Consider the following 101161-nt stretch of genomic DNA (forward strand, 5'->3'; position numbering starts at 1 on the left):
GATAGGCTGCGAACCAAACTGCAGCGTAGTCCCAGCCTGACTTTTTCCTAATTAAATGTTTCCAGGAGGACAGAAGGATGTTTGACTCCTGGCCATTGCAGAGTGAACTCTTTCCTTGGAGATTCTGAGACGGAAGCTAAACCTAAATGGTCCTACCATTCGGCAGAGGTTAAATGGCTGTCTCAGGCAGCAGATGCTGGAAGAAGATGGAGGGATGTTGGAGGAAAGACCGCCGTGCCTCACAGTCTGTTGTGCTCCCCCTAAACTAGACTGCTGCCTTCAGCTGTGGTAGAGGACACTGTCATAAAGAAAATACTGAAGAAAAACGTTGACTGTTTGCCCATGTATACCCTGTGCACGAAATGAGGAAGAAGCGCCATCTTGTTTTTTCTCAGCATGCAAAATGTCTTGGATGGGACTGTAGGCTAAACTCATGAAAAATCCACTGAACTCTGGGAACCGTACAGTGAGAAGGAGCTGTCCAGAGGAAGGGGAAAGAAGAGGAGACGGATAAAGTCTGACCTCGGGGATGGGGGCAGAGAGAGAGAGAGAGAGAGAGAGAGAGAAAGAGAAAGAGAGAGAGAGAGAGAGAGAGAGAGAGAGGACAGTTAGCTGCAAACTGTGAAGATGAAAAACCAAACATTGATTGGCAATAGCCAGCCACATTTTGAGCAGATGGCCACTAGTATAAAACACGCTGTATAAAATGCTTTCGGGAAACTCTGAAAGAGGTTCTCAGAAGTATATTCTACAAACAGGAAATCAAGTGAGGGGTTACTCAACACAAAATTTAAGGGAGCTTCCTCCCCACCGTGGTCATGAACCATGAATGCTGACATGCCTCATGACAGAAGCTGACAGAAAATGTTGTGGATTTAAATCTAAATCAGTAAGAAATTTGTTTGGTACTTCTACCAAAATATAAGACAAACCAGATATATTCATTTCAAAGCTGGCTTTCTAAACGCTTTGCTCCTGGGCTAGAGGTCCACTTGTAAGAACAAAGGAGTATGCGATTCAAGGGCTGAATCCTACCCGTCTGTGGCTTCCCTCCCCACAACCAAAGCCTATCCTCAGGCTCTTTTCTTTGAAGTTATGCACACTGCAGGATCTTGATTATACAATGTTCCCCAGTAGTAAATCTTTATGTGCTGAGAAAGAGGGTGAAAGGTGGGAGCACAGTGTTGCTGGGTCAGCTTCAGCTGCAGCTAGATTTCTCAAACACCATTTCTAATTAATATGATCCACAGTTGATTCCCCAAACATTTTGGGGGGCTTGAATGGCTCTTGTGAAGGGACTTCCTTTCTCCCTTTCCTGCAAAAGTTTGCTCCCCAACCCAACCACTTGTATAATGGAGGGTACTTCACAAAGCTTGGAAAGAATTAATGGAAGTTTAATGAGTTTTAAAAGGTGACAATGACTTCAAAGCTTTAATTTAAATCAAACAACAGTGTTAATTGGCAGAGTAACAACATTATTTTCATTAATTTTAGAATGTAATTTGAAGGGGAGCATTTTTACAGTGAACCTTTTGCTAATACATTACTTTATGATTAACATCAATTTTTACTGAAAGAGCGTTAATTAATTTTAAAATCTCCCCAAGGCACCCACTTCACTTTGCGTACTGGTGACATTAGCCTGATCACACAGTTAGCAGTGTTTTGAGTTATGTATTTATTTATTTATTTATTTATTTATTTTATTTGATTTTTACCCCGCCCCTCTAGACCATGTCTACATCCCCAAGACAAAGAATGTAAGAGCACAACTTGATCAAGTGAAAGGTCAATTTTATTCTATTATGCCCAGATAATTCTATGAGCCCAAGAAAACATCAAGCCCACCAAGTGTTCTCTGCATTTCCTTATCATGTATGTAAGGAAGCATCAGAAACATATTGGCCCCCTACCCACAATTCAAAACAGGATGGACATTCACTGCTCTCTATCCATGGTCTTCTTCTAACTAGCTCTACTACCTCTGTGAAGGATGGGGACAGTTCCCCCCCCCAATCACAATTTTGATCTGAAATGCAGTACTTTATTTCCCCCCCTTGGAAATGACTAGCAACCATTCACTTCAGATACACAAGACAAAGTTTATGTCTAAATTAAAACGAATGCATTTCACTTTTTGCATACTCATAAAATATTGGAAATCAATGTTTCCATTTCTAATAGATTTGTTAAAAATAATGGCCAAAATCCTGTTGTGGATTTATGCCAGCATAAGCATAATGGTCAGTGTGATGTACCATACGGAGTATTGGTCTATGACTTGGGAGACCTCCGTTCAAATCTCTGTTCAGCCACGGAAACCCGTGGAGGGGGTTGGAGTGGTACATAATTCCCTGAACATTCTATATACATTGAAAAACATCTTAGGGTTACCATAAATTAGGTGCAATTTCATGGTGTTAATCAACAAACAATAAAGGTAAAAACTGCAGGAGACAAGCCTGAAATATGGTCTACAAATGTTTTAAATAAATTAAACTAAACAGTGCAACATAAGAGCCCTGCTGGATCAGGTCAAGGGCCCATCTAGTCCAGGTTCCTGTATCTCACAGTGGCCCCACCAGGTGCCCCCAGAAGCACACAAGACACCTAGATACCTGTCTCCTGATACCCTTCCCCTATATCTGGCATTTGGAGGTACCTGCCTTCTAAGACTAGAGATTACACATTCCCATCATGGCTTGTAACCTTTGATGGACTTTTCTTCCAGGAATCTGTCCAATCTCCTCTTAAAGGCCTCTAGGCCAGATAGCATCACCACATCCTGTGGCAAGGAGTTCCACAGACTAACAATATGCTGGGTAAAGAAATAGTTTCTTTCCTCTGTTCTCACTCTTCCAACATTCAATTGGGGTGGATGTCCCCTGGTTCTGGTATTGTGTGAGAGGGAAAAGAGCTTCCCTCTACCCACTTTATCCATCTCCTGAATTTTATACATCTCAATCGTGTGTCCCCCTCAAGCACCTTTTCTCTAGCCTAAAGAGCCCCAAACGCTTTAGCCTTGTCTCATAAGGGAGGTGCCCCAGCAGTCATCATTTTAGCCGCTCTCTTCTGCACATTTTCCAGTTCCACTATGTCTTTTTTAGATGTGGCAACCAGAACTGTACACAACACTCCAGGTACAGCCTTACCAGCATTTTGTACAATGACATAATAATGTTGGCTGTTTTATTTTCAGTTCCCTTTTTAATGGTACCTAGCATGGAACTGGCCTTCTTCACTGCTGCAACACTGAAGAATCATCTAATACGCACACAGTTCTTCCCATTCATGTAATTAAAGTTCAGCACCGCCACCAGGCAATTGTCTTATCTCACACGCGGTCCTGTTAATGTGAACTGACGCCTCTTTGTTCTTTGTACAACTACTGTGATATTACTGTCTTGGAGGATTATTGTTGTTTTGTTCTGACTGTTCCGTTAACCATTATCTCAGGACCAAAGGTCTTATACTCAAGTTGTTTTATTTTTAAATATGAGGGGTAACACTCTGGTACAGCAAGATAAAGTTGTGCTACAGAGCTCTTGGTTGACTTAGCAGCTCATGCAGATGCTCATCCGCTCCTATCAAACCAGTTTTATGGAAAGTCTGGTGCAGACTTTGATACAAATTAGTATGTACAGTTAGTGGCTGTGAGTGAGTTCGTCAGGAGACTGAAGCAGTTCCTCATTTTTGGCGGGAAATACCGTAACCACGGAGATCCGTTTGAATGGTTAACAGATTTATTTGTACCAACATTTGATGATTCAACAATTATTTCAACAGAATCAAAACAACTAAGGTCCGGTAATTGTTCATAGCGAGAAGGTAAAAATCCAAACTGCAACTTAGGAGCGTTTATTGAGGGGCTGGTGCAAACCGTTCTTTGTGGGCTTCCTCAGCGGAGCTCTCCTCACTGCACATATCATGTGGCAAGAAGGATGCCTGGCCCAGTCTCCCTCGCAGGGGATGATTGAAGGTCAAATCTGGTCTGATTACCCTCCTCCAATGACTTTGCCCCCCCCCCAGGGAAGACCACCACTGTCCATTCATGGGTTTCAGTTACAGTCACCTTCTTTTCTTTTAGATCCAGATCTGGTAATAATCCTCCTACTTTTGAGAATGTCTTCTAATAGCCTGTGCATTCTTACATATCTAAACTCTTGCTCTTTTCCCTTTCTTTCCCTTCCTTCATCTGTCTTTATTGCCCGCGGTATATTGAAAACTCCCCTTCCCCCTTGATCTTTTATATCCTCCTCCCACACTGGTAGAGTTAACTCCTCCTCCTCTCTCCCCTTTCCTTCCTCTACCAAGCCGACTTCTACCTTTACTTCTTTCTCCTTCAATTCCTTCCCTTCATTTTCCTTTACAACCAATCCTTCCTTTTCCTTTCTCTCTCCCTCTTTCTTCGACGCTTCTCCTTCAGTGGATGGCTCACTCTCCTCTTTATCTCTCTTTCCTAGTTCTCTTCCACAGTGGCTTATTAATAGAACTGGCTGAGAGCTATTAATAAGAATTTAGGAAATTACCTTATACTGTTTCAGACCACTGTTCCTTCTATGACAGGTAATGTCAACTCCAAAGTAGTAGCAGATGTCTCAGGTTATAGGCAGGATCTTTCCTAGCCCTATCTAGGAACTCAACCTGGAACCTTTTATGTGTATAGGACCTACAATCCTATAGATGCTTACCTGGGAGCAATATCTGCACAAGATCACACAGTTAAATTAAGACATCCCTGTTGTTCCTGTATTGTTGCTTTTTAAAGCCAAAATTAAAGTAATGCCAATTATTGTCTTCAGTTTGTAATGCGGAATTATTTGGAGATGTAAATGTCTTTGTTTCTGCTATTATGTGCAAGCAAGCAAACAGACAGGTATTTTCAAGGAAGTATTTTTAAAAGATGAAGTTGTTCTTCAGCTGCTTATTATACAAGTTTTCAGAGTACAGGTACACCAGGACTTCTCTACATGTTCCTACACAAACAACAGTCCACATGCTATGTTAAAGGTCACTCCCCCCCCCCCAGCCATCAGCCTTAAAACTTCACCTCTGTCGCAAGCTTCTTTCCAAAGTGCAGCAGAAGCTTCTCTCACAAAGAAAGGAGCCTGGAGCTCCAGTCTTCTGTCTTAAGGAAAAGGTATTCCAGACCTTTATGTGCTTTCTGAGGAATGCACCCCTCCATTTTCAGGATAGAATGATGAGTGCTGGATTCCAATTAGCCCATGAGAAATGTCCTACTGCATCTGGCCATTTCAGACGTCCAACTGAAAACAAGACTGTTAACATCTGTGCAGAATAAAGAATTTCAGAAGGTATGGCCTGTTACACAACTCCCTCTTCTTCCACACAACTGTCAAAGGCATAGGGACCACTATCGTCTTGTTGCACCTGACTGGGCCAATCAGAGAGTAAGAAGTTTCTTTATTTCAAACTGAATTTCTACATTTGCCTTTTCCGTTTTATTTTCCGTTTTATTGTCCGTACACTTAGGCCAAACAGCTTCTCTTTAAACCTACGGAATATAAGTAAACACAACTGAATCCAAAGTTAGATTCTTGCAAACCCAGCAAGGAGAGTTAAAACTGGGTCCAGAATTGCTAGAATGTTGCTTTTATTTACTTGCTGAGACAGATTCAGGTCACCTCATCGCCTTTTTGTGCCACCAAAACCTGTTCAGGGGAATAAAAATTTATATTATTAGTCACAATTAGAGATGGGCACGAAGTAGAAAAATGGCAATTCATTGTGGTTCATGATTTTTGAAGACCATGAACCACAAACTACCTAGACTTTTGAAAAAAATTAACCACGAATCAGTTCATTTTGGTTTGGAAGTTCAGGAGCCCTAGCCACCTAGAGACACCAAAATCACACTGAAGCTTCTCCAACTCTCCTCTACACCCCCTCCAAGTTTGGTGAAGTTTGGATTTCAGATGCCCAAGTGATACACCCTCAAAGCAAGTCTCCTCAGGGAAGTGCCCTTCAACAGCTGGCTTGGGGAAAATTCCAGGAGTGGTTCATGCCACGGAAACTGACACAGGGTATTGCTCATCAGGAGGTAGACTGAGGAGGGACATCGCCCTTTCCCCACACCCTGTGGACAATGCTACACTAGGGAAACAGCGTGCCACTGGAGATCTGAGCTAACCTGCTTCCAAGACAGAAGGGTTCTTCTGACTAGCAAAAATTGTTCTGAGGTGAAAATGGCTCCTGTGAATCAGTCTTGTAAATAAGAACAAGCAATTCCCCCAGAGCTGTTTGAGCTACGTTTGGTTCCTTGACCTGCCAATTCAGTAGTTTCTAGGTCCCTCCCAGGGTTGCCTAGTGCTTCTGACTGACAGAAGAAGGCTATCGGGGGCAGGGGGGAGGAAACGAGCAAACAAACCAAAATTCATTTAAAAGTTTGTTGGCTTGGTTTGTCGCTTTTGACCAACCCGAACCAACGAACCAGTGATTTTTGACAAACTTCCTGGTTCATTTTTTGGTTTGTGCCCTTTTCTAGTCAAAATCAAGATACAGCAAGGTATTGAAATCATGAGCTGATTTGCACAGAGTGCTATACCATGGCTTAACATAGCTCCTCCTCCAGATATTTTTGAAGATACCAGTTTTCAGCTTCAGCCACCATAGCTATACTCAACATTCTCCTGTAGTACTACACTGCCAAAGAAGATCACCAGTGAGCCGACAATCTGCTTTCTTGAGTGGTACAACAGCTGATGCTTTCTTTATTTGTATCAGAGTGTTGCACAATTTAAAATTATTGACTTTTATATAGATAAAATTCAAACAAATTAAAATAGACTATTTTTGACCAGAAGTGGGCCACTTCAATAGTGTTATCTCAGCCATTTGCTTGATCTTCTTTTGTACATGTGGTAGGGCATAAATTGCATGCACATAAATGCTGCATTGACCGAACTTCTCCACATTCACATAAAATCTGTCCTACATCTAAGTAGCCCCATTTTACCTGATTATTCTTTGTTCTTACTACTCTGCTTCAAAATCTATTAAGTGACTTCCAGATGTTCCAATCAAAATCTTGTCCTGATAGAAGACATTCTCCAGCATTCATTCATTCAGCAAAGTGTGTTGTTTTTCCTGTCCACAGGTTTAGCCTAACCTCTTCTGGTTTAACATTTAGAGCATGAGATATATGCAGAAAACTTTTCCTAGCACCCCTTGCTGTATTTCCAGAGAGGCAATGTCAGCCAAATAATAGACTTTCCCAATAGGATGTAGGTTTCAAGCAGCCAATAATAACCCTGCAGGATTCATTCAAGGCCACATCCACTTGTTTGGCATGTGCTGAATTACAGTGGTGCCTCACACAACGATGTTAATTGGTTCCAAAAAAAGCAACGTTGTGTGAAACATCGTTCTGTGAAACACCATTTCCCATAGGAATGCATTGAAAACCGGTTAATCCGTTCCAATTGGAACGGATTGCCATCGCTGAGTGAAAATCCCCATAGGAAACATCGCTGTGTGAAACAATGTTTCCTCCATTGGAATGTATTGAAGCCGACTCAATACATTTCAATGGCTTTGCGAAGTCCTTTTTCGCTCCTGTAAAAGTGTCTTACAATGTTTGGAAGCCGTTTTAAATGGTTGCAATGGTTAGCCCACCTCCTGAAACCTATGCAAACTGATTTTGATGTTGTTCTGACACTTCGTTAATTTATGGTAATTTTTTGTTTTCCCCCCTCATTGAACTCCATGCATTTCAATGAGGGGGAAAAACAAAAAATTACCATAAATTAACGAAGTGTCAGAACAACATCAAAATCAGTTTGCATAGGTTTCAGGAGGTGGGCTAACCATTGCAATCATTTAAAACGGCTTCCAAACATTGTAAGACACTTTTACAGGAACGAAAAAGAGACATCGTTGTGTGAAAATCCCCCATAGGAAACATCGCTGTCTGAGGCGGCAAATTTAACAGAAAAAGGCATCGTTGTGTGAATTCATCGTTGTGTGAGGCACCCGTTGTGCGAGGCACCACTGTATACCATATTCTAGCATGTTCCGCTGTGGAGTAGACCTGGGATAAAGCTGTTATTGTTTGCAGATGCGTACCCGTTTGACCCAGTCAATTTCCTAATTAAGTTATTTCTGGAGACAAACTTTGCTTGATGTTTAACTGGACTTTAAAAATACCTAGAAGTTTACAGATTCCCTTAGCCCTGGTCTAAGATAACTGACATGAGATATTGCACGTATTGCATCAACCTGATTTAGAAACAGTGGGGAGATGCACTTTTTTGTTGTGGCTATTTGATTTTTTAGTTCTGTTACACCAACTAGGAATTGGAAATCTTTGCAGTTAAGAGGCTCATACCACAACCTTTACATTAGTTTTTAAAACATCAAGGTGACCACAGCTTCTAACTTACCAGAGGTAGACCTTGTCCCTGAACTATGAGATGGTTTGGAGGTATTTGAAGTGCCAAATACAGGAGATGAAGCACTTGGACCGGCCCATGTATCATGGTAAGGTGAATATGTGCGATATGAAGGTGATCTAGAAAGGAAAAAATTGGTGGTAAATGTCAGTATCTTCCTGTGTATAGCAATGTAATGTTTACAGAATGACCTAACCTAAAAAGGCCACTGATTGTAATTTAGTAGACTGGGAAGGGGACAGGAAGCTGGTTAGTTGAAATTGAAAATGGAGAAAACATATGAGTACAAGGGGAATGCACAGAGCTGGAATGCAAAACTGATAGTGGAGGCCTCAGCTAAGAGTACACAAGACTTACAGGAAAAACACTGTAACAGTCAGACTTTAAATATTGTATATTTATATTTTACATTTATTTTTTAAAAAACTATTTCTTTCCTTTTAATTATGAAAGACTTCCCCACCTTACTTTGCAAAAGCAGAGAATGACATGAAACAAATAAAATGAAATTTGGGAAATCCTTATACTGGAGAACAGGTTCTGGTGACTGCAGCACACACCTGAAAGCAAATACCACCCCCTTTAACACTTCAGTCTTTGGAAACCAAAGCCTATATACCCTTGACACTACCACTGCACCAGGAGTTTATCTGCTGAATGATGCAATCTTATGCAACTCTAAGGCAAAGAAAATAATCAAAGAAACACTATGTCAAGAACCAACTGGCATGTTCTCTAGTGGCCAGTCTGTTCTCCAGTGAGCCATGGGTCTTTCTATTCAGTTATCAAGGACATCTCCATCCCACCCTACTGGATTACACTTTGCCATGTAACTCAACTCTTCCATGAATGGGACTATAAATAATATCCCAGAGAGACTAGGAGTTTGACTATACTTAACTGTTATGATATTCATGATCTACAATCCTTGGCCTAATTTCATGTTGTGTGGCAGAGAAACAGAGGCAGGGAGACAAGGAAATAGCTATATAATCTGCCCATCTTTGCTTTTAGATCTGCCCACCACAGACTAAAGCCCCTGATTGACATTTTATGTGGGTTAACACTCCTTCATAGGAAGAAGCTTTTCCACTCCATCCTGAACAAAAGCAATAGAAGATACAAGACGAATATTTTTCAACTTTTAGCATCAATCTTATTTTTGTTTAGAAACTTCTCTTCTAACACATACTTAACACATACTTAAATAGTACTATTGTCAGTAAAGAAAACTCCTCTGGCCTGCAGACATTTCAGGCTTTTCTCCTTTCCTTCTAGTTTTATGCAGGAAGTACTGTTGCCCAGAGAAAGTAAGCCAAATTACCTTTGAGAGCCAGCCAGGTATCCCAGTAGCCCTCCGGCCCCTAATCCACTCCAAAAACCAGGCCCTGAACTTGAACCATAACTGGAACCACTAGAAGCTCCTGAATGCAAATAAAATAATACAAGTTTAGATCATTTGAAACCAAAGCTCTCCTGTAATATTGGCATGCTCTCCAATTATATCTCCTTTTGAATCAAACCTATTGAATACATCTAATGAGCCATTTAATTGCAGAAATAAGAATACAGGTGGTTCACAAATGCACATCTATTACTCTCATTTCTTGGAGATCAAGCATGAATTAGCTCTGCTGAAAGAGTGCTCAAAGTGACAATGAAAGATATTAATGCTTTATCTGTGTGTTGAATTCAGACATCGCTTGATGCCTACTAATCGCCTCATGAATCATTCTCTAATGCACTAAAGAAGCAAATCAGCACAAAGTCAAGAGCACCACTCCAATGCCAATAAAGATTCAGTCTCCAGGCTAGAAACCTAGAGGCTAAAGTTTCAAGCAGTTGAAATATGATCCCATATTATGTTTACTGTAAAGTAAGATCTAGTGAAGCCAATAGAGGTTACTTGCTAATACACTGCTAAGAATTGCTTCACTAAAAGAATTGCAATATTAGCAGGATGGGTACAACCAACAAGATTTCTCATTTGCTTGTGCCTTTGTAATGACCCTGGAATTCCCAGAGTGGAGTTGTGGATTTTCAGGAACAATAAGGTTCTTCCTAAATTTCCTGAGGCTATTGTTCTGTTTTTCAGAAATTGATATGAAAATGGCACAAACAGATCACCTGGCAAGAAGGCCCATGGTTTCATATTATCCATTCTTGATCTATAAAGGGCAACTAGGAAGTACCCATGCTGATCTCCCACCAATCAGCAGTGCAGAACAATGAACAAGACAGTCCAGGCTCAATATGTGCACTGCTGTTAGTCTATGCACCATCCTCATATACAAAGCAGCGGCCCACACTCCCCTACCCTTCTGCTTTAGAGGGAACATTGGTCTTCATTTCTAAATTAAAAGCATATGGCACTCTTGTAAGATGTGCCCTTGAAATTCTGCAGGCAACAACATGTTCCTGCAAGTTGTAAACCACTTTTACAAACCTGAGGTGAGCCAACAAAACACAGGAATTGTACAAAACAAGTTGGCAGAATGATCACTATCCATCTTTGGAAATGATAGCTTAATGCTTTTATTCCTCCCCCCCCCCCCCGGCCTGGTTACCATAAAGAAGTGAGAAATTTACCTGTAAAACTTGTTTTAAATCCTGGCGGAGGTGGGGTTTGATAATTTTGGCCATCTGATCTAAATCCCGGCGGAGGTGGGCTTTGAGGACCTTGCTGATAGGTTCCAGAATCCCCATCACCATAAGCAAAACCATGTTGCTGGCGGTTATCACAGAGGAATAGCTTGTAGACGCCAAAAACAAAGACTACAAACAATATCATCAGGACTACTCCAGCACCCGATCCAAAGGAATCATGAGAAGTTGGGGAAGAGTAGCTCCCACCAAAGAAGCTGCTCTTCTGCTGTCCTGCCTTCGTTAATTCTAATGTGTACTCCAGGCCACATGATCCTTTCAATATGTAAGGATCATCTGGGTAATCATAGCCTTCACAGCTTACTTCAATTTTTCCAAATTTGTATGCGGCATCCATATTTGCTTTACATTCCCACTGGAAAAAAAAATAGATAACAATGTTTGTAACCTTTGCAGTAAACCAAGCTACAAAATAAAGAAAAAATATCAAATATTGTATTCTTATATTCTTCAGCCTAAACGTCAGTCCTCAAACTAGCTTCCATAAGCACACTGAACATTTGTTAAATCTGTACAAATTTACAAATTTAAAGAAGTGGAGCTCTGTAACATTCTTGGAAGTTCTGAGGTTGTAACATTACATATTATTTTTGGTAAATTTACTTATCTCCAGTGATGTTTTTATTTAATAACCTGGACTTAGATCTGTCTTTAAAACCTGGCTTACAACAATATACCTTTAAAATTACAATTCTATTTACAGCAACAATTTTTTTTCAGTCAAACAATTAGGTTCCAAATGACTTGACAGAGAAAATATGAAAAATTTAGTTCAGAATCAGCAGTATCCCATACAATTCATGCAGCTCTTCCCCTGGTTGTGAAGAATAATTTTGCCTTAAAATGGGACAGAGGTGTCTTTTAGAAGCACTGTTTTGTCTCTCAAAACCCTTCTGGTAGTAAGGTGTTACTTACTGCCCAACACCTTTCCTAATAATTCAGCACAATGTATATGCCACAAATAAAATGCTGTTTAAAAAAACACTGTACTATTTTTATGGATTGCAATAAATCTGTCTGTCTGTCTGTCATCTATCTATCTATCTATCTATCTATCTATCTATCTATCTATCTATCTATCTATCTATCTATCTATCTATCTATCTATCTATCTATCTATCTATCTATCAATTTGCTGCCTTTCTCCCGATAAGAGGACTCAAGTCAGCTAACAACATTACAAGGAAAAGGATTTAAAAGACAGTTAAAGATTACATTAACTATCTGCATATCTAAAATGTGATAGAAAATCCACCACATTTTGTCTTTTCAAAGACAAAAATATTCTACTAGCTTACACTATAAGATGAAAAAGTAGCTAATGCATACCCCATATTTACTAGTACAGTATTTATACATTTTCTTTATTCTGACCATGGTGTTTACAAAGCCCCATGAACAGCTTTGTTATTCATACATCTAACAGGGCCCAAAAGATGGCAAAGAGAAAACACCCTTTGACACCAGTGGGCCTTCAGACACTCTGAAAAGACTCTGGATTCACTTGGGCATTCCCACTCGAATGTAATACAAGCATTAACCCCAGCCTGGCTGTCCCAGTTGACTTTTTATCCTTGTTGTTTTGCAAAAGTAAGATGTGCCTGCCTTCATATTCCAGCTCACTCCCAGCTCCCCATTCTGAGAACCGATCCTTGTTCTACTTACCCTGCCTAGGGAACACTCTCAGAAGGTAAACAAGAGTTTTTTCATGCATATTAAGAAAAACATACCTGAACATCATATCCATCCCAACCTTTATTGTAACACTGGACAACATCTAGGGTGTATGCTGTACATCCAGCTGAGCCTCCCGTGCACTGCAACTGGGGGACTGGAGATGTCCTCCGATAATTTGTGTACTTGCCAGGGTAAAGTGTCAAGACTTGGACTTCTTGCAACAAAATTCTCTCTGAAATAACATGAGCATAGGTTATACCCCAGACTGAGAAATATCATACAAACTTGGGGATGCCTATCTTAAGATTTTGTTGTCTTCACCATGAAGTATTAATGGCAATCTGATACCTTCCCAGAATCATTAGTGTTAAGGTTTTATGATAATTTGAATCTCTGTGACAAGTGCATATGAGCATTTACCAACTGCAGCTGTAAAGCTCTTCATGGTCAGAGTATTTATTTATTTGATTTGTATCCCGCCCATCTGGTCAAATAGACCACTCTGAGCGGTACAGATACACTCTGAGTATTTATTTATCTGAGTATCTCTGAGTAGATAGACTCTGAGTATTTATCATGGGAGGGATATTTTGTATTTCTTATGTTTTTGCATGTACAGGAAACTTGCTGCATAGAAAGATAACCAATGCTTTACCAGTATTTGGTTACAAGAGCAGTGAGCTAGACACTTCTGGAACTCCACAAATATCTCCATTCTGTTTACTCAACATATAATAATCAGAGGTGTATGTGTGTACTGTGTGTGAAAATGAAGATTCAATCTACACAGTGTTCATATTGAACAGAGTGAGCTTTACCTCCCAGCAGATCACAGTACTGTGCTTAATTAACTGTGGCTAAAAATAGCTTTTGCAGCTGGCTGCATGGCTTGGTGAGTTGGGTACCTGGCTGTAGAGCCAGAGGTGGGGAGTTTGATTCCCTAATGTGCCTCCTATGAATAAAGCCACCCTGGGACTGGGCAAGATGCACAGTCCCAGGGTGGCCCCAGAAGAAGGGAAAGATAAACATCTGAATTCTCTCTAATTAGAAAACCCTGAAAAGGGTCACCATAAGTCACAATTGCCATTATGAAACTGGATTGTATAAACAACAGCTTTAAGAAAGGTCTTTCTAGAAGAGACCCAGGAGCCCATTGAGTTGATGCCTTTCCTTCTATGATGCCTCTGTAAGCTCCCAGGAGTCAATTTAAAGTCCAGCCCTCCCCCTGTTAAATCCAACATTTGCCCTCCAGAGGTAGTCGACCTACGAATAGAGAGATACTGTGATTAGTGGAGACATGGGAAGCGGGGCTTGACGAACCACAGCAAATCCAGCCCGATGCCTCGGGAAAGCCTTGTAAATAAAGAGGAGAGCAGGGAGAGCCAGAGCAGCGCTTTCGGGAGCGTCTCCGGGCAACGGCAATCCCGGGTCCACCACCACCGCCCGGGCATCTGAATGTGCCAGTTAATGGATGCGAACTGACACCCCCCCCCCCCAGTCTGCTCCCAAGAAACCGGTCTTTGATCCCGGGCGTCCCCTTTGGCTGTCGTCATCATCATCACTACCATCATCATTACTATTGATCCGTCACAGTCTAGCGACAAGACGAACGCCGGGCTCACGCCCGACCCGGACTCACCCGGGTGCGCCGAGCCCCACGCCACTCCGAGCCCCATCAGCACCACCAACAGCGGCAGCCACGGGGACGCCATCTTCGCAGCTCTCACGCAGACGAAGACGAGCCCGGAAGCAGCTCGCTCGCGGCCCCGTGGAGACGCCTTGTTGCGTCACCGCTTCCGGCCTCCCTGATTGGTCCGCCGTTCCAGTGCCATTTCTCGAAGGAGAGGCCAAGTGGGCGTCAACTCGCGAACGGGTCTGGCGGCTTCATCTTGGTCTGGGCCGTCGGGGGTTTGTTTGCCCACCGCCCTTCCTACGCGCTTGAACCAATGAGGAGAGTCGTTTCAAAGAGCGTTGATGACACAATTACTGGTTGGTTGGATCCCCTCTCCTGTTATTGGTCCCGCTTGCAGGATAGCCGGGACAAAAATACAGTGACTCCACAACAGGGAACCAACGGGGTTGTGTTGCGTGTATGTAAAGTGCGTGATGATTGGTGGTTGGTAAACAAAAGCCTGAGAATGATTGATTTCTTTGGGATCTCCGGACAAAGAAAAAAATTGAAGAAACAAACAAGCAACCGTGGCAACACTCCGAAGACTGAGTTTTATAATGCATATGCAAGAGGAGGCGACTCCTTTCTAGACCATCTTGGCAGATAAATCCACTTTGTCAGACTTACTAGAGCGGAGTGAAACGGAACTATGTCTGTATACAAGGTTTTTCGATATATTTTGCTTCTGTATTTATTTATTGTTTAAAATATTTTTACCCAGCCTTTCTCCTCGAAAAGTCCCAAGGCAGTATCTTGTTAGACACTGGCATACAAGCAAGTTGTTGGAGAGCAGCTGTTTTATTCTATAATATATCCATACCTCGGATTTTTATAATATCCTGTGGGTACAAGGAGCCCCATGGCGCAGTGGTTAAACTGTAATACTGCCCTGAAGACAGGGCCATAATTAAGTTCCTGTTTCTCCACGGGAAAGGTGCAAAGCAGATCCATGATGAAATGTCAAACTATGGGTGTCTGGCCCTTCATAAGCAACAGTTAAACGTTGGGTTGTCAACTGGTAACTGGTGATGAGACATGGATGTACTATTATGATCCTGAGACAAAGGAACAGTCTAAGGAATGGAGGCACAGGGGTTCCCCCAGGCCAAAGAAGTTCCGAGTGCAAAGGTCGGTGAGGAGGAAATGGCAACAGTTTTTTGGGATAAGAAGGGAGTTCTGCTGGTGGACTACCTCCAACAGGGTTCAACCATCAATGCAAAATATTACTGTGCTTTATTGACGAAGTTGAGGCAAAACATCAAGGAAAAACATCGAGGAAAGGTCTCCAAAGGTGTCATCCTGTTGCATGACAACGCCTCGTCACACACTGCAGGTGAAACAACGGCAAAACTGTCATCCTTAGGCATTCAAGTGATGCCCCATCCACCCTATTCTCCCGACCTGGCTCCTTCTGACTATTATCTGTTCCCCAGACTGAAAAAACACCTAAAGGGACAACGATTTGGGAGTGTTCTGGAGGCAACTAATGCTGTAAATAAACGTTACACCAGCAGTTGGAAGAATTTTATTTGCAGGGACTTAAGAAGCTGCAGGACAGATGTCACAAGTGCATTGACTTCCTGTGGGAATATGTAGAACAGTGTGGCCAGTTACAGCTTCCTAGCTCAATTTTTTCTGGGAAAGGCTCAGTACTTATCAGTACCCCCTTGTACATATGGTAGCCTTTGAAATGCTACAATTGTTTGCCCTTTCCCTTTTATTCTTTTTTGCCAATCTACTGAGACAGACTAACCCAGATACTTCTTTGAAATTTGTTTTGATATGCAACATACACAGCAGAAAGTCTTGTGTCATTCTGAGTTGTGTCAAAAGTTTCATTCATTAGTTTCAGAGTCTTCCAATTAAATGTGTGAACTGCATGCACCATCACCTTGTTCAATATACACACAATGTTTTATCGATGCAGTGTATGGTCCAGTTAAATTGTCAACTAACCAGAAAGAAAAATTAAAAACACTATGTCTGTTCTTGTATATTTAACAAGTGCTTGATCTCAGACAGACACCGATTGGCTGGCAAGGCTTAAATGCTAAGCACATTCACTTTGTAGTAAATCCAATTAAAATCAACTGGATTTGTTTACAACTTAATAGGTTTGCATTTTAAGCCAACAATCCTATATACACTTAGACTTCTCCAATTCTAATAGAATATTCTAATATTCTAATCTGGTGCTTGTGATTATCAGCCTAGAGTGCAATGTTGTCTTTACTTGATAGAAGCTCTAGTTGAACTCAACGGAACCTAATTCTAATCAACTATGCAAAGGATTAGACTGTAAATACAGATGCTATAATTTTCCCCATATAAACATGACACTAGAATTTTTAAGTAAAGATGCAATCTTAGGCACTTAATAGGAAATTAACTATATTGATATGAAGAGGGAAGTTCAGAAAAAATGTTATACATCAGGATGCATGTGTGCCTTGCAAATGAATTACAGTATTCTGTTTAATGTAACATATCCTAGGAAGAATGCATAATAATGTTGTGTTAAATAATATAATGTTAAAAAATAATCACATTTGGAGCCTGACTTTGGGATCTTTTACACTAAGAAACAGCAGCAGCAGAAAAATTTGCAGTGAATATTCCCATGTTATTTTTTCACTTTGTACTTTCAATTGTCTTAAGTAAATTACATTGATACACACTTTGCTTTCCAAAGGCTGTCTCTAGGGTGTCCAGAATGTCACTGTAAACAACACAGAAATTACAGAGAAGTATTTACCAAAGTCTGTTATGTTTGTCCCAAGGCAATCTTTTTATGTATTGTTAGATGAGGTGGCTGGATAACTCAGTGAGTGAGGTATCTGGTTGGGAGTTCGATTCCCCACTGGGCCTCCTTGAGAGGGGCTGGATTTGATGATCCACAGGGTCTCTTCCAGCTCTGCAGTTCTAAAGGTATTAAGAGTATTATCGAGGGAAGGGAGAAAGAAAGCAAAAGCCCTAAGCTTTCAGAGCATTCTATTTCCCAAGGTGAGGCCAACACCTCTGGAAACTTGTGGCCAGTTGTTAAGAGTGGAAAAAGCTGGAACATCTTTCCTGCTTCCTTTCAGAACCAAAACAAATGGCTTCCTTACTCCTGTTAGCTATGCTCACACAAATTTTGTTTCCATAAGCCTTTTCCAGTAACACAGCCTGGCACAACCTCTCACATATCCTCTAGCTGTCCCATTCACACTAGCTTTCTGCCTGTTACATATTTGCCACTGTGGCGTTTACCCCGTGGTCCCTGCTTGTTTCACCAAACACAGCGCTCACGAAGGTGGCCCAACATGCCCTTTAATGCGCTGCCACCAGTTGATCTCTTTATCAACCTATATTTTCTATGAAAGACTGAGGTCCTTTCAGTACTGAACTTTTAAACAGAAACAGGTTTATTGATTACAAGTTGTTTCAGGAATAATTCTTAAGCACATTCTTAAAGTTACACAAAGGTTCTGTATTTTCCTTCAACCTCTCTTAATTAATACAGGTCACACTCTAATCACTCCTTAAACTCTCTCTCTGCCTCAAACCCTCAAACTTTCTCTCCTCTCTGTCTCTTACTGACCTAACTAGACTGTGATTCACCCCTCCCTTCTAGTTTTTCTGGCTCCGCCTCCCAACAGCTCCCATTGGTGCAGGCCAATACCATTTTATACAGTATATATAGGAAGATAGGGTGTTCGCTACATAAAAAGGTAAAGGTTCCCCTTGACAATTTTTTTCCAGTCGTGTTCGACTCTAGGGAGTGGCGCTCATCCCCGTTTCCAAGCCATAGAGCCAGCGTTTGTCCGAAGACAATCTTCCGTGGTCACATGGCCAGTGCGACTTAGACACGGAATGCTGTTACCTTCCCGCCGAGGTGGTCCCTATTTATCTACTGTACTTGCATTTACATGCTTTCGAACTGCTAGGTTGGCGGGAGCTGGGACAAGCGATGGGAGCTCACTCCGTCGCGTGGATTCGATCTTACGATTGCTTGGTCTTCTGACCCTGCAGCACAGGTTTCTGCGGTTTAGCCCGCAGCGCCACCACGTCCCAATGTTCGCTACATACCTCCCCCCTTAATAAGTTTTTTCTATGAGGGGAAACCCAGCAGTTTGCCCTCATAAACAAACTGCTAATTACATGCAAATATAAGAATAACTTACCAATTTTTATACATACCTTATAATACAATTTTTCTTTCTATTACTATGGTCACCAAATCAAAATTATTACTTTAAACATCCAAGACAATTAATACAGTTAAAACATTTGCATTAATCACTTTTCCTTTACATAAGGCTACTTACCATTATTTTGACCATCATTATACACCTCTCAGTTCATCAACATCCAAATAAACATTTCTATCGTACTTCATAACTAGTACACAACATTACAAACTCTGTTATCCACCCATTAGTCATTTGGCCTTCGAGACCATGTCTCTGTAACCACATTTAAAGATCCTTTTATATTTTTAATTTCAAAGTCATAATCTTGGAGAATCAAGGACCATCTGTTCAGTTTGCTACTGTTCATTTGCAAAGTTCGCAACCATTTCAAAGGTGAGTGGTCAGTGCAGTGGGTAAACATTCTTCTCCATCTGTATGGCTTACGTTTCTTCCAGGTCCATACAATAGACAGGTATGCCCTCTCGATGACAGACAAATGTCTCTCACAAGGTTGAAGTCTTCTGCTGGTAAAAGTCACTGGGCATAGACTCTCACTGTCATCCACTTGGCACAGTGAATGAAAAGAGATGAAGGCTACAAAGGCCCCACAGCTGAGAATGGATGTTTTAGCTGCATTTAGCTGGACAACTGGGAGTGAGTGGAATCTGCCCACTTTACTCCTAAGGGGGTGAGCTGGAACATAGGATACCAACCTTTTCTACTCCAAGAAGAAGACCAGACCCAGGCAATGTAGCTCAAGAAACATCTCCTTGTACCATGCAGTAAGATATACAACGGGGCTGATACTCAGTATGGTGTAGTAGATAGGGTGAGGTACTAGGACTCAAGAGACCTGGGTTAAAATCCCTGCTTGGCCATGGGAATTCATGGCTAGAACTGGTAAAACCATTCCTTAAATATCCCACTTACCCTGAAAGCCCTATCTAGGTCACTGTAAGTCAGTTCCTACATGATGGTACATAACAAAGCAACAGAGTGGCTAGTTAGACATCACCAGCAAAGGAAAACATGCATCACCAAAAAAGAGGGCACAATTTTGCATAGTATTATGTGAGTTAATTTGTATGCATGGATGCACTATTAGAAATGATTTTAATAATTTAAACGGAGTTACAGTGCATTTTAATCAAGTGGGGGAAGACAAGGGCCAGACCTTCTGACTCAGCTCCCCTGGTGTTGCTAACTATAAATGAACAATGTCAAGGTTCCCATATGGTTCTTTACCTTTAAATCAAGCTTGGATTAGACAGCCCTTTAAATGAACAACACCTTCAAAGGGTAAGTTGTTCTCTGGCAGACTTTCAGCTGGACAATTGTCTTCCATAAAAGAGAACTTGTGGCCACTGTAGAAAATAACAAGGATGCAGGAGTTAAGATATTCTGCTTCTAGTTTCAAAGACATCTTTTTAGTCTCCGTCTCTCTCAATCTCTCTAGCTATGTAGGAATATAAGTGTCTTTATAGCTAAATTTGGAACAATAGTAAAAAATGGCCACACATTTATCATTAATAAGCTAAACAAAGTTATATTTACATAGAAAACAAGCTATTTTAATTTGTCACGTTAATAAATGCCCTGATAGAATAAGGGCGAAAAACCTCAGCCATTACTTTACTCCTTTCCCTTTCTCTCTGTTTTGAACTTTAGAGGAGGTGGAGGAAGACTATAAGTTGTTTAATTTTTGAACATCCATTTTTTATTCAGCAAAAGCCCTTCTTTGGCTTTCCCTTTATGAGGGAGAAGGGGAAAACCAAAGAAGAGTTTTTGCTTTGTCTTATCTCTTTGTTCTTATGTTTCTTTAGCATCCTTGAGGCTGGACAATGCAGACCTTCGAAAGGGAGGAGAAACAAGAGTTTTTATCATGTAGCTTATTGATGATCCTGTCCACAGGCAATAGCCTCCTTTCCCATAACTCACAGCCAAATAAATCTAAATTCAAATATATGTTGGCCATAATCAGTTTGGAATGGGCAGGAGCCTCTTGTGTTTGCACAGCTGCCTATGTGTTAGCAGAACCCCCTTGGGCTATCTGATCTCACATCTGGGAGAACAACTGCTGTGTGTCAAGATCAGGAGGGTCAAAAAGGTATGGGGATGAGTTACATTACATGCAAATCTCTCTCAAACTAGATTCACAATCAGTGTCTAAAATCCTGTTGTAAATTACATTGAATCATCCCCTGTATAATTTCATTGATTCAAATGGTTCTATTCTAACTGTAATTTACTGTAAATTTACTGTAATTTACTGTATGCAACAGGATTTTTGCCATTATGTCAATACAAAGACAAGCCAATGTGAAGGTAGTCCTAAGTTATTTCCAGTATCCTCAGCCTTCTCATTAGGGACGTGGTGGTGCTGTGCGTTAAACCTCAGAAGCCTCTGTGCTGTAAGGTCAGAAGCAGTCATAAGATCAAATCCACAAGACAGAGTGAGCTCCTATCACTTGTCCCAGCTCCCGCCAATCTAGAGGTTCAAAAGCATGTAAAAATGTGAGTAGATAAATAGGTACCACCTCGGTGGGAAGGTAACAGCATTCCATGTCTAGTCGCGCTGCCCACGTGACCACGGAAACTGTCTTTGGACAAATGCTGGCTCTATGGCTTGGAAATGAGGATGAGCACCATCCCCTAGAGTCGGACACGACTGGACTAAATGTAAAGGGGAACGTTTACCAGCCTTCTCAGGTTGTTAGGATTGTACCCTAAATTATCACAAGATAAGCACTGCTGCAGAAAAACAAACAAGCAAACCTCAAGTTAAACCCTAATTAGATTTCCAACAGGATGCCTAGCCTGCATCCATCCCCTCCACACTTTGGAAGCATCTATTAGAAAATACGCAACTAAACTGGTAGCTTAATTGATTGTAATACATTAGGACAGTGGTTCCCAGTCTTTCCTTCACTTGTGTACCCCTTGGCTGCCTATTTCCATAAACTGTACCCTTTATATTAGGGGGTGGAGCAAGGGAGACTCTCCACCCTCTTGTCTAAAGGCTGCTTCCTCATTGCCTTTGGTAGTGTGTGCCAGCCAAGGAACCTCACGGAGCAGTGGTTAAACTGCAGTACTGCAGCCAAAACTCTGCTCATGACCCAGGTTCAATCCCAGGAAGCTGGCTAGAGGTTCACTCAGCCTTCCATCGTTCCAAGGCCAGTAAATTGAGTACCCAGCTTGCTGGTGTGTGCGTGCAATGTGTAACTTGCATAATTAAATTGCAAACCCGGCCAAAGAATGCTTTAAGCACCATGGGACAGTGTATAAGAAAAATGCTTTGTTGTTTGTTTGTTTTTTGCTGTTAAAATCTGTAAGGAATTTTGTCCATGTACAAACTGCTGTGGACAGGAAAGGAGCAATGGCACAAGCCCCTGAATAAGTGGCTGAATAAAAATGGAGCAGCTTTCATGTGGGGAGAGAATGAAGAAGGCAAGGGAATTCTCATTGCTTCAGGATATAAATAAGTGGCACACACTGTTGACATATGTGCCATTTCCTGACATTTTTATTTTCTTTTTCTGAGTATCCATAAATGCCCTGGTTTGAACCCCTGCGGGCACAGGTTGGGTGGGAGTCACTGCATTAGTGCTTATCTCTGCCTTATTAAAAGTTATGGGTGAAACCTGGTATACCACTTTAGCCTTTCTATACTACCAACCAAAGGATCTCTAGCGACGGGAATCTCCTGACAGAGAAGCTAGAAAAAGTTGATGCTGCTGATGTCATAAAAGGTGAAGCACCGAGGAGTCAGACTGGATTTCAAACGAAATGTTATATGTAACGGTCCGTCTCTGCGTTCCACACTGACTAATCGGCGGAAGACGTGAGATCGAAAGTCAAGGCACTTCGAACTTAACTGCTCCTTTTTGCTTCTGTTTGAAACAATGTGTCCAATCACAGGTGCCCGAAAATTCCGAATTTCTCGCGTAATTTCCAGCAAAGGCATGCCATGTTTTGGACTACAGCTCCCAGACTCCGCAGTGGCCTGGAGGATTCTGGAAGCTGTAGTTCTGGAACGAATCTTTCTCGCTTTTATGGTATTTTTGGGTCTTTCTTATTTCCACCCCGAGAAAAGGGAGGGGGCCTCTTAAGAGTTCATTCATTGTTCGTAATATGTATTGTCTTTTAATGCCGTCCACCGCCGTTGTATACACATTGTTTGCAACTTTAAATATTGTCTTTCATTGTTGTGTGCCGCCTTGAGCCCTGGTCTAGGAGAAAGGCGGGGTAAACAAACTGTAATTAAATAAATAATAAACGTTGCCTGCCCATTGCCACCAGTCGAGGGAGGAACTCTATGCTCCCAGCGACCGCCTCCTCCGCCTCCTCCTCGGCGGAAGTTTTGTCGCTTCTTGGAGCGACCATTTCCGGCGCCTCTCTGGCCCCCCGTTTCCTTCCACTTTGTGGTTGGCTGGGAGCGGCCTGTGGGACAATAATAGCAGCATCATGGCCGGCATCAAAGGTAGCCTTCCTCTGGCGGTTTTCCGAGGGTGGGTTGCGGAGGGAGGAAGAAATGGACGGGGGGCGGATGTGAGCGGGGGGGGGGGGTCTCAAAAGGCCAGGCCGCTGATCTCGGGGAGGGCCGCCGCTAGTCCACCCTGAGGATGACGTACCCCTACGATGTTCGGGGGCCCCCCGCTTTGTTACCATAGCAACGGGAGCCTGGCTGTGATGATGCGCTGCTTGGCCAGAGAAGCGCGCAGGCTGGGAGTGTCCTATTGTTTCCTCACCCCCCCCCTTTTATTCAAGCCTTCTGTTCGGGTCCTGGCCCTCCTCGAAATTCCCCTTTTTTATGAGGTTCTTGGCAGAGGCTGGAGAACGACGGGTGGGGTTGCGAGCAATGTTCCGGAGGCACCCAGGCCCCGTCGGTGTGGTTGCATTTTGATAGGTTTCCATCAACTCTGGAGAGTTTTTTAAAAAAACGATGTGCTCCTTTTGTAAATGCTTATTAGCCATGTTGGTTCAGTAGAACCTCCATGTGCAGAGATCGTATATCTGCTGAACTAGATGATGGGATAGAGCTGCTGCCTTTATGCCCTGCCTGTTAGCTTTCCAAGACACAACCTGGCTGGGGGTGGCAGCAGGTATTGGAAACACAAAGAAATCCAGAGATGAACCTTTGGGCTGCAGTTTGCATAGGTGTATAAAGCACATATACTCTCTTTAGGGCTCTTTTTAGATTATCCTTCACTTCCTGAATGTCATGTTGAAGTAACCAGATGTAGAGAAGGCTTCTGTGTGTTTAATAGGAGAACATACTGTTTTATTACATGCATATCTGCCTTTTTGCTCATGTTAAATTGTGTCATAACATTAATCATATAACTACACACACATGGTGGAGCATGTGTTTATTTCGAAGGATAGTTGGCCAGTTGGAGAAAGGCTAAAGATAAAGGTGGCACATAGGCAGGAGCTGAAGATGCTTCCAAGCAAAACCATAATAGAATGAGTGGATTCTTATCTCTCGTTGCTTGTGAACCTTTGCCAGTGAGGAGGAGGCTACACACAAATTGTTTTCATTTAAAAAATAACAACAATGTGAGGAATGTCCTTAAAAACCTACTGGAATGTAAAAAGCACTGGACTAATATCTATGATGAATTAGTGGGAAAGAGGAGATAAATGAACTTCCATAGTTTATTCTGTGCTGTAGTCAACAGTACATATGTTGTGTAATTAGATGGCTGCCTGTGTGTGTTTGTGCACATGCGATCAAGTTGATTCCAACTTATGGCAACCGTTTTCATGGTTTTTTGGTTTGAGAATACACTGAAGTGGTTTACCATTCTTTTTTCTGGGGGGCATCCTGGGATTGTGCAGCTTGCCCAAGGCAGTACAGACTAGCTCTTCTCCCTGGGGGCATAGTGGAGAATTAACCTCCAAACCTCTGGCTCTGCAGCTCATTGAGCTATCCAGCCAACGTCTTCGTTACTAAATCACTCTATAACTTGTTTCAATGTGACCCTTAAGGTACAACAGGGGGAGGACATGTTACATTATTTTGTATTTTCTGCCTCCATCCATCAATTTAAGTCACTGTTGCTAAAAACTGGATTATTCTATAGATATTTTTACTCAATATGGTTGAATTGCATTGGTGAGAACAGAAACCATTCTTTGATCTCGTTTCTGTCTGCAGAGGGAGGAAATAATCTACTATTTTGAAGTAATGATATGGTTTTATGTACTTTTTTTCAGCTTTGATTAGCCTGTCCTTTGGAGGAGCCGTTGGACTAATGTTTCTTATGCTTGGTTGTGCCCTTCCACAGTATAAGTGCGTATATTTTTTTACACATATTGTTTAGATGCCATTTTAGTTCATTTTGAATTTCTATTCTTTTGCCTGAAGCTAATGAATTAAAATAAACAAAACAAACCCTGATTGTAGCCAGGAACTAGGGACCTGTTAAGGCACAAAGAAAGGAAAAGAAAGTCATTTGTTGTAAAGGAAAATAAAATGAATTAGTTAACCAGAGCTTCATTTTGCTATCTTGCATAGTTCATGGATTGCAATCCACAGCCTCACTAAATTAAAGTAATTGGATATATGGCATTTTAGTCCTTCTTTCTTCAGTTAGTCAGTCCTAGAAGAATAGTTGTTTATTTGCTTTCAATAAGGTGGTGATATCACAGTTGACAGTTTATTGCTAAAGCAGGCTTCACTGATATTTTTTCTTCAAAAATTTTTGTTTTAAAGGGAAAAGGTTATTATGACATCTAATTCTGCAGTTAAGAGTTAAACTGGGGAACATTACTTAGAGCTAGGCAAAAACAATAGAACAAAACAAACAACAACAAAACAACAACAAACATGAAATAGGGACTATAGTGTGTGCTTTCACAGTGAATGAATAGGAAAAGGATTGCAGATGAAAATGTTATGTAAATATATTTGTAAGTAAGGAGAATATTTTATTTGTAAGGCTGTCAGAGCCTTTTTAGGAAAAACTCATCCAAGAAATGGAATGGATAATAATCACAATAATAAAGGAAGAATGTTATTTTGCAAATAGACAATTAACTTTTCTTTCTTTGCTCCTAGCCAATACTGGCCCTTGTTTGTTCTTTTCTTCTACACCCTCTCTCCAATTCCATACTGCATAGCAAGAAGAGTAGTTGAAGACACAGATGCTACAAGCAACGCCTGCAAAGAACTTGCTATATTTCTAACGACAGGCATTGTTGTCTCAGCATTTGGGCTTCCGATTGTATTTGCTAGAGCACAGCTGGTTAGTATTTCTTTAGATTCCACTCACACCATGGTATTCCATTTATACGTGAAAAACGAGAGTTGCTGAAAGAGGAGTGGTGGACATCTTGTTTGATTTGAAAAGCTCACAGGGCTGACTTCAGATTATTTGTTGTTCATCCTTGTGGAAACAGACACTAGTCTGGAACTTCTTCGGTTGCTGCAGAAGATTCAAGGGAATTCTTGCCATTCATATAGAGAGCCAGTAGGGAAGACTTGAGCTGAGCATTTTTTCACAGTAACTGACACTCAGTTTGAACTGAATGTGCGTCCCAGACTCAAGTCTACTCTGCTGTTGCTGAGACCATGGTTAGTCCAAGCAGAGTCGACCATGTTCGCTGTGGCATGATAACTTCCAGCATGACAGGTGTCCCATGATTGATGCTGCTCTAAAGTAGCTTCCTGATCTGTTGTCTAAGCAGAACAGAGGACCAGGAGGTACACAGACAGATATTCCTCTGCCCTTTAGAAGTATCTAAGGCCATCTATAGTACTTCAAACCATAAAAGCTGAAAGTCCCCACCTTAATACGCTTGGAGTTTTGCTTCAAATGTCAAGAATTTACCAAATAGTGTTAAATAAATCATTTATTGTTCTCTTTGTCTCAGCTTGAACTCCTACATTTCTCACCTATACTGTAGGGATAATATTGTAGAGCTTCTTCAGAATTGCTTAAGGATGGGCAGGGCACATTTACGCACTTGTGCGGGTGGGTGGGGCATCTGTGTGGGTGGGTGGGGCATCCGTGTCTGGGCGTGCATAGGGGGAGTGTGTACGGGGAGGGGCGGAGATGTGTCTCTGTGGCCCAGTCCTGCCAAGGCCATGGCCTGATACTGGGCTATGGACCGGAGGTTGGGCACCCCTGCCTTAGGGTACAGTGAGATGCTTCTTGATCACTCAAAATTAATTAAATGTCATCTTTACTATATGATCTTTGTTTGGGAGATCCAGACTTATTTCGATGAGTCTTTGGATATTTTGCCAATTGCAAAATAATGACTAGAGATGGGCATGAACCAGTTTGCCCCAGTCCATAAAGGCAGCAGCAGAGATGCTGCTGGTCTCCTCCCCACCTCCTCTGGCTCAAACAGCCAGTCACCAGGCCCAGTTTGCTTGTTTTTAACATCTCCTTGGCTAATCTCCCAGTTACGAGGAAGAGCACAGACTTTTCTGCCATACCCTTTTGTCTGAGTGGGAGATCAGCCAAGAGGGTGGGGCAGAGAAGCCTGAGCTGTTGCTGGAACTGGAAGATCAGTTGAGGTGGTGGAAAAAACAAAAGTGCTGAGCCTCATGTGTGACTGTTTGAGGCGGGGAGGGGAGCTGCAGCACCTCTGCTGCCACCTTTACGAACTGGGACAAACAGGTTCATGCCCATCTCTAATGGTGCCCTATTCTTGTATAACTGAAGAGATGGCAAACAGTCACAGAGAATGTTCTGAAAGCACATAGAATTGTTTAAGGCAGAGGTGAGCAAATGACAGTCTAGTAGTTATATTGGATCCAATGTAATTGCTCTGAATGGATTGAAATTCATCCATCCATCGTCATTCTTTTGGATACATCCCAATGGGTAATGTAACACATCTGTGTTTGTTTGCTTCTTTGTACAGTATATGTAACATTTTTCTTTCCCTTATTTGTAGATTTACTGGGGAGCCTGTGCACTTGTCCTCACAGGAAATACAGTCATATTTGCTACCATCCTAGGGTTTTTCTTGGTTTTCGGTAGCAATGATGACTTCAGCTGGCAGCAGTGGTGAAAAGAGTTGGAAAGAGAACTATCGGCATCTTATGTCATTCAGTGGCCATCCATATAACAGAAAGAACGGGCAATAAAGCGAATGTACTGTTTCCACAGAGGGACCCTAGGTGTAGGACACTCTGTAGTCACTTTTCCTCTCCTTTCACATACAACTTTTGCAATATGTTTGATTTAAATGTTTTTAAATGTTGATGCTGTTTTGTTTTAATGCTTTACTTTTATGTGAGAACCAGAATGCTTAAACATGATATCTTTGGGGGTTGTTTTTCTTTTTAAAAGAATATCATATTTCTGTCTAAACATAAAAACTGATCTTTTGACCATGCGTTAGTTTTAAGTTGTAATGTACAATTGGGCAACAAAATAGGCAACAAATCAAGAGTGCAATCCAGTTGAAGGTAAGTGTGTTTGAAGCTCTTTCCCAGGCATGTCTGTTTGGAAATAAGTCACACTCAGTTCAAAGGGGTTTACTTCCAAGTAAGTGTGCATAAACTGTGTGTGGGACCCATTCCAGATTTCAGTGGGAGATTTAAGCATGTGTCCAGAACTCTCACTCCTTTCTGAAATAAATGGGACATTAAAAACAGGATATTTTGTCCCTTATTAGCAAAAGTGGTCACATGTAAGCTGTATGGAAATGCAACAAGCTAAATTTAAGTGTACTCAGGCCTTGATCAGTATGCTGCTTATACCTGTACACAGCCGAAAACATTGTAATACCATTGGCATGAGGTGAGATGGCTTTTGACAATAATGGGATTCCTGAGTTTTAACTGCTTTAACAGCTTGTGCTCATTGTACAAATACGTTGGAAGTTTTTGTTAGTTGCTGGTGGAGTCAGAGAGGAGGAATGTGGTCTCTCAACGGGGAGCAGAAGATAACTGCCGTTCAAAATCCTTTTCTGAAAGCCCATTTTGAAATCTTCCTATTTATAAGTATTCTGTGCTTTGATATTTTCTGTCACCTTTTAAATGTTTTACCAAAGGGGAGGATGAAGGAATACCCATAAAACTACTGATTGCTGGCACAACTCAGCAGGACCGTTCTCCTTCACAAGCTACGTGGAAATGAGTAGTAGGGCTCTGCTCAGCTCACTTTCATTGTGCCTCTGGCTTGCACAGGAGAACTGCATGGTGGACTACACCCACTCTGTTTGCAAAGTATAAAAGGAGAACTTCTGCTTCCCTTAATTTATTTTATACGTGGTATAAAAAGGCTTTTCAAAAAAAGATGTAGGTAATAAATTAACTGACAGCTCATTTACTGGATTAGTATACAGTTGAACCTTGGCAACCTGGCAAATCTTTGACTGTAAAGATTTTATAGTGATTTTGTCAATGTTTCCATTAATGTATTAATTGTTCGCTCATAATTGTAGTTCTTTTAGAGTACCTATTACATGTAATTTGCAATATTTAATATTTGTTGCATACCTCTTAATTGTCTTTAACCATAAACTTCCATATTTTGTAGATATAATTATTTGAAGTGGTGCTTTGCTGGTGACTCCTTAGTAAAATACCTAGATGTCTCTGTCTGCGCCTAAACTGTATTTATGCAAACTAGCCAAGTCTAACTACTTTATTAAATCACAAACTTCCTTTTTTCAAAACAGTTGATAAAACCATGAGCATCATCCATTCACCTGTGGGTATGGCTTAATTGAGCCTTATTTCTTGCCTCTCTGACTGGTCCAAAAGCATTGTACAGTCCACACTGCATCTATATATCTATTTGCCCATCTCTGGGATCTTTTAGAGGTGGAGAAGAGATGGATGAATAAAAAAATTGTGCATGGTCTCCCATTTCAAGCAATGTCTGGAGAGCAGGAGGGAAGAGAGATGAATGGAGCCCCTTGCTGATCCCCCTTCTACTGAAAGAACTCTGTCCAAATTGGCACAGGGCTGGATTATACCTTGCAATTGCTGGCATCAAAACCCAAAGCAGGTGTTTTAACATAATGTTTCTATCAATGGACAAAGATACAAAAGCATAGGCAGTGCAGGCATTCTGTGTATTCTATTTAACATGATGTGATTCAGACCTTGAAGCCCATTGACTAGGATAGTTACATCAGTATTGCAGGTTCAGAATCCCCCCCCCCCCCGAGTGTTAAGTACAAGTGAGTTTGAAGAATATGCAGTTATTTGGATCTCAACTTAAATTTTAAACCAGACTTTTTTGTGAGTTGGGGATTTGAAAGCACAACTTTTACTGCATGACATGGAGTTCTATGCTCTCAAGCCCCTAACGTTCTTTTTGAAATTCCCTGCACAGACAGTGGAATAGTCTTAGCTATCATATATATGGATGCAAATTCATTTTCTGATCCTTCCAATCATGTGCTATAGCAAAATAGATTCTCTTCTTCCCTGTACTGCTGTTGCTTTCCTTTGTGAAATGGTTGGTACTTCTTGGCTAGGGGTCAGTTCTATTATATTTCATATTAGTATGTTTTCTGTGTATTAATTGTATGGTCAGCATTGTAGTGGCGATCACACTTATTTTTAGACATAGTGCTGTCTCCAATTATCAGGTTAGACGTTTGAGAGGTATGTCTTTTTTCCATGTAATATGCACTCAAAAGCATTGTCATTCTTCTACAAAGAGAAATTTTGATGAGAAAACAATAAAAAATTTAAATATCAAATTGTTCTGGCTTTTTAATTAGGATTTCTGTTGATCAAAAACCAAAAACATGTTTCATTCCACATCGTACGTGAAGTAGTTTTTTTGTTTTGTTTGAGGAGCAGGAAATTAATTATCCAGGCTTGGTAAGTTACCTGTCATCTGGTGGTATGATGAAATTGGCTCAGGTAGATGTATAGCTTGGCTAGTAAGGCTATAGTGTCAGCTAACGTAGTCTAAAATGGCTATAAAGCTATATGTAGCTAGGGCTGTGTATGAGCCTTTAAAAAAATAATAAAATCATGCTTTAAACCAATATTGTTTGTCAGCTATTTATATTTTTATTATTAGAATTTTCATCTCACTGATCCCCCAGAAAGGCTTCTAGCAAAACACAGGAAGCTGACTTTTATTGAGGCAGACTAGTGGATCATCCAGCATAGGTATTGTCAACTCTGACGGGTGGTCTCGAGGATTTCAGACACAATTTTTTCCTAGCCTTACCTCAAGGTTCCAGGTAGTCTCTTATCCAACTACTGTTCAGGCCTGCTCTTGCTTAGCTTTCAAAATCAGCAGAGAACAGTGGTTTCAGAGTGCTATAATTTATGCTGTAACACCTGCGTGCAAGCTTATGATCTGTAAGACAAAACACAAAAAGAATACCAGACATTAGTTTTTCTGTATAAGGTTTTAATAGTGACAAATTTCAATGGAAACAGTTTTGAGAAGGAAATGAAACTGAACTGATCTCTCAACTAAGTTGTCTTTGCCTCAGAATGATGGACTGACAGTTTAAAGATGATACAGTAGTATGTCTTATTCCTTGAACATGACATGCTTTGCAATTTTCACTGTTTTACATGATGCATGTTCTGTTCATTCAAGGGGTTCTACTGGAAATAATCACTTATCTTGAATTTTCCCCCTAATTTTCCTTATATTATCTTTTCTATATTTTATTGTGATTGTTATTCGATGAGTATGCACATTTTTGTATTTTATTGTATTTTTTGCTTTATTTTGTATTGGAAGCCGCCTAGAGTGGTCTGGTAGTCCAGATAGGCGGGGTACAAATCAAACAAACAAACAAACAAACAAACAAACAAATAATCTAAAGTTGCTTGCATGACTTCAAACATCTTTGCAACCATATGCTAGTTCTACTGTTATTGATAAGTTGCTTGTGACTTTATGATCCTCTAAAAGATCTTAATATTTAGCTCTGTTCAGATTTTCCAAACTCAAGGCCATGAGTTTCTTTACTGAGTCAGTACATCTTGCCTTAGGGCTACCTCTTGGCCTACTACCTTCCTCTTTGCATAGCGTTACTGTCTTTTCTAGTTAATTTTCTCTTCAAGTGCAACAGTCTCACTTTAGCCATTTTAGTTTCCAGAGAGAGAAGTGGGCTATAAATCTTCCACCTATTGTCATTTTGGTAGATCATAGCAACTGTAAAGCTCTCCTCCAACATTTTTCGGATGAACCTGGTTTTGTTTGGTTTGCTTGTCAACTTTCTTCATTGCCTGTACACATTAATTGGGAAGACCATGGTATAGATGAACATTGTTCTGGTCTCCAAGCACTACATCTTTCATAGTTGCCCTTCCTTTTCTAAGTCTAATTGTAGAACTAGCATCTTCTAGAACTAAGACTATAATGTAACCCCCCCCCCCCAGCATTTCATTAGATGCGCAGGCTAATGCGAGAGGATTTGAATGTGTCAGGGCAGCTGAAAACAATAACAATTTGAGACTCCTAGCAGTTGCCTGAAGCTGAATTCTCAACGGTGAAAACCAGCCTAAGATGCAGGATTTAATGTTCACAGAAAAGAACTGATGAGGAGAAAAGAATTCACCCTTGTCCAAACGGAGGTAGAAAAAGTATTGAATGGTGGCTACTGGGCTAAAGTAGTGATGGAAGGCAACATCGGCAAAGGATCTTTCATAGACAAATGCTGATCCCCTTCTACTGAAAGAACTCTGTCCAAGTTGGCACAGGGCTGGATTATACCTTGCAGTTGCTGGCATCAAAAACCAAAGCAGTTGTTTTAACATGTTGTTTCTATCAATGGACAAAGATACAAAAGCATAGGCAGTGCAGGCATTCTGTGTACAGTACTGTATTCTATTTAACATGATGTGATTCAGACCTTGAAGCCCATTGACTAGGATAGTTACATCAGTATTGCAGGTTCAGAATCCCCCCCCAAGTGTTTACAAGTGAGTTTGAAGAATATGCAGTTATTTGGATCTCAAATTTTAAACCAGACCTTTTTTTGTCTTGGGGATTTGAAAACACAACTTTTACTGCATAACATAGAGATCTATGCTCTCAAACCCCTAACATTCTTTTTGAAATTCCCTGCACAGACAGTGGAATAGTCTTAGCTATCATATATATGGATGCAAATTCATTTTCTGATCCTTCCAATCATGTGCTACAGCAAAATAGATTCTCTTTTTCCCTGTACTGCAGTTGCTTTCCTTTGTGAAATGGTTGGTACTCCTTGGCTGGGGATCAGTTCTATTATATTTCACAATAGTATGTTTTCTGTGTATTAGACAAATGCAGCGATCTTCAAGCTAACTCGTGTTAGTACTACACAGAAAAAGGTAGCTGTAAAACCACTTCTGAATATTTTATAGCAGAAAGTGCAGTGTTACATTTACACACCAGTTCAAGATGCAAATAAACCTACCATGCTGTCTCTGCATTACTGCATTAATTTACAATTAATGGACAAAACTGTCCAGCTTTCCAAACGGATACGTGGATCAACCTTTACGTCAATGAAGCGGACGCACATGCGTCACAGAAAGACGCTGCTCGGAAACGAGAGTTTAGGCATTTTTGTCTCCCCTCTCCCTCGCCTTTCGGCCGGCATCATAGAGAGGGGACTTGTGTACACGACGATCCTTTATTAGAGACTGACAGCCTCTCGTCTACTTCCGGGTGGAAAGGTCTCTCGGCGTCTCACGTCTTCCCTCTCAACTTCTCTACCTCGGCCAAGATGGCGGCCGGCACAGGCAGCGGAAGCGGGGCTGGGGCGGCCGGGGCTGCTTCCGTGGCGTCTTTGTGGAGCGAAGTGAATCGCTGCGGCCAGAATGGAGACTTCGGGCGAGCGCTGAAGTCGGTCAATAAAAGTGAGTGGAGGGAGCGAGAGAGAGGGAGAGCCTTTCTCCCCCTTTTTATAGTCATCCTCGGCTTTCCTTTCCTGGGCAGGGGAGACCGGGACCCCGAGCCTTCCTTTGTTTCTTTCGACGCGGGAGGTAGCCCTTGCAGTGCCGCCCACTGCGTCGTTCCACAGGGCTTCCTGCTCTCTCTCTTTTTTCTTTTTCGTGTTTTTATTTCCCAACCAGCACCACAAGCCTGTAGGGTAGGCCAGTGCCGGAACCAGGGCTGGGGTAACCTGTGGCCCTTTGAACACCGTTGGGTTCCAGTTTTCCTGTCAGTCCCACCTCGCCCAGGTACTGGTGAGAGAGGATGGAAGTGGGTACAGTAGTTCATCAACAACGGGGAGAGCTAAAGGCTCCCAAATCCTGGGGTGTAATATCCCCATGCCGCACATGAGGTAATATAATGGCTTGCTTAAGGCCCCCTTTGTGACTGAGGTGGGATGGGATGATTAGGACTGTTGCTATTGGCCACGCTGTCACTTCCCATGGATGGCTTGCCAGCAAGTATGGGGCTTTTCATGCTGATGTGTGGTTTAATAAGTTTTTGGGGATGACAAGCATAGTTAGTTTCTCTTGGGTGGCTCTAATTCCAGTTCCTTCAGTTTAGCGGCTCCCTTATAGAGTTGTTGCCACACACATGAGATTATTAAGCCATCTAAATGTTTCTATGCATTTTGGAATTATTATTATTCATTAGGATTTTCTTGGCAGAGGTTAGGTGACTTGGACAGCTGTGTGACAGGCAAGCTTCATGGTGACCTGCATCTGTATGCTAAGAAAAACTATGTTAGATGCATTGGTATTTGTTGTACAGTTTTAAAAGGCACAGGAACTACTGTATTTGCCATTAAGCATATTTACCCTGTTTATACATTTTGCATTTGTGTAATGCTTCAGGTATGATATCCAAATAAGAGAGGAATAGGACGAGAGAGTAGTTTAGGAGGTAGTAGGTAACAGGACAAGCTAGGAATCTTTGGAAACCATTAATTTTTATAACAGATTACATGTCTTTCAATTGTTTCTGCTTGCAATGGCAGTAGTTAAACCAAGAATCTTAATTATACAGGTAATTATTGTGTTGTTTCTAAACAAGGAGTTTCTCAAGTTTGGGCTTGTTCCCTCTAAACAAGACAGGGAAATGCTGGATTCATTTTCTAGTTGATGGGAGGGAGCAAGCTAGAGAAGAGGTACCTTGTAAATTTGACCATCAGTCAAGTAGTCTGGTATTTTCAGTTGTCATGGGAAATTCAGATCCAGGGCGCAGGGTATTATTATTTGCTATTTCTACCTGTAGATCCTAGATACTATGTGGCTGTTCCTCATTGGAGTATAACAACCAAACTATGCCCAGAACAGATCAGGTGTATTGGGATGGTATTGATGCTTGTGAAGGAGTGAGTCTGAGTGTGCCGTCCTCCGAAGAAAAAGCACAGACAGAGGAGAGTGGCTACATGGAGGGCGTCTTGATTGAAATAGATCAGGATGAGGGAATGAAGAGGAAGCCTACTGAAGTGTGTTTGGCTGATGAGGAGGGGGTGGAGTTGGATTTGATCATGTGGGAAGATGAAAAGGAGGAGGGAAGCGCGGGGGGTTTCAGTTGGCTGGGGGAAGGAGCACTAGGAGGATATGTGAACCGAGGGGTTCAAACCGAACCCATGCTCGAGAGTGAAGTCACACCAGGCCTTGTGCGGGAATTCCCCAACTTACGACAAGGAAGGGGATTACTGCCAGAACCCCTACCCCCAGGCAATCGCGGCCACGCGTACGATCCATTGGAATGGATCGTTTCGGTGTACCCCCGGAATTTCCTTGGTGGCCGGAAAGTGATCAGACCGGGCCCCGAATTCCAACAGAAGCCTCCGGAGGGAGACTGGGCCCGCCATCCCTATTGCGGGACTGTGTGCGCGGTAAGGAGCACCCCCCTACGGCCGATGACGGATCGGGAGCGCTTTGGCCCGGCCCCCTTGTAGATATTGAAGGGAATGTGGATATGCGGCGCCCCAAAAGATATCACTTGTTGTCAGACAATGTTCTAAGGGATCCGTTTGAGCCAGTTGAATTGAGTTCTCATTCAAATAAACTTGTTGATTTTGAAGAAGAGTCACCTCCTCGTCTCTTTCCCGCCTTCACCACCCATCCCCCCCCAGCTGCCGTACCCACTTGTCACAATGCTAGATAGGCGGGATATAAAATAATATATATATACCTGCCACATGACACAATAGTCAAAATATGGTTCCTTAGCTTAGTAAATTGCATTAGAGTAATCCCATGGGTGCAAATTTAAAAATGAATTACCAAATATGTTCAAAAATTGCTAATTTTCCATTTGTGTGATACTGTTCATATTTTAAAAGTACTGTATGTGTTTATGTAAAGTCTTTTGTTTTTATTTTTTTTATTTTTTTTGGACTTATATACCGCCCCATAGCGCTACAAGCACTCTCCGGGCAGTTTACAGTTTAATTATACAGGCTACACATTGCCCCCCCAGCGAGCTGGGTACTCATTTTACCGACCTTGGAAGGATGGAAGGCTGAGTCAACCTTGAGCCGGCTACCTGGGATTTGAACCCCAGGTCGTGAGCACAGTTTTAGCTGCAGTACAGCGCTTTAACCACTGCACCACGAGGCTCTTTCATGTATCATGAAGTACCTCCCTGTCAGATGCATTTACTTAAGACAAAATATATTGTATTCGCGAAGGCTTTCACGGCCAGGATCTAATGGTTGTTGTGGGTTTTTCGGGCTCTTTGGCCGTGCTGTCCTCTGAAGATGCCGGCCATAGAGACTGGCGAAACATTAGGAAGAACAACCTTCAGAACTTGGCCAAAGAGCCTGAAAAACCCACAACAACCACAAAATACAATATATTGTTTTTCCATCTTGTTTAGCCTGTAAAAATGGCTTAGAATAAAAGAGAACTCCATACAATAAAAGCAGTGTTGTAGCTGGCAAGATCAAAATTGGAACATCAGAAGCTGTTAGATAAATCCCTCCAATACCATTTACCTCTTTCCAAATGTGATACAGAATAGAGAAGACTTTATTTGAAAATCTGAAGGAAGCTATCGTGCTGGGTTTCTTTTTAGGGTTCAGAGAACAGATGGCACACTACAAAAGGCCATACTCTTTGTAACAATTGACCTGACTTCAAAAGTATAGGAACTTGGAATAAGGTTATGTTCAGTGAGCTGGTGGCAACATCCTTCATGTGGTAGATGGCATTCTCTGTGTGGTTTGAAACTGACCATACAGCAGCCTAATCCTCAGATGTAAGTTTTTATCCAGTATGATTTCATAAGTTTTCAGAAATAGGCTTTGAAGATTAGAACTACCACTTCATCTTGAATTTAACCTTAGAGTCAGACACTAGCCAGTTATTTATAATTTTTTTACATGTGTGTCCCGTCCTTTGCCCAATGAGTTTAAGGTGGTGGACATGGTTGTCATTCTTTTTTCTTTTCCTTCACAACAACCCAGTGAGATAGACCAGTATGTGTGTGTGAGAAAAAGTGATTGGTTCAAGGTTATATAGTGAGTTTCATGGCTGGTTAAGGACTTGATCCTGGATTTCCTGAGACCCATATAATTCTACATCTGTTATTTGGAAGTAAATCCTACTGTTTAATAAGTTTGACTGCTATGCAGGTATATTTAAGGTTGCAGTTTTAATGCTTGGATAATATGTTTCTAGCTATTTCTTCTCGTTACCAGCTAAGCTGCTAAGGATTTAATGCACCCTCCTGCTAATGTTGCTTTTGAGACATATGTTTTTTCCAGACTTTTTTCAAGTGCAGAGTTGTGCTAGTAATTCCATGTGCAAGACTTTGCCTTCAAGAATTCCTACCAGATCAACTTATCTGCCGTAGTACTAGAAGACTGCAGAGGATTTGAGCAGTTCTGAAATATTTTGTTTAAAGAGTATTTGAAAATTGCAGAAAGTCTTAGGGAACAATATACATTTCTTTGATTTATCAGTCATATCACATACATCAAATGTTAATTAAACAATAAATATCCAATGCCAGCATCGTTGTCAAATTCACCACTATGTTATGAAAATCATGAGCTCAGGGTACTGGAAAGAGCCGTTTTAGCTGTCACATTTTTAGAGAAAAATTAGCCTGGCGCTGGTGTAATCTGCTGTGAAAATCACAGGCCCAAGATCAAGACTTTGTTGCCTGGTTTAACTGGTATTGGTCAAAACAGACTCAAGTTTAATTCATCAGAACATTTATATGAAGTACTGGTATGACTGATAGTTGTGACCTGCATGGTGAGTGTCAGGCACTTATTGGTCCGTTGGACCTCAACAGATCTCATGTGTCCTGAAATATGTGAGTAGGTCCCGGGTTCACTACTGGCTGTTCCTCTTCTCGCACCACAAAAGACGAGTCCGAGTTCTGAATAAACAAATTTTTATTGTCAAAACCAACTGTGTCTCTTTTACTTATTTCACTTGGGCAACATATAGATAACTGGGGAGAGGATTCCTCCCATAACCATAACAAAGAACTTTCACCATTAACATCCTTTAATAACAAATTTTTGCCTCTCTCTCCTGTTTCGTTGGTTCTCTCAAACATTGATTGCGCACTGTACACAGTGTCCCGCAACATGGGTGATCAGCCCACTCGCCTTCTAATGGCTCCTCTGTCACCATCTTCGGGTCCACTGTGTAGACTGGCCGTCCCGGACCTAGATTCTTTGGATAGACCAGGACGGTCCATTCGAGCGGGCTCAACCCAGGGATTATAGGTCGGAATTTATCTCTAGTAGATGTCCCTTCACCAGCGTCTTCTAAACTCTCTGCTATTCTCTTATGCGGAACTGAGAAGGCATGCACCTTTCCTTCTGCTTTCTCATCACTTTTCTCTTTGTACACAATCACTGTCTCGGTTTCTTGTGACAACTCTCCTACCTCCATTGTCAGAAACACATCTTTTTCCCTCTCCTGTTCTGACTCTCCTCCTTCCTTCCTTCTCTCCCTTCAACTGTCCTAACGGTTCTCCCTCCTGAGGTCCAACGGACTAGAAAGTGCCTGACACTCACCTCATGTCTCTCCTCCCCTACAGGCCACCCTAGTCCTTTCACTGTCCTTCTCCACTTTCTCCTCGGTCCATTCAAGTAGTTTGAATTCAGTAGTTTGCTCCTTTGTTCCTTTTATTACTCCTTCCTCTCCTTTCTCCGCGGTTTTACTCGTCTGCTCTAGGCTATATTTGTGAGCGGACGGCTCAGTCCTGGTCCTGTCCTCACAAAATACAGTCAACTTTTGCCTTCAGCTCTTTTCAACGTTTGCCCACCATTGCTGATTGTTTTATTTTGCAAAGGAATGCCTAATCTTCTCACTAAAAGAACTCCTGGAATCTCTGTGTAATAGCTTGAAAAGCAGTGGTGTTGTTCGGCCTTCACTATCTGATGCCTTCAGCTTTTTTATTTTTTAACTGCACCAGCACCACCCACAATGGCAAAGGTCATGACTGGGGAAAGTTGTAGTCTAGAATATCTAGATAGTATCTGGTTGCAGAAGCCTGTACTGTATTGTACGTCTGCAAGTGTTGAATAGCGGTTACTAGGTTCCTATAGTAGTGTAATGAATTGCATTTGCTTTTTGCAGTATTGCAGGTCAACAAAGATGACGTGACTGCTCTGCATTGCAAAGTGGTTTGTCTTATCCAAAATGGAAATTTTAAGGAAGCTCTCAGTGTGATTCACACCCACACCAAAGTACTGACCAGGTGAGTGTTTTACTGTTGAGTGCCAATCAGAAAATGCACTGTTTTTGTAATCCTTTGTTTTTTCAAAATATGCAAACTTGAACAGAGGGTTTTAAAATGCACTCTACACCAGGGAGGGGGCAACAACTGTGGCCCATGGGGACTTCCCATCTCCCTTCTTACAAGCCCGGTCTCCTTGAGGGTGGTGGGGTCAGGGACCAGGAATCCCCATTGTTTATTTCCAGAGCAGGTAATAGGGATTTTTCCTGCTTCCATTCCTCCATTTTTTCACCTATACATGAAAGGAAGAGGAGAGTGAAACCAATTCACTGGCTGAATCATTGCAAAGAAAACTCCCTCCAGTGCTTCAGCTAGCAATCTGGTTAAAGAACTCTGGCTCTTGGATGATTTTCTCATGTACCATAATTATTCTGAGGGTGTATGTATCTAATGGAGTTCTTGAAGTACAGTACAAGAATGTTTTTTTTACAGCACCTAGGGTACCCGAGCAAGTAGGTGCAGATACATTGATACAGAGCTTGTGTATTTATCAGAGTGACTCTCCAGTTGTACTGAAAGTAACGTGCTGTAAAAACGTGTTGTTGTTAATGTAATACTAATAAGAATAGCAGTGTAGTGGATAGAGTGTCAGACTAGGAATCAGGATATTGCATTCAAATTGTTCCTTGGATGTGGGACCTCTTTGAAAGGACGCAGTGGAGAACATCCATGTTAGGGTCACCACAAGTAGGAAGCGACTTGAGAGTACATAATAACAAGCAATAAGAATATCAACCCAATAAGCGCTGTATATCTGTAAGCCCAATAAGTTTACTGAGCAACTCCACAGGTTCAGTAATTTGCTTCTTCCATCTGTATTCCTTTTGACATGGTCTGTTCAGTACAATGTTGTACTTCAACAAGGCAAGCTGTTTATTAACAAGAAGTAATGCAAGTACAAATACTGTATGGGTCATAGATACTGCAAAATGACACTCTGCCTCTGACATATATGTTGCAGTGATTTGATAGCCTTTGAGAAGGCGTACTGTGAATATAGGCTGAACAGGATTGAAAATGCTCTGAAGACCATTCAGGGAGCCAGCCAGCAGACAGACAAACTAAAGGAGCTCTATGGACAAGTGGTAGGTACTTGTTGCTTTGAACGCTCTTCTGTGTATAAATTCATCACGTTTTTTAAAACAAGATGCATAGCTTCAGATTCTTCCAGCTATTGCAGGAGAAGAGGGAATGTCACTCACTTGTGAAGCATATGTGTTGCATGCAAGAGATCTAAGATTTGGGCATCAGTATCCTGCTAAAGGATAGTATGTAACAAGGCTGAAAGACTCCATTTCTGAGTCTTGAAGAGCCACTGATAGTCAGCAGACCAATATTGCAATATAAATCCACAGCTAGGCTAAATGTGGCTTTGTTAACAGTAGTTCTCCAAGGCAAAATGTGTACTCCCTAAGGGCAGGGCAATAAATGGTACAGTAAATGGTTCAGTCAGAATATTATTCTGCAGCAGTACATTTGAAGTAATGAGCCTCATTTTTAAGGACTGTGCTATTATTCTGGGTAGCTTCCTGTTCTTAACCAATCCTGTGGAATAGAAAATATTTTAAAATACAACATGCAATTTATTTCTCCATTTTCCTATCTTTGAAATTTGTTTTTTCAAACGTCGTTACCCTTGAGGTCATAGACAGTGTCCTGAGAAGTTGAAATATGTTCATAATAGTTCATTCATATTGCCATTTCTGATGTTAAATTTGAGTCTGTTCAGATACTAACTTCTTTGTCTGACATAGAATGAAATAAACTGTTGCAGTTAGTTATGTGAACATTTATCTCTGGAGAAAACAATAGGCCTTCAGAGGTAATTCTCTGCTTGGTGACGTTTTAAAATGTATTATTATTTTAAGAAACAAAGCATAACATGAACTTTATTTTTTACGAACAATGTTTAGAAAGTTAACATAGCATCATAGCTAACCTGGAAAGTCTCTCATTTTAAATATTTCAGGTGTGAGGTCCTCAGGCAGCCTAATGCAAGCCAAGGGTATTCATTTTTAATCATCCAGTTCTGAGAGAATGGCTGAAGTCCTCTAGATTTCATAGATCCTTTGCTGTGCAGCTAGGATGACATAATCAGCCCTTCACAGTAATATTTAATTGCATTGAAAGCTTCCTGTCCTCTACCACAAGGAAAGGTTCACTAGGACTCCCTTTCAACCTGAGGATGCCGTTCAGATCCCTGGGATGGTGAGAAGGAGCCTTTAATGGCCAGACATTGCCACTAGATTGACAGTAGCACCAGTGGCTGTGATGTTTGGCTATTAAAGTCCCCATCGTCAACTTGAGGCTCCTAAAGACTTCCCCGGATCAAAAGATAAGCATAGGGAGCCTCGGAACCTGAAGGGCAGGGATAGGAAGCTTTAAATTAAATTAAAAGCCATTGTAGGCTGATCGCTGTGGCGTTCACCCTTGTGGCACCTGCGTGTTTTGACCTCACAAAGGCTCACGTCGCGTTTTCCTCCCACTGCCACCAGTGGATTACCTCAATCCACAATTTAAATGACGTTTGTCAAAACACTTGTCTTGTGAATATAAACAGAATTTATTTATTGAAGTGAAGCAGTTTTAATAATCACAGAAGTTCTTCAGATAAACATTGTACACAAGCAAATCATTAACAGTTCTCCAAGTACGTACTTCTCTCTTTCAATATCATTTCCAACTTTTCTATCTGTTTTCTTAACCAGTCTTAATCACTCTGTATCTGTTCCCTCTCTCTCTGACTAACCAGTCCTTATCTCTATCTTGATCTCATCCCAATCTCTGATTCCGACTCCTCCTGCCAAACCTTATGTAGTGTCTGACTCTGCCTCCCCAGTTCTCTCATAGGCTCATGCAAATTAGCTCATGACTATGAATGGCATGAGTGACGTGGGGCCATTGTCACAATCACATTCTGGTTGCCTGGCATAAAGTTACTTCAACAGGATTTCAGCCAATGCCTGCCTACTTTATAGGCCATGGCATGAGTAGTAGTGCATTTTGCAGTGCTAGTTTTCATTAGTATCTGGCCAGGTGTGTTGCTATGTGACGGTTTTCTTTTAGCTGTACAGATTAGAGCGTTATGATGACTGCTTAGCTGTGTACCGGGATCTTATTCGTAACTCTCAGGATGACTATGAAGAAGAACGAAAAACAAACCTTTCTGCAGTTACTGCTGCTCAGAGCACGTGGGAGAAAGTGGTGCCGGTAAGTCACTTTGTGTTACAATGTTATTCCATACATGTATCTTCTCTCCTTGGTATCTCTGCAGCAAATAAATTGCATATATGTAATCAAAATGCAGCAGTATGTCTTTCTAGGTTGTTGGATGTTGTTTGGGGAGGAAACTTCAGCACATTTGCCCTTTTTTACTTTGGAGAGACCATTGAGGCCATGTGGTAGTGTCTGTTGTTAGTAAGGGTTTTCGATCTTGTATAGTTATTAGAAATTTAGTCATTTTGTTAAGTATGAAAACTTTATATTAATCATTTTTTTCTTTACATTAACTAATCTTCATTGTGTCTCGAGGTGTTGACCAGAATTGAAAGCACTAATATGCATCTGTTACTGTTCTTCATCACATGGCATAGTCTGTAGCTATGCAGTCAAATAATTCTGCAGATCTAATAAACTGTTTTTTATAATGGCTGTGCTACGTTGATCATGCATCTTGTTATATTTTTAATTTGATTTTACATTTTGGGTTTAATGTTGTGGTTAATTGTTTACTGCCTGAAGTTTATTAGAATAGTAGTTTTAAAATTCTGAAAAATTGAGTATCAGAATATGTGCTGGATAGCTCACTGATTAAGGTATCTGGCTGTAGAGCCATTGGTTGGCAGTTTGATTCTGTCAGAGGTTGGATTTGATGATCCATAGAGTCCCTTCCAGCTCTGCAGCTCTAAGATGATGATGATGATGATTTTGTTGATTTTTTTATTGCTGATGAAGGCTTAATGTGCTTTCACTGCTAATATCAAGATAAGTATTTTGGTTTTCTAGAATAATTAGATGTGATTGCATATTGTTCTCATTTTTTTTGCTAGTATACAAGCAGAAAGAGGACTGTTCATTTAGCCCGTCTCCCCACTTCTGAATTATAAGAGTTTACTGGATATTCATTTAAGACCTAATGATTTGGAAAAAAAATGGTTGATGTGCTTTTAGTCATCAAAGGTGTTTATATTTAGTTTATGGTGTCACACTGGGTTTCTCATATTTTTGACATAGTTACTTTTGCTGTTCCTAGGAGGATTTGGGCCTTCAAGAAGCCACATATGAGTTGTGTTATAATGCTGCTTGTGCTTTGATTGGGCAAGGCAAGCTGAATGAGGCCATGAAAAGCCTACAGAAAGCAGAAGGTAATTGCTGATACATTGGACTTTCCCTATAACTTTTTCCTTTGCTTCGTGGAAAGAATCATTGTTACCTGCATTCTCTATAAAAATTGAAAACAATATAGAAAACAGAGAGAATTACTGGAAAATTACTAAAGATAAATCATGAATTAGATAAGGACAAGAATGACAAGTTACTGTAAAATTATGTAAGATTACACAGATATGCTGTGGAAATTGTAAAAATATGTGACTGTGTTAATTTAGAAGCCCCTGACTAGACATGCTAATGCATTTGGTTTCTTCCCATTGTCCAAGATTTATCTAATATGTGAAAATGTTATACACATTGCCAATTTAGTTAAAATAAATGTGTTGTTCAGTGGCAGTGCATCTTATGAACAAACATGCAAGCCACAAGTAATGATATAATCTGTTATGTGCATTGTTATATAAAAGTTATATTTATTCAGTGGAATCCTACTGGTATTTGTATAAGGTCTTCATAAATCTACTGCACCTAACTGATGAGGTGCCAGGGGACATCCAAGTTGTGCAGTGCAGATACATGACTGAGGCACACCTCAGCACTTTGCAGTTAGTTACAATTAGCCACAGCAAATTATGCAGACTTTAGGAGAACAATAATAGGATTCTAGCCAGTGTCTTTTATGGTCTTTATGGATTATACTAGTAATGAATACAACAGAGATACATAATATATGGATGTGCTGGCTAGCTTCACATACAGTAATAAGTCATTGCCTAAAAGTTATTTATGCGAGTCTTATAGAGAGCTTTGAGTTTAGCTTTGTGTGTTGCTTCATAAAGTTGTAGGACAACTTTATTTTCTTTGCGACACATTTTATAGTTCTTGAAATTGCCAGCATTTTTATATTTCTTGATGCAAGTGCAAATTCTTTATATTAAGTTACTGTGAATCCTCACAATTGATGGCTCCTTTGCATGCCAGCATTAATTCTTCACACTTTCCCTGCAGATTTGTGTCGTCAGTCGCTTTCGGAAGACTCAGTAAGTTACTTTTGTTCCCCCGAGATGTATACTTCCTGTACTAAATAAATCTGTATATTTGTAGTTGGTATGTCAGTTGTATAAACCCACTTGGATTATACAATAACTTAGTGCTTTTTCTTCATCATACTGAAATTCAGGCACTGTATGAATCAGCAACTTTTTCCTTCATGAGTACTGCCACCCAAAATGTGACAGTGGAAGATCAAGTTAAATAGACATCCTAGCAAGAGACCTTTATAACACTACCAATCCAAAAAAGAAAACAAACAAACAAATAAAACCCTAAGCATCATTAAAATATTTGTGTTTATTAATAGTTAGGAACCAGTATTCTTGCTGTTATTGCAATACATACTGTATATCAGTGGAAGTAAAATATTCATATGCAGCTAAAAACTCTTGGATTTTAATTACAAGTCAGGGACTGAAATCTTGTTGCACAACTACATGTACTTAATGTGAAGTGGCAGGGAAAAATGCAGTAGGGCAGGAGTGGTATCCATGAAGCATTTCAGCAAGCATGTTGTGCAACAGTCCAGTGTGAATTGTGTGATTGGTTGTGCAGTTACAATACACAACTCTGGCATGAGATGTGCAATCAATTACACAATGCTAGCTGCCTAGCCATTAGGCCCAACATCTTCTGCAAACATAACTTTACACCAGTTTGAACAGGATCTCAGCTGATGAGTTCAGATATCACAAATGGCACTGTGTAAATGTACAATGTTAAGAACTTTTTAAAATGTTTTCTTTTAGGATGTCACCGAAGAAGACATTGAGGCTGAACTGGCCATTATTCATGGTCAGATGGCTTATATTTTACAGCTTCAGGGTCATACAGAGGAAGCTCTGCAACTTTATAATCAGATAATCAAACTGAAGTAAGTTGTTCCTTGTGCTGGTGGTGGTTATAAGTGTCTTTAAAAAAATTACATAAATTGAGAATAATAAATGTGTCATATTATTCACAGGCCAACAGATGTGGGATTGCTAGCTGTCATTGCCAATAACATCATTACTATCAATAAGGTATAGAATTATCCCAGTCATTTCTCAAGTGCAATTCGATACTGCCTTAAATGTCCACCTCTTGCTGTATCTTCTAAACCTTTACCTTGCAATTGTAAAATTGGTATAGTGTAAAGATTGCATCGAGGATTGTGAGAAATCTTATATTTCTGTCAATGGCTATATCTCTTGTGTTGTATTTCACAGGACCAAAATGTCTTTGATTCAAAGAAAAAGGTGAAGCTGACCAATGCAGAAGGGGTTGAACATAAACTCTCCAAGAAACAACTCCAAGCAATAGAATTTAATAAAGCTTTGCTGGCCATGTATACGAGTCAGGTAGGGTTATGCTTGTTTGACATTATGCACAATCTGCCTAACCTAGAACCAAAGCACTCATTTCACAACATACAGTCCTCCTAAGGATATGCCGCTTTAAAGTAAAGAAGCCATTCCCTAACTAAAAAAACACAAACTTTCTTAAAATATTATTTTGTTATGAGCAAATTGTGCATGGCTGACCAGCCTGTTTCCAAGAATAACAGTACTTCAGAGAGCATCCTGAGCATCTTGTTTCCATGAAAGAGCAAACATTCATGTTTCCTGCTGCATGGAGCATTGGAGAATCAAATAAATGAGCAGTGGGCATGCCTTGTTTTTCCTTAATATTGGCATCCTTTATGGAGAAGACAGTACATTCAGATTGTTGCAAATATGCAGGCCCTTAGTTTTGCAAACAGTTCAATGTATTCCCATTTCAGTTGATACTTAGGAAGAGTGAACTTTTATAGAAGAGTTTGTTTTTCCCTTTAAGTAAGTGTTAGGTCTATTTTAAAATCTGTTCCAGGAATTTGAAACAGAAATAATAAGGTATTCATGGACATTACAGTCATTTTTAAAATCCATTTCTGAGATGTGTATGTGGCTGTTCCTGAAGAATTTTTATGTTTTCTGTAGGTACATCTTTATCATCTTAGGAAACTGCATGTGTCCTTTCCTAAATATGTGCTTCCCTTAACATCTGTTATTCTAAGATATATTTTTCAGGGAATTACATGCTCCCATTCTTCTAACCTGCACCTTTTACCTACTTGAGTTCCATATAACCTCTGAGTGTCTGTCATGGGAGATTATGCACAATGCAGAATATTGCAGGACATGTTGTAAAGCACACATTTAGTTCAACATACTAGCTTCTATCATTGTCTACATTTACTGCATATCCTAAACCATTGATTCTCAACCTTTGGCCATCCGTATGTTTCAACCTTTAGTATCCAGAATCCCTGAGTACTAAGCCTGCTGGTGGGACTTCTAGAAGATATTATTTTAATACTTCAATTTAAAGTCCAAAACATCTCAAGAACAAAAGATTGAGAACTGCTGCTCTATAAGACACTAATTCCCTTTCAACTCTATGTTGTAGGGGAATATCAGTAAAGATGAGAGGGATCTTTTTCAAGTTATTCTCTGGCATTTTCATACTGAGAAACTCCAGGATTCCCTGGATCACGGGTTAAAGTCACTGTTGTCATTGCAGGGTGTGAAATATTATTACAGCCCAAGCCACCCGAGGACTGATTTCGAATTTCTTAGTTTTGAAAGTTATAATTAGAAGTCCCTGGTGGAATCTAACTGTGCTAACACTTTGTTTATAATTCATCCTTGAGCAATGCAGGGAACATGTCCAGCATGCTGGACCTGCTATTTCTCCAGTGTTCAAGAAAGTTGTTTTTGCCTGACATATTTTTGCATCCTGCCTTCTTTCTTTCTGCAGAAGCTGAATTTCTGATTGGTTTCTTAAAAACTCTGTCTTGTTCCTTAGGCAGATCAATGCCGCAAACTGTCATCAACTTTACAGGCACAGGACCCTGAACACCTCCTCCCTGTGTTAATTCAGGCAGCTCAGCTGTGTCGAGAGAAACAACATACCAAAGCAATAGAGCTTCTGCAGGTAGGCTATCGTCGGCTGCTGAAGGAGATGCACAGCAGATTTCTCCGAAGGATACAGCTCTGTACTCAACCATTCTTGTGAAATGTCATATCTGTTCATTGCATGGTTTCTGTTTTACAAATTATGAAGATCTGTCTGAAAGCCTCCTATTGTTCTTGTTTCGGATGTGCAGGAGTTTGCTGATCAACATCCTGAGAAAGCAGCAGAAATAAAGCTGACCATGGCACAGCTGAAAATTGCTCAAGGTACAGTAATGTAGTGTTGTTGCCTTTGAAAAGAATTTCATGGGTGTTTGATCGTATTGATATGGTGAATCCACATAATTCTTGCTTCTACCATGAACTTAGCCCATTTTTTTTTTGAGGGAGAGAGAGACAGAATATAGGAGGGAAATACTTTTTTTATTCACTTGCTTGTATAATTTATTGATACTTATCATTCTGCAATTCTTTACATATTGCCTAATTCTGGTTTTGCTTCTCACGTGAAAGGCTAGCAGCCGGTATGGAACATTTCTTGTTTGGTTATCAGAGATTTCAGTGGTCCTTGACCAGATGCGGCCAAGCATATTTTTCTAATCATTGGCTTCTGCAAGGAATTGACTTCTATGAAATCATGGCATAAATTGAGTCCTCACTGAAACTGTCTGGGATTTCTGCTCATTCCTCCCTGTCTAAAAGAAAAGAAGGATTCCTGAATGAGAGAACTGATGCCCAGTAAAAGGCTGGAGGCAAAAATGAATAATTTCACTTTTTATTCTCTCTCAAAGGTAGTGTCACCAAAGCATGCATCATCCTGAGGTCTATAGAAGAGTTAAGGCACAAACCAGGCATGGTAAGTTGTAGCTAAATCTTGACAAATGTAGTGCTTTCTGAGTCCTCCTGTTACTCCCATCCTTCCCAGTGCCTCCTGCCTTGTTTATGCCATTCTGACCTTAAGGCTCCATTATAAATACAGTGGTGCCTCACTTGACGAGGATAATTCGTTCTGTTCAAATTGCTGTTAAGTGAAATCCTCGTCAAGCGAAATTAAAAAATCCATTGAAATGTATTGAAAACCGGTTCAGTGCGTTCCAGTGGGCGAAATACCTGCTCGTTTTGCGAAGATCCTCCATAGGGTAGCCATTTTCCGGTGCCTGTAAAGCGAGGAATCTGACCTAAAGCACAGCAGGGAGCCATTTTGCACAGCCATTTTAGAGCCACCGATCAGCTGTTTTAAAATCGTCATCTAGCGAAGCAGGGAACCGATCATCGTTAAGTGAATTTCCCCCATAGGAACATCGTTTTGCGGTTGCAATAGTGATCACAAAACTTCATTGTAAAGCGGATTCGTCGTTTAACGAGGTAATCGTTAAGCGAGGCACCACTGTAGGTTGGTGTTTAGGTGTCCTGTACATAGATTTAATAGGATTTTAGGAGTCAGGCTGAATCAGAACTTGGAACAGTAACAGATCTTCTGGATTCTGTATTTGCTAGGGACATAAACTGAGAACAAGAAAAATATCTGGATGGGAAACTAGCTGTTAATGTGAGTCTGGTCTGATGTAAGGATATGGAAAAGTAAAAATGTTTAGCATAGTTTGAATGTGTTGCTTTATTTCTCTGGAGTGTATAAATGACTCCAGATTCTGCCTCCTGAGTTCTTGTTCAACACTATAGCCGTTATACCACATTGGCTCTCTTATTAAAGATGAAAAACACCAAGACTTCATAAACTGAAAGATTTGTAGAGTTAGTAGCGAACCACAAGTCATCTAGTCCAAATTCCTGTCAAAGCAAAGTTTTTTGTATGCATGATAAATACACTGTTAAGAAGAACTAAGCAGCACCTCAGTCAAGGTTTCTATCCATTTGAAGGATTCAGTTAATGACTAAAAGTATATACTGTACTTAGAAGAATGGGTAAAAAGAAGGCAGGAGCCGAAGCAGTTTAATTAATACACTGTAGTATATAGAATAATTTCCATTATGTTCCTTCTCCGTATAATGAATAATACAATATCTTAAAATGCAATTACAAATAGTACTTGGTATCTGAAAGTCTTTATTCTTTTGCACAAACAACATTTGAGAGAACAAGTACTTATGAGGAAAACAAAAACAAGCCAGAAAAAAGAGTAAAAATTATGCCCATTAGAACTGGGAGCAGTACATTTGGTGTTACATTTGAAAAGTAGAAGGCATATATGACAGCATCTCATCAGATTTCTATACCTTCTGCTTTTGGAATTTGGGGAGTGTATGGAACAGGATACTGACCACTATCTATTTAACACATCTTTCTGCTGTCATCTATTTCTGATTGGAATGTCGTCTTCTTAACGGTTACAGGTATCGGCATTAGTAACTATGTATAGCCATGAAGAAGATATTGATAGTGCTATAGAAGTTTTGCAACAGGCTATTGAATGGTATCAGGAATACCAGGCAAGTATTAGAGTGTGATGTGATTCAAGTGCACAACGTGTCCAGTTTGTGTGGGGATAGAGGAAGGGTTTGTTTTTAAGTCACATTTCTCCCGGCAAAAGAATAATGGTAATAAGTGGGAGAAGAAAAACTGTCATATGTTCAGTACATCATTCTATGTTTTTTACTTGTTAAAACATTTACAATCTTCTGAATCTTTTTATCAATTTTTTCTTAAGTGGTTTAGTAATAATTTTCTGGAAGTTGGATTTCTTTCTCCTGAGGTTGAAACGTTTCACTACTCATCCAAGCAGCTTCTTCAGTCTGAGGGGAGTTGGTAGGGGACTCCTGATATATCCTCCATGTTGGTTTCACTTCCCTCTGGTCTGAATAGGCTCGTTAGAAGGATAAAGGATGGGTGGGGAGTGAGAGATAATCCCACTTCTGCAGTCCTTCTCCACCCATTGTCATGGGTCATTAACAGAGATCTTTCTGCTGTGTGTGGTCCAGTCTTTCTGGAGACGGATGAAAGGGCAGCATGATAAATATGAGATAAATCTATCTTCTCGGATGAGTAGTGAAACATTTCAACTTAATAAGAAATCCAGTTGTCATGACTCAACTTCCAGATAACCTCACCTAGACGGCTGAGAATCTTCACAGATTTAGGAATAGTTGTTTTCAAGTTGTGACCCCTGGGAGCACTGCTTAGTGAAGTTTCCCATTTGCGCCTGAAATGTCTACAGAGGCTGGCAGTTGTATCTCTGCATGATTTACTGTTCAGAACTTATATCCTTGAATTCACTTCAATGGGGTTGGATAATTCCATACTTTGCTGTGGATGTGATCTGGATAATTTGGTTCTCCCAGTGGGGAGAGAGAGGCACAGAGAAATGGAAGGGGAGAGATCCTCTGATGTGTAGAAATTGCCTATGAATACCTGATTTTCTGACATCTGTGCGGTGTTTACAGAATACACCTTCTTTTATTTCCAGCCAAAGTCTCCAGTTCATTTGTCACTCATAAGGGAAGCTGCCAACTACAAGCTAAAACATGGCCGGAAGAAGGAAGCCATCAGTGACCTGGAGGAACTGTGGAAGTAAGTCTTTTCCTAACAGAAAAAAAGTATGTCTTATGAGAAGTACCTGGAGTGCGTTCACTGATTTCTTAAATAGTTTGTTGAACATTATTTCAGTAGCAGTCTGAAGTATCTTCATGGAGCAAACACTGAAAATAAGGCAAAGGATATTAAACCCAGGTGGACTGATGGGTGGAACAATGGACAAAGTTAGAGACAAGCTCTAGTCTTACTGTGTAAATCAGGCTTGTCCAACTCAGGGCCCGAGGGCCGCATGCGGCCCAGGTCAGCTCGTAATGCAGCCCAGTGCATTTTTTTTATTTTTAAAGAAATTCCAAAGTTTCAAGTTACACTGCCGGCGCTTGCAGCCGGAATGTGGCCAGGACATGTCACAACAGTAGAGGGAGAGAGAGGGAAGGAAGGAAGAAGGGGGAGGGGAGGGGAGGGGGGCTGCGCGACTGCATTGCGCCATCCCCGTCAATAGGTGGACCCCCTCCCGGCCCCATAAAGCCGCCAGAGTGGAAGCTAGCAGCCTCTGCTGTCTGAGATGGCAGTTGCCGGTAAACGCGCTTGGAGCAGGGCTGCGGAGGATGGCTAGGGCTGCCCTCCCATGTGGCTCAAACCAAATGTATGTGCGGCCCAAACCAAATTTTCATCTTCTAATGTGTCCCAGGGAAGGTGAAAGGTTGGACACCCCTGGTGTAAATGCTGAGGCAGGTGGACCACTTCAGCTTTTTGTAAAGTTTAAGTCAAGAGTGAAATGCAGGTCAACAGCGTAAAATCTCTTAAGATATGTGGTTTTATAACAAGTAATTACTGATAGCTGGAGGAAACTTTGCAGTTATTTTGTCTTGATGACAGACTATATGAAAGATTGCTTTGTCCCAAATAAGCTTGTCCATAATGTGATATCTTCATCAGAAACTGTTGCATGTCCTATCAGAGCAATGGCTGAGTTGGTGGATATGTAAGACCATCATCTGCAACACCGTAAAGACTGCTATATTTTAATGTGAGCTTTTATGAACAAGTGCACTTCAGAGATAAAGTGGTACCTTGACTTGCGGACTTAATCCGTTCCGGAAGATGGTCGTAACTTGAAATGGTCGTAAGTCGAAGCATAATTTCCCATAGGAATGCATTGAAATGCAATTAATCCATTCCAGCTGAAGAAACCCCCCACCCCAGAATACTGCAAGACCCATCAGAAACGTGATTAATCCATTCTGGCTGAAGGGGGGGGACAAAAAGCAAACAAACTGTGCAAGACCCATCGGAAATGCAAAAAAAGCAAAGCAGAAAGCAAGCAAACCCCGCAAGACCCATCGGAAATGAAAAAAAAGCAAAGCAGAAAGCAAGCAAACCCTGTAAGACTAATCAGAAATGGGGGGAAACCCAAAAAGCAAACAAACACCCCAAGACCCATCGGAAATGGGAAGAAACAACAACCAAAAAACAAACAACCCCCCCAAGACCCGTCACAGCACAGAAACATAACCCCCCCAGCCGAAAACCATGCTGCAAAACCCACCCAGAATAATTTTTAAAAAGCAGAAAGCAGCACCTTACCTTACCAGGCAGTCCGAAGCCTCCTCCCATCACACTCACTCTGGCCGTTGGGGCAAAAGAGCTACAAAAAAACAGCCTTTTGCCTGCCAATGGTTAGTAATTTGAATTCCCCGCCTTTTCCCCTGCTTTTTTTATTGTAACTTGAAGCTCCGGCCACAGATCGAAGCAAAATTTTGTGGCTTGAGCTTGTCCTAACTCAGAATGGTCACGTGTCGGGACGTTCGTAAGTCGAGGCACCACTATATTGAGTGAAATGCTTAATGATAATAATAGTCGGTCAAACTTGTGAGAATGGCCAAAGGTTTAACTTCCCTTTGAAGGTTACTCATTGCCCTGTGACCCTTGGAAGGCCAGATGCTGTATTTGGGGTCAGGTTTGTCTTATGTTGCTTATCCAGAGAGTGTCATTTTCTTGTTGGATCTGTTGTTTATCACACTCTGTTGTTTCCCTGGCTTTCAGAACATCTCTGTGAAGTAAGTCTCTGATTATCCATTTTTTGTGGATTGGGAACTGAGGCAGAGGTAGATTTCTAAAACCACACAGTGAGCTTCTAGCTAACACAGGGCTTAAACCCTGGTCAGCCTGCAGTAGTCAGTGAATAAGAACACATTGCCTTCAGGCTGTCTGCGATGGTGCCTTCCTGTATGTATTGGGAAAACTCTTTCTACCAGCAAGCACACAAATACTGGAGTGGTCATAACAACCAGATAGGCAGGATAGAAATAGAATAGAATAGAATAGAATAGAATAGAATAGAATAGAATAGAATAGAATGAATGAATGAATGAATGAATGAATGAATGAATGAATGAATGAATGAATATCTTAGGTCTTGAGCAAGCAATTAAACTGAATGATTGTTGCATCACTAAGAGCAGGAGGGAGCAGCATGTCCACAGAGTGAGCAGTCTTCATACTTTCATTTTCTGCCTCTTACCCCTAAGTGAAGATAACTGGCTGGACCAGCTCTGGCCTGTGGATGTAATTCAAATGGGAAGTACAGAGACAACGTGCTTCTTGAAATACTGTGTTGTTTTTGTGAATGCTGTGGGAGATGCAGGCAGGATGCCTGGCTAACATGTGCAAGTTTTTCCTTCAACTGGCTGCTCTTTCTGGAAGCAAGTATATGACTGCTAGACCTCTTTACTTTTGCAGGCAGAATCCAGATGATGTACACACCTTGGCCCAGCTCATCTCTGCTTACTCTCTGGTTGATGCTGAGAAAGCTAAAATGTATCCTTCATGGTGTGGCTGAGGTAGGGGAGACTAGGAGGCTGAGGGATGGAGGAGTAGTTCCTTAACTTCCTAAAATAGGGATATTTGTTGTAGTGATGCTTTGTACGAGTTTCTTCCTTTTTGTTAACACGGTAATCCAAAAAGGGAGTATACTACTAAGAAGAAGAACCATTAAGTATCTGTCAAGCACCCTTCTTCATAGCATGGGATTGTGGAACATGTTCTGGGACTCTCCCTTTCCTAGAGGCATATGCCGTGCCTTTTGAACCTCACCATTGTCTCTTGGGAGACACATTCAGTGCATACTGAATTCCCTATAATATACACCTATAATATGGGTCTACAGTTTTTTAGATGTCATCTGCTTCAGAGATAAAATACACTATTTATTCTGTATTTTGATGTCCTGGATTCAAATATGATGATTAAAACAACTGATTGGGTACTGTTTCCAAGGTATTTTAAGTTTTTACATTTTAGTCAATGTATGTTTGTTTCTATAGCAGAGTTTTAATCATAAATTATAAATTAGGTATTTTCACTTATAATTATAAATTATAACTAATATTCCCTCTAATTTTCTGGAGTACTGTGCAGAGCCTCTGCCTCCTGCATGCTGGATTCCAGCTGCAACCGGAAGCAAATGGATGAAAACACTGGCTGTGCTAACACAGCACTGCACACCTGCATGCCTTAGAGGGAACATTGCCCACAATACCCTGTTTCCCCGAAAACAAGACCTAACCTGAAAATAAGCCCTAGTATGATTTTTCAGGATGCTCGTAATATAATCCTATCTCTAAGCCCAAGTTAAGTGAAACCCTGCCTTCCACCATTGTGCAGCGACTAGAAAATGACATGGCTGTATTTGAATAAATGTAGATTGTGGCACATGAAAAAAATAAAACATCCCTTGAAAATAAGCCCTAATGATTTTTTGGAGCAAAAATTAATGTAAGACCCTGTCTTATTTTCAGGGAAACACGGTACATTCCCTATAACTGTGTATCCACTGTGGGTCTACTGAACACAGATATTTTCACCAACCCCTTTCCTTCCATGGAGAACCCCAAGGTTTCCTTGGCGTTCTTCTTCTTCTACCTAAGAAGACAGCTGGAAACCTGTTATCAAGTCCTATACACTGATCATGCCATCAGATTACTTGGTTCTGTCTATCAATACTGAATTCTTGAGAAGAATTTTACTTTGTTGTTCTTGTTTACCAGATGTTCACTCCTTGTTCTTCCTAAGCTCCTCTCTTCCAATAGTCTCAGCAAACACTTGCCCTCCTCGGACACAATGTCTTTGAAAGTAGATGTGGATGCACTTGAAAATTCACATGGGGCTACATATGTTCGAAAGAAAGGAGGGAAACCCACACCTGAGAACCCGCAAAAAGAACAAGGGTAAATGAGTTTCTCATAATGCTATATTATTGTGAACAATGATTATTTTTAGAAGTCTAGCTCAGCAGCAGTGAACAAACAGATAAATAAAAAGTTTAAAAACAAAGCCATAAAAACTCTTTGTTTCATTAACTTTGTTCCTTATGTTGCATCCTATTTGAAGAAAGCTTATGTGTGTTCATTTTGCTTCCTTTTTAGCCAAGGGGATGTCAAGAAGAAGAAGAAAAAAAAGAAAGGTGAGTGTTATGTTGCCTTTGGCTACTCCTGGTCCAGAAGCAAAAGATGCTCTTGCCAATATTGGTGAGGAGGATACAAATATCGTCAGCCTAGGGGCAGAATTTCAAAAGTTCGCTGAAGGTGTTTAAATTAAGTGGAGCTTTAACAGATTTTAGAAACTCCCAGAAATAGTATAACTAACAGTACACATGTTAACTGGAAGGACACTGGAAGGACAGATCCTGAAGATGAGGCTCCAATACTTTGGCCATCTCATGAGAAGAGAAGACTCCCTGGAAAAGATCCTGATGTTGGGAAAGCATGAAGGCAAGAGGAGAAGGGGACGACAGAGGACAAGATGGATGGACAGTGTGATCAAAGCTACCAACATGAATTTGACCCAACTCCGGGAGGCAGTGGAAGACAAGAGGGCCTGGCGTGCTCTGGTCCATGGGGTCACAAAAAGTCGGACACAACTTAATGACTAAACAACAACACACATGTTAACAACAATATATAGAAGGTCTTTCCTTATGTCTATTCTGAATTCTAATAGAACTTCAGTAAGTGGATTCAAAATCGAATCAAATCTGAATTCTCCCTGGAAGCAAAATTGGCTGATCTGGGGCTATTATTCTTTGGGCACATCACAGAACACAGGACTCACTGGAAAAGACAATAATGCTGGGAAAGGTTGAAGGCTACAAGAAAAAAGGAATGACAAATAAAATACAGATCGCAAAACAGTGTTTAGATAGGGAAATTTCGCTTGACGATTATCGGTTCCCTGCTTCGGGAACCGATTTTTTGCTGATTGGCAGCTCTAAAATGGCCACCCGCTGTGCAAAATGGCTCCCTGCTGTGCTTTAGGACGGATTCCTCGCTTTACAGGCACCGAAAATGGCCACCCCTATGAAGGATCTTTGCTGGACGCTGAGGTATTTAGCCCATTGGAACGCATTCAACCGGTTTTCAATGCATTTCACTGGGCTTTTTCGTTTCGCTTGACGAGTATTTCACTTAACAGCGATTTCAACGGAACAAATTATCTTCGTCAAGCGGGGCACCACTGTATGGGTTGATTCATACACTCGAGTATGCAAGAGTTAGCAGAGTTATTGATGATAGAACTTTTGGGAGGTCACTAATTCATAGGGTTGACAGACGTCAGAAGTGAGTTAACAGCACCTAACGACAATAAGATTCCATTGCCTGTATCATATTTCTGCAGTCCTTTATGCGTCTTATAGAAATGTTCCAGAGAACTTGGAAACCCTCTGTGCCAGGTAGTCTGGTGCCATGGAGAGCTACAAGGGGGGAATAGAAGCTGAAATGTTGTTGCTAAACCGCTAGTGTTATATAATGAAATGCAACACTATATCTTGACCAGTTCTCTTATAGAAAGCCGGTTCTCCATAAGCCAGTATTTCAGCCTTGGGATGGTGTGTTAGTACGGCATGTTAGTTAGGACAACAAAATATTGCTTAAAGGAAAATGTAAGAACCTATATGCATACATAGTATTTCTTCCCTTGCACCCAGCACTTGCTTTCTGACTAAGGGAATTGTATGCACCTTTGGACTAGTCATACTTCTAATGCAGCTGTTCTTAAACTAGAATGTGTAACTGAGTCTTCCCATTCCAAATGCTCCCTAGGAAAACTGCCAAAGAACTATGACCCCAAAATGACCCCTGACCCTGAGCGATGGCTTCCAATGCGGGAACGGTCCTACTATCGCGGGAGGAAGAAGGGCAAGAAGAAGGACCAGATTGGGAAAGGAACACAGGGAGCAATGACAGGTGCATCCTCGGAATTGTGAGTGACTGGATCCAACCTTATAATGTCTTAAATAATGATGAATCACAGAGTACCTGCTTCAGTATAAGAGATAGTTGATGGTCATGCACAATTTCTGGGGAAAAGAAATTGCCAGATTGAATCAGGATAAGATGGATGGAGGCCAGGGGGAGGCAGCTACTCCTGTGCAGTTGGCTCGGAGGGAAGGAGCAAAACTGGCTGGAGCTGCCACCAGTACTTAGCAGCAGGGTTCATTCTATATGAGCATGGAGTGAAGCTCTCTTCCAGTAACTACTAATTGTCAACTGCGGCTTATGCTTGCAGCAGTGGCTGAGCGCTGTCTCCATAGCCTTTACGAATTAATGAGAAATTCCCCTAGCTAGAATTCTGGTGGTTCCAAGTTGTCAAAAGAGTTTCAGGGTCCTCACATGTTCCTTGCCAAGGTTCTCTCTACACTGATGACCATTAACTGTGAAGAAGGACATGGGTGGAGCTTTCTGAGCGCCATTGGCACCACAGACTACCATCCTTTTAGTCTCTCTATTTTTTAAGCCCTGTAGAGGGTGCTCCTCAAAAAGCTTTGATGTCCCATGGGAAAACTGCACTCATGCCCACCCTTTAATTGCTATCTGCAGAGAGAGCCTTGGCAAGGAATAGGTGAGAATCCTGAAACTCTTCCGAGAACTTGGATTTTTTGACTAAAACTACCAGAATTTTACTGGGAAAATTTCTACTGAACTCTTGATAGTTGTACTCCCCCCCCTAAAAAAAAAAACATACCTGGCCTTCCCAATGGTGTGTCCCACCACATGTCCCACCTGCATATGTGCAGAAGTTGAAGAGGATTCTGTCATGCAGTTTGCTGTACACACTGGGGGTTTTAAATATGAGAGGGGTGGTAAAAGTGACACAAAAGTTCTTTATCAAGCTCAAATGCCTATGACACCTGCAGGGAGGGAACTGTGATCATTAGACAATGCATCAGTGTGACTTGTCCTCAGAACGTGAGCTGGGAGGTGGGGCAGTGGGTTTGCATGTCTTCTTTGCAACATCAGAAGCTGGCAGAGCATAATTATCAGGAAGGGATATTTTTGTAGACCACCACAACCACCAGCTCAGAAAATCAGGAGAAAGGAAAAGATACGAAAATGCAGACCCTGGGAACATTTTTAACTTAACGAATGGAATTGCTTTTCTGAATCTTCTAAGTTCCTGGGGTCTCCAGTGTTCTCTATGCCTTTTTCTCCTGAACTGTTTTGCTAGAGATGGAGGTAGCAGGGAGTTAACAGCCTATATTTAGGGAGGCCATGCAGTTTTTCACTTGGAGAGACCCTCCAGGTGAACTATATAGGAAAGTATCACTTTTTCCTACATTGGGGAGTTATTAATATCTTTAGTGACAGCAGCATACATTGAACTATTCTCTGCTCTGATAGCATACCCATATGGGAAATGGGGTGAAGGCTGGGCAAATCAATACGATATAGAGGAGTGAGCAATGAACTGTCACAACTGTAGCACATACTTTGCTACAATGAACCCAGCAGACTTTTGTTGTTTTGAACTAGGTATAATTTTTATTAGGGTATTCAACAAATAAAAAGTGTCCATAACATGACCCGATTGCTTCTCTCTTTCTGACAATGGGTCTTGAAAGGGCTTCCCATCTTTAAATAAGAACGGGTTTCTGCCGCTGGCGTTCCATAGACCCAGCCAATATGTAAATATGTCGTCTGCTGTGGTCTGTCCCATCTCACCTTCCAACAAGGGCAGGGTCGTCGTCCCGGTTGTCATGCCACAAGGGTTGTCTGTCTGGTGCTGAATCCTTCCAGGGTCCCCCCTGTAACCCTTCCTCCTCATCTCGCTTCTATAATCTGCCTCCTCCTTCGGCACTCTTAACCTCTCCCACACCCCAGTCCAGGGGTCCTCCATTCATACCCATTCCAAGCCTGGCGGTAACTGCTTTTCCTTCCTTTTTATCTCTGCTGTCCACGCCTCAAACTCCACCCTCTTCTTCCTCTCTTTTCCCGCCAATTCTCCCTGACCCCCTCCTAATGTCATTCTTTGTATCTCTTTTCCTTGTCCGCCTGTTTCTGTCCCTTGCTGCTCTGTCCTTGGGGACAATAGAGTAGGTTGTGTCTGTATTTCCTTCTCTTCAGTATGGAGGAGGGACGTCTCTCTGGTGAGTGGGATATCCCTCTCGCCTCCTGTCTCACAGGCAGGTGCATATATTCTGTACTACTAAAGCCACATTTATTGTGGAGTTGCTTAATAAATCTTGAATTCAGGTAGAAATTATCAAGGGGAAAACAACAACCAGACAGTTTAATTTATGTATAGTACAGAAATGAATGGTATATTACACTGTCAAAATACTATAAGCAGTAGTCAGTCCTTACTCAGGCTACTGTTTATATTTTCCTCATAAAATCTAGTGCACGTGGTATGTTTTTTAGAGAAGAATAGGTTCTTCGGTGTAGGCAATAGCATACAACATGTAATGATGTCTGTGGAAGCAGGTTTTAAGTTTTGTTCAATTTTTTGCTGTGGTCTGGAGTACAGAAAATGCACTATCCCTCTGAAATTTTTGTGACAGTAGTTCTACTTCTCCCATCCTGTCTGCAGAGATGCTAGCAAGACTGCCAGCAGCCCTCCTACTTCCCCGAGGCCTGGCAACGTCACAACTGTCCCATCTGCATCAACCAGCAACATGGTACCACCAAGGCATCAAAAGCCCGTTGGCGCAGCAGCAACCAAGAAGAAACAGCAACAGAAGAAGAAGAAAGGCGGGAAAGGAGGCTGGTGATCTGGACAAGCAGCCTGTTACTAATGAGATTGTCTGCCCCTTTTCATCCAATTTCAAGTGCAAAGAGCTTAATAAAAAGATCAAACAAAGAGCAAGATGGATGGGAGTTTGTCAAAGATTGTTGGTTCTTCTTTAGGGAAAAGAGAGGAGTTCCTTTTTTCTTTATAGTCCCCACTGTGGGTTGTGATATTATTACCTACCAGTTCCAGCCTTTGAAGAAATGTTACTTAATAATGTAGTGGTAGCTCTGGCACTTACTATCTACTGATCAATGAATGTCTTGTTTTGTTTGGTACCAAAATCACACCTACAGTTGTACATTTTACTGAAGTCTAAATTACAGCTGCTTTTTGACATACTTGAAATGTGCGGGCTTAGAGTTAAAACATCAGCAATGTTGCTATGTGGAGAGTCCAGAAATCTCAATCTAAGGATGTCAGTATTTCAGTACTGTCTGCAAATATGGTTTCTGTCTACAAGTAAATACCTTGAGTACAGTTCTCCAGTGCATCACAGCTATCCTCTATCTTTCCTTTTCTCAGGCTTTGTAGGCTATTCATAATGGTTGCAACCAGAGTATTGTACAAGCTGGACGTCTACAGGAGCAATGGAGAAGAGCTCTTTGCATGTCCTCTGTTCTGGCTGATAGTACAGACTCCATAGGCAGGAGGGATAGGGCACTGCAAACCCCCGTCTAATGGGATACCATTTAAGATCAAAGTGCTCCAGCAGAAACTGTTGGGAGGTTGTTGTATCCTATCCCTCAAACAAAGAATACATTTTGTCTGACAGCGGAACAACAGCTATGCATGCACACTCCCTCCCCACCCTTTCTGTTGGGGCTTGGAAGTAGCTAGTTACTACAAGTAACACTATACAGTGGTGCCTCGCACAGCGAGGTTAATCCATTCCGGATTAACCCTCACTGTGTGAAACATCGCTCAACGGAAAGTAAAAAGCCATTGGAACGCATTAAACATGGTTTAATGCGTTCCAATTCGGCCGAATACTCACCGTTGTGCGATGTTCCGGGATGGCTGGCAGCCATTTTCGCGCCCTCCCCTCACTGAACGAGGGCACGAAAACGCTGTGATCAGCTGTCCGGCGGGTCCAAAATGGCCGCCGGAACAGACGAAATGGCTGGGCGCAGCATTTTCGCGCCCTTGGTAAGCGAGGGGAGGGCACAAAAATGCTGCGCGCGGCCATTTCGACTGTTCCGGCAGCGTTTTCGTGCCCTCCCCTTGCTTACCAAGGGCGCGAAAATGCTGCACCCGGCCCTTTCGGCTGTTCCAGCGGCTATTTTGAAGCCGCGGAACAGCTGATCGGCGGGTCGCAAAGCGAAGGTCGGTAAGCGAACCGCTTACTGACCTTCGCTCTGTGAATTTTCCCCTATCTAGGTGCCGTTTTGCAATTGCATTTGCGATTGCAAAAACAGCATCGTTGCGCGGATTCGTCGCTCTACGGAGCGACCGTTGCGCGAGGCACCACTGTAACTACTTTTGGGTATCATAAGGTGTCCTGTAAAATTACTTGTAAATGTACGTAACAGATAACAAGAATTGGCAACTAGAAGGACTCAGAATTCTGTGGCCTGTTGGAATCATGCAACAATGTGTTAACCCCAAGTCTATGAGTATATGAGTAGGCAGCACCCTCCAGGCAATGCTTTGAATCCAGACTTAAACTGACTGGGATGTGGATAGTGAGAATTCTTCCACCTTTGTGGCCTGTTTTTCTTCATAATTTTAATATAATCTACGAGGGGATGCTGATAAGTATTGAGCCTTACACAGAAAAAAATTGAGCTAGGAAGCTGTAACTGCCACACTATTCTACATATTCCCCCCAGGAAGTCAATGCATTTGCGACATCTGTCCTGTAGCTTCTTAAGTCCCTGCAAATAAAGTTCTTCCGACTGCTGGTGTAACCACTCATTTACAGCATTAGTTGCCTCCAGAACACTCCCAAACCGTTGTCCCTTTAGGTGTTTTTTGGGGAACAGATAATAGAAGGAGCCAGGTCAGGAGAATAGGGTGGATGGGGCGTCACTTGAAAGCCTAAGGACGTCAGTTTTGCCATTGTTTCACCTGCAGTGTGTGATGAGGTGTTGCTATGCAACAGGATGACACCTTTGGAGAGCTTTCCTGGACGTTTTTCCTTGATGTTTTGCCTCAACTTCATCAATAAAGCAGAGTAATATTTTGCATTGATGGTTGAACCCTGTTGGAGGTAGTCCACCAGCAGAACTCCCTTCTTATCCCCCCCCCAAAAAAACAACAACCAAAAAACCTTTGCCATTTGCTTCTGCACCAACCTTTGCACTTGGAACTTCTTTGGCCTGGGGGGAACCACTGTGCCTCCATTCTTTGGACTGTTCCTTTGTCTCAGGATCATAACAGTAGATCCATGTCTCATCACCAGTTACCAGTTTGCCCAGGAAATCTGACTCATTTCTTGCAAAATGTTCCAAAACAGCCACTGATGACTCCACGCATTTCCTCTTTTGTTTGGTTGTCAAAAGTCTGTGGATCCACTTTGCTGCCAGCTTTCTCATTTCCAAGTCATTGTGGATAATGGCACCAACTCTCTCATGTGATATTCTCAGATATATAGCAATACCTTTGACTGATACTCGTCGGTCCTCCATGTAATGGATGGCTTTCACATTTGCAGGCACAGAGACAAACAGAAACAGGCCTTCCACTGGGTTTATCACTTTCAACACTGAAATAGCCAGTTTTAAAATTGACAACCCAATGTTTAACTGTTGCATATGAAGGGCCAGACACCCATAGTTTTGCACCTTTCCCTTGGAGAAACAGGAACTTGATTATGGTCCTATGCTTTTTCACATTGGACTTTTCTGGAGGTGCTGCCATGTTCACTTTGGAGCTGAACATGAAAGGTAAGTTAAAATCATAGGTACCGCAGTTGATTTTTGCACCATTGAATACAGACAAATTAGCCAATACACCCTGCAATTTATAGCTTTACCTCAATTTTTTTCTGGAAAAAGGCTCAATACTTGTCAGCACCCCCTTGTATATCTCTCTTTCCCAATCCTACTTTGTGTTCTACTTGCATTTGTTTGCTCTGGCTACAGAGGAAAGGGCACATGAAATAGGAGATGGAGGAATTTTCTTTGTTCCCTCACTTCTACTACTACCATGCTCAGTGTTGTCTATTTACTTCCATCTCTCTCGCCTGCATTTTGTTTTACAACATTTCTCTATAATCATCTCTCATTTACTTCTCTATTCTCTGAGCTTCCTCTAATTGGTCAGAGGCATTCTTAAATAAACACACAAACAAGGTAGGAGGAATAAAAGTGGAATCCTTCCTCTGATTGCTTTGATTAATATGGTCTGCCTATAATAATGACATCCTCTGGGTCTGAAACTGTTACAGACTGTTTTCCCCCCTCTGAACCTCCGTAGACAACAATAATCCAAAAATTTCAAAGGATTCCAAATCTTTTGTATCTGCTGTTTATTCTCTTTGCTCACTTTTGGGTCATATTTCTAGCAATTTTCACATTCTCTACTCTTTATTGTAAACTTGGAATTTTCATTCTTGCTTAAGCCTTAGAAAGGAAAAACTTTGCTTTTTAAAAAGCTTTGTTTTAGCAGAGCAGATAGAGTTGTACTATCTCTGTATTAATTGCTAATGTTCAAGGAGACATATAGAGATTAAGGTAAAGGTAAAGATTGCCCTTGACATTTAGTCCAGTTGTGTCTAACTCTAGGGCATGGTGCTCATCTCCGTTGCCAAACCATAGAGTGAGCGTTTTGTCCGTAGACAGTTTCTGTGGTCACATGGCCAGCACAACTAGACACGGAATGCCATTACCTTCCCACCGAGGTGGTACCTATTTATCTACTCGCATTTTTACATGCTTTCGAACTGCTTGGTCGGCAGGAGCTGGGACAAGCGATGGGAGCTCACTCCATCATGTAGATTCGATCTTACGACTGCTTGGTCTTCTCACCTTGCAGCACAGAGGCTTCTGCGGTTTAACCTGCAGTGTCACCACGTCCCTTTAGAGATTAAAGACCTTCATTAAACAAAAACAGGTTGCTTTTGGGTTAGAAGACTGATTTGCATGGTACTTGTTTTGAAGTTCCTCAAAGGAATAGGTTCTTTTCATGTCAGTGGCCTGAATCTTGTTGTCTACACACCACTATTAAATCAGAGTAAATCTAATCAGCTTTAGATGTTGACACCTGTATTCCTCATTCCCTGTCAAATCGAGCAACTCAGCTGTGACGAATATTGGCATTGACTTTTCACCCAGCAGAAATATGCCACGGAGATTTATGCCATTTGACCTATGCCTATGTGAGTAATTGGATTCTGGTCACTGCCTCAGTTCTATTGTATGTTGCAGTATCTTGGGTTTTAATGCAGGCAGTTATAACTTGAATGCAGGTAACTATGAAAGTAAATTATTTGAAAGCCGAGTTTCTCAATGAATGCTAAGAACGTTAGAGATTGACCAAGATATATTAAATAAGACCAATAAAGAAACATTTAAAAATACTCATGTGACCATTCCTTGTCCTTTAAACTGCCGTTTGCTTTCTTTGGGGTAACCAAGCGGTTTTTAAATTGAAACTAAAATCAGTTGTTTACTGAAATATCACAAGGGTTAAGCTGCACATTCTTAAGTTTGAAGTTACATGAATTGTGTCAACTTTAGAACTAGCTCTCCCTGCCACAAAGTAATTATTTTATATAGCCCACTCCAAAACCAAACTCCTTAGATACTATTTCACTCCTCCTTTCTCTGACCTCCTCTTCAGCTCTTCTTTTTATATCACCCGGTGCCTCCCCTGGACTGGCTTTCTGACTTCTTCCAGTTTCTTCCTTTCTGATGTTGCTGGGCGGAACAGGTTGCGGAATCCCTCGCAACTCTTAATATTCAAAAACCTGTGATAGAATACTTTGCTCGTGTGTCCAGAAACAAAAAAAGAGCAGAAGATAGCTACAGACAGGTGGACGTTTAGGAAGGTGAAGAGCAGTGTTATCTGAAAGAGCTGGGGACTGCTTTGGGTGTAACACATCATTGTGACACACACACACACAAAAGATGCCAGTGGGCCGTCACCGCTTGACGTGTATCTATTCTGACCTAAGCCTTGGTGGTTACGGCGGGGGTTACCCGTCGGTCCTTCCCTCCGGCAGAGAAATGGGGGCGTTTCACGTGTTGCGCGCCCGGAGAGAGACGGGAGGAAGCGCTTCTTGGGAGAGATGGCCGGCTCGCTCCACTTTAGGGGCCGCTGGCAGGCCCCGGCGCGGCCGCAGAGGGCACCAGGAGGCGGGTCGAGGCGAGTCAGCGGGGAGAGGAAGGGCTGGGCTGGAATGGGCTGGACTGAGGGCGTGCACACGGGTAGCCGGCGGACGCCTTTGCTGGGCGAAGCCGCCAGCCCTGCTTGGAGGCGCGGCGGCGCGTTCTCCTGCCTGCCTTCGGGCGCTTCCCGTGAACCTCTGGCGGGGCCATGGCGGGAAGCCTGCGGCAGATCGCTCTGGCCGGCGCCGCGGTGGCCGTCACCGGAGGGGTCGCTTATGCGGTGTGGAGGAGCTATTTCCCCGCCAAAGCTCCTCCGGGGCCCTGCCCGCCTCAGGAGCCTTTGCTCAGCGCCCCAGAAGGAACCGCCCTCGGCTGCACCCCGGAGCTGCAGGTGAGGGGCCGGGAGTTCCCCTGGGAGGGGGGCGGCGGCGATCCCCAAGGGGTTTAGGCCCAGTTCTCATAACCAGCGACTGAGGGGGGCAAACCTGCGTCTAGCTGCCGCCTATTGAGCCCGCATTTGAGGGGCTAGCATTGCCGAATGCTTTTTCCCTCTTAAACAATAAAATCCGTGCCTGGAGAACGTGAGCACGCGAGGCAGAAGGGGTCGCCTCCCGTGTTCTGCTTGGCCTCGCCTGTCGTCGGGTTCGCCGCTTCCTGCAGCCTCCATTCCGAACCATTTACGGACTGGCCCCCTTTATATGTGTGAAAACTTAGGTCCAGCTCAGATTTCCTTTCAGGTGTGAATAGGGGTGGGATGGAGGGGTCCCAGTAAACAACATGGACAATTCGTACACCTGGCAGTTTTCTTCGCTTTCTTTCTGCTGATAGTAGTACTGTACAGGTATTTTTCTTTTGTATGTTGTTCGGTTTGAAAGGGGGAGAGAACTAATCTGGGGGGGGCTGAGGAGCAGGGCTTGTGTGAGTTCTACTTCTCTGTCTGCTCCACTTTGCTGAGAAAAAGAGAAATAGGGGTGGTGCTGTAAAATTGGTTTGTAGGCATTGTCTTTTATTTCTTTTTAAAATGATTTTGTTTTGTTTTGTTGTTCTCGTCCCTGGTGGACTGAGAAGTGATAAGCAAGTACTTTTAATACCAATAATGTACAGTCTTAAATGTTAGATCAGCTCAGGGCATGTCTTTTTTCCTGGAAATTGTGGCAAAGTTCAGAACTTGACAACCCCCTTTCTAAAATCCAGTTTGGAAACAAGGTGTCTCTGAGTAACTGCAAATGGGATTCAGCTACATGACCGGCATGTTATGCATGCACAAATATCTGTTTTTATATCTTAAACTTGTAAACAGCCACTTGCTTTTCCTGCTTTGGCTTAAAATCTGTTCCATCTCGAGAACGCTATTTATTGGCTGAAGCAGAAAATTCAAGGTTTTGCCACAACATTCCTGTTGTTTATCTAAGGGATGCTTAACATTCTAAGACTGCTGAGTATGTTCAGTCCGCTGAAAATGTTTTTGGGTCAGGGTGCCCCCCTGAATATATTTTTTTAATTGGAAAAATGTTTCCCCATACCTCAGTGTTTTCCTGAGCATGCAGATTTCTCAGTAACTTAGATCAGTCTCCAGAAGCTAGCATTACCCATTGCCGGGATTCAGTTTTACAGGGAATGAGGTAGGTCAATTGGGTAGCGAAAAACCCACATTGTAATCCAGAAATCTTAACTTCATTTTCGTAGAGGTTCTTGATCCTTTTGTCATTATTTCCAGGTTTGCTGTGTGATACTCAGGCGTAAATCTTATGTTCTGCAGACATGGACAACAAGCATTTCAAGGTCAGGGACAGATTAGTCTAAAACCAGTAAGGTGGAATCCTATTAATGCCAGAGTGGAAACAGATTAGAGTAGAAAAACTCTTCAGGTTGGCTTTTCCGTCTTGGTGTTACCTTGCTGTCCGTCTTTGTTGGCAAAGCTGACTTTGTGGTGAGTCACTTTCAGAGTAGTTGCTTTTCTAACTTGCTCACTCCTTTTTGTCTTTGGTTGACTTGGCATCTAATGGTCTAGTTCTGTTTTAAAGAGCTGTCCCAATGAAACTGACAGGCACAAAGCGAAGCTGAGTCACTGGAGATTAATTTGATATAGTGTGACATCCCTGGATTTGAAATGATTTTTTTAAAGGATCTCAGAAGCATGTGTGTGAACCTGAGGTCCTCAAGATGTGATTGGATACCAGTAACTATCAGCCCTGGTTAGCCGATTTATTTATTTATTTAGAATATTGATATTCTTCCCTATAGCTTGTGATTTCTGGGCAGGGTACAGCAACAAAAACAATATATTACAATTGTTGCCCACCCTCGTCCAGTGAAGAGGCTCAGGGTGTCTTACATCAGCAGAAAGGCTGCAGCTTTCCTACTTCTGCCCAAAAAGGGTCCATGTTGCCTGACTATCCTGTCAGATATTTTACTGGTTTACTCCCTTCTGTCTGATGACTACTTCCTCTCCACAAGGCAAGAAGGGCAGTTTGCTCACAAGCTGTTAGCCGAGTAACTTCAACTTTTCCATCTTTGAGAATCTGGCAATTCTCTTGATTGCTTGTCTATGAGAACAAAAGTTATGGATTGGGTCCAAAGAAAGCCACATGCGCTAAATGAGGTTGCTGTTACTTAAACTTGAAGAAGTAGAAGACATTCTGCCACCTTATAGTAAAAGAAAAAAGTCAGGGGAGGTTTATTATATTTTAAAAATTATTCTCCTATTCTTTTACATACCCTGGACCTTTTTGGCTGTTATCTTGGAAACAAACTGCCTTACTTGCTCTGTGGAGAGGAACTGGTCACCAGACAGAGCAGCATATATACATAGTATACCCATACAATGAAATTCACACAGACACCCAGAGACCAGACCCACATGCACACACACAAAAAAATCCCCAAACACTCCCCACCCACTAAAAATCCCTCACTAAGAATACAAAAGATCTACACCGCAGACTAAGTAACACTGTCCAACTATTCACTACTGGAGGCCTTTAAGCTCATTATTAAGTGCAATTATAGCTCTGGGATAAAAACTATTCAGGAAACGTGTGGTCCGATTCGTAATTGTTGTATATCTTCTGCCAGATGACAACAGTTCAAAAAAAAGTTGTAAGCAGGATGGGAAGAGTCTCTCAGGATGTTGTGTGACTTCCTCAGACAGCGGGATGTGAAGATGTCATCCAGGGTTGATAGCTGGAGCCCGATGATATTCTGGGCAATTTTAATGGTTCTCTGTAGAGCTTTCCCCCCCCTGCTACAATGTATACTGCTCTCTTGCTTTAAAAGGTATGATGTGCTTGCTGGTGGCAGAGAAGCCTGTGCTATGTGTGCTAAAAATTATGGTGATTTGGGACTTGATGTTAGCACGTCTCAGCTTAAGAGTGGTAAAATCTTTCACTGACACAGAAAGCCTTCATTGCTAAGTACTAATAATTTGCTGTCAAGTTGATTCTGACTTCTGCTGATCTTCTCATGGCTTCTCAGGTATAAATTACTCAGGAGTGATTTTTCTAGTCACTACTTCTGGTGGCGCTCTGGGACTGTGCAACTTGCCGAAGGCCACACACGCAATGGGGAAAATAACCCCATCAGCCACACATGCACCCTGATGATCTCAGCTGGCCTCTTTCTCCGGAGGCACAGTAAGGATATGACATTCCAGACCTTGGCTCCACGCTCAAGCCCAGAGCAGCTATCCCAGTGCTGGCGATACACATCATGAACAAAAGAGGACGTTATTGCTTCTCATATGTGTCAGTCATTTCAGCAGTTTTGGGCATCTAACCCACAAGGCACAAAAATATGTACACTCCCCTAAACTTGGATAACATTTGCACATACAGAGTGGTAAGGTATTGTTAGAAGGCATTATCTGTGCTTTCTCTGGTGTGCAGTTTCTGTTGCAAAGCATCCCCCCTTTGTTATTAACTTGAAGATCAGTTAACAGAAATGAATGATTAAACATGATATCATTTGTCAGAAAAAGATGTTGGAAAAACAAGCACAATTTTTTTAGATCACTAAAATCTCAAAAATAGACAAGTCGTCTATTAGGCTGAGCATTGCTTAATTTGTGAGTGTGTGTGTGAGAGAGAGAGAGGATAAAAGTCCAGAAATCATTCTGGCCAGACATTAAGGCTGAGGGTATGAGACTTGTTTAAATGAAGCTCATGCTAACAGATCCTCCGACCATTGTTTTGTTTTTATATAAACCACATGGAATAGTACTGTGCAGTAATGGAGTGGTATATAGGTTCTTTGGTATATAATTAAAAAGTGGGTGGCAAATGCTTATCCATCCAAGCCTGGAGTTTAATACTGTTATTCTGCTTCAACATAAGCATAATTTAAGATAACATGAATATCCAGAAACACTGTGCTCTGAGTTAGTATGTAAGGGACACTTCATCTTGTTATGTAAGCATTGATTAGTAGTTTGGAGGGGGGAGCTTAAATCTGAAACCGTGGCATGTAGCAGTCAGAGAAGGATTGGTCGATGCTCATCTTATTTATTTATTTATTTATTTATTTATTTATTTATTTATTTATTTATTTATTTATTTATATCCCGCGTATCTGGTCTTGCGACCATTCTAGGCGGCTTACAAACACATAATACAACAATAAATATAAAAAGAATTCGTACATTAAATAGACAATTCTTCAAGATGGGGAAGAAAAAATGAAAAATAAACTACAAAAGAAAAAGAGAAAGGAAAGAATCCCAGTCAGTGTTTTCCAGAATCTTACTTTGGATTAAGACTGAGGGGAAGAGAAGCCATAAAAATACTCTTATACCAGAGAAATAGCTATGTTGCACCGAAAGTCCTTAGGTGCTATAAAGATCAGTGGACTAACAGTTTAGTCTTTTAAGATGTCTCATGTTGGTTGAAATCTTATTTCTTAGTGTGGTATGTTGCAACTCGAGGAGGTGCATTGAACCAGTGGAACATAGCAGAGGAGCTGACTCACCAAATCTCCACTCATTCAGTGGACCTATTCTAGTTGTGACTTGCTGCACTACATAGTAGGCGTCCTTCAGTCTCAAGAGACTATGGTAAGGATGCCTACTATGTAGTGCAGCACGTCACAGCTAGAATAGTTCCACCAAATGAGTGGCTTGCTTCACTAAGCAACAGGATTCCAGCTGTTAGAAGACATGGCTCTAAGACAGAGAGACAGTGGTGGTTGGTAGATTCAAATTGTGGCATTTCACACCTACTGATGATTTAAGACCCCCTTTTGGTAGACATTTCTTTTGAAGCTTTTTTCTGTTAATAGCAACAATTCTTAGTGCCTATATGAACCCCCACCCCGCATAGAAACAATATAGCGTAATAAGTTGAGAATCACTGACTTCCTCTTCGAGGTTTGTTCTGTAAGGGTGGATAAACATGAAATACGAAGTCTGAGATACCTATTCATTTATTTCATTTTATCCTAACTCTTCTCCAAGAAGTTCAAAGTATGATAGGCATTTGTTCCACCCCCATATTTCATGCTAACCTCCATCCTGTCCCTTCATGGAGTAACAGTTTACTTTGAGGAAAATAGAAGTGGAGGTTCTTCAACATCTGTTGAGAAGCCTTTCCTGAATCCCCTAAAGAAAAGCCAGTCTGCATACAGCATTCCCTGTACCCAAAGTCTTTTCTATCAAAATGTCAATCACAGCTGGGAGAACCTTCGTGTCCTCCACCCCACCCCTGATGGTTTGGTCTACAGCTCACATGATCCCCATGTCAATGAATGATTCTGGGCATTGGAGCTCATAGTAGCTATAGCACCGCCCATGCTTGTTTAGTTGATTAACTCACAGGAGCAGGAACCTCTTGCCTTTTTTCTTAAGCTGCAGAGTGATGCGTGTCTCTTTGTGCCACTGTGTAAATACAGAACAAAGCATCCAGGTACATTGTGGGATAATTTGTGCGGATACTAATTTAGTATAGCTTAGTGTGATATGGAGATAATAAGGTAAGATTTTTTCAGAGAAGCAGTCATGTTATTCTGCTCGAGCCTGAATAGAAGCAGACAACAGCAACACTTGTGGCACCTTTAAGACTGACGGATTTGTTTCAGTGTAGGCTTTCATTTGTTATAGTCCACCTCTTTAGACGAAAATAAATGTAGTCCATCAAAGTTCACTCTGAAATATATTTGTTAATCTCAAAGGTGCCAGAAATCCTTTTAAAGGATGTGAGCATCTTGAGTTGCCATTTATGGGCTCTAGTAATTGCTCTGACAGTTACCAGTGTGTGACACAAGCCCTCTTGCAGCAGTCTGGTAACATAACAGTTTCCAGGAAAAGATTTCCACATTGGCTTGTCTGCTGAGGGAGCCCTGAGCATCTTCCATAGACCTCTTGCATGCTGCAGAGAATGATGGGTCATGGATGAAAGAGGGAATCCCACTCACAGAGAGGAGACTGCAATGTTTACTGAGCCTTACTGTCATCCTGCCTCAGCCTGTTGTTCGAGAACAGCCTCCCTTTGGTGCTCACCTAATAGCTTGAAATGCATGCCCCATCATCCCTAACAAGTGGGTGTGCTGCCAGGAATTGTGGTCTAAAATGTCTGGAGCATTACACATTAAGGGACTCTGCTCTGTGATATCTTCCAGGTTTTATTTGCAAATTTCAGGGGATAATTTAATGATCATGAGTAGAGATGGACAGGTGGCGATAACGAGGGTCTAACCCCATGGGGCCAGATGGTCCACTCACAATTCCTCGACTGCCATGAGCTCCGGGATCCTTCCTATCACTCCGGAGCTTGCGATCTGTGAGCTACTCTTCAACCTGGCAAAGAGGCTTATTGTCCCACCTCCTCCCAGGAGTGGCGAGCCGATCACGATCTCCAGAGTGATAGGAAGGATCCTGCAGCTCGTGGCAGTGGCAGAATTGTGAGTGGACCTTCCGGTCCCATGGGGCTGGACCCTCGTATCGCCACCTGTGCAGAGGTATTCGTATACCCCAATCTCTAATCATAAGCAAGCTTTCAGTAATGCACATCTGCCATTAACTGGAAACCCTTCAAAGTTTTCAAATAACTTGAGAGTTGCAGTTCAAGTATCTGTGTCAAGTTGCAGTCATGGCTCAGTCTGCAAGTTTACTTGGAATTAAGCCCCATTAAATTCTGTAGGGCTTGCTCCTAATATATGCTCTTTTTTTACCTTTTAAAATACAGCACACATACTCTCAGCATTTTGATATTGTATTCAGATGACAGTTTTATTGTCAAGACTTAATTGCCAGCATTTACTGGTTCATTAGAAACCAAGAAGATTTTAGCTGACGTTTACTTAACAGTCAAAAGTACGCAGAATCAATGGCAACATAATACAGAATCAGAAGCCTATGGTATCCTTAAGCAACCACATATTTATTGTGGAAGGACCCTGGACATCTAACTGCACTGTTAGCACAAGTGCAGTTACTCATCCTGTCATGTCCTTTTTGCCAACACAGGAGGCTGGCAAAAATCGTACATAATTTTGTACCAAATTGATCTAAGTTGGCTGTGATAAAAAGTTTGGAGCAGATACTCATCTCTGATATTTTACCTATAGGGAAATCAAGTAAACACTGAAGGAGATTTTCAGTGATTTTACTTCCCCAAGAACAGCGGTTCGAGTCCTACAACACTCTATTGCTTTGTTAAATTTTTGGTTCTTGTGAGCATAACAAAAATTTGGAACATGGTTTGGCATATTGTCCATGTTTATATATTTGCTCGGCTATAAAAGAAATTCTTTTTTAGCCCTACCTGGAAATCCCTGGTATTACCCGGTGGTTTCCCATCCAAGTATTAACCAAGCTGCTTAGCTTCCAAAATCAAATGGGATTACTGTAGTTTGCTCATGGTGGTATTATGTTGCATGCAGGCTTGTGTTTCTGGCCTTGTAGGTGAACTCATTATTGCCCTGCTTTGTACCTTTTAGGATAAGCCATCCAGCAAACAAATCTTGGTTCTGGGCCTGGACGGGGCTGGAAAGACGAGTGTTCTCCACTCCCTAGCAACTAACCAAGTAAAGCGTAGCACGGCTCCCACAGAGGGCATCAACGCTGTTTGTATCAACACCGAAGAGACAAAGATGGAATTCCTAGAAAGTAAGCATAGGTATCTAATGAGAAACTACTGTTTTTTGTTTTTTACAAAGACCACTGTTATAATTTTAGCTTAAGAAGGCACCACTGTCTTCCCTCCCCACCCCTGAGGTCTAGGTATGAGCAGTCATCCCTGTGGCAGCAGTTAAGACATTGTGAGTCTTAAGGAACTTAGGACAAGCATGATCCCTGTTCACCTGCAGACACCACTGAATGTTAAGTTTGATAACGCCGTAGGACAAGGTGTACAGAGGACATACAGTATGTCTTGTCTAAAAGCTGATTACTACAGTACTTCCAGGAGACTTCCCAGAATACAAACCTTGAAAACAACATAGTTGCTTTCCATCCACTTTGTATTAAAGCCAGTTGTGGCTTTTTTCTGGTTGCCATTGGAGGTGCTGCATCCTATGGACTTAGGAAGGCCAGTGCAGTGTTCCCACTCCCCACATATCCCTTTCAAATGTTTTACAGACATTTGGAGAGAATTCAAAATTATTGCCCTGGATATGGACTGCTGCATAATAGAAACATTAATTTCAGGAAAGAGGGAATAAGTCTAAATTTCATACCACCAGGATGCTCATCAGATATAGGTGATAACTGATCAAGCCATGGTTAAGCACTTTGAAGGCTCACTGATTTTAGTAGGAGTGTACTGAGATTATACTTAAACCCACAAGATTTATTAATTAGACTTGGAATTACCCTGAGAATGCTGATACACATTGAAGGTGCAAGATACAGTATACATTTTCATAGGGCATAGGCATCCTTCAGTCTCGAGAGACTATGGTAATGTGCTCTGTATGGAGGACTTGGAACAGCGTCTAGTGTTTCAACGCTGTACGTGAAGCAATCCTTGCTTGAAAGGTTTATCATGTCCAACTTCAGGCTCAATTGATACATAAAATAGTGAGAAAAAAGTGAGAGCTGGACCATAAAGAAGGCTGACCGCCGAGGAATTGATACCGGAGGAGACTCTTGAGAGTCCCCTGGATTGCAAGGAGATCAAACCAAACCATTCTGAATTAAATCAACCCTGAGTGCTCACTGGAAGGACAGATCCTGAAGCTGAGGCTCCAATACTTTGGCCATCTCATGAGAAAAGAAGACTCCCTAGAAAAGACCCTGATGTTGGGAAAGTGTGAAGGCAAGAGGAGAAGGGGACGACAGAGGACGAGATGGTTGGACAGTGTCATTGAAGTGACCAACATGAATTTGACACAACTACGGGAGGCACTGGAAGACAGGAGGGCCTGGCGTGCTCTGGTCCATGGGATCACGAAGAGTTGGACACAACAACTAAACAACAACAACAAATAAAATAGTGGCTCATCATACACTTCCAAGAACCCACATTTGTAGATACATTTTAGTTGTTGCAGCTGCTAAATAATTAAATGTTTCTGTTGAGTTCTGAACAACTTGTGTTCTGAACAAAAAATGTTTGCAAGCCACATGCCTTTTTTTTAAACAGGCTGAGCCATTCTAGATATCTGCATAGCACTTTTGGAGAGTCATGGAGACAGTTAAGAAAAAGAGTACATGAAATGCAAGTTGTGGGTATCTGTGTTTGCATCAAACCCTTTATTGCCTACTCTCAGGTTCAGTAGCTCTCCAAAAGATGAACTGCTGGATAGCTCAGTGGTTTAGGTCTCTGGCTGCAGAGCCAGAGGTTGGGAGTTTGATTCCCAGTAGTTAAACAAAAAAATGATTAAAAATAAATTTAAAAGGTGGTCCATCAAGGCCCTGAACCTATAGATGAAAGCCAACACTTCAGAGGGGGTTTAGAAATGTACAAACAGGACAGCTGGTGTGATATGATCTGATCTTTTCGCTCATACTGTCTTGAAAGGCAGATCTCTGTAGAGCATGTTACAGTAGTCTACAGCAGACATTCCAGATACTGTACATGGAAAGTGCAGAGTGCTTTCTTGATGCCGTGCATATATTGTGAGTCAGAGAGTTAGCTGTCTGAGATGTTGACTGTCAGTTTCAGATCCATTCAAAGACAACAGAGTACTTAGGGGTACTCTTTGATGAGAGGCCACAGATGAGCGGTGCTAATGCACAGTAGAGGACTTGTTTTGCAATAGGTCTGACACCTTGTCTTCTTTTGCCGTTGACTTGCAGTTGGAGGCAGCGAGCCTCTAAGGGACTACTGGAAGATGTACCTGCCGAGAGTCCTGCTGCTCATCTATGTCGTGGATTCAGCGGATCATGAACGCTTGCCCATTGCAAAGCAGCTTCTTCACCAGCTGGTCCAGAGTAACTCAACTTTGCCTGTTATGGTTCTGGCCAATAAACAGGTAAATGTGAACTCTGAAACATGGAATAGAATTCATATTTCTGGCTTATGGAATGAGAGAGAGAGAGAGAGAGAGCATCAATGGAGAACACATCTAGATTCCCAAAGGGACCATTAATGTAGATAATAACAACGAGGGCCTTGTTCTAGTGTCTTAATGGTGAAGCGCTCTTTAGAATGCCATAGTGCCATCAATGGCAGGATGGTGTCCCTGGTGGAGTAGGGTCCCCAGGGGTCTGGTGACAAGGGTGGGGCTGGTGGGCACAGCCATGCTTTCACCCTCTACATGGTGGTCAAGCATGTGAGGCAGAACCATAATAGTCTTGTTGCAAACATAATTGTAGATGATGAGGTACTTTTTTCATCATTGGTGTAGGATGGGCTTTACCACCTCATGTGAAGGAAGAAGGCACTCTTTTCTTAGAACATGCTTTCAAAACCTGCTAAGAACCAGTTCCATAAAATAATGAAGAGGTGCAAGCCCATTACATTTTGTAAACACCCATTGGCTTATTTTTTAATGGATGCCCTATTACACTCTGGAACATCTTTTTAATTGAACATATCAAACAGTTCTTTTTTAATGGGTTCATCGTACATTGTGACCTGCAGTGCTAAACCCAATTAATCCTTTTTGAAAGCCTTTCTGTTGATTAATTGAACTTACTTGTGATCCTCCAAGCAGAGGGCTTGCTGCCTGTTCCTTATTTGTGGAACTGGTTCAATTTTCATTTTAAAATGTTGCGTTCCACTGAAAGGAAAGAAGTTATCATACCTGCAAGCTGGGTATGTGGCAAATATGAGGTATCTAATGAAGTACTGTTAGTCAAATGCTGTTGATGAACAGCATTGCCCTCCTAATTTTGGAGCACAAGCTTCTAGGTAGCCAAGAATCCTGTCCTGTCACAGAACACAGAGGGTTCTAACTGCATCCAAGTGAACATGAATAGAATAGAACAGAACAGAACAGAGTAGAATAGAATCATGAAGTTGGAAGAGGCTTATAAGGCTATTGAGTTCAACCCTCTGCTCAATGCAGGAATACAAATCAAAGGATATCTGCCAGGTGGTCATCTAAATTTCTCTTGAATGCCTCCAGTGTTGGAGTGCTCACCACCTCTCAAGGTAACTGGTTCCATTGCCTGTACAAAGGAGAGGGGATAAGCAACACTGGTGCATGAAAGAACTTCCAGAACAAGGTTAATGCCTATGGCCCATGTTTGTACATTTACTTAGCTATAACAGCTGAGTATGGCTAAGGTCTTCCTCCATTTTCAGTTCAGCCAGGTGAGGTGGGTTACAATGCCACTGGATCAGCTGGTGAGACTTTGGAGGCTGGAAAAGGGTATAGAGGTGGATTAGGTTTTAGCATCAAACCTCTTCTATTTTGCTTTTTTCTGGACAGGATCTTGAACACGCATACTGTATCACAGACATTCACGATGCATTGGCGTTATCTGACCTTGGAGACAAGAGAAAGATGTTCTTGATCGGTACACATGTGGCAAAAGAGGGCCTGGAGATCTCTTCGAGCTTGAAGGACACACGGGAATTGATTTCACAACTGGTGTCAGAAACTCTATGATAGGAATTGCACCACGAAGGGGCAGAGAGTATTTTTGTATTGCTAGCTATAAATCCTGGTACTTCACATTTTGATCCGACTGTGGTGGTGATTAATCATAGGTGTGGCATTGCAAGGAAGGTGATTCTGAAAGCTTGAAGAACCTTTTTTTGGGGGGGGTGTTCTTTTTTAAAATGTATTTATGCTTATTTGAAAATTAGCCTTTCCTTTAAAATAGGGAAGGCAATGGGGATAATTGGACCTCCCCCCAGATTAAGGAGAAAAACACACTCTTGCTGCTTGGGTAGATAACACTGCTGACTTTAGCTGTGTGGTGGTTCATACTGTTGGACAACCAGATCCATGAAGAACAGTGTATGCATTTGCAACAGAGAGTCATTGTTGCTGTAACTATAGCTTGAAGAATCAAAGAAGAATTGGTTCTTTACTTTGTGGTTTATGAATTCCTCAGAAACTTCATGGATGTCATCTTTTAGATACATTTATTTAAATCTGAAGCACATTTCTGGCTCCATAACTGTTTCCATTGAAGTTTGCGTATTTATTAATACAGTGGTGCCTTGCTAGACAGCTACCCTGCAAGACAGTTTTTTCGCTAGACATTGACTTTTTGCGATCGCTATAGCAATTTGCAAAACAGTGATTCCTATGGGGGAATTTTGCTGGACAATGTTTGGTCCCTGCTTCACAAACCGATTTTCGCTAGACGACGATTTTGACAGCTCCCTTCGCGCTTGCAAAACGGGTGTTTTCGGGACACAAGCTTCGCAAGACTGCTATTTAAACAGCTGATCGGTGGTTCGCAAAGTGGCTTTCCTATGGCCAATCTTTGCTAGACAATGACGATTCTTCCCCACTGGAACGCATTAAACAGATTTCAATGCATTCCAATGGGGAAATGCTTTTAGCTAGACAATGATTTCGCTAAACAGCTATTTCAGTGGAACGGATTATCATCGTCTAGCGAGGCACCAATGTAAATACATTTAATTTATTAATGTGCAGAGAAAGAGTACAGACCTGCAGAAAGCTGCTGGGCCTGGCTAGACATTTCTGTCCCCCCAAGACTGAAAAGTGAAGAGGTGGTTTACAGTCGCCAAAAAGTGAACAAGTTACCATAAGTCCCTCCTGCCCGAATGACCTATACGCTAAAAAAGTAATGTCTCCTGGATTTCTAACTACCCAGTAAACAGGGCTTAATATTTCAAATAACTTCAGGGAATAACGACATTCAGCTATCTGCAGGGAATCCTACTTTGGTCATTCATTTTTTGTTCAAGGTTGGGATGGAATCTGCAACCAGTTCATGGTTTATCACGGAGGAAAAAACAGTAATCTGAACAAGGCCAGTTGCTGCTTAGGTTTCTCAGTACAGTATCATCCCAGTGGGGAAATTTAAACTGAGGAATTGGCAAAGACTGGCTCTTCTCGTAGCCTGAAGAGTTACACTCGCTGCTGTGTAGCCAGCTGTCAGGCGAAAGGGCAGGAGAGGGTGCTGAGAAGCAACACACCTTTTGCCTTCGCCCTGAAGCATCCTTGCTTGGTCACTGAAGGTTCAGAGGAAGATCTCCAAGAAGGACGTTGACTCCTTTGTTGGGGTTGTTAAAAAAGAAACAGGAAGGGGCATTTTGGGGGCAGGGGATAACTACAAAAGTATTGTACAGTAGTTGCAAAGCACTCTGCTCTCTTCTGGTGATTGCTCCAAAGAGAGGAAGAGGAAGGATGGCCAACCCAGACTTTCATTTCTTTATATTTCAGAATGTTTTGAGCATGAGAAGTAATGCAATCTGTTTTTAAATAAAAGCTGAGTGGAGAGCTCCAAATTAAAAAGAGTGAAGCGATTCATCTATTACTCCTCCTCTTCCTACAGAATCAGTGCCCATCATTTGTTCTTTTTTAAACAGGTAGTGGGTGTCATAGAAAATGCTGGGTACGGATTATTTCATATTTTCTAGCTGATACTGAGATGTTGACTGTAAAGGCTAGAAGGGTTGCCGTCCTTCCCTTTCTATAAATAGTATTTTAATTCCCAGTCTCTCATTTCCTGTAGCCCAAAGTCTGGATGTTCACAATAGGAAACCTTTTCATAGAACTACTTTTTCAATTTCCAGATTTCACAAGTAATCTGTTGTGAATGTTTCCCAAGGAGAACTTTTTGTTTGTTACAGAAGAAGGGAGTCTTCAGTTTAGGGGGAAAAGCAAGCTGCCCTTACCACCAGGACAGAGAAATATAGGTTTGGTGCAGTTCAAACATTACCATAGGTCAAGGCATTCACAAAGCACAACCCCCTTATAGAATTTTGCACGGGACAATAGCTACATTTAAAGGGCCATTAGAGCAGAACTTCATGTAATGAGGCAAAAGTATTACTTTAGATGTGAGTTGTCACCAACCCACATTTGTGGTGATGTGCTTTTAGGAAATCCTCACATTATTCACATTTTCCCCTCTTCCGCCCCTTTCTTCTGCTGCTTTATTCACAGATATTGCAAAAAAACTGAAAATGGTAGATATAGCAGAATGGTGAGAATTGTATATGAAAGGCATTGTGAGCCAACATGGTGCTTGGGTTAGAGTGTTACACACCAGGAGGTGTGGGGTCAAATCCCCACTCAGTCATAAAATCCACTAGGTGAACATTTATTTGTCACACGTTCTTAGCTTGACCTACCTCATTGGGTTATTTTGAGGGTAAAGTGGAAAGGAGATGCATATATACCACAGCTCAGTGGTTTAGGCATTTGGCTGCAGAGCCAGAGGTTGGAAGTTCAATTCCCCACTGGGCCTCCTTGAGAGGGACTGGACTTGATGATCCATAGGGTCCCTTCCAACTCTGCAGTTCTAAGGTAGTGGTTATAATTTTAAGCTACATGAAGGAAGGACACTGTGTAAATGTAACAAATAAACACTCTACTTCCTCATTTGGAATCATCCCCTCATACAGATTCCACCTTACAGATGATCAATAGTGATACATGATGGAAGGCCTTAGTCTGCAGCTCTCACCCCTCAGAGTGACAGCTTCCCTTAAAGATCTGAAACTGTGCAAAATATCTCAGGGGTGTAAGCTGCTGCACCATTTAGACAAAATTCATTTCAGACTCCTTTCTTAACCACTTTTTCTGCTGTTAAATTGTACAGAGAGTGACAAAGTAACAAGAAATCAAAGTGATATTTCTTTGTATGTTGGAGAAAAACTGTATAACGTTTTCGTAAAAGTAGAAAATGTACATGTTTTCTGGGAATGCTTTCCCCCATTTTTATGCTGAAGCAGTTTGTTTCTATAAAGCCACAATACTTTTATTCTGTTTTGTTGTCTTGAGTTTCATTTACATTACCATGAGATCCCTTGGTTTCCCACTGAAGGAGAGGAAGAATATTTTCAAGTGGTAGTGGACACACATAAATTACCTTTTTTCCCCCTTTGCTTTCCTGCATATGTTTAATATCTCAATCAAAAGGAGAAACCCACCCTCTGAATAGAACAAATATTAGAGAGGAGAAGGGAAAACTGGCCAAGGACCATATTACTCCCGCACAGTTGTTGTAGAACGGGTCTTTGAACTGAATCATGGGTGTAAACAGCTAAGTGGCAGATGAGGAATCAAGGGCTGGAGTTAGAAAATTGAATTTCTGGAGTTTGCTTTGTGAAACTCTGAGGAGGTATCCGGGTATTGCATGAACCTGGTGAATCTATAGCTTTGATCTAGACATTAAATTTAGTCAACACTTATACACACAACCCTTATTTAAACATATATGAAATGTCTAAAACAAATACAGTGGCCCATTTATAGAAAGCAAAACTTGCTCCTGGCAGCAAGATGAAATCCAGATGAGAAGGCTGGATTCACATGGAATGGGTTGGGCATGTGGCTCCATGGCACCTTCGTTTTTGATGGTGCCACCATTTGGAAATGGATTTTTAAATGCCGCTACATAATTCCAATATCATTCTTCCTTGTACCCACAGGAGAGTTACCAGGGACAGAGAGGGCCCCTGCACTATTGCACAGAAAGAAGAATTCAAATATGGCTGACCCCAGTTGTTCCAAAGCAGTGGTCCATCTGCCACTAGCGAGATGCAGAAATAGGTCAAGGGGATTGCAAAGTTTTCATAACAATTACCTACAATAACAGTGCACTTCCCCCGTTTGCCGTGTCCTCCTGCAAGTGAAATAAGACAGTGATTATCCATTCTGCTCATTGAATTATTATTTTTCTTTGTGATTGTTCCCAAAAATATTGCTCTGATTTTTAAAGTCTCTGAAGTTTACTGTTAAGATAAATATGACAGACTGATTGTATATGTTCCTTCTCAGAAGAAATCGGCTTCTTGATGCTCTCATCACAGGATTCTCTGGAACTGCAAATTCTTCTGCCAAAAAAGAAGGATCCTTCTGCAAAATCTCAAACCAAGAGTGAATAATACTTAAAAAAAAACACCTTCGAGTCTTCAATTCTAGCAGGATGCACCTTCAGGCTTAGGATGGCAAGATCTGGTTGGGATAATTTGGGGGTTATTCTTTTTCTCCCCATATGCTTTCAAGCTCGGTAGTGCTCAGCTTCGGGAAGGGTCCCGCTGAAATCAAACACTTGCCTGTTCAATATTTGAGCAGTGCCGTAAAGGTATCACTCATCCCTGTTTTTTCATTCCCCATTCTAGGCAGCCCTTAAAGGTACAGGAGCGTTCTTGGTCTCAACTTTGGGCTGCAGTGCAACAGTAATTGCTCCAACAACTTGTATAGAAGGGTTTAAGGCAGTGCTATGTGACTACGCCATGATTTCCAAACAATGCATTAAGACTGAAGAACAACATGGCATGGCAAAGAATCTCAGTCTTTGTCCATTCTTTTATATTTCATGTCTAGCTTACCGTTGTAGTATCAGAATTATGCTTTGGAACATGTGGACCAGGAGACTAGTGGTTTACAGTGGGCACCCTAAAAAGGACAGGGTGCCCACTGAACAACATCTGATGTTGCTGGCCCAGAACACCATCCCCTCTGTGGCTATCAATTTTTTTTCTTGGAAATATCAAGTCCTGCTAATTTTAAGGAGACTTCCCTGTAAGTATATTCCTCATGCAAGGTAACTCCAACTAACTTTCATGGTACCTATCAGAATAAACTTCACAGCACATTGCTTTTATTATAATTCCCCAGGAAAACTGCTGTATTCTACAGTGGCAGCTTGGAGAAAAATTCTTCTGATTTCAAGTAAGTCTAGACATTTATTTTGATGTATATCCAGCCTTATGAATATACTATTACACATTCACTGAGGATGATGGTCATAGGAAAATGAGCAGATTAAAGTCACTTTTCATGCACTTTGCCTATGCAGAATTTTCATGGGCCCCTTTAATGAGCTCTCAAGCCCATTCTCTGGAGCCTACTATGGTATGAAATACAGTTCCCTTTCCGATGGTGAAGGGAAAAGGGGAAAAAGTGAAGGAGCAAACTAGTGAACCACTTTAATAGTGTTGTTGCTTTCTGGTGATGAAAGGTTAGTGTTGCCCATGCTGGCTGCAGCTTCTAGGAGTTGATCGAACCACATCAGCAGATCAAGGTTTGGGGAAAAACTGGTTTAAGTTGTCTGATTTCTGTTCTTGAAAGCCCATCACATCTGCCTGTTTGCTAGGTCACGAAGCTGACTCTGAACACCATACAGGGGCTGCTGTTGCTTCTCCCCTTCATGGTCCCCACAGTAGCCATTGATAACTGAGAGGCTGAATGGGCAGCGATTCTCACATGGAGCTGGATCTACTGAGGAAGAGGGACGCCAAGTGCTACTTCTCTTACCCCCTGATGTCAACATGAGTCCTTAATTGCGAGCTTTTAAGAGGGTTGAAATTGTTCCCTCTATGTGGGCTGTCCATGAGTGTCTGGAAAAGTGTCTGATTCCCTACAGCTAATGAAAGAAATTCTGCAGCCCTACTTTCTTGTGACCCGTGCTTTAGAGCCAGTACAACACAGCCTGGAACCAGATAATTTCATTTGCTTCTGAGCTGAATTCAAGGTGCTAGTTTTGATCTCTCAAGCTCTAAATGACTTGGAGCCATGATGTCTCCTCCCTTATGTACCTCCCTGAGGGTTGAGATCTTTTGCAGATCCCACCACCCTAAGAGGAGGTTGGTTGGCTGGCTGGTAAATAAGAGAGGGCTTTCTTTCAGGCAACAGCTTGATTGAAGACTTTCACTTCCACGAAAAGTTAGCCTGGGTCTGTGAACTAAAATAGCGGTGTTCCAAAGGACAGATGGTCTTTAATAATTTTATTTTATTTTAGTCTTTTAAACAAAGTAACATTTTAGAGAATACCTGAATGAGCCCTTAAAGAACATTTTAAATTGTGTTTTAATGATTTTAATCTACTGTAAATTGCTTTGAAAGATTTGGTAGGCAGCGAGGGTATAAACAAATGCTTTACAAAATAGTAAAATAAACAGGGTTTTGGGGAGTAAGTAGCTACAAAAAATGGAGGTGTGCCACAGCAAATGCCTACACTAATTTCTTAATCTGAGGTAATTTGCCGGTGAGATTTAAGTCAATTGCATTATGCCCATGAGTGTGACATGATTTTTTTTTGCCAGTTAGTTATTGCTAACTTTCCCCTTTAGCAAAATTCTAAGTGTGATGTAAAGCAATAAAGAGTTTTGTGGCACCTTGAAATCCAACATGATAATGCAGTTGAGAAAGTGGGCTGTGTTGATGAACTCTCATGCAAGATAAAAGACTCATTGACTAGAACTCTGTGGCATTTTTACGTGCACAGAAAAGGAACCATGGAAGCTACCGAGGTAGATTGCAACTACAGTAAGTGTGTGTGGTTTTAGATATGCACCTAGCATCTTGTCAATTCACTACTTTGGCTTCTGCAATGCCCACACGTAGTAGAGTTCTGGCTTTTGCTGTTTTTGCTGGAAGAGATTAATGTGGCTACTTCCATGGACTTCACATACACCCCTCCAAATTATTGTAACTTGAGGTTTGCATAGGTGCAGGAATGCTACTTCACTATAATCTGGTAGGTGTCATAGCACCTGCTTCAAACTTGCATTCTTACATGCTCTGCTGTGGGTGTTGAGTTGACAGTGTGGTGAAGGACCGAAGAGGTTTTTACACCAGGCTGGAAGCTTGTAGCTTTCAGAATTTGCTTCTTCCTTTAAGGAGATACAGAGAGATTTGGAAAAGTGGGATAAGCTATAACTTTCATTGATGGGAAGAATAGCAGAAATTAAAATGAATGTGTTACCTAAACTGAACTTTCTCTTTCAGACAATATCAGTGATGTTAAAGCAAACACTTTTTCAAGAACTTAATTAAAAAATAATGAAATTGTTTGGCAAGGGAAAAACTCAAGGATTAAAGTGAAGGCATTACAAGATTCTAAACAAAGGGCAGGTTTTGTTCTTTTGGACTGGGATACCTATTATAGGGCCTGTGTACTGGCCTGGATTAAGGAATCGGTTACTTTGGATAATGAATGATTGCTTAAACTGGAGGGACATGATCTTAGCCTGGGGTGGTATGCTTTTGCATGGTACTAAAAAGCTAAAGATCATAAAGTCTTCAATAATCATACAATAAGAGAGTCTTTGTTATGAATTTGGAATAAGATACAAAAGCAAATGTTCTGGAGTGGGTGTTGCCATAAGAAGCATTTTCATGGCCAACCTTAATGGACCTAACAAAACTTTTGAGGTATAGGGATCTACTTAAGAAAGATGGGGTGCTAAGGACTAGAGAGGAACTAGAGGAGCAGAAAGTCTTTCTAGATTAGTGGACGGGACTACAAGTAGACTCGAGGTATGTAAAAGATTTCCTCCATTTTGAAGGAAATCAAGCCTGAGTGCTCACTGGAAGGACAGATCCAGAAGCTGAGGCTCCAATACTTTGGCCATCTCATGAGAAGAGAAGACTCCCTGGAAAAGACCCTGATGTTGGGAAAGTGTGAAGGCAAGAGGAGAAGGGGATGACAGAGGACGAGATGGATGGACAGCGTCACCGAAACTACCAACATGAATTTGACCAAACTCCGGGAGGCAGTGGAAGACAGGAGGGCCTAGCGTGCTTTGGTCCATGGGGTCATGAAGAGTCGGACACGACTTAACAACTAAACAACAATGTAAAAGATAAAATAATGGGCTTTAATGAAGAACAAATGGCATTTGATAAACTACTGTTAGGAACAAGTGATAAAATAATTGAATGTATGAATATGAAAATGGAAGATGAAGAGCTGAAAGACTGTATGATAAAATGGACACAAAACATTGGTCATAAGATTAATTTAGAACATGGGGCACAAATTTGGCAGAATAATATTTACAAAACTTACAACATCAGTGAATTTTAAAGAAGATATATAAAAGATGTTTTATAGATGGCATATGACTCCAGCAAAACTGTCTAAAATGTATGAAAATATCCCCAACAAATGTTGGAAATTTAAAACACAAGAGGGTACTGTACTTTTTATCATATCTGGTGGACATGCAGGGAAACAAAAAATTATTGGAGATCAGTACATGAAATGTTACAAAAATTGAATCTTGTGTGATATCATTTAAACCGGAATTGTTTTCATTTAATATTATGCCATGATTCTCAAAAAATTAAAAGGCAGGCCTTCTTCTTTTTTTTAACTCTTCTTCTGCATACAGAGAAAAGGAGTCTTCTCTTCTTCAGGGAGTCTTCTCTTCTTCTGCATACAGGGAAAAAAGCAAAATCGGGTTTCAAGAAAACAAACAAACCCAAGCACGCGCTGACGACTGCGGCCAGAATCCCCAATTTCCACAGCCGCTCTTTTTCCCGCTTGAGCGCCCTCTCGTGGCTCTCCGTGTGCAAGAACGTGGAAGGGAAAGAACCCCGCGAGCCGCCGGTTGCCGTAGCAACCCGAACAAACAAACAACACCAAGGAGTCCTCGCGAGCGAGCCGAGGCGCGCCCCCGACCCACAGGAGATTATTGGTGGAGGCCGCGGCTTCTATGTTTCTTTTGGTCCGGGCGCGTGGGGGATGGGAGAGTCAAGGCCAGGTGCGTTCCTGGAAGGTTCTCTGAGCATGTGTAGAATGCGTTTTCCTCTGATGAATGGGAGACCTAATTTTAAACAAAACAAAATAATGTAGGTCCAAAGGGGAAAAATGACTGAGAAATTCAAAGGACCTGGTTTTGGATCCTTCTGTCACCCAGTTTTGTTTTGTTTTGTTAAAAACCTGATCATTTAAAATTAATTCGTTTTAAATGATCAAATGCGACTCTGTTTACATATGAGTTAAAAAAATGTTTCTGGGATGGGAGCCTCTATGATGGCAATGTCACAACAGGTGCCACATCCTGTGCATAAGGCTGTCCTCTGAGAGCAGGGAGAAATGTGATTTTTCTTAAGTCCGGACAAAACGCTGGCTCTATGGCTTGGAAACGGGGATGAGCACCGGCCCCTAGAGTCGAACACAACTGGACAAAAATTGTCAAGGGGAACCTTTACCTTTACCTTGCTGACAAAACCAGGTCATGTTTCGGCTGTATCGTCAGTCCGTAACAGAATGCAAGTCAGGTCTGTCGGCCCTGTTGTAGCTCAGATCACACAGAGCACTTTCCTGCGCACAATGTGGGACCTGTTTTGTGGTAGTGGTGGCAAGTTGCCTTTTAGGGACGCTAGATTGTCATGACTGGTTTTGTCACTGATGAATCTTCCGTAAGCCTTGGGTCTCTGAAATTGTTACGACTTTTCTCGACCCTCAAAAAGGGGACGAGTGGGCATTTGAATGTGAAATATAGAATTGTTTCTTGAATGTATATTTATTTTATTCTGCTCTCTCTGTGTTCCGACCAATTAGTCTGTTAAAAGGCAACACCCTGCCACACGTGAGGATGTTGAAACCCACAGTTACCATTTAACTCAAACACAAATTTAACAGACACATGAATCAACTTTTAAGTGGGTGGAGAGGTTCCTTTTAGTTAACAGTCAGTACACAGAGTCCTGCTTTGATGTAATTACAGGTAATGTGTTGCTAACTGTGATGATCGCACACCACACAGTAGGTTTCGAGACATTAAAACCCAGCTGCTCTTTTTGCTTCCCTTCTCAGCTTCTCCTGATGGTTTTCTCACCAGCGAAAGGTAAGAGAATACTTCCAGCGCTCCCATAATTCCATGGTTCATGGCCTGCATTCTGGTCCTTTGTCCTTCCTTGACAGCGGTGCTTTGCGTGGCCAATCGCCTTCTCGTTTAGTGTAAATTGGATCATCACTTACAATTCACTGAATACTTACAATTTTCTTTCAGGCATTTACGTAATTGCAATATCTGGTCCACAAGTGACCCCAGTGCTACTGGTGTGAGTGGGAACAGTGGCAAACAAAGGTCTCAATTACAACCCTACCCCAAAGTTTGTAGAGAAGGTACATTGGGTGATGGCGCCACACTTTTTTCATTCCCCCCAGAAAGTGTTCTTAGGAGCTATTGGTGTCAGTATTATCCCAGCAGATCATCTGCCTTAATCCATTGTAGCAAAAATAACTGGTCTCCTGACACCTTAAAGACCCATGTTTTCATGTTTATAGCTTACTTCTCCTCCCATCTGAGAGCAGGGCTGCAAGGAATATTTTTAGCCAGGCTCTGCCAGATTAATGATTTTGAGGACTCCTCTGTGTTTATTTCTCTTTTAACCACTAATCATTCAGGAGGAAGGGATGGTTAGCAACAAAAATGCGTGAATGCCTTGCCAGTTTTGATACTGGCTTGTAATTGATATTAGGGTAAAATGCATGGAACACATAGTAGAATCTATATAAGGGGAGATTCACAGTATGAGTCAAGAAAAGGGGATGTCAGAATTCTGTCACAATAATTATTTGACAGTAAGTTTGGAATTAACTCAGATGACTCCGTAGTAAGATACTAAAGCTACTCCACCCGTCATACTGCTCTGCATGAGAAATTAAGGACCGCCTTCCTTGCTGGGCCAAACCCCATTCTGTTCCCAAAAACAGACTGCCATGTTCCGTTAGGTAACTCAATATATCTGTTTGGCTGTCTATTGCCTTCTTAAAACTTTCACAAAGTGCTACAAGCCATTGTGATGTAGTGGACAGAGTGTCAGACTAGCACTCAGGGGACCTGGGTTCAAATCTTTTACTTTGCCATGGAGACCCACTGGTGGGTGGCAATGGTAAACCTACTTATTGATCATCTCACATATCTTGAGGGTCCTTGAAAAAATCCAGTTAGAGTTGCCATAAGTTGGAAGCAATTTGACATTACATGAAAGCTCTTGATAGAAGAACTGTCTTCTGTGTTTGCAATATAATCGAGATGTAAAATAAAATGGCGTAGCTGCCACTGTGCCATAAATTTCAGTATACCTAAATGGGATACAGAAAAGGAGTGCATGAATTTATCCTTTGAATACTGGAGCTATGCAACCTTTGAATATAAACTTTCATCAGGCTTTTTAAACTACTGTTGAGAAACTGGCCCTTCGTGAATTTGCCAGATCTCTGCGTAAAAACCCAAACAGCTCCGTAATAGCATCTTTTGGGACAGTAAATAAATTGTCAAAGCAGCTATATGAAAAAGTACAGTTGTCTCTTGTAAATCTCCTGAAAGTCAAATTTCATTGTGTGTCCCCCCCACCCCGAACCTCCTAGTGAAACCAACTTAGAAGCAAAATGGGAAAGAATAGAAAATATATTTATTTGTTATAAAGGTAGCCAACATGCAATCTGTGGGCTCATTGCCCACATGCCTCCAACTCTTTTTTAACCATTCCATATAGATTAGGCATCCTTCAGTCTCGAGAGACTATGGTGACGTGCTCTGTATGGAGGACTTGGAGCAGCGTCTAGTGTGGTTGAGAAGGCCAATTCGAGAGTGACAATCCCTTCCACACTGAAGACAAATACAATCTGTCCCCTGTCCAGCTCCCTAATTTTGCTGCTTTTGTGACTGCCTCTTTGCCTCAGCCTGCTGGACAAGGGTCTCTTTAAATTGGGAGAGGCCATGCTGCACTGCCTGCCTCCAGGCTGAACAGTCAGATGTCAGTGTTTTCCATCTGTTGAGGTCCATTCCTAAGGTCTTCAGATCCTGCTTGCAGATATCCTTGTATCGCAGCTGTGGTCTCTCGGGGGCAACTTCCCTGCACTAGTTCTCCATACAGGAGATCTTTTGGAATCTGACTGTCAGCTATTCTCACAACATACCCAAGCCAACGTAGACATCACTTCCATATACCACTTCTGAATTTCAGTGGCAATCTACAAGAAGCCCTTTAAAAGGGATTTTCAGAAATTGTCACTGAAATTCAGCAGCAAAAAGGAAATCCCATTAAAACAAATATTTTTTATCTGTTTTAAAGATTTGGGGTTTTTTTTGGAAATCTGTCGCTCAGTTCTGGCTCTCCAACAATGGAGGTTGCAGACCAGGGGGGTCCTGGGGACGGGGAATTGACTCCCAGACACACACACATGAGTCACCTAGCAGTGCCAGCCCTATGAAACTCTTTTGGACATTTGTGTTATTAGTATATCTGAACAACCAGTACAAGGATCACAACCTATTTGATGTCTGGTTTCAGGATGTCTGGCAGATACAAACAATATATTGGTCACCTGCAAACTCATTAGAGGAAAACAGACAGTAGGAAGCACCCCTTGGGATCCTCATGATGTATAGTTGGGCCTCACACCAGTGCTGTGCTCAATACCTGATGTCTACTCTTTTTTTTAATTTATCAACTACAAACAAATATATAAAATACCATACAAACACCCCAAACCCTGCCCCCACTTTGAGAACAGAGATTCAGACTTCATTGCATTCCAACTTTTCCAAATTCCGGAGAGCATTGAAAGTGAAAAGAGAAAAAAGAAAAAACAAAGTCCAACAATCATTTTGCCCTGTCTTCAGATCTGTCCCTGGGCCCAAACATGTATTAAGTTCCAACTTTGTTGTGCATAGTCTCTTGGTTGATCTCGTAGTGCTTCTGACAATGTGTCTAATTCTGTAATGTCCAACAGCTTCTTCAGGAACTCCTCCATTGTAGGTATGTCTTCACTTTTTCATTTTTGGGCCCAGAGTAACCTTGCTGCTATCAATATATACATCAAACAATATCTGATTTTCTTATCAGTAATTTCTGGCATAATATTTAATAGTGCTATTTCGGGTTTAAATTTTAATTTCTTTTGAATGATTCCTTTTATTATTTCCCACAACTGTAACCAATAAACCCTGGCTTTTTCACATGACCACCATATATGGTAATAAGTTCCTACTTTTTTTTTACATTTCCAACAGATATTGCTGCTACCTTCTGACATTTTTGCCAGTTTTATAGGAGTATAATACCATCTGTAAAACATTTTGAGGATATTTTCTCTTAGATTTACTGGCTTAATCATTTTATAACAGTCTTTCCACATCATTGTCTGACGTTGTCTACTCTTAAACAGGCCTCAGAGATCTTTTCAGTCCCAACTGAGAATGAGGGTGTACAGTGTCATTTCTTGTGGCCTAAAGATAGGTAGACTAAAGCCACTGGACTGTTTTTGTTGTTGGTGGTGGTCTTCCTCCTTTGTTTGTTTGTTTGCTTGTTGGTTGGTTAATTAAATTTGTATACTACTCCCATTAGTGCCAAAGCACAACTCTGGGAGGTTTACAGTAATAAACAAAACAAACCCAAGATAAAACTAAAGTGGTTTAAAACCAGTTTAACAACTAATCCTGCTGTCTTCAAAGTTTACCACCATTATTATCTTTTCCAAAGAATCCTGCCTTCTCACGATGTGCCCAAAGTAGGATAGCTTCAGTTGCAGCATTTTTACTTCCAGAGATATACAGTAGTTCAGGCTCGGTTTGATCTAAGACTCACTTGTTTGTCTTTCTGGCAGTTCAGGGTACCAGTAAAGTTCTCCTCCAGCACTACATTTGAAACAAATCATTCTTCTTCATGGTCTCTGTGAATGCACACTGTAGGGTTAGTCTGTTCTTGCACAGAGGTTTCCAGAATATTCTAGAGCTTTATCATGGGTTCGCCAGGAACGCCCACCCTAGTACACATGGTCCGCCTGTCCTGGCAATTGCCTCAGTTCCTTTTTGCCACCTCTGAGGTTTCATCTCTTGACGAGCTCTCTGTTTGCCTTGCTTTCGATTCTTACTAAAACAAAAAATTACAGAGGGAATATAGTAAAAGACGTTCGAGTTGTTTCTCCCTCTCCTGACCGCCTTCTCTTCTTCTTCTCCTGGGCATCTATCCCTACCAATTCTTGGGTCCTCTCCATCATTGGCATGGGGTATGCAATCAAATTCTCTCTTCTGCCACCATCGAGAATGATCCTTACTACTCCATCAATTATACTACAACAGGAAATTCAGTCTCTAATGCTAAAGGACTCCATCACTCCTGTTCTCCCGTCAGATGATGACCAGGATTTTACTCCCAGTACTTTACTGTTCCAAAGTGATACGGAGGTCTCTGACCCATCCTTGACCTTTGAGACCTCAGTTTCTACATTGTTGAGAGATGTTTCCTTATGGTCATGCTAGAGCGCATACTACCCATTCTTCAAGAAGGCAGCTAGTTTGCTGTTGTCAACCTAAGCGATCCTTACTTCCACATTACAATTCATCAAACACATACACAGACCCCTCACATCTAAGCCTAGTAGCACTTCACTTACTCTGAACTACTTAAAAGAGGAGAGGAGAATATAGAGCTTGCTTGCTTGTTTCCCCTGCCTCTACCTTTTGTGTCTGAGATCCTGTTTCCCTTCCCTCATACTCTTGTTTGCCAAGAAAATATTTTCATAAACTTAACTTGGGTGGGAGGCTGTTGGCTTGTAAAAAGTGTTCTGTATTTGAACATGTCCAGACCTGCTGAAAAGGCTTGTAGTTCCAGGTGCCTCTCAAATGGAGCTTTTGCCCCAGAGCAAATTTTGTACATCAGGGAATTACATTTGGATTTAAGTGTAATTAGCTAAATCCATTACCTGGGATTTTCTGCCAAATGAACGTAACACATCTCATCTGTGCCCTGTTGGTGCACCCAAGGCAGATCAGAAGGGGGAAAAAAAAGAAATATAGGGAAGGGTTTAGCTCCTTAATTGGCTTTCAGGGTAATTTCACACATTGAACAAGAGCAAACCTGGATTTTGCCTCCTAGTACTATATACATTTGATGTGGAGTCACAGTCAATCCAAGTTATATGCATATATGCACATTTAATTTTTATTTTATTTTCAGACTCAAAGAACTTGCAAAGCCAAAGGAGGTAAAAGATGTATGGAACTTTTCTCGGTAAGGTTGTGCATCTTAGTAAATGTTGTGAACTGTAATAAGAATACTTTGAGTCTTTGTATAATTCAGAACACTTCACATGAATGATCTAATTGTGTCACTTAGCTTCACATATTAGATTAGCTGGATCGTTCTTTCTTTCTTTCTTTCTTTCTTTCTTTCTTTTTTTCTTTCTTGTCTTTTTCTGTTCTTAAAAAGGCAGGGGGAAGATGGCATTTAAATAGCAAATCATGTCCCCAAGAGTGTGATTTGCGATTTGGGGGACTTTATAGGAGTTGTGGGTAGCTGAATAGCTCAGTGAGTTAGGTATCTGGCTGAGAAGCTGGAGATTGGGAGTTTGATTCTCTACTGTGATCTTAGAAGAGCCAGCCTGTGTGACCTTGGGAGCAAGGCCCCCTCAGTATATCTTCAAGGCCACTTCAATTAAATTGCTCATTAAGAAGCATATAGAGAACTGTGCTTTATCATTTATTAATACTTGGAGGGCTCACTGTGAAATGTCATTGTTGCCCATCACCCATGCTACTTACCCCGATTAAATTATTTCCCTGTGATCTGTGGGAGGTGCCTTTGTTGATGGTGGAGAAATTCCCAGCTGGTGTAAAACAGAATCTCAACTGGTATCAATTTTTTGCATTATATGGCTTTTATGCTGCTTTAACTTTGAGTGGTCTCAGGTGGGTTCCAAAGGCTAGATTCAAAGTGTGGCTACCATTATTCAAGCCTTAATGTCTTTTTTAAAAAGGGTCAGGGTACTTGAAGGGCTACATCCCTCCATCTGATTCTGACCCACCCTCTTTCTCTCCCCAGCACTGGCTGGAGCTTAGAATGGATACCTAATGCAGTCAGAGCAGTGCTTCCCTGCTCAGGTTTTGACATACCTTTATTCTTAGAAGCTTACCTTTTGTTCCGTCTTGTTCCGTCTTCTGCTGCCTCATAAAAATGGCTTCCTTTTATCAGGCACTTGAGCCATAAGACTTGGATTCTGGTCTTGCCTTTTTTCCTTTGAAATTATTTCTAAAAATTGTTTTGGCTCGGCTGTTTTTGTCTGATTACAAGTTAAAATGGCTGTTAATTCACCAGGTTATCTACCTCAAATCTCTTCCAGTGTGGGGTAGGAAGTATGTAGCAATAGATAAATGCCAGTTGCATCATTTGTGTTCTCTTGTTTACAATAGCAAGTTAGTCTCGGGAAATCAAGAGACCATACGGCCCGTCTCCTCGCGTGCTCTGTTAAGTCAACCAAGTCCAAGGATCCTGACTCTGGCAAAACCCAAGACCAGACCGGACAGACCTCTCCAGCCCAGGTTTGTCTTTATGTCTTTGCCTCTCAAAAGAACACCGGAACCTCTCTTACCCTGATTTAGATGTCAGCCTATCTTACCCTAGTATTGGTGACCCTCACTGGCAGTGGCTCTTCACAGTTTCAGGCAGGATTCTTTCCTAACCCTGCCCAGAGATGGCCAAGGTGGAACCTGTGACCGCCTGCTTGTGCTGCACGGGATTCCCCCAATGAGCTGTGGCCCGTGCCCTCCTGGAATGGATTGGCAGAGTTCCCTAAGGTCTATCTAAGTAACCAGCCCAAAGTCCATGTTACTTGACCATGGTAGACATTTTTAGAGGGGTGTCCGTCGTTACTCTGTTGAAGCAAAAACAGTTAGGAGCCTTGTGGTACCTTCATCGCCAGCAAACCTTATTTGGCATCAGCTTCCCTGGCCTGCAGTCTCTAAAAGCTGATGCCCATCAGAACTTTTTCATCTTTGAGGTGTGACAAAATTTCTGGACCTTCCTGACTGGTGGCAGCACACCATGCTCTCTAGGGCTTTATTAAATAAATAAATAAAATCAAGGATCACGTCTGTCGAATGCCATTTGTGTTTGGCATGGGAGTTTATATTTCTTTTTTTTTTTAAATCAAGCATTTAAAGGTTGCCAGCTTGCAACCTAGGGATTAAAGGCTTTTTACATCACCTGATGTGTTAGGGAACAATGCCACTTTGAGCCTTTCCCCTCTGTTCTCATACAGGTCTACCTCACTTTCCTCTTCCTGGCATGGCAGGCAGAATCCTAGATACACCCACCCACCAGGTGGAGGAAAGGGTCAACAGGGTTGGGGAAGGAACAGGCAGAACGGCCAGCGGCAGCCTTGTCTCTTTCTGCACCGGGGAGTTTAATGCTTGGTACAGGATCAGACCTCCTTCCAATTCCTGTCCAGTCTAGTGAGTGCCAACTTTACTGATGCTCACAGTAGAGAGGCCCCTGAATGGAAAGGTTAACACGGATCATTGCATTTTGATTTTAGCTTATCTAACATTGTTTAATTTATTTAATTAATTTTATGTCTTTAATTTGGTTGTTTTCATTATGTAAACTGCCCAGAGGGAGTGGCCATTGGTTAGATACGGCAGCATAGAAATCAAACAAATAAATAAACAAATTATTAGGTGGGTTACTGGACCAGACTGCTTGATTCATGTTTGATCGGTGGAAGCAAATGGATTGATTGGTTTGCCTAATTTTCCCTCCACTGAGTTCAAGCTTGCTTGCGTGGCTTTCCTCCTCTTTACTATCTTCTCATGCTAACCCTTTGAGGTAGATCAAGCACAGAGAAAGAGAGAAATGAAAATTGTATTCCATAGGTACCTTGTGAGTTTTGTGCGCACTGGGTTTTAAGCTAGGATCTCCAGTCCAACCCTCTAATCAATGCACAACATTGGCTCTCACACAGTACAGATTTACTTTTTGACAAGATAGAGATGACATAATGAGGTAAATATGTAAATAGACCACTGTCCCTTCCTTAGCATGTTGTATCTCCTCTCTCTCTCTGTACGTGTGTGTGCGTGCATGTGTGCACGCGTGCATATTACATGCACATGTGCATGAGTAACAAAAGAGGAGCTGGGCAAAAACGTCATTAGCCCTGAGATTTCACGATGGCTGAGGTTTCCATCCATGGGAGGTCTCTCTTCTTCAGCCACAAGAGCCGGTGCCATGTCAAGGAGCCAAGTCTTGAGGGAGTGCATTTCTGAGGAGAGATAGGAAACACTCTCTGACTCAGTGTAGTGATGACACAGAGGAGGACTATCCTGCCAGCATATGCATATTATTTTAGCAGAGATCCCCACTCTGTGAAGGGATGATAGTCTGCTTGATGCAACCGTGCTCTCTCCCCCCGCCATGTTTGTGTTCTTCCTATGCACCTTCTCTTGTGTGAGGAGGGATAGTGCTTCCAAATGAAGGCCTCTCACTGCTAGCAGAGCTTAGAAAGTGACTTTTTAAAGGAATCCAGTCATTAGTTATATTTCCAGGCCCCTACCTCAAATTTATTGTTATATTTGCAATGTCTGGAAAAGTGATCAAAACAGTTACCACTAATTTTAAAAACACACACTTTCCAAATGTTTTTTCCTTCAGCAGCATGAGGCAGAACACAAACCAGAACTTCAGCCATGTGATAATCCTTTCCCATCGTCTAGTGAGGCCACACCCCGATAACTATAAAAGAACTCAGAAAGTTAGCAGCCGCACCATAAATTTTATTTTATTTATTTATTTATTTGATTTTGAAGTTTCCCCTTGTTAAGTTACAAATGTAATGTAGCAGTATCTTTGTTACTGGAAAAGGATTTCATAAAATTAACTCACTGTAAGTGCAATTTAGATATACCCTAATAAGATGGTAGGGATGGCTTGCCCCCAAATGTTGGCATCCCATTCATACCAGCATTAGTTTAGGCTTTCAGGTTTTAGAAAGGTGTTTTTAGATGAACTGGAGAAAAGTCCATGTTCATTACTTGTAATAGTGTAAGTAAAAAAATAGATGTGTTCAACATAAAGCTTATTTTTTTTTGTTTGGCTACTAGCAGGCAATATCATGATTGGTGAAAAGGGGATAGTGTTCCTCTTGGTTGCCAAAAGGTCTGAGTCATGAAATCCAGCAGCTGCTTGTACTGGAATGGTAGGATGTTTTAATTTGAATTCCAAACCCTTCTGAGTACTGACGGACATATAAAGCACAGTGTAACAATTTCTGGAAAGATTTGCAACTCTGTATTATGTGAGTCCTCTGCCTTGAATTTTCTCCTTAGATCCCTCTGCATTTATGGCTGGAAGCAGAGTTATTATGTAAATCTCAGGGTATCTAAGCATTTGAACAGAGTACAAATCAGTGTTATAACCCATGGCAATGTGCCTGCAGTGTTCCAAGGAGACTGCAGAGAATGTATGGTAACAGCTAGAGGATCAAGCCTGGCTCTTTGTGTATGTAGGCAAGTTTTCAGAAGGAGAGAAAAAAATAGTTACTGGGCATGTTTGGTAGCGCCTCAAATGCGTGCACTTCAGTTCTTTGCAGAGTCTAAGCAGCTGGAGGGCATACAACAACAGGAACATAAGATCTTCCAGATGGGTGTGTTGTACGCGCCTGGTGAAATATAGGATGCCGGTTCCTGGATTCTAATACCTGTGATGACTTGCTGGTTCCTGGGTGCAGTCGGAAGCTCATGATAATACACATCTAATCCCTGACTTAATTGGATCATGCATTGTGTTTAACCTTAAAAGTCAGATATTCCCGCCCCCCCCCCATGGTTGTTTAGGCAAAAAGTTGAACAATGGACTGGGATTCCATGAGTTTTATATGAACAGACTCTAAAGAATTTGGGGTTTTGTGTTTCCCTCCCTCTTCTCCTCACATAGAGCTCTGTGGGTTTATTTGTATTTATGCCAGAAACTTACTGGATATTTGCATGCACGAAAGGAACCGAAGCCACTGCTGTGGCTTATTCACAAGATGCCATTCTCATGCCAGCCACATGCCTCACTTAATGCGTGATCATCATGCCCCAGAACCTCTTGGCACCTTTTCCTCTTTTTTTTAATTTTAATTTTAATTTTTTATTTTCCTTATAAAGGTGGGGTAAGGTAAGGGGCAGCTGGGATAGGGGTGCCGTCCTTGGGGGTGGATTTGAACAGATACATTACAAATCAATATTTTTCATAGTAATTCTATACATTCTCTTCTAGTAATAGTTCCACATATCAGAAAGAAATATAAACAGTGAGCGGGAGGGAAAAATCAAATTCAGACAGATATATTGTTATTATAATTATTGATTATGTAGCTGATAGTCTTTATCCATTATTTATTCTGTCTCTTCTGCAGACATACAGATAGCTATGTATCAGTCCATTATTCTATCTACCTTGTAACCATGTATATAATTGTGACCCACTTTTCCGATGGTCTTTTTTCTTTTTTGCATCTAGCCAATCTGATAGTGTGTCCATTTCTGCGGTTTCAAGGATTTTGTCTGGCACCTTTTCCAATTAGCTGTGGAAACTTCCTAAGTTCCTCTTGCATGCCATAGATATCCAATAAGATTTCAGCCACTAACTCCTTTGGTGTTACATTTGAGCAACCTTCCAACTAGGGTTAAGTAAATGGCAACCACTTATTTCAGAGAGATTTGTAATTAAACTTGCTTGCCTTCTCTTAAGATTGTCTTTTAAAGATTTTGAAAAAAGAGCTTTATTATCATTTTGAAGCAAATAAACTTAACAGTCCTTCTTTTTTCCAATGCATCTCATTTACCTACCTTGGAAGTTATGGAGAACACTGGGCTGATTGCAACTGCCCATGTTCATCATGAAGATGACTATTGCTGCATTTGCAGGGGGTTGGATTAAATGTCCCTTTGGGTCTTTCTGGTTCTGGGGTTTTGTAGTTCTAAGAATTCTCAGTCAAAGTGCATGTGGTAAGGTGACGTGCACATTTCATATTTCAGACTTTCCTTTTGAGTTCATACTGTTAATCCTGTGTTGTCTGTATTGATACATTTTTGTATCTCCAAAGGCCCCTTTTCGTGTACAGCTGCGGTCGGGAGTCTGAGATCTGGGAACGCCCCCATGAACTGTATTCAGTCACGCCTTCCAAAAGAATACTACAGCTAGCAGAACCAAGGCAGCAGTACTTAGCTACCTACCTGAAGCAAAGGTGAGACTCTCATGTTTTTGACCCCGGACTCTAGAAGAGAATTTCAGCCATCTTTCTGCATGACGAGCTGCTTCTCCTTGTATGCAAACCTTTAAAGAAACAAACTAGATCCCACTGGCCATGAGTTCACCAAGAGAGACCTGAAACATAGAAGGGTATGGTTTTAAGATGTAGTTTTAAAATGGGTTCTGAGCCTGAACCTGACAAGATAGAAGACTTCTGTTCAAGATCATATTGGGTTGAGCTTGCCCTCTTTCCATTTTTTTAATTTCATGTTCCCACAGCTGTAACTAAAAAAAAAAAACAAGGAGAGAGGGAAGCATAAAGAAGGAGAGGGATTTTTTTAAAAAAAAAGTCATGGGAAAAATGAGAAGGGGGTTGGCTTTAAGAAGATGGAACTATCTAAAGGTATAAGTGGAAACCCATCCCTTGCACCACTTACTCTGCCCCCTCCTCTGTTGGGCTTTGAGTGCAGAACTCGCTGGTGTCCTTCTGAAAAATCCATAACTCCAAATGGGATTGGCAGCGAGAAGGAAGGAGAGCCCATAGGCTCAAAGCTCTGCTTCGACTCACAGAGGGTCATCCAGCATCATGATTTAGGGCGATTTACAGATAAGTAAACTGACATCAGGGTTGCAGAGCACTTCCACTTGTGTGGCCTTCGGAATGTTGACACAGACAAACAGCGCTTTTGTCTAGTGCTAAAGATATAGGTGACTTAGCATAATTTATATAAGTGATGAGCTCTGTAAAGACAGTTCAGTAAGCCATTTCTAGCCCATTTGGTCTTGGTCACTAGCTGTGCCACATAGTACTAATTAAATTCTGGGCTTAATAATATATATAAACTGGACTAGAGTTAGCTGGATTACTAAGGACTCCTTTGGCAGGGTCTGTTTTGTAACCAGAAACATTTTGCAGCTTTCTGACGGCGACGTGGACTAGTGCTCTGTCGAAAATGAGTGGAACATAAAGATCCGCCCACAGTTTTCTGCTCTCTCCCGCTTGCCGGAGATTGCTCCCATTGTGTTTGGCTGGACAGATGCTTGTGTAAGGAAATATTGGACACCTTGTCATGAAAGCTCCCAAAAAAAAAGCCCCATTATGTGGGCAGTGGAGCATTGCATGTGTGGAATAGGACAACCAGATTCTGGCCAAGGAAACCAAGGGTCAAACCAGACATTCAAGGAAAGGTGTCTTCCCAGCAGTGAGCCTGTTCTTCTTCCCACGATGAAGTTTCCTTCAGCAATCAGACTTGCAAATGGGGTGCATGCACTTTCAGTGAGAAACCATAAACACGTCATGCCTGACCTGCAAGAGAGCCACTTCAGGATATTGACAAATCCTCAACTCTCTGGAGGGGTCAAGGAAATGAATATGAAATGAAAAGGCTTCAAGAGTAAACCTTGAGGCAAAATCCGGAGATGGAGTCCCGGAGGCAGTTTGTGTCGTTCTGGCAACTCTTGTGACATTGCTGGAACCAGTTGTATTGGCTCTTGCCTTTCCATTGGACTATTTCAGTGACGTGGAGAGGGGGGATTTGCTGCCTGGGTAATAGTCTGTCCTCCATATTATTTTACCCAGGCTCTGGAGAGGACACTCCAGCTTTGCATACAACGTCGAAATAACTCGAGATGTAGCAGTTAACGGTTATAGGTCTTTGTTCAATTGGCGTAGAGCGCGACACCAGGGGTTACTTCCAATGGGGTGAGAGGTCATTGCATCTCACTAGGTAGCTACTGCCCACCTTGAGATGGGCATCCCACAGCCAGTAAGGTGCTGCCTTGTCACAGTCTGTTAACCTCATAGGGTGTGTGGGATTTAGGGTGAAAGCTAACAAGCAGATCAATAACCCTGCACCATGCAAAAATCATAAGAAAAATTCTGCCCTAAAGCTGGGCACCTGGAATGTTTGGACAATGACCCCTGGCTTTTCTGACTACCTGCAGGAAATAGACAACGCATGCAAGACAGCTGTCATCGATAGGGAACTGAGTAGGCTGCAGATGGACATTGTTGCCCTGCAAGAGACGAGATTGCCAGACTTGGGTTCTGTCAAAGAAAAAAACTTCTCATTCTTCTGGCAGGGAAAACCATTGAATGAGCCAACAGAATATGGTGCTGGCTTTGTGGTTAGAAATACTCTGCTGAGATCCGTTGTTCCACCTACTGTGGGGAGTGAAAGAATCCTGTCTCTGCAGCTCCACTCACCAGCAGGACTGGCATCCTTATTAGTGCATATGCACCAACACTGTCATCTACAGCAGAAGTCAAAGACAAATTCTATGACTACCTGGCAGCTACTATAAAAAAAAATCCTTGAGAACAACCCATTGTTCATTCTCGGAGATTTCAACACTAGACTTGGTGCTGATCACAATTCTCAGCCCACTTGTCTAGGCTGGTTTGGCATTGGGAAGATGAACAAAAATCGCCAACACTTGCTAGAGTTTTTCTGTTATTATGGTCTTTGTGTCAGCAACACATTCTTTAATACGAAGCTTCAATGCAGAATCT

The 101161-nt window shown here is 41.6% G+C and overlaps 5 protein-coding genes and 1 long non-coding RNA gene across 7 annotated transcripts in view; 4 read left to right on the top strand and 2 right to left on the bottom strand.

The window, feature by feature from the left end:
* Nucleotides 1-3725: 3725 nt before the first annotated feature.
* SARAF (store-operated calcium entry associated regulatory factor) lies at nt 3726-14550 on the bottom strand. Its single transcript, XM_020814927.3, has 6 exons — nt 14392-14550; nt 12806-12984; nt 11001-11430; nt 9736-9835; nt 8403-8530; nt 3726-5672 (listed from the first exon to the last, which is right to left on the bottom strand). Exons 1-6 carry the CDS (start codon nt 14462-14464, stop codon nt 5647-5649), a joined length of 936 nt encoding a protein of 311 aa, XP_020670586.3. The 5' UTR covers nt 14465-14550; the 3' UTR covers nt 3726-5646.
* An 8353-nt stretch (nt 14551-22903) lies between these two features.
* On the top strand, nt 22904-30278 carry LEPROTL1 (leptin receptor overlapping transcript like 1). The gene is made up of 4 exons (XM_020814918.3): nt 22904-23076; nt 24816-24891; nt 25660-25846; nt 27510-30278. Exons 1-4 carry the CDS (start codon nt 23061-23063, stop codon nt 27624-27626), a joined length of 396 nt encoding a protein of 131 aa, XP_020670577.1. The 5' UTR covers nt 22904-23060; the 3' UTR covers nt 27627-30278.
* Nucleotides 30279-30574: 296 nt separating this feature from the next.
* LOC140704774 (uncharacterized) lies at nt 30575-33196 on the bottom strand. Its single transcript, XR_012084193.2, has 2 exons — nt 32955-33196; nt 30575-30892 (listed from the first exon to the last, which is right to left on the bottom strand). It is a non-coding gene; the product is annotated as an uncharacterized LOC140704774 (long non-coding RNA).
* Nucleotides 33197-33233: 37 nt separating this feature from the next.
* Nucleotides 33234-60157, top strand: SRP72 (signal recognition particle 72). The gene is made up of 19 exons (XM_020814917.3): nt 33234-33399; nt 39055-39175; nt 40176-40299; nt 42281-42424; nt 43467-43578; nt 44555-44586; nt 45349-45473; nt 45564-45621; nt 45808-45939; nt 47426-47554; nt 47727-47799; nt 48324-48388; nt 49885-49980; nt 50955-51058; nt 53762-53839; nt 55111-55248; nt 55447-55484; nt 57121-57280; nt 59888-60157. The coding sequence occupies exons 1-19, from the start codon at nt 33267-33269 to the stop codon at nt 60066-60068; spliced, it is 2043 nt and encodes a 680-aa protein (XP_020670576.1). The 5' UTR covers nt 33234-33266; the 3' UTR covers nt 60069-60157.
* A 5285-nt stretch (nt 60158-65442) lies between these two features.
* Nucleotides 65443-80655, top strand: ARL9 (ARF like GTPase 9). 2 transcript variants are annotated; one of them, XM_020814924.3, is made up of 4 exons: nt 65443-65749; nt 73285-73453; nt 75587-75762; nt 77167-80655. In XM_020814924.3, exons 1-4 carry the CDS (start codon nt 65567-65569, stop codon nt 77344-77346), a joined length of 708 nt encoding a protein of 235 aa, XP_020670583.1. In that variant the 5' UTR covers nt 65443-65566; the 3' UTR covers nt 77347-80655. The 2 variants fall into 2 exon arrangements, with proteins under 2 accessions (XP_020670583.1, XP_072847955.1); XM_072991854.2 differs by lacking the exon at nt 65443-65749 and having other exon boundaries at nt 73340-73463.
* Nucleotides 80656-86130: 5475 nt separating this feature from the next.
* Nucleotides 86131-101161, top strand: part of SPMAP2L (sperm microtubule associated protein 2 like) — a 24732-nt gene continuing 9701 nt past the window's right edge. Inside the window, exons 1-5 of the mRNA XM_072991855.2 lie at nt 86131-86384; nt 87443-87473; nt 92596-92649; nt 93828-93956; nt 98504-98644. Of these exons, the coding sequence (XP_072847956.2) occupies nt 86366-86384; nt 87443-87473; nt 92596-92649; nt 93828-93956; nt 98504-98644 (374 nt within the window). The 5' untranslated portion in view covers nt 86131-86365. The remainder of the gene's footprint in view (nt 86385-87442; nt 87474-92595; nt 92650-93827; nt 93957-98503; nt 98645-101161) is intronic.

This window comes from Pogona vitticeps, chromosome 2 (genome assembly GCF_051106095.1).
Source record: "Pogona vitticeps strain Pit_001003342236 chromosome 2, PviZW2.1, whole genome shotgun sequence".
Taxonomy (NCBI): Eukaryota; Metazoa; Chordata; class Lepidosauria; order Squamata; family Agamidae; genus Pogona; species Pogona vitticeps.

Excerpts from the sequence above, each read along its gene's own strand:
- SARAF (XM_020814927.3), bottom strand. The coding sequence starts at position 14,464 with ATGGCGTCCCCGTGGCTGCCGCTGTTGGTGGTGCTGATGGGGCTCGGA. Across the intron at positions 12,985-14,391 it reads GTGGGGCTCGGCGCACCCGG|AGAGAATTTTGTTGCAAGAA; the intron begins GTGAGTCCGGGT and ends ATGTTATTTCAG. Across the intron at positions 9,836-11,000 it reads ATTTAAAACAAGTTTTACAG|GAGCTTCTAGTGGTTCCAGT; the intron begins GTAAATTTCTCA and ends ATTTGCATTCAG.
- LEPROTL1 (XM_020814918.3), top strand. Across the intron at positions 24,892-25,659 it reads TGTGCCCTTCCACAGTATAA|CCAATACTGGCCCTTGTTTG; the intron begins GTGCGTATATTT and ends CTTTGCTCCTAG. Across the intron at positions 25,847-27,509 it reads TATTTGCTAGAGCACAGCTG|ATTTACTGGGGAGCCTGTGC; the intron begins GTTAGTATTTCT and ends CCTTATTTGTAG.
- ARL9 (XM_020814924.3), top strand. The coding sequence starts at position 65,567 with ATGGCGGGAAGCCTGCGGCAGATCGCTCTGGCCGGCGCCGCGGTGGCC. Across the intron at positions 65,750-73,284 it reads GCTGCACCCCGGAGCTGCAG|GATAAGCCATCCAGCAAACA; the intron begins GTGAGGGGCCGG and ends TGTACCTTTTAG. Across the intron at positions 73,454-75,586 it reads AAAGATGGAATTCCTAGAAA|TTGGAGGCAGCGAGCCTCTA; the intron begins GTAAGCATAGGT and ends GTTGACTTGCAG.
- SRP72 (XM_020814917.3), top strand. The coding sequence starts at position 33,267 with ATGGCGGCCGGCACAGGCAGCGGAAGCGGGGCTGGGGCGGCCGGGGCT. Across the intron at positions 47,555-47,726 it reads AAGCAATAGAGCTTCTGCAG|GAGTTTGCTGATCAACATCC; the intron begins GTAGGCTATCGT and ends TCGGATGTGCAG. Across the intron at positions 48,389-49,884 it reads TAAGGCACAAACCAGGCATG|GTATCGGCATTAGTAACTAT; the intron begins GTAAGTTGTAGC and ends TAACGGTTACAG.